Below are 144179 nucleotides of genomic sequence, written 5' to 3' on the forward strand. Positions count from 1 at the left end.
ATATAATAGAAGTCAATATTTTGACTTTTAATATTGCATGAGATCAGTTGAAGACATATTGCTTCAACTGATTCTCTAAGGTGACTCCTTCACCTATCATAGTGTTGCATCTCATCCATTTGTTGCACCTTACCGTGTAGTACCATCATGCTACATCATGCATCATCATGCTGCTCATGATCTACTCACTATGTTGCCCATACATTATGCTACCCATGATCTACATCATGCTGCTCATGATCTACATCATGATGTCCATATTATGCTGCATATGCTGCCCTTTACTATCATGCCCATCATGCTACATCTTGCATCATCATGTTGCTTCATAAGACCCTTAAGCTCCATCCGGTTGATGACATCACCTACAAGTATGTCGAGATGCTACTCATAGACATACTGAGATCATCATTAGCCTTCTCTGATTCGAGATAGCATGTAGTTGAGAGAGTACCCATATTCATTTATATACATGTGCAGGTAGGTCCGAAGTGAAGGTTGCAAGGGTTTCCTCCAGAACCCTTATCATATATGCTTCAGCACCTTGACACCAAGAACCTGTACTCACCTGAGATCAACGTCATTCTTCCTGCAGTGCGGATTTGCTCTTGGCTACAGCTACCTCGGCTTCATGTACCTGGGCTCTCTGCGGCTAGATGTCTTCCTTATTGCGGCTTTTCTTCATGCTTGACATTACAACAGCTACCCTTTATGATGCCCTTTATGACACCCTTTATGACAATGACTTCTTATAACTGCAGCTACCATGTGGACATCGGCTTCTAATATCATTGCGTCTACCATGTGGACAACGGCTTCTAATATCATTGCGGCTACCATGTGGACAGCGATGACCCAATACATAGATTATGTTGCTTTCTGCCTTGTGTATTAGGGCATCACGTTGACCCATGAACAACGTATAATAACCATGAACATCGTATAAATGAACGTCACCATGAACAGCATAGTGTCTCCATGATCTGTGCATAAGCGTTTCTATGAACTGCGTATAAGTATCATTATGTACAACGTATATGAGTCTCCCTGATCTACGTATTAGTGTCATCATTGACTGCATTCATGACCTGCGTAGAATCTCCATGATCTGTGTATTAGTGTCATCATTAACTGTGTTCATGACCTACGTAGAATCTCCATGATCTGCGTATAAGTATCATTAATGACCAGCATATTAGGCTTGTTTGTACTGTGGCTAGGTTTGAGGTTTCCATGCTGTTCATACATATAGTTGCGTATGTATCCCTTGAATGTTGTGTGTATATATCTTCATGTTGTGCCATTTCAGCATATATATATCTCCATGAATTAGGGTATTACGTTGACTGTGACTAGGGCTTCATCTGCAGCTAGGGCATTCTTCATTAGTGTCTCTCCTTCACCAAAAACCCAAGACGTGGAGAGGAGATCACGTGAAGAATGTGTGTTCAAATGACTTCAAGTCCTTGCCAATTTATACTAAAACGTAGATGATGAATAGGCATGTCTATTGGGCTTTTGAGCCTACTCAAGTTGTTGGTCGGCTTGATAATAATTCCATAATCAAAATAAATTCATATCTCCATAAATACTTATCGGAATCGAATGATCTTTAGATCAATCCTACACCTCTCGATGAGAGGGATCTAATAAATATATCAGCTGCCTAAATAAGCCGACCCACATGGAGTTTGGCCCTAGTTGCCAATTTTAACACACACATTTTCTCAATCTTCCATTATTCTTTCTGCAGAAGTTTATATTCAAATTCTTAATTGCCTAGTTTAAAATTTGTCCTCTATTTCTCTTCAAACCACTCCTTCAACCCAAGACCCTACAACCCTCAGAGATTTTTGGTCATTCTGTTTTGGAGGTTAGGGTTTTAGAATTAGAAGCTTTGTTGCAAGCCCCCATGGCCTGTCCCTCCACCAATAAATTTCAATAATGTTTCATCAATCTCTTGGGCACTGGAACCTTCAACCAGGAACTGTTTATGGGAAAACAACAGATATCATAGTTAAAACTCACATGTGTGAGGTAAAATTTATGAAAGAAAAAAAAATAGCATTTCAAAAATATAAATAAATTGATATTATAATTAGAAACATTTTTGTGTGAGTTAAAGAAACAATAAGTATTTATGATATAATTGGTATCGTAGTTAAAATGCTTTTGGGTGAAGTCAAATTCGTCCAAAGGAAAATTAAATTTCACATATATAAATTATGTAAATTGATATCATAGTTACCTTAGGTAAATTTTATCCAAGTAAAAAACAGTAAGTAAATATCAATAAATATATCGGGGAAGGCAGGAGTAGGAGGGGTAATTATCTACCCTGATGGAGAAATAGTGCTCAAATTTGCATGGGGGTTGGGGAAATCCTCCAATAACCATGTAGAGGCATTATCACTTTGGCAAGGTCTAAAAGTAGCTCTTGCAAGAGGCACCCATCAAATATTTGTATTGGGTGATTCAATGTTAACTATTCAAATATCCCACAAAGATAAAAATATCAGTGAGAAAGATTCACCAACCCTAGATACAAGGATTAAAAATGAAATTCAAAAATTTGAAACTATATCCTTTTTCCGTATAAAAAGAGAGAATAACAAATTGGTTGATAAGCAAGCCAATAACGGTGCATGCCTTGAACAAGGTGTTATTCTCCTGAACCAAGAAGATCCATCATTTCAATATATCCCATGAAGACCAACTATAATATTAAAATGGAGACAAGGGATAATTTAATTAGAAAATCAAGTTGGATCGTTCAAGCCTTGAGAAATGTCATCACATTGATTATTAATTTAGTTAAGACATTAATGACTTCCTTGAAGAAACAACTCTCGATTTTGGAATCAATCTCAGCCTATCCCCCTAGGTGGTTATCGAAGATGGCACTTGTCACTCTTAAGGATTACATATGTCACTTAGCATGCGAACTTGCCATGGGATATATCAAATTGCAGGCCAGTACTTCATTCCCTTTCTTGTGGATTAAATGAAAAATGTATGATCGTTGGGCAAAGGATAGGCTGTAGGACACGAGTGAAATCTGCGGGAAAATGTGGTTCAAAGACATTCAATGCAATACAATGAAGATGGGGAGCGAAATTGGGAGTATCCTTGGCTATAATTGGCAAGTGATAAGATTGGAAATGCTCAAAATTCAGTGAATTTTCATCTATGGCTAAGCATGGCCTCTCCAATCAAGTTAGGTCATGACAACTCTAGGTCGGTTCAAGTTGTGGTTTCGCTGGAGGACAACCTTGCCAAATTAGATAGGGTTGGAGAGAAAATTGTGGTGGAAGCACACTCACATTTCTCTTTGATAGTGCGAGAGATTGAAGCTCTGCCAGAGGACATGGAGAGACTCAGGTTAACAATGGTCAACCTGGCCACGAAGGTTGACAACCTCAGTTCCAAGGTAGATATCATAGAAGTGACAATTGAAGCTGCAGTTGTAGGTGTTCTCAAGGAGGTGTTTGGAATCTAAGATCCCTCCTGTCCAGAAGCAAAACTGACAGGCGATCCTGAGGATTAATTGATTCCAGAACTACCAATGCAGAAAGCAGATGAAAATGGAAATGCGTCGGTAGTCAATGGGCCTCTAGGAATGCAGTCTTTTTAGAATCTCTCTTCTTGATAAAGGTTATGTAAAACAATATTATATAATGCCCTATTTTGGAGATCATATAGGATAATTCTTATTAGAGGCATATTTGGCCATAGGCAGGGTAGTAGTATATCTCATTTTGAATAATTATGGAATACTATAAATGTTGATTAGTCCATGGATGTAAGGGTACTGGACCATTTTCCAGATTGATTAATACAAGCTACCCGTTTCTTAAAAAAAAAATCAATAAATATTTCAAATTTATAAAGGAAAAATTAATAAGTTTTTAAGATATGCATATACTTTACATGCTTTTCCCTTAGGTAAATTTTAACAAAGGGAAAAATACTAAGTATTTAAGATTATATATATAATGTTATTTCTAAGGTAAAACATATGTTTAATGATAATTGTGCCGAGAGGGATCAAATCTCTTTTCACTCTAAAAGATATTTGATCCCTCTCGACGCTTATTAATATGAAGTTAAAATGAATCTAGGCTAGTCTTTAATGCCTCAATCCCTATTTAACTTATGTTTAAAAAATTATTTACAAATTATGCACTTCAACCCTTCCTCATAAATCTTCATGTATCATTTATCTGACTTTTAACTCTTCCTAATCCCTTTTTCAAGGAATCTAAATTCGCCTTTTTTTTCAATCAAGAAGATTTTATTATATTTTCAAATAGAAACAACATACATTCTGGAGGCCTTCTGCTCTCCCCACTTCACTCCAACCAGATTTGTTAGAGAGGAGAGCAGTGTAAAAACATAAACGACGAGTCCATTTCTTACATGTATTCCAATAACAAAATGAACAAATTAACCAAAATACAGACAAAACTAGAAAACATCCTGCAAGTTTCATTTCAGGGAGGAGGATTTGGAGGTTGACCACCCTGGGCCACTGAATGGCTATGCCTTTCATGAACATGATAGTCTATATGCGCCAAATATGCCATAATCTCATCCATTTGGTCATTGTTGTGTCATTGGCTACGTCTCATAGAGGCTAGTCACTCTAGAACTTCTCCCCGGTTGTATTGAACATCGTTAATGTAGGTTATGATTTCATTCTAGTCGTCACACCTCTGTTGGTGGATGATGTCCAAGTTGGTCTAAATATCCCGCACTTGATCAACTATCATTCCAAGCGAGGGAGGTAGCTCTACTCTGCCTGAAAACTAAGCTTGGACATGAACCACCTCACCTTCCACATCTGCACCTCCCATCTCATCCACATTTTGGTCCTCTGCCCGGTTAGCTCGATCACCATGCTAGCCACAAAGCCCCTAAATCCGCCTTTCAATTCATTATTAATTTTCAAATAAAAGATCTATTAATAACTTATAATTTAATTTATACTATATCTTAGAAGTATTTGCCTTGTTTTTTATTAAGTTTTGTTTTTTCTCCTATAGGATTTCTTTGTTAGGGTTGATTTTTAATTGAATTCCAATTTCATTATTTATTTTTTCAAAAAAAATGAAATAGAAAATTTTGAACTATCTGTAATTGGTTGTTGCTATTACATCAGATACAACTATTTCATAAATGTTAAATTTCAGTTTGATTTTTAATCAATCATACACATATTAAGCTAGGAAATTATTTCATATTAACTAATAAAAAAAAATACATTTTCATGATTGTTTATTTGCCACTAAGAAAACTAGACCAATAACACATGAACAAAGCTTTTGTCTAGATTATTATATTGGTAATTATAACATAGTAGCATAATAAAAAGAGTTCGATAATGTTTGGAGAGTTACTGTATAGCGGATGTCTATAACTAACATGAGACGCAGATGTATTTCTTATCGATCGATAAACAAAAAATATCAACCTAAACATATTAAGCTAAAGGAAAGTCCACAAGTATTGTTTCTAGATTCTCATTCTCCTTCATTGAAGTTGGGAAGTCCAACTCAACAATATTCTTAGCTAGGAGAGACACTTTGTTGTCCAATTTATTTATCTGCACCTAAAGGGCATTAATGTAGAGGAGGATTTCTTATTGCGCTTGAATCCTCTCCGTAAGCACCATACTCGTAATTTTCCAATCTGCTAGTAGATGATGATATTATGAAGAAATCTAGTGCGACGAGTGCAGAAATTGCTAGTGCCCAGGACCTAATGTCCCACATTCTCCTTAATCTCCTCTTTTGAGATATAATTCCTATCCACCAAAGCCCTTGTTTCAACAATATTTATTTTGTTGCTAGTTATTAGGGGGGTGTGCTCCTAGTAAATGGTAGCCAATGTCTCGTAATTTTGTTTAGCTCTCATTTGTGCTTGTATACATTGCGACCTCAATGGCCTTGGTTTGTTCTAGGGTGAGAGATGGTAATGAATAGATTAAAAACTAAAAGAGAACGATGACATCAACTAAGATAAATGAACCATAGAGATTTGAGCATAATTTAGGCCACAAGGGATTCAAACACATGGAATTTAGTTGGAGGGGGCAATGTAAGCAAAGGTATTTGATAGATAGAGTGAGGGGCAAAGCATACATAGGGGGGAAAGGTTGCCTCTCCTATACCAAAAACATAGCATTCATAAGTAAAACAAGAACATAATAATGTATGACAGTAGACCAAAGTAATCAATATAATTAGAATCGAGAAGGCTTGAGTGCACAAGCTAAGGTATTGTGCTTCTTAAAGAAATCAAAACATATGTATGTATCCATCAAGATTGTGGTTAAGCAGGTGATGAATGCATCTTGCAATAATGAATAAAACCAAGATGAAACAATATCACACAAACAAATAACCTTTAGATCTTATTATTATCTTAATGTGTTACATGTTATAGGCATTGTGGCAAAACGCCATCTATGCAAACCTCATTAGGGGCACGAGGAATTGATGATGGTGCTACATTTCCAATATGCGGGTCATTCAAATCTAACACCCCATCTGAGGTTTAATCATACTTACATATTATCAACATTATATATAAATTTTAATATTATTTTCCAAAGGTTAATTAACAAATTTTTCATCTAGAGGTGTTTTACAGCCCAATATGGAGGAGATGTTGTCATGTTTTGTTTTGGTAAGTCGAAAGGTTTCTATTAATCAAAGAGCATATACAAAGATGTCAAAATTCATGTGGTCTCACCCTGACCAGGTTTATTTGACCAATGTGATAACCATACAACAAACAAAAAACAAAATTGTCAGTTGAGAGGTCCATAGTCTAAGATCGTTGACATACCAAAAAACTAGAAGAATAAGAAAAACACTAGTGATCATAATCAGTCATCAAAGGTAATTGAAGTAAGATTATCTGGCCTTGTCCCTGGAGGAGGAGGAGGGCGATCTGAAAAATTAACATGGTGCTCAAAGTGAGTAAGCCAAGTTTCCAGTTTTTCAACTTTCTCCATCAATAAATTTTTCCCACGCCAGACAACCACCACACTTTCACGAACATGGCACAGGAAGTATTGGAGTTGTTCAAGTTTGGCCATGAAGACCTCGTGTTTCTACCTTCAGGCTTAATCAAGAGCTTCTAACAAAGAAATGACAAATTGCACCAGTTCCTGGACCATTGTGGAAGTCCCTGGACACCTGGAAGGAGCATGACCTACTGACCCTGCACGTCCTTGACTGTTGTGACCCCAAGAAGACATAACACGACCACGACCTTGAACTCGGCCACCTCCGCCAGTGCCATGACCACACTAAGTTGACATGTTGTTGCGACTGCCCATCATGGAAACTGCCAAGTATCTGCATCCCCTACGGGATCTGCGACCCCCACATGCTTGACACCACTCATTGAACTTACACCCTGCTTGGAGCTGCCACCACGCATCATTGCAGCGCCACCTTGAAGACCTTCATGAGCAGGTGAACTTTCTGTCTTTGCTAAGGCTAGGACGTGTGAAGAGCGAGGACTAAGCTTCATGATGGAGTCCAGAAGAAAGTCAAGGTGTCGGAGACAGTGACCAAAACAAAGCAAAGGCCACCAAAAAGAACCCAGTCAGGCACTGGAAAAAATTGAGAGCCCCAATGTGCAACCACCTTCCACCAGAGGCCAAGAAGACCCCGCCGCAGACCGAGAGGGAAAGATAATCCAAGGAAGAGGTTCCCACCATGGGAAATTCACCACCATACTAGAACCGAACCAGACCAGAACAAGCGAGAGAGACCAAAATGGAAAAGACCAGAAAGGGAATAACTAACAACACATGAGAGAATTTTGAAGAGCGTGTTCCCAGATTCCAAACTGACGCCAATGTCGTGACAAGATGTCGAATGGAGGTCTAAAACCAGTGACCCTGAAAGGGAAGAACCGAGAGACGAGAACACCTGGAGACTAGCACCACCCCTGAGCCAATTCCGCGACCCAAAAGGGAACAACACTACCAGCAGACCTGAAACCAATAAAACCAGTAGTAGACACCAGACACATACAACCCAAGAAGCACCGACCAAAAGACCAAGGCAAGAAACCCAGAGAGTGCAAGGTGATTAAAACCAGAACCAACTAAAGTTGCAGATGACACGCCCTTCGGTTTACGACGGAGAGGTAAAGTTTCTCAAATTGCGGGAATGAGAGAGAGAATATTGAATTAGGCCCACAGGAGGAGCAAAACATAGACAACCACCACCCTAGCCCAAATACTATGAGAGTTGAGAGCATAGAGGAGTGCGCAATGTTCAGTGAGCCATAAAACAACCAAAAAACTTCACGAGCCATGCAATTTAACTGATGGTGTGATGGCACCATTGAAACCCAAATCAGAGTGAATCTATTACATGCCGACGAGGGAGAACGGTTAACACAAGCGAGCCTAGGAGCAAGTACTATTGCGTGGTGGAGGGGCTAATGTCCTACCCTCCCCCGCATTAACCAATGACCAATTGTCATCTGTCATGCAATGGGTGGCTTCCATAGCCCAACGCCTCCATCAAGGAGAGGAGATGTTGTCGTGTTAAGTTAGCGTTAACATTGGATAACATTATATTAAAAAATAAAGTCAACTTAGTAAAAAAAAAATAGTGAAAATTCAAATCATGCAAGAGAATAATGAAAATGTTGAAGTTTTAATATAACTAATAAAATACATCTTCAATAATTTATTTAGCATTGAATGAATAAAAAAACAAAATTTAAAAATCTATTTTACTCCTAAGAGCATTCCATTGCTTACAACTAAAAGTAGTAAATGGAATTTAAAAAATAAAACATTACAATATTACAATTTATTTGTTACAAAGTTTAAAAAATATATCCATAATTATTTATTAAAAGAACATTATAACAATTTGTAAGAGGCATTTGGCAGGAGTGAAAGCCTGCTCCCTTATGGACCACTAACGGGTTATTACAGGTGGCATGGTTTTCCTTGATAACAATGATGAGTCAAACCGACATTCGCGGATAGCAGCCAGAGATGGCTGTCCTCACTGTTGGTTTGACACCTGAGTTTGATAGATTTTGCCACCTTTGAGAAAAACAATTTGTAATTGAGCCTAGAGGCACTTTACATCATAGTATGTGCAGATGTTATAATGGAGATGTTATAATGGAGCATTAGATTAATGATGAGTTAAGTTATAAAATTAAATGTTGACTCAATTATGAGGAGGATGGTGTAATAAAGTATTGAGTCAAATAATAATCATAATAAAAGAATATTATAATATTATCTTAATTAAAAACTAATAAAAGGTAAAAAGTAATAATAAAATAATAAGTGGACTAAATTTTATTTATTTATTTATTTTTAATCAGTGTAATGACCCAACACCCAGAGGTGGTAGGAATGAAAGTTTATTTCTTTATAGACCACGTAATTCCAAGTGGCGTGGTTTTCCCTAAATAGATCGTAGCCAGTGATGATTGTCTCCACTATTGGTTTGAGAAACGAATTATGATAGATTTTCCCAGTGTTTAAAAAATTAATAATAAATTATTATATTACAATTTTGTTTTTATTAATAAAATTATATACAATTTCTTATTTAAAAAGAAACCATAATATGGATATCACATTACTTTTTTTTAGATTAATATAATTCATATTTGCAATTATGATATTTCAAAACTCTGTCTAAATTTAGTTAATAACTATATAAAGTTTAAACACTTATAATTATCTCTCCCTGTATATGTATATTTTTTTACAAGAAAGAAAAATATATGGAATCTATTAAAAAAAAAAACCATTGCATTGGTTAAAAATGCACTCTATCAAAGAGCCCAAACCAGTTGTCTATGCTTTTATATTGTACAACGATTCAAGAAAATATATAAAATACTTTCTATCAACTACATTTCGCTTGATCAAACTTTCAAAAAACATAGCTAATCTATAGTCGACTGATGTGCAGATGATGAATCAATGTATATTGTGCAACCATCAAAATTAGGAATAACCCCAACATCACCTCCCATCATCTAATTGAAGGAAAACAACCCATACCCTGCAAGTCCTGATCTTGTATCAAACCAACTATCATTCCATGTGTAGGTTGCCCCCAAGGCATCTGACACCCATACAATCTCTGCTTTTAAAATGTACAACCATTCAAGAAAATATATAGAATATTTTCTACCAACTACATTTCGATTAGTCAAACATTCAAAAAACATAGCTAATCTATAATTGACTAATGTGCACATGATGAACCAATGTAGTTTATGCAGCCATCAAAATTAGGAATAACCCCAGTGTCACCTCCCATCATATGGCCGAAGAAAAACAAACCACAACCTGCAAGTCCTGATCTTGTATCAAACCAATGATCAGTCCATGTGTATGTTTCGCCCATGGCATCTAACACCCAATGGAAATATCTCATAATGTATTCTCCCTCGATGTGACCTAATACCTTATTTGGAGAGAGAGTTTGCACAATAATTAAGTTCCCAGTTTATGTGAGCAAATGTAATCCTTAATAAAGTCCATCTTAGCATCAAGATCTCGCACATCCAGTTTTGCAAAAAGGGGGGAGGAAAAGAAACTTTCCCATTTATCCAATCACTAGCCACCCTTGAGTCTCCGAAAATGCTAATGGAGTATATGTGAAGCTATCGAGCACAATGTAGCAAACCCCATAGTGCTAATACTTCAGCTCTAGAATTTGTGCCTTCACCACCACATCAGTAGAACCTCACAGTTGTTGAGACATCTATTAGAGCACCACTACCACAACCCTCCATTTGTGCAACCCCAATGACATAACCAAATGGATATTCAGTGGGTTCTGGGATCACCAATGTTCTGTGAGGCTTATCTATATGTTGGATCTTTGTTCCTCGAAAGAGGCATAAATGTCATCGGTAACCCTACTATTGTTATATGTCCCCTCCTCGAAGATGAGGACATTCCTACCCTTCTAGATGCCCCAAATAAAGAAAAAAGGGAGGTACTTATGTTCCCCAACTTGACACAACCATCTACCAATGGATTCATTCATAGATATATAGAACCACCTCATATTCATATTTAGACAATGAAGAACTCTATCTCGTGTATCAGAGGCAAGTGGACAATTTAAGAGTAAGTGAGGTATCCTCCAATGCATCTTTGCACATATAGCATTGCCTAGGTCCAACGACCTCTCTTCTACACAAATCTGTCAAAGTTAGAATTCAGTTCCTCCAAGCCAACCAATTGAAATTTTTTATTTTCAGTGGCATGGACCAAGACTACACAACCATAAATTACATCTAGTATCATTTTCAATGAGAGAATGGGTGATATTTTGGTACATCTCTGCTACAACAATCTTGTTGGGAAATCAAGGGCATTACATAGATTAGATTTCTTATGTAGATTTCTCATAGACTTTGACATTTTCTCGTGATTGATCTTTTCTTCTTATTAGTTCTTCTTTTAATTTTTATTATGTTCCTTTCATTAAGACAAATGCCAAACAAAGAAGATCGCAACAAGGGACACAAGATGTAGGCACTTAGCCAAGGCAAAACCCTTATCTAGGGGAAAACCCAGTCAAACTCTTCCTTAAGTAGAATCAGATCAAGTTCAGTTAAGGTAGACCAAGAACTATTTTGACCATGACACAAATTTTACTCCACCCATCAAATCAACCTCCCATGAAGACAAATTATATCATGTCATCTAAAATTTTAGTTTCCTTATTTTCTTGCAAACTTCGGTCTCCTTCCTTAATTTCTACACTTATCGACTCTCTATGCTTCTGCAACTTTAGGTCTTCCTTACTCCTGCAATTCTTAGCTTACTTTGCTCCAGCAACTCTCGACCTATTACAATTACCATTCTACAACTTTATCCTTGATATGTGGCTAGCATTCTTGGCCCCTGCAATTTATCTTCAATATTGTGAAATTGTATCTTCCCTATTTGATCTTTGCATTACCTTCTTATCTCGTACGAACTACAGATTGAACCTTTTTCTTCACTTCACTGCTTTATAATATGTCTGAATTCTTCTTTATTTCAGTTCGAGTTTACCTAGGTATATATAGTTGTTTTTTCCTATAATTGAGACAACATGAATAATAGGAGTAACTTACTTGTCAATTGGTTAAGGCCGACTTGTTATCTTGTTGGAGGCTAACTAGTAGACTGTTGAAGAGGTTGACTTGATGGCAGAGGAATAAGACAATAAATAATTTTGTTTCTTGACCTTAAGGAGCCCAAGAAGTGTCTCTTACAAGAATGACCTTTGACTTTGACTCAACAAAAATGCTAGAGCACTCCATGGGTGCTTTGACCTATTGGCCATTTGACGCAAGCATGAAACCCGTGCTTTAATAAGTCAATAAAAATTCCTTTTATAAATAATTTTCTTTTCTTTGTTTTTCCAAATACAAAATACAATTATGAAGGCTGACGCTAGTTACATTCTTCAACACTCCCTCTTAACTAGGGAGGTATTCATAATTACATACATATAAAGGTACATGGGAGATCTCAAAATAATATAAACTACGAAGAGTTCTAGCACACTCAGTGCTACAGATTCGATACCTGACCAGGGTAATCCATTTGGGTGGGACTATGGTGGACTCAAGTTTTCAGCTACTCTAGGTACCATTAGGCTTGCTGACTCTACCCTCAACCTATGGATCTAGGTGTGTATCCAAGGTCAGAGCTTCATGACCAACGCCACCCTCCATACTTCGAGATCTAGACATCAACACATTGGGCGACCAGATGTCCTCCCAACATCTTGCCATAAGATGCTTCATCTCTTCTTATAACCTAAACCATATATATCCATTTGTCCAAGCATGCTTCCAAAGTGTTCAATCTTCTAGTGGATAGATTTACCTGTACAAACACAACCCCAATCAGTGATAAACTTTCAAAATATATATACAAGTGAACACAAACCTTTGAGGTCCTCAATCTTTCTGATGAAACTTATATCACCATCAAATTATCCACATACAACTTGTTAGAAGCTTTCTTCTTTTATTTCATCAACAAAAACATCCTGAGTACTTCTCAAGTCTTTTACATGAACATTCATATGTAGTTTCATTCTTTCTTCAAGGTATTCGTTATGACTGCCATAATATGACCTCCCTCTTAACTGGGGACATATACATTTTCTTATATCCAAGCTCCCTCTCAACTTTGGGAGATCAACAACATCCTTATTTTATATTATTAGAGTAACTTAATCCTTTTAAGGCTTCATTTCTTTCTCATAGCATCAAGGTCAACTTAGATTATCATCATTTTTATAGCTTCCTTCATCATGCTCATCATTATGAACATCTTCAACATCTTGAAGATTATGTACATGCAAAACTTTAATAGCAAGTACAACAAATATATAGAAGCATGAAGTTAACTATGTCATTACAATGGAAACATCAATGCATTCATGCTTTTAGACGTCAAATACCTAAACCTAGTTAGGTTCATAATCAACAAGGGCCATATCTTTTATATTATACACTTCAACTTCATGCTAGGGTTTTGTCATAATCCCTAAACTCCATTATCTATACACAAAGCCTTAGATATCAGTAATTCAATAAAATAGCAATCCTAATATACATATAAGGTTTCAACAATATGCTTTTACATGTCAAACTTTTATCAAGGTTTGTTCAAACCCTAAATTTTAATATCATCATATCCTAAAATATCAATCTCTACGAGGGTTTTGTTACAAACCCTAGATTTCACAAACTAAAGCATGAGTATCAATAATTAAGTTAGCATACTCACATATACATATCTAGGATTTCATAACCATGCACAAGTATTTCACAACAATATCTACTAAGTATATCCAATATCAATAATTCAATCTAGGGTTTCGATCAAACAGACGAATATATACCTAGTATTTCATTCCTATGATCTTACTCTAACTATTACAAGGATTTTGCTTATAAATCCTAATTTACCAAACCCTAAAGATCTAGGGTTTCATTTAGACATTAACAACAAACCTTAAGGAACTAGGGTTTCTATCATAACAATACCAAAACCCTAAACATCAAAAGAATATGATTTATAGGTTTCATCAACAACCCTAAGTAGACTAGGGTTTCATAATTAATATTGATATACCCTTAGCAATAAGAGGCTAGGGTTTTATAGTGAACCCTAAAGGATAGGGTTTCCTAAGAATGATAAAAATGATAAAATGATTAGGGTAGATTTAATCCAATGATTAATCACCCTAACAAGAATCCTTATGATTCAAAAACCTAAACATAAAAAAGCTAGTAATACATTTCAAAATGATTGTGTCCTTTAATGAAGAAGTTCTTATGGTATTAGACTTACCTGAAGTTTGCCCTTTTTATAACCTTGTAGGGTTTTCTTATTGAAGGACTCCCTCTTAGTATCTTCATGGTCTATATGAGTCAATCTTTGCTTTCTTCAATATATCCCTGCATTATTTATTGACAAGCACAAACAAAATATACAAGTATAGTTGTTGGAAATAATACTGAAAGGGGGGGGGGGGTGAATCAGTATTAGCAATTTAACAAATTTTTCATTTCCATAAACAAATTGATATACGCTACTTCTGTTAATTAAACCTGCGTATATACGCAACTGTGTTTAGAGAAAACCGTGTATATCTTGCAGACTTCTAAATTAGTTAGTTGATCTTAATCTGTGTATCAGAATCATAAAACAGTAATCAAGTGCAGTAAACAGTACAAGCAATCACATCCATGAACACAAGATATAAGGTGGAAACCCAAAGTGGGTGAAAACCACTTGCTGCAATTCGTTTCTATCTTCCTTTGATAAGAAACTTCTTTTTACAATATTTCTATACTGGTGCAGTCTTATACCAGTACGTAGACTTCTACTTGCAGAAGGCTACAACCTTCTCTTGTTCTCCAGCTTCTTCGGGAAGGGAGCTACAACCCCCTTAGCTCTTGTACTAGCCGATGTACTAGTACATAGGTGCTGACCTACAGAAGGTTACTACCTTCTCTTTTCTTCTGAGGACCACGTTTCATAAATTTTCAGACTGGATCCATTAATAACATCAATCAAACATCAAATATATATGCATCAAACAATCTCCTTTGCCCCAACCAAAAACTGAATCAAACAATCACTTCTCTGAATGCTATAACTAGAATACAGTAACAGTAACCAAAAACCAATCCTGAACCCAGAACATTGCAATAATAAACAGAAGTAGCTAAAACATATTTTATGAGATGTACGCTACTTCAATATGTAGAACCTACGTGCATACACTGTTATATTAAGGCAAACCTGCGTATACGCTATTTTGAATTATTGAACCAGCGTGTATACGCGCCTTTGCTATGTTGAACCTACGTACAGATTTGTAAAAGATAATTTACCCTTTTCAACTATTCAGACATCAGTTATACCCAGATCATTAGATTTACAGATCAAGTCATGCGCCAAATATAAAAGATCAAAATCACACAAAGATACTTCTCTTCAAGCCTTAAGATCTTGACCCATCAATAGAACTTATCCTTCTTCTAGCGCTCAGGTTCCTCCTTGATTCAGATCCATCTATGCACCATAACCCAATGACCAGTATTCTAGATCTTGCTCTTCATAAGATATTCAATACTTGAGTGGCTTTGCCTAATGATCTCCTTCCCCTTTTATAGTCTTAGGCCTTGCTCAATACCATGGTCCAAAACCACTTAGAACTAATACCTGGGTCCAAATACCTGGGTTCAACACTTCGGATGAGATATCATGGTCCAAAAACCATAGGTCCAAATACCAAGGACCAAAAACCAAGTTTTCCAAATTGTACGCACTTTTCTGTGCATGAAAGTACGTGTATACGCATACGCACCTTTTAGTCGGATATCCTGCGTGTATACGTGGCTTTGTCAACAGGAACGTGCGTATACCTTCTTTTCTTTTATTCTGAGTACCTGTGAGCCTAAAGTGCCATCTGAGTGATTTGCCAAGTAAGTTGCCATCAAGGACAACACCTGTGTCATAGTGCCAAACCTGTGTCATAATGCTAACAATCTCCCCTTTGGACTTGATGGCAACCCCAAGTCACTCTCCCCCTTTGTCATCAAGGGCAAAGGGTTATGCTCCCCCTGAGTACATGCTAAATTCTCTGATTTGCTGAAGAGTGTTGTCCATGCTCCCCCTCACTGTAAGCAAGGTCTGCAAAAAGATTTTCTACAAGAAGAACATGACTCTATACATCATAAATGACCTTCCCATCACCAAAGACTCATTCATACATCCATCTCCCAACCAAGTGGGGATATACCAAGATTGACTCATCCACCCAACCAAGTGGGGATACACCAAAAGTTTATACATGATAAAACAAGAACATTACATCATCCATCCCAGGCATAGTGGGGAAACAAGATAGGTCATTACATGACCTTGATAATAAAAGAAATACATGACATAGAGACCAAATATCTAAGACAAGACTATGATAGTCATCAACAACTATCATCAGCAACATCTGTCAATCACCATCCGGACCATCAACCATGATCTCCCTCTGCACCTGTTCCACCTAAATAAAAAACAATTGTGAAGTTGTACCAAGATCTTCTAAGATAATGCCAACAATGCATTATTAGAAGTATATGCTCCCCCTGAACCTGTGCCAGATGGTTTCTGTCAGACCCATATCAGACTCTTTTCATCCTGAGTCTGGCCCACTGCTTTTCTTCAAACCAACATATACGCGACTGTATCCACAGAAACATGCGTATGTACGCGGATGCTCTTCATGAAATTCATGTACAACCACTTTTCTCTGAAACAGATAAGTGTCAACAGCAAGATGATGCATCAACTACTCCCAGCTTATGTCCGAGCTATTCAAATGTCTCCCTAGGCAGTGGTTTGTTGAATATATTGATAACTTGTTCCTTGGAGGGAACATACTCCAATTTGACCTTTTGTTTAAGCACTTGTTCCCAGAGAAAATGATATTTGATAGGTATGTGCTTGGTCTTTGAATGCATGACTGGATTCTTTGAAACACTGATAACACTTGTATTATCACATAAAATGGAGATAAGTGTTGTACAAGTGATTTGGATGTCTTGCAATGTTTGCATCATCCAAAGGAGTTGTGTGCAGCAAGATGCAACAACCACATATTCTGCTTCAGCTGTATATAATGCAATTGAACTTTGTTTCTTGTTGAACCAAGATACTAATCTGGAACTCATAAAGAATGCACCATCACTAGTGCTTTTTCTGTCATCTACGCTTCCTACCCAATCTGCATCTATATATGCATGAAGTGTGAGATATGTATCTCTAGGATACCATAAGCCATAGTTTTATGTTCCTTGAAGATATTTGAAAATCCTTTTAACTGCCTGAAGGTGTGCTTTTTTTGGATTTGCCTGGAATCTTCCAACTATTCCCACTGCATGCATGATGTCTGGTCGGGTACCTGTTAAATAGAGCAAACTACCAATCATGGATCTATAGGTTGGTTGATGTACTACTGTTGATTCATCATTTGTGCTGAGGCTGCATCCTGTTACCATAGGAGTACATACTGGTTTCGAATCTTCCATGCCATATTTCTTCAAGATCTGCTTGAGGTACTTGGTTTGTGATAGAAAGATGTCGTCTTTGTTTTGTTGGACTTGTAAACCAAGAAGATATGTGAGCTTAATCACCCTAACAAGAATCCTTATGATTCAAAAACCTAAACATAAAAATCTAGTAATACATTTCAAAATGATTGTGTCCTTTAATGAAGAAGTTCTTATGGTATTAGACATACCCGATGTTTGCCCTTTTTACAACCTTGTAGGGTTTTCTTATTGAAGGACTCCCTCTTAGTATCTTCATGGTCTATATGAGTCAATCTTTGCTTTCTTCAATATATCCCTGCATTATTTATTAACAAGCACAAACAAAATATACAAGTATAGTAACATAATGTCTAACTACACTTTCTTGAATGGAAGTATAATCTTTAATTAGATATAGGAACATTGTTCTACTTACAAACCCAAGGTATCACAAGCTAGAAATAAGAGTATACATATGTTCTATTTATGATCCTAAATATTAATAATCTTCTGGCTAATCTTAAGAATCAAATCCTAAAACATTTTATGCTAAACCCTTTTAACAAATGACACCTCAATATTACATACCCCAGCCTTCCATTTTTGAAGATTTGATGCTCCATCAAACTTATTACTCTTCTTGCAAATTGTAGTCATAATGTTAGATGAAAGAAAAAAAATAAACAACACTTACCTGATTTCTTCATGTTGGTCCTTCAAATGTTGGATGCCTTTTGCTTCAATTTTGTAGGTGACGCGATTGTCAAACATTGAGGAAGATTCAAAATCAGAGCCTAACTGCACTATGTAGACTTCGAATAGAATTACTTCTTTGAATTTGCAAGACGGTACAAATGTGACTTTCAAGGCAGATCTTAGAGAATCTCTAGAAAATTTAAGATGCATAGGTTTATCGGTCCTCCTTGAATATGATTGTGCACATACGTATGCCTAGAATCATGATCCTTTCCTTTTAGATCAATGACAAATTTTGAAATTCATTTAATGCTAAAGGCTAGAAATGAGTCTTTTTCCTTCTTCTAATATGATTGTGGCTAATATAAGCTATTTAACAATGTACTAGTGATTGATTATAAGTTTTTGGCTTCTTTGCTACTAAAAGGACTGTAAATTTAATATTACACATGGTGACTATTATATTCGTAGAATCTCAGTTCATTTGTAGATGCTTATAATCCAAACACTTATGCATAGAATCTATATGTTTACCGTACATTCAATCATCCACAAAATATGACTGTAGTTCGGAGGATTTGGATTACAAAGTTCAGACTTTTTTATTGGCGCTTATAGGCCTTGTGAATCAGTTCCAATGCCTTTCTTTTTACATCAAGATTTTCGGCCTTGTGTTGGATACTAAATTAGTTTGTCGATCCTTTAGAAAAAAATTTATATGCCTTTCAACGAACTTTTCTTTCCTATCCTAATCACTGTAACTAGGGCTTGTGATTATGCCCATAATTCGTAACTTTTTCTTTTTGTAAGGATCTCAGTCCTGGATGATTAATTTCCTTGCTAATTTTGAAGCCTCAAGTGACCTTCTTTCTACCCTTAAGTGAACCAAGCTCTGATGCCATGTTGAGAAATCAAGGGCATTACATAGATTAGATTCCTTAGGTAGATTTCTCTTAGACTTTGACATTTTCTTGTGATTGCTCTTTTCTTCTCATTAGTTCTTCTTTTAATTTTTTATTATGTTCCTTTCATCAAGACAAATTCCAAACAAAGAAGATCACAACAAGGGGCACAAGATGTAGGCACTCACCAATGCAAAACCCATATCTAGGGGAAAACCCAGTCAAACTCTTCCTTCAGTGGAATCAGATCAAGTTAAGATAGACCAAGACCTGTTTTGACGACGACACATATTTTCATCCACCCATCAAATTAGCCTCCCATGAAGACAAATTATATCATGCTATCTAAAATTTCTATGTCCTTATCTTCTTGCAAACTTCAGTCTCCTTCCTTAACTTCTGCACGTTTTAACTCTTTATGCTTATGCAACTTAGGTCTTCCTTACTCCTGCAATTCTTGGCTTACTTTGCTCCTGCAACTCTCGATCTACTACAATTACCATTTTACAACTTTATCCTTGATCTGTGGCTAACATTCTCAACCCCTACAATTTATCTTCAATATTGTGATGTTGTATCTTCCCTCTTTGAACTTTGCATTACCTTCTTGTCTTATACAAACTGCAGATCAAACCTTTTTCTTCACTTCGCTACTCTGTAATATGTCTGAATTCTTCTTTGTTTCAGGTCGAGTTTACCTAGGTATATATAGTTGTTTCTACCTATAATTGAGTCAACATGAATAATAGGAGTAACAGACTTGTCAATTGGTTAAGGTCGACTTGTCATCTTGTTAGAGGCCGACTAGTAGACTGTTGAAAAGGCCAACTTGATGGGGGAGGAATAAGACAATAAAATAATATTCTCTCTTGACCTTAAGGAGCCTAAGAAGGGTCTCTTACAAGAATGGCTTTTGACTTTAACTCAACAAAAATCCTAGAGCACGCAATGGGTGCTTTGACCTATTGACGGTTTGACCCAAGCATGAAACCCATGCTTTAATAAGTCAATACAAATTTATTTTATTAAGAATTTTCTTTTCTTTCTTTTTACAAATACAAAACACAATTATGTATTATGAAGACTGACACTAGTTACATTCTTCAACAAATCTCACCATGTGTGAGAGTTCCATTCCATCTAAGATTATCGTCCTCAATACTAATCATGATCCTCACCCATTTTAACTGATTTATGTATCTATTCCATATCGTAACATTTGTGTTATCAATGTTTAGTGCCACTGACTCTTTCCATTTTGTGAATGGCTCTGCATGTTCGGTTAGTTCCACAATATGTTTAATGAATGTGACTCCTATCCCATGTAGATGTTCGATGATCGATTCTGACAATGTATATCAGTCACATATTCCCAATATAGGATCAATCCCCACCTGAATAACTAATCCTATACCAATCTCCCACAGTAAGTTTTCCTTGATCCATTTTTTTACCTTCATGAAACTTATCCAAATACGAGAACCCTTCTTTTTAGATTTCATACCATTATTGTACCATTCCATATATGAGCATTTTTTCATATATTTTGTTTTGCCATATCCCTGTACCATATATATCTCTTCAGAAACTCTTGGATAGGAGAGCCAAGGGAAAAACATATAAAACTAATAGGCCCCATCTGCCTCTGTCAGTCGATCTACTAATTTCACTCGAGCATACTAGGTGAAATTTTGTTCCACCATGAGCCCCTGGCCAAAGGAATATGGAAATGATAGCATTGATCTTTTGTATTACTGATTTGGGTAATAGAAATAGATGCATACAATATACTGTTTGATTCTTCATAACAAACTGTATAAGGATCATCTTGCCCACTGTCAACCACCATTTGTATGTCCAATTTGTTAACTTGCTCTCAAATTTGTCAATTATCCATTGCCAATCCAAAATTCTATAACAACTTGGCTTTAATCTGTATCCAAGGTAGGTAAAACCATCATCCATATGCACAGTACCCACATCAAAGAAATGTACAATTTCATAAATGATCTCTAATTGATTGGATGCATGGATGATGAGAGATTTTGCACCATTCATGAAAATACCAGTAACATCCTCAATTTTATTATTATTATTTGCAAGAGTTATTTCCATTGACAAATGTACACTTTGTCCAAATATGAGTACACCATTAACAAACAATAGGTGAGTAATGTATACTTTTTTCGTGACTAGTAAGCCAACAAATATATTATCAATCTTGACTCTTGTATTTTTTCTGCTAAGGTCATCGATGACAAGTAAAAAGAGGAGTGGAGAAAGAGCACAACCTTGTCTCAAACCTCGTTGCGCTCTAAAGAAATGAGATAGAACAATATTAATAAAAACTACATAACATACCGTCTAAACACAAGACACAATCCAATCCACAATGCCAACAAATAATCCAATTTTGTGCAGGATCAATTTAAGGAAACCCCAATCAACACTATCTTACGCCTTATGTAAATCCAACTTAAGAATAATTGCCTCCTTTTTGTGGGATTTTAATGAATGTATACATTCATGAGTAGTAGCAACAACGTCTTCAATCAACATGTTATTTAAAAAACTGAATTGTTCCCCCAATTTATAATCATATAGCTTTCCTTTTATACAATTTGCAATGATTTTGGAAATCATTTTGTATGCAATATTACACAAGGAGATAGGCGTGTAATCCTTGAAAGAGATTGAACATCAACACTTTCGGATAAGAGCAATAAAAGTGGCATTGATGTCACCAATAACCTTTTTAAGTTGACGAAATTATTCTGCCAGATGCACTAGATCCATACCCATAATATCAGTAAAGTGTAAGAAGACCTCAACCGTCCATTCGTCCGGGTCGGGGCATTTATTTTAGAAAAATCTTTAAGGACAATTGTGATTTCCTTTAGGGAAATATTTTTGTCAATCTCCAAAACCTCTTCCTTCAAGAACATTAGTTGGAAGGAATTGATAAACTCGAGCTGATTATCAATGTTTACGTTCTCCCTTGCCATAAAGAAGCCCCCAAAATATCTCACAACCTCCTATTGGATATCCTTAGTGTTCATTAATTTTTCCCCATATTCAGGTACAACCTCCCCAATAGTGTTCTTGTCATGCACATCGTAGCATACCTCTAGAAAAAACGAGTGTTTTTGTCCACCACCTTTAACCATATAACATGGCTTTTTAGTCGCCATGTCTCCTCATGTAGTCTATGTATTGTTTACGGGCCTCCAACTTCTGTACCTCGTCAATTTGTGCCCGTGAAAGAAATCCAACATCGAATAAAGTAGTTTATGAGAACCATATTTGCCTATATCTCCTCCAACTCTTTCTGATGTGCAACCATTTTTGTTTGCTCCCATCTCTTTACCACCCTCTTGAAGATGTGAAGCTTCAAGGAAACTACCTCCATCCAAGATAATCCATCATCCATAGATAACTGGGACCATGATTCACGAACTGTATTGCAAAAATCCTCATTGGTCAACTAGGTTTTGTTGAACTTGAAGAGCAATCCTTTCCACATCCTATTCCCGTGGTCAAAGAGAGCTGTCGGAGAGACCCAGAATTGCATGTACCCCATCCTATCCAAGAGATTTGCAAGAACTAAAAACCGGTCCAACCTTTTTGTAATGTGTTTGATACTAGCCATGCAGCTCCTCTAAGTCAACACGATGGGCCTTGGACATATCCACCATAGAGTTTGTATATATAATTTATGCTATGCATATCACATTAAAAAAACAAATTAAAACAAATTATAAAATATATCAAAGAAAATATCATTTTTATTATATCTACATAACTATATGTACTATAAATGTTTTAATAAAAGTAAAAACAAAAATATTTTTATACAGCGAAATGTTAAATTTATATGTAATATAAATAATATTACAAGGACTTATTATATATCTATCTTAACTCTAAATCTGCAAAGTGTCAAAGGGCCAAATTTATACATGCGTAAACATTTCTTAAGTTATATACTCAAAAAGAGGGGATCAAATTTCTACATGCCTAAACATTTTTTAAATTATATACTCAAGAAGAGATTTACATCTTTAGCGATTTGATTCATTTTGATACTTGTTATATTTATAACTAAGATGAATCTTTACTAGTTTAATAGAAATTAAATTAGATTCATCTTAAGCCTAGATATATAAAACCTAAAAAAAAATCAAATCTTTTTCTCAAATTTTACACTCAAACAATAATTTACACTTTTAAAAACATGAACACCTTAAATATTTTATAAATTTTTAAAATAAAGTTAGATTGATTATACAATTTTTCTATTTAAATCTTTAAATTAATACTCCTTGGATTTTTATTACAATTTTTTTTCCCTTTAATAGTAATAAAATATCTCCAAAAATATATTATTCATTATTTCTTAATTTACTTTAATAAAAAACACTAAATCATATATATATATATTCTTTACGATTAAAAATATTATAATAAACTTTATATTCTTAATATATAAAAATAAAATAAAAATGCAAGAGAAAACAGGCCCAAACCTCTTTAAATTTATATACCCACTTGGGAGGGAAAAAAGGGAAAAAGCATTTATTTATCTTTTGCTTTAATATGGAATGTATCTCCACTTTTTAAAACTTTCACATGTTTCCTCCCACTGCCAAAGTCATGACAGTCAACATTTTTCCCTCCGATTCCCTCCGTGGAAACCCTTCCCTACTGCAATTAATTTGTTGTGCGCCCCTCAACTCTAGGAAAACTCCAAGTCATGCAATCGATTTCATCTAATCTCAGCAACTGAAACATGCCGCTCCCTTTAAACCTTTTATATTCATACCATTCTCAACCGGTCTCGCGTTCGAATCCCGACGAGCGGAGCGGAGTTGGTGCGCCTCTTCCTCTGTGTAATATTGAGCTAAGATGATGCAGATGTTAGGGTTTCGAACCCCCACGGGGTCGGGTAAGCAGAAAGAAGACGATCTCTCTCCAGCAAGTCCTTCGACTCCCACGGTCGCGGCTCCAACTGGCCCGGCCAGGCCCCTGAGGCTGGTCTACTGCGATGATAAGGGCAAGTTTAGAATGGACCCCGAGACCGTCGCCACTCTGCAACTCGTGAAAGGGCCTCTCGGTGTTGTTTCCGTCTGCGGCCGGGCGCGTCAAGGGAAGAGCTTCATTTTAAATCAGGTTGGTCGTGAAAATATTTTGTGGAAGATATTTGTTTCTTTGCTGGTGAAGACATAGTAATATCTTTCATTAAATTTGAAAAATAATAGTGTGTTTACTGTGGCATACTCTATAGAGAAATAACTGGCTATGATGTAGAAGCTAGGGCATTTGTGATCGAGTGTAGTTCATGAAAGCCAAAACCCCTCTTTGATTTAATTCCCGAATGCAGAGCCACAGTGACTCTGAACCTCGTCTCTTCAAACGGCGTGAAACCTACGGGGGGACTCCTTTATATCCCGCTCCAACTTACTGCTGAGGGAATTAACCCACTCCAACAACCCCGTAAACAAAGTAAAGGAAACCGTATGCCATTCCAAGCACTGTGTATTGTTCCGAAAAGATTCCGGGGATGTGTTCCTCTCTCGATTTTGCTTTGAATTAGTAAAAGAAAGGAAATTCCAATCACTTGCTCGAAATCATGCACACAACCATTGAAGGAAATTTATCCCTGCCCAACTATAACTTGCGGGGTATAATTTAACAGAGAAAATAAAAGGACCTCTGCACTACAGGGAAACGCATTCCAGCAACACAAATATGCACAGGAAAACTGAATTGAACCTTCAAGGGATGCACAGAATATACAGAATGCACAAACGAGACAAGCTCCTTCACAAGATTCCACACTGGACCTCTCGATGTTCTGAGTGAGCTACGGAGGTAATTTTATTACCATTTTCACAATAACAGGGAAATTTCAACTGATTTTAGGCGCAGATCCTAAAAACATGGATCTGTTCACCAACTTCAGAAGCTAATTTAAGCCTTGTTCTGTTCATTACATGGACTAAATGAAAAAGGCCATTAATTAATACTAACAAATATCTAAATGGCCAATCAGGCCTTATTACATGCCATATCCATTAAAATTCCTAATCTGATAAGAAAACTCATGAGGGTCCAACCTCTCTAGTAAAGTTTGACCACATGGTCCTTTGAAATGACTAATAAGAAAAAGGCCATTAATTAATAGTAACAAATATCTAAATGGCTAATCAGGCCTTGTTGCATGCCATATCCATTCCTAATCTGATAAGAAAACCCCTGAGGGTCCAACCCCTCTAGTAAAGTTTGACCACATGGTCCTTTGAAATGATCCTTTGAAATGAGCAATGCTCCTGAGGCTGAAAACTGTTCATGGCTCCTGACATGAGTTCATTAATGGACTTGCCACTTTTCTGTATAAGTGTGGCAGTCATCCAAGTGGCATCCTCCACTGGATGGTCCATCCACTTCACTAAGTACTCATAGTACTTCTTTCCTCTGGTTTCCTTAATGAGCCTCTTATCTAAGATTTTTTCAGGTTGCAAAAGCTTTGCTGAAAGCAACTGATTTTCCCAATTTATGGCTGACTGCTGCTTGCTGCTGATGCTGAAGGTTCCAAATATTTATAGATGTTTGAAACATTAAGGGGAAATTCCCAATCCTGGAGGCAGTTCTAATTCATATGCATTATTAGAAAATTTCCTCAAAATCTTGCAGGGTCCAATCTTTTTCCATTTTAGTTTTGTTGTATTCACCTTTTGGAAATCTTTCCTTCCTAAGGTGAGCTAGTACCATGTCCCCAACCTAAAAAATCTGCTCCTTTTTCCTCAAATCTGCCTGGCCTTTATACTTCATGGTGTTTTCTTGCAGTTTATGCTTGACTTGCCTGTGAATTTCCTGCATTGCTGCTGCAAACTCTTCCCCTGCTGCACTTCTTTGTTCTGCTCTCCCTAGATGCCTGAGTTCAGAAATTCCTTAGGATTCATGCCATACACAATCTGAAAAGGGCTCTAGCCTGTACTTCTAATAAAAGAGTCATTATAGGCAAATTCTGCCTATGCTATGACCCGATCCCATTGCTTTGGGTGGTCTCCTACCAAACTTCTTAAGATATTACCAAGACTCCTGTTCACTACCTCGGTCTGTCCATCAGTTTGTGGATGGTAGGCTGAGCTGAAATCCAACTCTGTCCCAAGCTTCTTCCACAGGGTCCTCCAAAAATGGCCTAAGAATCTTGTATCTTGGTCTGAAACAATACTTCTCGAGATGCCATGCAACCTAACCACTTCTTTAAAAAACAAATTAGCAATATGAGAAGCATCACTTGTCTTGAAACATGGAATAAAATGGGCCATTTTGGAAAATCTATCAACTACAACAAAAATGGAATCATTGCCCTTTTGAGTCTTTGGCAATCCAAGCACAAAATCCATGCTAATAACATCCCATGGCCTATCAAGAATAGGCAAAGGAGTGTATAATCCAGTGTTTTGACTCTTACCTTTGGCAAGTTGACAAATTCTGCAATTATTAACAAATTTTTGTACCTCCGATTTCATCTTTGGCCAGTAGTAGAAATGATTTAATTGCTCATATGTCTTGTCATGGCCAAAGTGACTAGCAAGACCTCCACGATGTTTCTCCTTGATAAGGATTTCTCTCATTGTTAAAATTGCAACTAGGGCCAAACCAGTGTTGATAATATCGGTATCGGGAAAATATTGGCGAGGGTCCAGAAAATATCTTATCGGCAATATCGGCGAAAATATCGGCAAAATATCGGCAAATATCGGCAAGCATAAAAAATGCATAATATATTCATTTTTTTCAGATTTTTAAACATATAAAGCAATAACAACATGAAATAAACACATTGGCACATAAATATGAAGAAAACATTGATATATATGATGTCAAATAGAAATGATACATCAAAGGCGATACCAAATCCTGCTGATCCCTGATAATTGTCCATTCAAGGACTCAAATGTGGAGAACCAATACAAAATAACATCACATATATAAAAGTATCTCATCATCATGAGTTATATGTAGCATAACAAATAAAACTAGCAGCTATCTATCTGAAATCACTGCCCTCTCCCCCTTTTACAGGAAAACATGATGGGCTGTTTGCCAGGCCTGCCCCTAGTAGTAGGAGGCCCTGACCCTGCCTCTGCACCTAATGTCAAATAATGAGTGCTAGGTATGGGGCTATGCTCTCCTATATCTATAGCAGATGGTGTTGATGTTGATGCTCCCGCAGTGTCCTCCTCCTCCTCCTGCTCCTCCTCTGAGTGCTGCTGCTCCTCTGACTCCGAGTCCTCCTCTTGCTGCCCCTGCTCTAATGGATCATCTGCCACTGGCTCTAACCATGAAGGTGACTCCTCTAAGAGGGGCTCCTCAGACTCCACCCTCCACGAAGACAATACATCAATATTGTCTAAGCTAAGTCACATGACACGAGGACACGAGACACGAAGGACACGTAAATACGAGTATTCAATACGAAACGCAACGACCTGGAAACAAGACACGGGGGACACGTTTTATATATATATATATATATACCGAAATATAGTTTTTTATCCATATTAAATTGCAGGTTGCAGCTTATCTAATCAAATTAAAATATAATTACTTCTCAAAGTTCATAGTTCACTTTAAAAAAATAAATAGAATCAAAATTTACTATTTAGAAATTAGAATGTGATATGCTTGGTCTTGATTCTTGAATATTCAATGTTCATTGTTCATGTACAACTTACAAGCACATAAGAAAATAACTAAAGTCTAATCCTATTGATTTCCTCTGCCTCTCTTGCGAGAAAATGCCACAGCTTTCCCTTTCCCTCTAGATGTAGATGCTGGTGCTGGTGGAGTTGGCAGTGGAGTTTACTATGCTCTAGAAACTGAAGAACTAGAAGTAGGAGCTATAGGAGGTAGACCACGTCCTCTACTAGTGGCAGGGGTAGCCTAGGCAGGTGGTGTCACTTGGAAACATTACAATCTCCCAATCCTGAAATCCTAAAAACTGATAAGTCTGCTGCATTTTGAATGAAATCTAAAATTCTACTTTCTCCATATGAAATCCAATGAGGCCGGAACCACTCTCAAACATCCTGAGTCATTTCATGGTAATGTTAAAAATTTAAGTAAAAGGATGAAAATGAAGATTAAGGAAAATGTCACTTTTACTTTAAGAATTTAACATTACCATGAATAGCATATCAATACTAGGGCCTAGAACGCTCAAACCCTCCTTGGCAGCAACCACATAGCCCTCCCATTCCTTCTCCAGCAATCAAAAATGAAAATGATGTGAAAAAAAACCAAAATCGGATTTTTATAGGCCATGCAGAAATCTTTTACAGTCACCAGACGATATTTTCGATCGTCGCGCGATATTTTCGGAAATATCGCGATATAAAATATCGCCGAAAATATCGCGATATTTTGTCAGCGATATTTCGGCTCGCCGAAAATATCGCGATATTTCCGAATATCGCCGATATTTCGGCGATATTATCAACACTGGGCCAAACTCTACATGGGTCATCTTATTTATGATAGTTGATATTTTTCTTAGATTTCTCTCTCCGAGAGGTGTAGGATTGATCTAAAGATCCTCCGATTCCGACAAGTAAAAATGAATATATGAATTTATTTATATTATGGACAAATTGTCAAGGTTGGCCAGCAAACAAAACAAGCATTTTTACCCCTAATTCATCCTCATTGTTTGCTATAAATACGTGATGCCTTAGCCTCATTTGGAGACACTCATCTTCACACCTCTCTCTCTCTTTCCTCATTGATTGGGTGAGGATTTTTGGGCCTCTCTCTCTCTCCACACGTCTGAAATTTCAGTAGTGAAATTTCAAGAGGCCAAAATTTCAGGAGGTTGAAATTTCAAGATGCTGAAATTTCAGGAGACTGAAAATTCAGGATGTTGAAATTTGAGGAGATCGAAATTTGAGGAGACCGAATTTTTGGATAGTTTGACCATGCATTGACCAATAACGTTGACATGTTTGACTGCATTTTTGGGTGAGATATTTTTGTTTGCGCAGGTCACATTTTTGGGCACAAAAATAGAGGTCAAACATTGATATTGACCATCGTTGATTGCAACTTGGGTTGGCCGCAGGGTTGGTTGTTTGACTAGGTTTGATTGGACTATTTTGGGCTGTTTTGAGGGTTGATTCATCTTGCTGTTTGGAGGCCGAAGTTGATTGGAGTTGACCAAATTGTTGAGGGTCAACTATGCCCTGTTGACCAACATTGACTTTTTTGGTTAGGGCTCTTTTACTGCTGTTACAAAATATCAGATTTGTAAATTGGACTATCTGTCTCTGTTGAACTATTGAAGACTATAAGAAGATTTGATCAAGGGTTCCCCACATTGGGTTTTTCCCAGGCTGGTGCCACATCTTGTGTCTTGTCTTGGCTTGTTTTCTATTGTTTATATTTATGTTCTATCTGCATTTTACTATCATGTTGATGTGATTGCTAATCTGAATATTGATATTGGGCTATTAAAGAAATTGAAGTAAAATTGCTCTAAAGCATAGAACATACCATTTTGCCTAAAGTTAACACTCATAGAGCATTTGGGTATACAAAGCTGGTTTTTCTTAAAGAGTAGATCATCATGTAACATAAATTCCACCCATGGGCTTCTATCTTGCAAGGTAGGATTCTTGCAAGTCTCTTTGAAATCAACATCTTCTCCATAAAGTTCTTTCATAAAATCAAACCCCATTACTGGGATTAGAAATATTCTACTTAAAGCATCAACAATTCTATTTTCTTGGCCACTAATGTGCTTTAGGACAACGTAAAATTTTGGAGGTATTTTATGCATTTTACAAGCCTCTGATTTGGGCTGGTGCATAATGAATTGTAAAGCATGGTTATCAATAAATAGCACAAATTCTTTGGACAACAGGTAATGTCTAAATTTCTTTATTGCCTGGAGTACTGCTTAAAATTCCTTATCATAAGAGGAATATTTTTTTTTACGTGCTTCATTTAGTTTTTCACTAAAATAGGCAATTGGCTTGCCCTCTTGACTCGAGAGTCAAGATAGCCCCAATGGCATCTCCACTTGCATCACAACTTACTTGAAATGGCTTACTAAAGTCTGGCAGTCCTAAAATAGGCTGCTCTGTGATTTTCTTCTTCAATAGTTGAAAATTGCTTTTGCTTCAACAGTCCACTTAAATGGCTGGTTGACTTTCTTAATTGTTTCCACAATGGGTGCACAAACTTTACTAAAATTTCTGATAAACTTTCTATAAAAACTGGCAAGACCGTGGAAACTTCTTACCTCAAATACACTTTTGAGTGAAGGCCACTCCATGATTACTTTCACTTTTTCTTGGGTCCATTTTCAAGCCATCCTTGGAAATCACAAAACAGAGGTAGACTAGTTTTGTCTTCATGAAACTGCACTTCTTCAAATTTATCAGTAATTTCTCTTGTTGCAATCTTTCCAGAACATATCTGAGATGTCTTAGGTGCTTCTCTTCTTTTGATTGGCTGAAAATTAAAATATCATCTAGATATACTATGACAATCTTATCTATAAATTCCTTTAATGCCTCATCCATGAGCCTCATAAAAGTGATGGGAGCATTTGTCAAGCCAAAAGGCATGACAAGCCACTCGTATAGACGTTCATTTGTTTTAAATGCAGTTTTCCACTCATCCCCCTCTCAATGCTCTAAGTGAGCTACATAGGTAACTTTATTATCATTTTCACAATAATAGGGAAATTGCAATTGTGTTTAGGCGCAGATCCTTAAAACATGGATCTATTCACCAACTTCACTAGTAGAAGTTAATTTAAGCCTTATTCTGTTCATTATGGGACTAATAAGAAAAAGGCCATTAGTTAATACTAACAAATATCTAAATGGCCAATCAGGCCTTATTACATGCCATATCCTTTAAAATACCTAATCTGATAAGAAAACTCATGAGGGTTCAACCCCTCTAGTAAAGTTTGATAGTTGACCACTTGGTCCTTTGAAATGAGCAATGCTCCTGCATCAATAGTTCTACTTGCACAGGGATTAAGGAAAATAATTTATAAACTATTACGATCCATCAAATTTGAGAGCAAATGATGGACTTTATTGTTAATCTTGAACTGGCATTTGAGATGTGAAGCTTTGAGCATTTTCGATAAGAACTCTGTAAATGAAATCATAAGTCGCTTTAATATGTTCCTTTGAGAGAGTATCAAAACTCATTCCTCTGTGTTGGTGAAATTTATCTATTCTGTCATGCCAAAGCGTATTCATAAAATCTAAGGCTTATGTGCGGCTTGGTGAAAATAAATTGCTAACTTATGTTAAGTTTGAAATTAAATGGTGGATTTTACTGTCAGATATTAAGGCATGGAATATGTAATGCGACTGGGATAAATTCCAACTTAGGATGTCTGATAAATTTCAAATTAGTTAGGGCATTTGAGATGTGACTGAGATAAATTTCAACTTAATTAGGGTATCCGAGATGCAACTGAGATAAATTTCCAACTTAGTCAAGGTACCGAGTTGCGATCAAGATAAATTTCAACTTTAATTTGTGAAACTCCAAGCATTTTTGATGAAAATGTTTTAAAAGAAGTTTCTATGTTTCAAAATGGTCATACAAGTAGTGGGATAATGTTTGGTTTGGGCATGGCCCTGTCAGTCTCAGGGATCCATAGTAAGTTTCATGGCCCTATGATGAGAGATGTCCCATTCTTAAGTGCATCCATATAAGGTTTTTGTATAAGTGAAATGAGTTTGTGGAGTTAAAATGATAGCCGATGATTGATAGTTTTAGGTTGGCAATGACTAGGCATATCAAATCACAGGGATGCATGCATAGACAGATGTCATGTGTGGGCCTTTCATGTATTTTTATTCCTCACTTTGCCATTGAAGATTGGTGAAAAGCAGAGAAAGTGTGTTTTTTTTCTTAGTCATAGTTATAAGTAAACACATTCAAAACATGGGAATGGCACTATTAACTCCAAAAAGGGTAAAATTCAGTTCATGGTAGAGCAAAGGAAAGTGGGAAATATCGACGAAAACAAATGAAATATGGTATGGAGAACCACAAGTAAACTTATAGTATATACTCTCATAAGCCATCAAAATGCAAAGAGAAATATAGTATGGAAAAACACAATTATAAATTTAGTATATATGCCCATAAACCATCAAAATGCATAGAGAAACCATTGAAAGGGGTCAATTCAGACATAATTTAATTTAGATAACTTTAAACTTTAGTTTACTTCTAAAATTTTAAATATGCTTGATATTACTTGGAGTTTACATTAAAGAGTTGAGTGTAACTTAGAAAAAAAATTAAACAAAAGGGAGATAAATAAAGATCGCTTTATTTTTAATATCTTTTCCTTTTGTTATCATGGTTCCCATATAATAGTGAACATCCCAGTCACAACAGACTTGAAAGTTGAAACTAATTGATGTCACTATCATGGGCTATTAAAGCTTCTGTTTTCATATATAACTGAAAACTAAGCTAAATTAGATCAAAAAATAAATTTTCTGGCTATGGAATGTTTAATGGTGTTAAAAAGATAATGCATTCATTTAATTTCTCCTCTAATACAGAGGAATAATAGGAGCAGTCTTGTTCTATGTTTTTTTTTAACTTATGTTATCTTCATTTCTCACATCCCTTATATAGTACCTTCAAGCTTAGTTATAATATGAAGAAATCTATTAAACTACAAATTCCCTGTTCTCTTTCTAACCTTTGTTTTTGGTGGGCGCATAATGATCTGATTCAAGTGTATTTAGTTCTCTCATTGGCTTTTGTGTGATAGTTGAAGGAATAAAATTCTTTCTCATTATTCTAATTCAAGCATGTCATAGTTGTTCAAGATGCAAAATTTTTATTCCTTGCTCAAACCAAGTGCCTTTTCCATGTTTGTATTTCTGCAATCATCATTTCAATTAGTTACTCTCAATTTTGCTATTGCCTTTTTTATTTTAGCTAACTTTTGTTAGGATTGGATATGCTCTATGTCGTACTTGTTAACATTTCTACTTTTATTGCTTGCCTAATTTTCCATCTGAGCTAGTGTCAGGCCAGGCAGTAACTCCATTAGGCAAAAATGATTCGTGTGTTCAGTTCCATCAGGTAGGTCTTCATTATATACATGAGGGAGAGTGCAGTTCGTTTCCCGATGATTGTTCATATTTCCTATTTATCTATTTACATAAATTCACCGAATCATAAGGATTAGGTGTCAACATTCCCCCCCTTAATCTGAAGGGATGTTGGTGAGTCCAAGCATCATTCTGAATCGTTCAAGCTTTTCTCTTCCAAGCGCTTTGGTGAAGATGCCTGCAATTTGCTCATTTGTGGAACAATGACGGAGATGGATTGTTTTGGCCTGAACATGATGTCGAATTAGATGATATTTAGTATTGATGTGCTTCGTTCGATCATGGAACTTTGGGTTCTTGGCCAACTTTATTGCAGAGGTATTGTCAATTATGAGTGGAGTTGATTGTACTTGTTTTACCTGCAAATCTTCAAGAATTTTCTTGAGCCACACAATTTCGTTTGTTGCTTCAGCTGCTGCCACGTATTTTGCTTCTGTTGTGGAAATCTGCTAGAAATGATTGTTTGTGTGATCTCCAGGAGACAGCTCTTGATCCAAGACTCATAACATATCCTGAAGTTGATACCCCAGTTTCTTTGTCTCCATCGAAGTCTGAATCAGAGTATCCAATCAAACTGAAGTCGTCCACCTGTGTATACTTGATTCCAAAGTCTTGAGTTCCCTTCAAGTATCTTAGAACTCTTTTTGCAGCAGACCAATGTCCCTCACAAGGCTTTTGCATAAACCTGGAGAGGATTCCAACAACAAACGAAATGTCTGGTCTGGTAGTAGTTAAGTAGTTGAGACTTCTTACAAGCTGTCTATACTTTGTTGCATTCTCAAATTCTTTTCCTTCAATAGATGTGAGCTTTAAGTTTTGTTAAATTGGAGTAGTAAGAGGATTGCACTTTGTCATGCCAAACCTATTCAACAGATCTCAAATGTATTTCTTTTGAGAAAGAAATACGAGCTTTGGATGTTGGGTTACTTCAATGCCAAGATAGTAATGAACATAGCCCAAATTTGTATTTCAGAACTTTTCCCCAATTCTTTCTTTATGGATGCAATGTAGCTTTCATTGTTCCCTGTCATCAAAAGATCATCTACATATACCACAAGATATACAACTGTTTTGCCAACTTTCTTGACAAATAAAGTTGCATCATCAAGATCAAAATGTTTGAAATTGAGTTTCAGAAGATGCTCAGTTAGTTTTTCATACCAGGCTCGCGGTGCTTGTTTGAGGCCATACAAGGACTTCACAAGTTTGCATACTTTATGTTCATGTCCTTTCACAACAAATCCTTCAGGCTAGAACATAAAAACATTCTCTTTTAGATCTCCATTCAAGAAATCAGTTTTTACATCCATTTGATGGACTTTCCAACCGTTCTGAGCTGCTAGTGCAAAGAGTGTCCGGATGGTATCCCATTTTGCTGTGGGGACAAAAGTCTCCTCATAATCGACCCCTTCCTTCTGTGCAAAACCGTTTGCCACAAGCCTAGCTTTGTGATTGTCAAGTGAGCCATCAACTTTATACTTGTTCTTGTAGACCCACTTGCAGCCAATTGGTTTGGTTCCTAATGGAGGATCAACTAGCTTCCAAGTGTCGTTCTTTATGAGGGCATCATACTCTTTTTGCATCGCTTCTTTCCATTCATCATGAGAAGTAGCTTCTTTGAAGGAAGTTGGTTCAAAATTTGTAGACAAGTTCAATTCACAATCATAAGAAACATCCATATCAACAGGTGAATTAGAGTCATCTACATCACTTCCAATTTGCATGTTTGAATTTCTGGTTCCTGTCTTTCCAACTTCATCAGGATGAACACTTTCAAGTGTCTTTGTCAGCCACTTTGGGGGACCTTTCTCAGATGGTCCAGGCTGCTCCGTTGATTGAGTTGGGACTGAATCAAGATTGAGTCTCCCAATTCTATCAATTACATCACTTAAAGCATCATCCGTTGTTGGAGTTTCATGCGGGGGAGAGTGTTCTTTAGAAGAAGATTCCACATGTTGATCTAGTATAGGAATCCCCCCTTCAAGATGTGGAATTTGATTATCAAATTCCTGAAATGATTTTGTTTTTGCGAATCTAACCAAGCGATCAAGTTGCCGCTCAACAACATTGTCAGTTTTGGATGATTCAAGGAAAATTACATCTCTAGATACAACAAATTTCTTATTTACTTCATCATAGAGGCGGTATGCTTTGGAGGTGTTTGAATATCCCAGGAAGATACACTTATGACTTCTAGCACCAAGTTTGTTTCTATGTACCTTTGGTATCAAAGCATAACAGGTGGAACCAAAGACCCTGAGATGCTTTACTGAAGGAACATGTCCATACCACATTTCATACAGAGTCTTGTTTCTTATAGCATTAGATGGACATTTATTCTTTATATATGCAGCACATAGAACAACATCAGCCCAAAACATTATCTTTACATTTTTGAAGAAGAGCATGCATCGCACCATATTTAAGATTGTCCTATTTATTCTTTCAGTTACACCATTCTGTTGGGGATTATAAGACACAGTGGTTTGATGTTTGATCCCATGTTGGTGAAGATAGTTTTCAAATTCATTTGATGTGTATTCTTTTCCATTATTAGTGCAAATAGACCCAATATGAGATTGTGCATCATTTTCAACCCATTTATAAAAATTATTTAATGTTTGAAAAGCATCAGACTTGTTCGTCAATAAATAAACCCAACACATTCTGGTGTAGTCATCAATAAATGTCATGATATATTTATTTCCATTTGCAGAAGGAACAGGCATTGGACCACATAAATCTGAATGAACGAGTTCAAATTTTCTATGTGCTCTTGAATGTGAATCATGAATTTGCTATGCTTTCTTAGAATGCAAGCATCACATTGCTTAAGTTTCCTAGGAATTGTAGGCAAACCAGCAACACCATTTTTCTTCAATAAGTGGAGACTGTCATAGTTCAAATGTCCAAATCTGGCATGCCATAATAAACTTGATGGAAGTGTACCTTCTTCATGATGAGAATTTTATGAAAAATGTTGTGCATGAGTAGAGGTTCCTTGCAGCTTGAGAAGCCTTTCTTCTTCTATTCCCCTCATGACAAGTGAGTGATCAGATGCTTTTCTTACCTCAAGCTTGCCATCAAACATATGAATGGAGTGACCTTGCTGGCGGATGTGGACCAAGGACAACAAGTTTCTCTTGAGCTGTGGGAGATATAGAACATGATGCAGAAGAAAGTCTGGAAGACCAGGCAGTTTAAGCCTGATTGCACCAAGCCCTGATGGCTTGATTTTTGATTGATCTGCAAAGTATACTGCTCTATCAACATTGTCAGTGAAATCTTCAAAAAAATCTTTTCTATGAGTCATGTGGCATGGAGACTGTCATAGTTAAAATGTCCAAATCTAGCATGCCATAATAAACTTGATGGAAGTGTACCTTCTTCATGATGAGAATTTTATGAAAAATGTTGTGCATGAGTAGAGGTTCCTTGCAGCTTGAGAAGCCTTTCTTCTTCTATTCCCCTCATGACAAGTGAGTGATCAGATGCTTTTCTTACCTCAAGCTTGCCATCAAACATATGAATGGAGTGACCTTGCTGGCGGATGTGGACCAAGGACAACAAGTTTCTCTTGAGCTGTGGGAGATATAGAACATGATGCAGAAGAAAGTCTGGAAGACCAGGCAGTTTAAGCCTGATTGCACCAAGCCCTGATGGCTTGATTTTTGATTGATCTGCAAAGTATACTGCTCTATCAACATTGTCAGTGAAATCTTCAAAAAAATCTTTTCTATGAGTCATGTGGCAGGTTGCTCCTGAATCAAGCAACTAATCTTTTTTCCAAGAAGCAAGTGAAGCATTAAACAAATCTTCATTTACTCCAATGTTAATTGTGCCACAACATAGTGAGCGGATTCAAGTGCTTTACCTTTGTCTATATCATCAGTTTTACCTTTTTGTTGGTTTCTTTTCTGCTCAATTTTGTCCCATGGTAGCTTGCATGTAGAGGCATCATGTGATCCATTTCTCTTGCAGCGAATGCAGTGCAAATTTGCCTTTTCTCCTTGAGAATGTTTGCCCCCCTGCCTCTAAAATATCTTCCTTTTCCTCTTCGACCACCTCTTCCTCTTGTAGAATCTTGAGCAGGATGCTTTTCTTTATGAGCAAGGCACACAGCCTCTTCAGAAGATTTAGGCGCTGTCTTCTTTCCAAAAGCTTTTTCTCTTTCAACAAACTTTTTCACAAGAGAGTTAAAGGTTATATCTTTAAGATTTCCATTTGCTTGCAATGACTCAAGATAATTAGAGTAAGTAGGATAAAGTGCCTTGAGAAAAGCAATAAGAGGAATATCCAATTCAATCTTAGTGGATTTGATATCATGCATTATAGACTTTACTTCAGAGCAAGAGCAAGAGGATCATTATTTTGCAGTTCAAGAGTGAGGAGTTTAATCATGAGTTAAACAACTTCAAGTGCAGAATGTGAGTCATAGAGTTCTTTCAGCTTTTGTAAGGCTCCAAAGGTAGTTGAATATGACAAAATATGGTGACTCACCTCTTCATTTACAGATGCTGCGATTAATGCATAAGCTTTGCTGTTTTTTTCCCCAAATGACGAGCTCTTTGTCTGAGGTAGGCTGTACTGGTTCATTGTCTCCGTCTTCGACACACACTCCTTTCCACAACTCATTGAAAATGAGGGTGTGTTTTATCATCCAGGACCATTTGGGATAGTTCTCCTTGCTAGCGAGAACTATTCCCACCATGGATATGATTGAATGCATTCTGTAAAAAAAAAATTACTCTTGTTGATAGAGAAATACTTCTGCCAATATACAATAAAATTGTACTCAAAATGGCATTCTCAAAAGATTTCAAATCCACCATGTGACCCATATAAATCCATCATTATATAAATCCACCTCATATAAAGCTCATATAAATCCACCATATAAATCTCACATAAATCCACCATATAAATTTCACATAAACTTCATATAAATCCCATATATATATATATATATATATATATATATGCCATACGTTCCCTTTATATAAAAACTCAATTATCATACGTCCCTTTGTATATATAATCTTTTCACCATTTAAAAATGCCATTTGGTCTTCATAAAAGGGATTACAATTTAAAAAACATTATTCAACGGCTTCCTCGGGTTCACTACACTTGCAGATTCTACCTTGAAAATTGAATGTGTGCCAAGAAATTACCAAAGAACATGCGGCCTTTGTAAGGTCCAGCAACGCCCTCCATGGCTTTGAGTCGATTCTGTGCCACAAATCTTTAAACAGGTTACATGCGTCGTCGATTTCTGGCGGAATTTCTCAGACAAAAAACTTGTTCCAAAGCATTCCACTTAATAGCGCACATCTTTACCAACGGATCACCGGAGCAGGACTAGTTTGCAGAACGAATGAAACCATGGTTCGGAAAAGAGGGAAGGCGAGGCTATAAAAGGGATTTGCTGTAGATTGAGCAGCAGCAACAAGGGCAAATGCAAATTGATAGTCACAATAGAACAGTTAAAATATAATCAAATATAATCAAATCGAGGAGCTTATTTTCTTGACCCAAGCCGTGAATGTTCAATTGTAGATTTTCACAAGAGGGGTAGCGCAATATGTAGCGCTTTGACACCAGAGGGCATCCTCAGTAGAGAGCAGTGTAACAACGCATTCAATCTCAGGGTTTGTCCAAATGCTGCGCCAGACACTACAAAGGATATGGCAGAGAATGTTTCAGCAGAGAATATGGCAGAGGAACATTTCAGCATAGAATACGTGGAGCAACGATTCATCATGCATCATTCAGGTGAATGTCAGGTGCAGACTACCAACGTTTATAAACAGGCAGCGTATGTTTCAAAAGAATTTTGGCAGCAGCGTACAACGTACAACAAAGAACTGTGAGGGGACAAAGAGCATTTAGCAGTGGACAGAGAGCACTGGGCAGTGGGAGTTGCAACTATTTTGGGAGCTGGCTCTGATACCATGTTAGGCCAGGCAGTAACTCCATTAGGCAAAAATGATTCGTGTGTTCAATTCCATCAGGTAGGTCTTCATTATATACATGAGGGAGACACTGTTCAGTTCGTCTCCTGATGACTGTTCATATTTCCTATTTATCTATTTACATAAATTCACCTAATCACAAGGATTAGGTGTCAACAGGTAGAAGGAAAATCCTTCAATAGTTCAACAGAGAGATAGTACAATTTACAAATTTTGATAATTTATAACAGCCGCAAAAAAGCCCTAATCAGAAAAGTCAACGCTGGTCAACATGGCAAATTTGACCCTCAAAGATTCGGTAAACTTCGGCCTCCAAACAACAAGATGAAACAACCCTCAAAATAGTCGAATTCTGCCTAGTCAAAGTTTGGCCAAACAATCAACTTGCGGTTAGCCCTAACTACAGTCAACGCTGGTCAAAACTCCTCGATTTTCGTGTCTAGAATTGCGGCATGCTTAGAGATTCCTCAACCAAACCAAAGTCAAAACAGAGCAATGCATCAAGTCAACACAGTCAAACGTCTTAGCAACTTGGTCAACATTGGTCAATGGAGAGAAAGAAGATTGCCTTGGATAGTGTGTCCAATCACAAGAGGAGAGAGAGATATGTCTGATGAGATGATGGAGAAAATGACTTGAGGTCTCCTTTTTATATGCAATGTTGAGGATGAATTGGGGGCTCGTGTGCCTGTTTTGCTTGCTGGCCGACCTTGACAATTGTCTGTAATATAAATAATTTCATATCTTCATTTGTACATGTTAGAATTAGATGATCTTTAGATCAATCCTACACCTCTTTGAGAGAGGAATCTAATAAAAATATCAGCTGTCATAAATAAGATTACCCATGTGGAGTTTGGCCCTAGTTACCAATTTTAAAACTCCCTCTCAACTAGGGAGAACTCCCCCTGCTAATCCATCTGCCAATTTGTACCATCTCTGCCATCCATGCATTGCTCTGTTGAACTATGAAAAAGAAGTGATCGAGAATGTATCATACCATTCTCTACTGACTCGAAGTCAGTCCCAATCAAAAGAGAGTGTCTCATACCACTCTTACTGACCCGAAGTTAGTTCCTATTGATCCCACATCAATATCGAACATCCTACCATAGGGAGTATGGTAGTACACGATGCATCCATCGGTAGTACTATGGTCCCTATCCTCATTTTCCTACTCATTGGCCAGATGAGAGGTACTTTCCATGAGTCCCAGATTGCATGGGTAGGATGTCTCAATAGAAGAAGGATGAACCATTCGTCCTGCTCACATGTCGCCAAGGGGTATCACAAGGGAAGGATGAACCACTCACCCTGTACACAACAAACCAGTAGGGGAAGACTGAACCACTCACCCTATGGTTGCTCACCTCTCCAAGAAGTACCCCAAGACCCATGGAGTTCCCAGAGCTCAGTGTCCATCTCATACAGGACCCTCATAAGAGGGTATCTCCACGACTCCAAGTCATTCTTAGAAGGCCAAGAATTTGACCTTCCACAAGGGCTTTGTCAGAATTTGACCTTCCACAGGGGCTCCTCGTTGTACCATATCCCGGATAAAGTGGTACCTGATATCTATATGCTTGGAGCAACCATGAAACACGAGATTCTCTGATAATTGGATCCCACTCTGGTTGTCGCAGAAGATCACGGTGTTATCCAACACATGTCCAAACAACTCACTGAAGAGGTTCCTCAACCAGACAACTTCACAAGAGGCCATACTGGCAGCTATGTATTCGGCCTTGACGGTGCTCAAGGCAACCGATTTCTGCTTCTTGCTCATCCAGGATATTGAAGCATAACCCAAAGAAAAACAACATCCAAAATTGCTCTTGTGATCCACCACACTGCCAGCCCAATCAACATCAGAATAACTATGTAGCTTCACATTTCTGGCGGTGTACCTCAGTCCATGAGTGATTGTGCCCCAAAGATATCTCAGAAGATTCTTGGCGGCAACCCAATGCATATGATGAGGCTCAACCATGTATTGACAAAATGTGTTAACTACAAAACATATGCTTGGACGAGAGTTCACTAAGAACATTAGTGGTCCTATGAGCTGATGATACTTGGAAATATTTCAACACTACCACATAACTTCTTAAAGTTAAGTTCCATCGGAGTAGTCACAAGCTTGCAGTCCACCATCCCAAATGTTTCCAACATCTTCACAACATATTTTTCTTGAGAGGAAAATTTCACCTGGATTTTGCGTTTACGTCAGCTCTCCCGATTACTACACTGTCTCTACGTCAGCTCTCCCGACTGTTTCGACAGTTCCTGGCTGATTCGGTAGTTTTGGATTTTGCGTGACAGACAACTTTTCTGCATTAGCTCTCTTGGCTATTGCGCTGCCTCTCTGCAAGCTCTCTTTGCCTCTTTGTTCTGTATTTTCCGGAAAGTCCTTCTCGCGGACTCTCTCTGCCCCTCAGCTGCAAGATCTCCCCAATTGATTTTCCTCCCAAGAACTTCTCACCTCAGAAAATTGATTTCCTTAATCTTTTATGTTTGTGTCTCCAAATGAACCCCAAGCCTCCATCTTATACTTTTCCAGTTGAGTTTTCAACGACCGAGATTTAGTCTCTAATAAACGGCTAAGATTAAAACATGACTTGATTTGCCTTCTAGATCATTCTCACCCATATTTTGATTAATACCCATTAATATTTTAGTTTCCCCAAGTTTAGACTTTGGAACTCCATTAAAAATATTAATTATTTTAATAAAATACAATTATGGTGGAAGTTCACCAAACGGTTTTTGGGTTCTTTAGAACTCATGCGCCTTAGCCTTTCCACCAATTTTCAAGTCTAGAGCACTTCCGATGCTATCGAAAACTAACACTTCCTCTTAGCGAGGAAAGTGCTCTAGTAACAATGTCCACCTGCATGCTGCTTTGTTTTTAAATCACCTCCTTTCTGCATTGCTGCTGCCACCAACACTATGCTACTGTTGCTACTGTACTGCTGCCCATGACATTGCTACTGCTGCATCTGTACTATAGTTCCCTCTCAAATGTTGCATCTCCTATGTTGCTAGCACTGCTATTGCTAACACTGCATCGGTATTGCAACTTAGTTATTGAGAGAAGCAACTGAAAAACATCCAAAATTAGTTGAACTTAATTGTTTTCAGCATAATACAATGAATGTTGGAATCTGATTGCTATTGATTCTGACCCTTTGAATCTTTTGCGTTGCTGTTGCTGACTCCTGCATTGTGCTAATTGCGCTGCTGCCAACCTTGTTCTGTGCTGATCAATGTTTGGTCCCCAACTACTGCATTTGTCTCTCCAAACAATCCACTACATTATCTGACACTAAATCCATCTCACTACTACTGAATCTTGGGTTCTCTCGTAGCAAGGAATTGATACAAGAGGTGGACTCCTCAAGGACCCTGCCCGTCTGTAGCTCTTTCGAACTACAACTCTAAATCTCCCCACCTCCCTCTTGGAGATGCGACTGCCATCTCTTGCAAATGTCAAATGACTCTAGTCACTGCTTAGCACTGCTCAACTGCTCAACAAGTAAGAAATTCGAACTTTTTGGCGAAAAGTTTTCGGAGGACAAAATTCCCCTTCTACGTGTCTTTGTTCTTTTCCAACGGATTTTTGCCCCGACAGAAAGTGCGCCCTTCAAGCACTGCGCCGAGGCTCTGCGTCACTCCCTTTGCCTCTGCAAATTTGAACTAGAAATTGTACCTCTTTGTCGTCTCACTCAGAGAGAGATTTCCTTGGATCTGCTTCCGACAAGGACTGCACAATCCCTACAAGGGGATTCAAATTGCTACCAAGTGCAACTTTCGACTTCGCTGCTCAACATTGGATTTGCTCTTCTTGTTTCAAGATCAATGCTTTAATACCATGTGAAAATTCCTACACTCTGAAGGAACCCTTACTACAACAAATCTGAATCTGCTTCACTTACTTGATTTTTAAATTACTCATCATGTTATTGTTCTGAATATTGAAGCAAATTACTTCTGTAGCCTACACTAATTAAATGTTTGATCTCATGAAACAAAAAACATAGCAAAGAACAAGATACATAGGACACTTATTTTTTGTACACAATATTCCACGGACAAACCCAATACGGGTAAACTGGTGCAACAGTTCTGAGGGTTCATTATTATGGAGGAGAAATATCTGAATACAAATCTAGGATGCTCATCTAGCAATCTTTTATAGAGAAAATACTAGCGGAAAATTTGAGTGAGTTTTACCTCACTTCACCCAGTAGAATTCCGGCTGGTCCAACTATTTCTGCGCTGGCTTTGCATCAGCCTTGTGTCAGCCCTGTGTCACCTTCTCTGCCCTTTTACGTCAGCTCACCTGGTTGTTCGACAGTTCTCGACAGTTCCTGACAATTTCAGTTGTTTTGGCAGTTTTGGATTCTGCGTGATAGACAACTTTTATGCGTTAGTTCTCTCGACTACTATGCTGCCTCTACGTCAACTCTCTCGGCTGTTTGGTAGTTCCCGACAGTTTCAGTAGATCCCGATAGTTTTGGATGATCCGACAGTGTTTTGGATTTTGTGTGACAGGCACCTTTTCGGTGTTAACTCTCTCGGCTATTGTGCTGCCTCTCTGCAAGCTCTCTCCCCTTCTCTGTTCTATATTTTTTGTAAAGTCTTGCTCTCAGATTCTCTCTGCCCCTCATCTGTAAGATCTCCCTAATTGGTTTTCCTCCTCTCACCTTAGAAAATCGATTTCCTCAATCTTTCTGTGTGTGTCTCCAAATGAACCCCAAGCTTCCATCTTATACTTTTCCTGTTGAGTCTTCAACGATCGAGATTAAGTTTTTAATCAATGGCTAAGATTAAAACATGACTTGATCCGTCTTTTAGATCATTATCACCCATATTTTGATTAATGCCCATCAATATTTTAATTTCCCTAAGTTTAGACTTAGGAACTCCTTTAAAAATATGAATTATTTTAATAAAATAAAATCCGTGTGGAATTTCACCAAACGGTTTATGGGCTCTTTAGAACTCATGTGCCTTTGCCTTTCCACCAATTTTCAAGGCTAGAGCACATTCCGATGCTACAAAAAACTAATAGGAAATAGTGCATCGGTCCTAGGTCCTTGATCTCAAATTCAGAAACCCAACTCCCTCTTACATTTGTGAATGAGAGGGTCTGCAGCTGTTAGAAAGAGGTCGTCCACATAAAGTACTAGAATGAGAGGTTTATCATTTTCAACCTTAAAGTAAAGGTTTAGTTCGACGTTATCGATCCTCTCATACCTAGTCGGGGGTGCTTGCTTCAATCCATACAAAGCTTTCTTCAACCTACATACATGAGATTCTCGATCATTGGGGGTGCTTGCTTCAATCCATACAAAGCTTTCTTCAACCTACATTCATGAGATTCTCGATCATGAACTTCAAACCCTTCGGGTTGTTCCACATAGACTTCCTCTTTGATTAAACCATGCAAGAAGGCAGTCTTGACATCCATATGATGTAGGTTCTGTCCTTGCGTGGCAGCAAGGGCTATGATTGAGCGGATGGTGGTGTGTATCGGGCAACATGTGCAAATATCTCATTGTAATCTACACCTTCCTTTTCAGAGAATCCTCGAGCAACAAAGCGAGCCTTGAACTTTTCTGCACTTCCATCACCTCCATGCTTGATTTTGTAGAACCACTTAAAAGTGACAACTGATTTGTCCAGGGGTTTAGGAACCACATCTCAGACATCATTCTTCATAATTGACTCGTATTCTTCATTCATAGCATCCTTCCATACTTGTTGCTTCACGACTTCTTTGAATGATGAAGACTCATTTTGAATGATAGTGCTCATGGCGGTCAAATATCCTTGGTACTTGTTCGGCTTTTTGCTTTCGCGGAAAGTCCCCCTTGGTGTAATGAGCCTCTCGGCGTCTTCGAGAGTCTCCCTAAGCCATGAGGGTCTCCTCTTGGAGGAGGAAAGCTCATGAGGGAGTGGATCAATAGGATCCATAGGTTCATCAACATCAGGCATCGATTTGTCCTGTTTTTCATCCTGATTTCTTGTGTCAACTTCTTTGTCCTTCCTTAGGATAGGAAGGTTGTTGATCTTCCTGAGGGCCATATCTTCGTCAAAGGTGACATCATGACTTATCTCAACTTCCTTTTGACCAGCCACATAAATTTGATATCCCTTAGAATTTTCACTATAGCCCACAAAGATTCCTTTCTTACCAGATGCACCCAATTTGCTTCTTTTCTCTTTCAGCACATGAAAATATACAGGGCTTCCAAAAATTATAAAATGAGAGACATCAAATTTCTTACTAGTGAACATTTCTTCAGGAGTCTTCGAGTTTAATGTTTGATGAGGGCATTGGTTTTGAACATACACGATGATATTTGCAGCTTCACCCCATAGAAACTTCAGAAGGCCTTGGTCATGAAGCATGACACAAACAACTTCTACAATAGATCAATTCTTCCTTTCAGCCACACCATTATGCTCAGGAGTGTATGGCATTGTAGTCTCCCTCTTAATGTCAGCTTCTCTGCAATAATCTTGGAATTCATTGGATTCATACTTAGGATTGTTTTTTAATCAAGGCTTTGAAATGTCGGAACCAGGTGAACACTTCATCCTTTTTCTTCAAGAAGTAGATCTAGGTCTTGCGAGAATAATCATCCATAAAGGTGAGATAATATAAGTATCCTCCCAAGGAGTTTACAAGCATCATACCAGATATGTCGGAGTGGATCAATTGCAATATGTCTGTGGTCTTGCTATTACTTGAGGGGAATGGTCTCCTTGTAAGTTTTCCTTCGGCACATCTCAGGCATACACTTTCATGCTCTACTTTGAACTCGGACATACTTGTCACCATTTGTTTCACATCGGGTAGGGCCTTATAATGAAGATGAGCGAACCTCCATTGCCATAGTTCAGATTGTAGAGATGTGTCGCAAGACAAGGCTCCCAATGGACTTCCTCCGACTTGATACAAATTGTCAACCCTGAACCCAAGAGTAAAAGCAACTTTGAAATTTCTTTTCCAAACATGTACCTTTCCATCGATAAAAGCCACCTTGAATCCTTTATCTTCCATTGCTGAAATGGACACCAGGTTCTTCTTGAGATGAGGTACATATAGTACTTCTTGCAAATGAATAGTGTTACCTTGATTCAATTGAAGGGTAACATTCCCTACTCCCTTCACGGGATAGATGACATCATCTCCAAGGATGATCTCCAAGTTTGTCTCCTTTTCTCTCAGATTGGAGAGGGCTTCTTTGTATCCGGTGAAGTGCCTTGAGCCACCACTATCAATCAACCAATTTCCCAAAGTGACCGGAAGAGAGGCAGTGGAGAGGGCCGATATAAGATAGTACTCTTTTTGCTTATTGTAAACAACCGATTTCCCAAAGTGACCGGAGGAGAGGCAGTGGAGAGGGCCGATATAAGATAGTACTCTTTTTGCTTATTTTAAACTGGATTCATCATACTTGGAGTTCCTTGATTTCTTGGAGGGTCGACCATTTCCTTGATGTTCCGCATTCCTTTTTCCTTTGCCCTTTTGGACCTACCATTCCTTTGATCGTTGTTGTTGTTGTTGAAGTTGCCCTTGGAGTTGTTATGATAGTCATCATCTTGAGGTGTATCCCTTTTATTGGGACACTCCCTTTCATAGTGGCCAAACTTATTGCAAACAAAGCACCTGCCCTTCCTTCCTCCCTTAGATCCAGGCTTTCCATGGAAATGACCTTTAGCTCCTTTTGTCCTGAGTGAAGAATGCAATGGGGTTGTTTCTATGAGAAGGCATTTCTTGCTCCACCATTTTGGTTTCTTCTTGAATGCATCTCAACATCAATTCTTCAAATCGTGGAATCCGGTCATTGTTGAGTATATTGGTTCTAAATACATACCACTCAGGTGGGAGTTCTCCAAGGGTGGTGAGAGTAAGTTCCCTGTCAGGAATGACTTCTCCAGTCAAGAGTAGATCATTCTTGATCTTAGTATTTCTCAAGAAATATGATTGAATGTCCTCTTCCTTGCCCTTATTAATACCCTTCAACTTATTCTTGAGAAAGAGAATTTGATTAGCATTACTAACCTTGAACATGTTGACCAACATGTCGTATATCTACTTGGAGGTCTTCAATTTGGAGATATAGCCCACCAGATGCTTGTCAATGGAATCCTTGATAATCTTCTTTGCTTTGAATTCAGCCCTATTGTACTTGGTTTTCGCGGCAACCGATGCATTTGAAGGAGGCTCAGGGTTTTTACCCTGCACATAATCTATCACTTCCTTCTCTTCCAATGTCAAATCAAGAGACATCTTCCATCCATGATAGTCAGATTTATCATGGAGCTTGTCTTTAGTCGGGAAGTAAGATGAGGAACTCATTGAGTCTTTTGTCCTTGTCCAACTGTCTTTGGTGATTGCTCTTTCACTCTTGCTTGGGCTTTGTCTTCACCCCAACTCTGATACCATGTTAATTTTAGGCAACAATGGTATGTTCTATGCTTTAGAGCAATTTTACTCCAATTTCTTTATGAGCCCAATATCAATTTCAGTTTAGCAATCACATAAACATGTAAGTAAAACGCTGATAGAACATAAAATAAACAGTAGAAGACAAGCCAAGAGGACACAAGATGTGGCTGGGGAAACCCTTGATCAAATCTTCTTATAGTCTTCAATAGTTCAACAGAGAGAGATATTACAATTTACAAATTTTGATAATTTATAACAGCAACAAAAGAACCCTAATTAGAAAATTCAATGCTGGTCAACAGGGCAGATTTGATCCTCAAAGATTCGGTCAACTTTAGTCAACTTCGGCCTCCAAACAAAGTCGAATACTGCCTAGTCAAAGTTTGGTCAATCAATCAACTTGTGGGTAGCCCTAACCACAGTCAATGCTGGTCAAAACTCCTTGATTTTTGTGTCCAGAATTGCGGCTTGCTTAGACAAAGATTCCTCACCCAAACCAAAGTCAAAATAGGTCAATGCATCAAGTCAATACAGTCAAATAGCCTCCTAGCAACTCGGTCAACACTGGTCAATGTAGCAAACAAAAACCCTAGTTTACATGTGTGGAGAGAGAGAAGATTGCCTCAGATAGTGTGCCCAATCACAAGAGGAGAGAGAGATAGTGTGATGAGATGATGGTGAAAATGATTTGAGGTCTCCTTTTTATATGCAACGTTGAGGATGAATTGGGGGCTTGTGTGGCTGTTTTGATTGTTGGTTGACCTTGACAATTTGTCTATAATATAAATAAATTCATATCTTCAATTGTACATGTCATAATCAGATGATCTTTAGATTTATCCTACACCTCTCTGAGAGAGGAATCTAATAAAAATATCAGCGATCATATATAAGATGAGCCATGTGGAGTTTGGCCCTAGTTGCCAATTTTAACACACTTCATATGAGAGGGAATTCCCCAATCCATTTACCGTTGCTAAAAATGTCTTTGTTTTATGGCCAAAATGCTTGATTCTAATGTATTGCTCTTTGGTTCTAAACAATCATGGGGCATGCATGCTTTTTGTGTTATATTAACAATATTCTACTGCATGGGCCATTTGTTGCTTTCAATCAAGTGCAGATTGGATTTGTTACTTATCTCACGTGTTGCCAGGTGTTCATATGAGAGCTATGTCCTTGGGAACTTTTGGCCTTAGAGAATGGATTCTTGCATCTCTTTTACCTCATTGATAATGATATGCCCGTACATGACCTTTTGTCGCTGTTTTCTCTGTGCCTCAGTTTGCATCAAAGGCCTCAGGAAAAGATACAAATGGATTGAAATTTAGAAAACAATCCTCCTGAGGAAAGGGGCAATTTGTTTGTTTTCACTTGTCCCTTATCTTTTGTGATGCAAAATTGCACTGCACTTTTTCAACTAGCATGTTTTTACTATATTACTAATTGTAGTTAGCTAAACTATTAAAGACACTTCATTATATGGATGGGGTTGCAATCAAATCTACTTAAGTGCATATTGTAAGGTTATGACATATCCTCTTTTTTTCATTGGAACCAAATTGATAATGTTTATTCTTATTGTTTGCCTGCCTTGTAGAGCTCCTGATATGCCTATTTCTATTTACGTGGTTTTTTCTTGGCCTTGTTCATGCATAAGGTGGGGAATCTTGTACTTGTAAGGATATTGTTTTTTAGTGATTATGATAAATTTGGCAACTGGGCCAAACATCACTTTGGACAACTCTTATGAGGCAGCTTATATTTTTCTTGGATTCCTCTTTTCGAGAGGTGTAAGATTGATGTAAAGATCATCCCATTCTGACATGTACAATTGAAGTTATGAATTTATTTTGATTATGGACAAATTGTCAAGGTCGGCCAGCCATCAAATTAGCCGCCTCTAGCCTTCAATGTTGCATATAAATACAAGATGCCTCCTCCTCATTTTTGCATCTCATCTCATTCATATTTCTCTCTCTCATCTTGATTGGGTACGGATTTCTGGGCTTCTCTCTCTCCACACGTGCGAAAGAAAGACTATCTTTTCTATCTGCTGTGTTGACCATATTTGACTGAAATTTCAGGAGGTTGACTTTGACCAGTGTTGACCTTGTTTGACTTGGATTTTGTGAGGGAGATTTCTATTTGGGCATGCCATTGTTTTGGGTACAAAAACCTAGGCAGTTTGACCCTTGCATTGATTGCCCTAATTCAGGTTGTTGCGTTGACTTTTGTTGACCAAATTTGATTGGTTATTTTTAGATTGTTTTGGGCTGCATTATCTGGTTGTTGGAGGTCGAGTTGACCAAGGCTGACAAAGTTGTTTTGGAGGTCAATTTCAGCCTTGTTGACCAATGTTGACTTTCTGGTTAGGGCTTTTTCTTTTTTCTTTTTTGACTGATCAGTTTGGGCAAGTGAATATTGTAAATTGTACTCTCTCTCTTTGCTAAACTTTTGAAGAATTATAAGAAGAATTGATCAAGGGTTTCCCCACATTGGGGTTTGTCCTTGGCTGGTGCCATATCTTTTGTCCTCTTGTGTTGGCTTATTTTCTATTGTTATTGTTTATGTTCTATTTGCATTTTACTATCATGTTGATGTGATTGCTATATTGGATATGATATTGGGCTAATAAAGAAAATTGAAGTAAAATTGCTCTAAGCATAGAACATACCATTGTTATCCTAAAATTAACATGGTATCAGAGCTGAGGTGAAGACAAAGCCCAAGCAAGAGTGAAGAGCAATCACTAAGAGGAGCAATCACTGATCAAGAACAAGTCCCAATGGCCTCCATAACCTACTTCAAGTCTGATGATAAGCTTCATGATAAGTTTGATTATCATGCATGGAAGATGTCTCTTGATTTGACTTTAGAAGAGCAAGATGTCATGGATTATGTGCAGGGAAAAATTTCGAAACCTCCTTCAAATGCACTGGCTTTTGCTAAGACAAAGTACAAGAAGGGTGAAGTCAAAGCCAAGAAGATCATCAGGGATTCTATTCGTAAGCACTTAGTGGCTTACATCTTCGATTTGAATACATCAAAAGAGATATGATAGGTTGGTTTGCATTTTCAAATCTAGCAATGCAAATCAAATTCTTTTCCTCAAGAACAAGCTGAAGGATATAAAGAACGGAGAAGGTGAGGATATTCAATCCTACTTCATGAGGATTACCGAGATAAAAAATGACTTTCTTTTGATTGGTGAAGCTATTCTTGATAGGGAGCTCACTCTCATTGCCCTTGGAGGTCTTCTTCTCGAATGGCATGTGTTCAACACTACTATTCTCAATAACGACAGAATTGCAGATTTTGAAGAATTTCTGACTAGATGTTCTCAAGAAGAAACAAGGATGATGGAATTGGAGATGCCTTCGAATAGGAATAATCCTACCGCATTCTCCACTCATGTCAAGAGGAAGAACGATGCATGTTCGAAGAAGCAAAGTCAAGGAAGACCGAGATTCAAAAATGGAAGGAAGGGAAGATGCTTCGTTTGCAACAAGTTTGGTCACTTTGCTAGGGAGTGTCCAAATAGAAGGGACACATCTCATGATGATGATCACAATCATTCCAGGGGCAATAACAACAATCAAAGGAATGGCAGGTTCAACAACAAAGGGAAAAGGAATGCTTCTAGGAAATGATTGAGCTTCCAAGAGATCAGGAAACACCAGGTATGATGAATCTAATGTTGTTGATAACAAGCAAAAAGAATTCTATCTTATATCTTTCCTTTATATTGCATCTCCTTAGGATACTGGGAAATTGGTTGATTGATAGTGGTGCCTCAAGGCACTTCACCGGGTATAAGGAAGCTCTTTCAAATTTGTTTGAAAATGATACAAATTTGGAAACTATCCTCGGAGACAATGCTACCTACCTTGTGAAGGGAGTTGGGAATGTTACCTTTCAATTAAATCAAGGTAACACCGTTCATTTTCAAGAAGTACTATATGTACTTGATCTAAAGAAGAATCTAGTATCTATCTCGGCGATGGAGGACAAAGGATTCAAGGTGGAATTCATCGATGGAAAGGTACGTGTGTGGAGTAAAATTTTCAAAGATGCATTTACACTTGGCTTCAAGATTGATAGCCTATATCAGGTTGGAGGAAGCCCATTGAGAGCCATGTCTTGTGACACATCACTTCAATCCGAGTTATGGCACTGGAGGTTTGCTCATCTACACTATAAGGCTCAACCCGATGCAAGGAAGATGGTGACAAGTATGCCTAGATTTAAAGTAGAACATGAAGGTGTTTGTTAGGGATGTGCCAAAGGAAAGCATACAAGGGGACCATTCCCCTCAAGTGATAGCAAGACCACTGACATATTGCAATTGATTTACTCTGATCTATCTGGTGCAATGCTTTTGAACTCATTGGGAGGATACTTATATTATGCAACCTTTATAGATGATTTCTCTCGCAAGACTTGGATATATTTTTTTTGAAGAAGGATGAAGCATTCTCATGGTTCTGTTCTTTCAAAGCTTTGGTCAAAAATCAATTCGGGAGGAGGATCAAAATATTGAGGATTGATAATGGAATTGAATACGAATCAAATGAGTTCAAAGATTATTGTAGCTAAGCTGGCATTAAGAGGGAGACTACTATCGCATATATTCCCGAGCAAAATGGTGTTGTTGAAAGGAAGAACCGTTCTGTCGTAGAAACCACTCGTGTATGTTCAAAATAGATGCCCTCATCAAGCATTGGACTCCAAGACTCCCGAAGAAGTTTTCACTGGTAAGAAACTTGATGTTTTTCACTTTATAATTTTTGGTAGTCCCATATATTTTCATGTGTCGAAAGAAAAGAGAAGCAAGTTGGATGCTTTTGGGAAGAAAGGAACATTTTTGGGCTACAGTGAAACTTCCAAGGCGTATAGAATTTATGAGCCTGGTCAAAGAAAAGTGGAGATAAGTCATGATGTCACTTTCGATGAGGATGCTACCCTTGGGAATATTAGTAACCTTCCTCTTCCAAGGAAGGACAAAGAAACAAATTCTAGAAAGCAGTGAGAACCACAGGATGAGTAGATGTCCGATGCTGAAGGATCAATGGATCCCATTGATCCACCCCCTCATGAGCTCTCCTCCTTGAAAAGGAGACCCTCTTGGCTTAGGGAGACTCTTGAACATGACGAGAGACATGTTGCACCTAGGGGGACATTTCTTGAAAGCAAGAAGCCGAATAGGTACCAAGGGTACTTAACTGCTATGGGCACCATTGTTCAATCTGAGCCTTGCACATTCGAAGAAGCTGCCAAACACCAGGTTTGGAAGGATGTAATAAACGAAGAGTATGAGTCGATTATAAAGAATGATGTCTGGGATGTGGTCCCTAGACCCTAGGGACAAATCTGTTGTCACCTCGAAATGGCTCTACAAGATCAAGTATGGAGCTAATGGAAGTGCTGAAAAGTTCAAGGCCAGATTCGTTGCTCGAGGCTTTTCTCAAAAGGAAGGTGTAGATTATGATGAGATATTTGCACTCGTTACTCGCTACACCACCATTCGTTCAATTATAGCCGCCTCGCAAGGATGGAATCTACACCAGATGGATGTCAAGACTGCCTTCTTGCTTCTTCACTTAAGGAAGAAGTCTATGTGGAACAACCTGAGGGGTTTGAAGTTGAATATCGTCAGACACATGTATGTAGGTTGAAGAAGCCCTCTATGGGTTGAAGCAAGCACCCCAGGCTTGGTATGAGAGGATCAATACCTATATGATGAAGCTGATCTGAACCTTTACTTTAAGGTTGAGAATGATAGACCTCTCATCTTGGTACTCTATGTGGACGATCTCTTTTTGACAGGTGCAAACCCTCTTATTCATCAATGTAAGAGGGAGTTGGCTTTTGAATTCGAAATGAAGGACCTAGGACTGATGCATTACTTCCTAGGGTTGGAGGTCTGGCAAAAGCCACGTGAGATTTTCCTTTCTCAAGGAAATATATTGTGAAGATACTTGAAAGATTTGGGATGGTGGACTGCAAGTCCGTAAATGGTTCACTTTCTCCCGCCGACACATCCTACCCATGCAATCTGGAACTCATGGGAAGTACCTCTCATTTGGTCAATTAGTAGAGAAATGAGGATAGGGACCATAGTACTATCGATGGACGCATTGTGTACTACCGCACTCCCTATGCTAGGATGTTGATATTGATCTGGGATCAATGGAAATTGTCTTCAGGTCGGTTAAGAGTGGTATGACACTCTCTGCTATTGGAGACTGACTTCGGGTCAGTGGAGAATGGTATGATACATTCTCGATCATTTTTTCTTTCTTCATGGTTCAGCAGAGCAGAGTTGTGCAGTGACAAGGATTGTACAAATTCTCTGATAGTTTGGCAGGTGATGTTCTCCCTAGTTGAGAGTGACTGTTAAATTTGGCCACTAGGGCCAAACATCACTTTGGACAACTGTTATGAGACAGCAGATATTTTTTTTCGGATTCCTCTTTCCAAGAGGTGTAGGATTGATCTAAAGATCACCCCATTCTGACTTGTACAAATGAAGTTATGAATTTATTTTGATTATGGACAAATTGTCAAGGTTGGACAGCCATCATATTAGCTTCCTCCAACCTTCAACATTGCATATAAATACAAGGTGCCTCCTCATTTTGGCATTTCATCTCATTCATCTCTCTCTCTCATCTGATTGGGTATGGATTTCTGGGTCTCTCTTTCTCCCCACGTGCTAAAGGAAGACTGTCTTTTCTAGCTGCTGTGTTGACCAGTTTTGACCTAAATTTCAGGAGGCTGAAATTTCAGGAGACCGAAATTTGAGGAGGCTGACTTTGACCAGCGCTGACCCTGTTTGACTTTGGTTTTGTGAGGGAGACTTGTGTTTGGGCAGGCTGCTGTTCTGGGCACAAAAACTGAGGCAGTTTGACCCCTGCATTGACTAGCGTCGACTGCCCTAATTCAGGTTGCTGTGTTGACTTTTGTTGACCAGATTTGACTGGTTATTTTTGGATTGTTTTGGGCTGCATTATCTTGCTGTTGGAGGCCAAGTTGACCAAGGTTGACCGAGCTGTTTTGGAGTTCAATTCCAGCCCTGTTGAACAATGTTGACTTTCTGGTTAGGGCTTTCTGCTTCTGCTGTTTTGAGTGATCAGTTTGGGCAAGTGAATATTGTAAATTGTACTCTCTCTCTCTCTGCTGAACTTTTGAAGAATTATAAGAAGAATTGATCAAGGGTTTCCCCACATTGGGATTTGTCCTTGGCTGGTGCCATATCTTGTGTCCTCTTGTGTTGGCTTGTCTTCTACTGTTATTGCTTATGTTCTATCTGCATTTTAGTATCATGTTTTCTGATAGCTATACTGGATATGATATTGGGCTAATAAAGAAATTTGAAGTAAAATTGCTCTAAGCATAGAACATACCATTGTTATGCTAAAATTAACAGATTAGCTGTCTGATGTAAATGAATTAATCTTTTCTAATGTACATGAATTAATCCGTTCTTTTCCCTGTATCAAACAGGGAACTGTATACAACTCTTAGCACATCGCCAAATAACTTTTAATAGACAGGTTTTGCATGTCGTGTATTGGATTTGATTATGGATTATGCACTCTGAACCGAAGTGTGTTGGAGTTCCTAAATAAATCCACAGTGTTGAGTTTATATATTGGCCTTTTCTTGACTAGGCTATTTCGATAGTTTTTGTTAAATTTGCAAGAGGCAAATCAGGGAAACAATGAAGGGCATGACTGACCTAGGCATTTCCAGTTTGTATGGCTGTTTCATGTTATATTAGTTCTGTTCATTAGTTTAAAAGTTTTACTGAAGGTTTAGACACCTCAATCTGGAAGTAGTATATGGAGATAAAGTTTAGAGGAGTGGGATATTGCACAACTGAGGGATGTCAATAGATGGCATTTTGTCCTTTTATTCTGCATTATTATTTATCATGAGCACTGAAACTTGCATGTTTGTGGGTCACAATGCAAATTTCTTTTTAGGCAGTCTTGATTAACTTGATATCATCAACTGTAATATTTTGTTATTAATTTTCCATGTCTTTTTTCAATCAGATGATTGAAAAGTAGATTTAAATATTATCTTGTTGTGTATGAAGTGATAAGCCTCTGTAACAGTTTCCAGGGAACCTTTCCTGGCTTTGAATACTTGCAATAAACAAAGGTTTCTCTTTAGATTGAATTAAACATTTTAGCTCATTCTAATCTATCATGTTAAAATCTCACAATGCTATTTCTGTTCATATCTTTGACAGCTTCTTGGAAGGAGCAGTGGCTTTCAGGTTGCATCCACACATCGACCATGTACAAAGGGCCTTTGGATGTGGAGTGCTCCACTGAAGAGGACTGCTCTAGATGGAACTGAGTACAATCTCTTACTTCTTGACAGCGAAGGCATTGATGCATATGATCAAACTGTAATCATTAACCCTATTTTCCTTATTTTCAACATATAGTTTGTAAGCAATTCACAAGTATTGCAATTCACAAAGGAAACTAGTTTATGTTTTGACAGTTTCTTTCAAGGTCATCTAGATGGCAGCTTATAATTATAATCATAAACTTACTGACTATGGATGTAAATATCTAAGTGCGGACAACTATTTGCTTAAAAAGGATCTTATGCTGGGAATTAGTTAATATAGAGCAATTCAATGTAGCAAAATTCTTTATGTTGGCAATTATGTTACTAGAAACTTTCCCCAACCCCCATTTCCATACTGAAAATGTTTCTGATAGGAAATTGGTATGATATATGGTATACCCCAGAAATGATTCTGGGGTGTTTCCCAAAAGAGGAACGTGTTGTAAATGTTTTAACTTTTAAGGAAATCTCCTGTCAACGATAACATTGCTTTCAGTGTATTCTCTGAAGAGTTAAAAAGCTTGCAGGTTTCTGGGTTATAAACATTCTGGGACCCACTTATAAATCTAAAACTAAAAAAATATAATCTTAAAAAACTAAAATCAGCAACAAACAAAAAAAAATCTAGGACATATTTAATGAAATGTTTAGGCAATGTTATCATAAGTTATTCTGATGATAGTATGTCCCCTCTTTATCAGTAGATTATTGTGGGGCCCACTTATTGATTTTGTGACATATGGTGAAGATGAGTGGGAATGCATTGTGGTGCCCTCTTGCCCATTTGGTGATGTGATGAGCGTGAGTGGAAATGTGGTAGGAGAAGTAGGTAGTTCTTTTTAATGCTTTGTTAATTTATTTTCTTGAATAAATGGCCATTTCCTACATTTTAGGGGATATTTCAAAATTTCGAGGTTGGCTTGATGAAAGGCTCACACTTGCTGATCATGCTTGGGTTGCTTGTCATAATGGTATTTGTTGTTTGGTGTGATTTGGTGCCTCTTGGGAAAGTTTAATGATTTTCTGTTAAGCAGGTGTTAAGCAGCTAGGTTTTACAAAGTAGGTTTTACCTGCTAGTTGCACTTAAGCATGTTTTACAGAGTATATGTTAAGCAGCTAAGTTTGTCAGCTAAAGAGAGAAGAGTTTGGATGAAAAACCAGATTTCTGGAGGGGTTGAGGGTGCAAATATTTACACTTTCATCCAACAGAGGATGGCAATCCACTAAGCTGCCTATTGGATTGAGTAATCAACTTAGTTACTTGGGTGCATTCCATTGAGTAATTTGCCCTCAATCACTTTGGTCTATTGGCTTCAGTAATTTGCTCAATCACTTGGGTCTATTGGTAGATTTTTAGCAGGTATTTGGGCAGCATGTTAACTACATATTCTGCTCTCAACATTTCCTGATCATTGAAAACAACTGGAGGCTTCACGATTATTTCATCTTGAACATGAAACCAATAATTTGTTTAACAGTCTGTTTTGTGGGATTATAACAATCCAACAGTCAAAGTATTTCATTCTGTGCCCATCGTACTTCATCTTCAAACCCGAATTAAATTACAAAGGGCCATTTCCAGGTGGCTTAATTCATGTCTCTTATTGCTATAATAACTTTTGATTTGATCTGCTATAATAACTTTTGATTTGATTTATTCTATTATTTCTACATTTTATAAGTATGGTTTTTTCTCCAGGAAAAATCACACTTTCTATTTAAATTGAAGAAAATGTACAATCTTCAGGTGCTAAGCATTTTATAAGTATGTATTTTCTTAAGGCTCATGAAATTTACCTTTGCTTATCCTTATTGAAATTTATTTGGCAAGAAAAAACAAAAGAAAAATTTAGATGAGAACTTTACAGTGGTATCAGAGTCTAATGCTTCCAGCCTTGTGCGAATGATTGAAAATGGCTCATAGAATTTGATTCCTTGGTGATGAAGAAGCAGAGATTGACAAGATGGAAGAGTTTACCAAAAACTGACAAAACTAAAAGTGATTTCCAGGCAGGGCAACAATGAATGGCAGCAGTTTTCTAAGATGCTTCGATTACAACCTTATCTTCAAACAGCCATTTCTTTAAGCAACAACTAGAAAGAAGAATCACCTGATTTTGGGAACAAAATGTAGAGAAATGTAGCTTGAGCAGGAATTTCTTGCATAAATTAACTTTAAGTGTAAATGTGCAGGAAGTGGTTTGAGACATTTTATTAGTGACCACTTAGGAAATGTGGAAGATAATTATATCTTCTAATTTCACTTTTAACAGTATGACAAACGCAAGTCTACTTTTTTTTGAAGTGAACTAGTTTTAGGAATCTCATGATTTTTATTATGATTTTTGATCTTAGCCATAAATCTCATGATTGATATAGGTAGCAGCTAGGATTGAGGATATTAGTTTTTAGGATTGAAAGATCAGTTATTTTCTCTCAAAGCACAAATAGGATGATATAGAACAGGTCAATAACACACATGAAAGACAACAAGAGAGCTGGAAGAGGGTAGAGTGCATTTGAAGAGAAGAAGAGGAACATATTGCTAAGTGACCAGCAAGTACACCACTGTTGTGGTGGTCCTTTCTTCTTGCACAGGTTATACACTCTCAGATTTGGTCTTACACCCTGTGATTTGATTGTACACTATTGTTTGAGGTGATTTAATTGAGTGTATACTTGTTGGTTCAAAGCAGGGTGCAGAGGGCACGTTATAAGCTTTGATCAAAGGAATGAAAATTGGAAGGAGAAATTTCTCTATATGTGTTTTTTATTTCTTCCACTGTTCATTTTTTCAGCTATTGTGTGATTCATGAAATGTTCAGAAATTTAATTTTCTACTGTTAAATCAACTTTGTTTTCAGTTATTGAGTGTGAGAACATTAGGATAACAATCACATAGGCTTGAAAAATTGTCAGAAGGATGGTTTCCATATTTCTTTGAAGGACTAATTTTCAGATGTAGGAGTTCGCGAATTGGATCTCAAAGATGGTGTTAGCTAGCTTCAGATTCGAGGATAGACTTGATGGTCCTTAAATTTTTTGTTATGGAAACTAAGGGTTATGCTCTTCTTATTAAAAGACTGATATCTAGGATATTGTGCCTTCACATGAGGACGAAAGTTATGTCCAAGTGGATGATCATGGATGCTGTAAAGCTGTAAAGGATCATTTGATCCCTCTATATATATGAGAAGAAAACAATAAAGGATATGATTTATGCCCTAGTGGGCCTCTAGCAAGTGAGAACATAAATAGGAAGGTGATAGTGTGAATTCACAAACTTAGATCCATAGAGATGACCTAACAGATTTAGACAATAGTTACCTTATGCAGGGCACACAAGTTCATGGTCAACTTGTAATCGTTAGGGATAAGGTTGTAGATTTAAAGCGAGTGAACATGGCACTAAATAGATTCCTAGCTTCATGGGAACCATTCGTCAAAGGTGTTTGTGATCATGAGAAGCTTCCTCACATTGAAAAGATGCAGGATGATTGTATCCAAGAGCAGACTTGATTGGAGTTGAAAGCTAGCAAGAAGGGCGATGATGAGAACCTTGTTCTATTTTGGTTAGACAAATAAAGGCAAAGGTAAAGGACCTAGCAAGGGTAAGGGAAAAAGTGAGGAGTCAACCTCATAGTTAGGAAAGGACTTGAGTAAAAATAAGTGCTTCGTTCCTCATAAGCATGGTCATTATGCATCACAATGTCTAGAATCTAGATAAGAAGAAGGGTCGGTGGAAGTAACATCAAAAGTAGGTAGTAGCGTCTATAGAAACTTATTTGGATAAGTTTGTTGCCAAGTTTGAGAAGGATTTCTCGATGGTATCTTGCCTTTATACCAACACAATTCTTAGGAATGTGTGGTACGTGAATATGGAGCATCTCATCATATGACATCACCTTGACAATTATTCTCTAGTTTAACAAAGCAAGACTAAGTAGTATAGCATGAGCTTGGTGATGCCAAGTACCTAGTAGCAAGAGTAGGTATTATTCTCTTCCACATTGAGTTAGGTTTTATATGTTGATGATGTTTTGTTCATTCCAAGACTTAGAAAGAACTTGCTTTAGGTTTTGGTTATGGAGCACAAGGGCTATGATGTGGAGTTCAAAAACCAATAGGTCCTCATCAAACCAAAGGAATCTAGCCTAGATATAGCATAGGTAACATGGTTTAAGGAAGCTAATAATTATAGGTTGTTGGGTGAACTTGATTGAGCCTTGGATCATAACAATTATAGCTTGTGTGGGTTGTGGCACAAGAGGACGGGGCCCTTGCATCATAAAGCTTTGGCTATTATGAAGGGGATAGTCACATGCCATCCAAAGTCTAGTATTGAGCAACATGGAGTGTGTAGAGTGTGCATGCTCAACAAACATGCCAAAGTTATTTTCCCAAGGAGCGAGCATAGGTCCAAGGAAATTCTAGATATGGTGCATTCAAATGTCTATGGATCGATGGTAGTAATATCCATTTTAGGAAGCATGTATTCTATTTATTTTTTTGACGACTTCTCTTGCAATACTTCGATAGACTTCCTAAAGACCAAAGATGAGTTCTTTAGTAGGTTTTAGGAGTTAAAAGTTTTAGTTGAAAACAAAATAAAGAAAAAGTTCAATGTTTTGAGATTAGACAATGCAAATGATTATAAGGTGAGATAAGATAATATAATGAGATTAATGTCCAATAAATGACCTAAAAAGTAGGTCAATGGGATTGCTGAGGATAATTGTTAAAATTGGCAACTAGGGCCAAACTCCATGTGGGTCATTTTATTTATGGCAGATGATATTTTTCTTGCATTCCTCTCGTCGAGAGGTGTAGGATTGATCTAATGATCATTCGATTTTGACATGAATTTATGGAGATATGAATTTATTTGTATATACTTGATAAAGTGTGTGGCACACCCCTAGCTTAACCTCAACGATTCATATAAAAGGAAGATACCTTGTGGCATTATTCACTCATCTCACTGCACATCTTCTCTCTCTCCTACGCATTAGAAGATTCTTTCTCTCACACGTGTGGTCGAAGGAGGAGGATGCAAATCAAGTTTAGGGCAGCATTGAGTTAGGGCTGAACATCTTCTCTCTCTCCTACGCATTAGAAGATTCTTTCTCTCACACGTGTGGCCGAAGGAGGAGGATGCAGATCAAGTTTAGGGCAGCATTGAGTTAGGGCTGAACGTGGAGGACACAGATCTGTTTATGCATGCATTTACCAGCATAGTGGAAGGTTTGACTTCGTTTTTGGGTTGGGCAGCCTCTCCTAGGCTTGCCGCATTGCTGGGCAGCCAAACGCTGGCCTGTTTGACCACGGATTTGACCAGCGTTGACTGGTTAGAACTTAGGGCACTATTGCTGTTGGAGGCTGAGTTCTCCTAGGTTGACTTGAGATCAAATTGGGGCTGATTTGACTAGCTTTGACTTTGCTGGTTGCTGATATATTATTGCCTATGTTGCATGGGTTCCCGAACCCGGGGGTGGGGTTCTCGAACCCGTCCCGGGTTCTCGTCCCCAAGTACCGGATTCGGGTTCGGGTGCTTTTGAGAAGAACCCATAAGAACCGGGTTCTTCTATGAAGAACCGGGTTCTTCATTAAAAAAAATTGGGTTCTTTTGTCTTGACGGGTACGGAGAACCCTGATGATGGGTACTTGGAACCCCAAAATCAGGTTCTTTTGGGTTCTTTGGGGTTCATTTTAGCTTTTATATTTTATTTTTTAATTAATTTAATGGGCTTCCCCTAATATTCTGGGTAGCTAGTTCTTCATCTTGCCAGAGGAATTGGAGTAGTTATGCCTTTATCCATTTAGTAAAAAGAAATATGTTGGGCTCAAAGAAGGCAGAGAACTTAGTGTACGTTCATAGCACTCTTCGTCTCATATCTCGAAAAGACCCTGGATACGAGGGTCCTTTCAAGAGATGGGACCAATACACAAACGATGCTATGTGTGTGGACAAGGAGATACAACCAGATGGCCTTATTGAGCTACCTCTAATTGCTATGGATGAGCAAGAGCCTCAAGATGAGAGTCATCCCTACCTGGAGAGCATGCTAACTGAAGATTTGAGTGATGTTGATGACATCGCTTGAGGAAGCCATTGTTCACCATTAGATATTTTTATTTCAGTATTTTAAAATTTCCCAGTTCTTGTTTGGAGATGCCTTAAGACAAATTTTGATTGTAGTATGACAATGGACATATATCGTGATTCTTATTAATATGTCAACTCCAATTTGCACTTGATATCAAACTAGAAATTTTGAAATTTCATTGCGAATGTTGAATGTTCAATGATGTGCATGTTTAAATATTTAAAGTTTAAATCATAAATATTTTAGTTTTCTTGTTTAAAGTTGAAAAATATACAAATTCATATATATTATAATTTATAAAATATAATATATATATATATATAAAATATATATATATATATATATACCCCCGACGAACCCACGCACCCTGTTTCGAAAAATGACGTACCCGTCCCCGTCCCCGCACCCGTACCCGTCCCCGAACCCACGTTTCCTGGCAACATAGATTATTGCTGACATAAAATATCAGATTTGTGATATTGTACTATCTCTCTCTCTCTCTGCTGAATTATTGAAGAATATAAAAGAATTAATCAAAGGGTTCCCCACATTGGGGTTTGCCCTTGGCTAGCTGCCACATCTAGTGTCTTTTGTCTTGGTTTGTCTTTTGTCGATTTATTTATGTTCTGTTAGCATTTTACTTTATGTTATGTGATTGCTAAACTGTGAATTGACATTGGGCTAATAAGAAGAAATTGAAGTAAATTGCTCTGAGCATAGAACATACCATAACTTAACAATAATGATGTTGATACAAGCAAGAGTACCAAAATGTCTCCTATATAAAGAACAAGAAATAATGTAGAAACATAGGGGCTATATGCTAAACAATGTAAAATCCTTAGCTCGAATTGGCGTAGGCCATACAAAGGAGTTGGGGAATAGGTTATGGTCCACTATATTTTGAGCTATCTCTCATAACACCCAAGTTTGAGCGAAGAAAATTCAACATAGAATGGTTCCTTGAGTGAGGGCTAGGGGAAGATTTGGACCCTTTGATGTGTTGCTTTCATGAGGAAGCAACTTGTCGCTAATGTCTAGGAGACCTTGGTAGCTTGCTGATAAGAGATTTGGTCTAGCGATATCTCTCTCTCCAGGAAAGCGGAATGGTGCCTCACATCTGCATTGATCTGTAGTTCGAGGGAATGCTACTATCAATTTGTCTCTTGGTGCTTCCATTTTTTCAAGGAGGCATTAATTAAGAGGAAGCTAACTAATTTGTACAACCCACAACGAGATGGGGCCCTAGAGCAGAAGAATCAATCCATCATAGGGGCTATAAAGCCATTATTCATGACTAGGACTTATCGATGTCTTTGTGAGCAAATTAATGCAACACTAAAGGAGGCATTCTAGTTGTGTAAAGCCAAAGGTGTCATCTTCACATCTTTGGCTATCTAGTTTATATCCATATATCAGTAGAAAAGGAATAAATTGGAGTCCCCTTGAGTGGGAAGTGTTTATTTGTGGGTTACAATAAGACTTCATGTTAAAATATCCTAAAATCAACGTAAATTTGCTAGTAATATTAACTTTATGCCTTTCTGAATCAGTTCATCATTCAAAATTGCTTTCAGAACTTACAAGAGCTCCCTCATAGGGAAAAATAGGCTTTGAGAATTAATCAAATGAAAGAGAAATTTGAAAGTTACAGTTTGCACAAAAATTCAGGTAGCTTGCCCTCTAATTCATATGACAATGGATTTCATACAATGCTATGGAGTAAGGCATCCGTACTAACTGCGTTATAGACTGTTCTGCTTGGCTATCTAGCTGCTCTTGTCCTTGCTGCTAGCTGGTTGCCTGTCCTGCTGAAGATTGACGGCCTTCTCCTTGTTGAAATTCTGCTGAAATTCTTGCCAATGGCTGAAAATCAGATCTGTGAAAGGAATGTCTAGTGTGTCTTTGCCCTTTGCCTCTCTTTCTTTTCTAACTTTGACATGAGCCAAAAACCAAATCTCCAATGGTTGAGATCTAATCGTGAGATCAATGGCTCTCTTTTAAATAAATTATTAAGTGACTCATTTTATTCACTTTTTAACTAAAAATAAATTTAATAATAGAATGTTCTCTTAATTAATTAATTAATTAATAAAGTGGACTTCAAAAAAATTATATGATTTTTTTAAGAACGATTTACATAAATAGACACCCTCATGGAAATACTTGTTTGAGCTACAAACACTAACATTTCAAAAGTCTACAAGGTCTATATTCCAAAGTAGAGGAAGATAGTAGTGACCATGGATGTAAAGTTTGAAGAATACTTTGCATCGAGGACATCTCATGAACCTATTCCAGTGATAGAGGATGAGGAGTTAGAAGCCTTGAAGGTTTAGGAATTGTTACTAGTGACTTCCAGAGCAACACAACGACCTTCAGGTGAAGAGGAGGAGATAGTAGCCCCTTCCACATTTGTTAGGATACCTTGATGGTTTATTCAAACATTTAGAGATACTCAATATTATGTTAGGGCTATTAAGAGTAGATTGAAAGAGAGTGGACCTTTAAAGAAGTTTCTAGACTAAATGGCATCAATAAGCAACATCATAGGCGCGGAGCCTTCTAGCTTTTAGGGGGAAATGAATTAGCAGGTATGGCAGGGTGCCACGGTGGAGTACATCTCCATTATGAAGAATGATGTTTGGGATAGAGTGTTGAAAACAGTGGCGAAGAAGGGTCTTCTTGACTAGTCAAGAAAGACTTCGATTTGTTTTTCTTTTGTCAAGTATACTAGTTCATGAAGTGGATGAGTTAGTTTGTTCATGCGTAGATATGGAGGCTCAGATATGTAGCTATCCAAGTGCGAGTTTGTATTTAGAAGAAGACAAGTTGATGAGCTTCAATCTTGATTGAAGCAAGGACATGTTGAACTAGGAGTTGACTTAGTTAACATGTCAAACTCACCTTGTGGTTCTAAAATTGTATTTGCTAGTTATAGCATGATTAAATTGCGTAAAAGGAGGGTGAAGGCACCTTTGTAAATTATTGTTGAGCATGAGTTTGTGTGTGAAAGAGCTTGCCAGGAGAGCATGTAAAGAGAAGTGTTAATTTTAGATAACAATGGTATGTTCTATGCTTAGCACAATTTACTTCAATTTTCTTTAGCAGCCCAATAACAATTCTCAGTAGCAATCACATCAACCATTAATCAAATTGACAGTAAATGTAGATGGAACATGAAAACATGTGCACAAAACGAGCCAAGACAAGAGGACATTAGAGGTGGCGGATGCGAGGGAAAAACCCCAATGTGGGGAAAACCTTTTGATCAAATCTTCTTATTATTATTCAATAGTTGAACAGGAAGAGAGAGTACAAAAGTCAAATAGACTAGCCCAATACAAATTCAAATCAGCCCTATCAAATTCTGCAGTCAACTGTAGTCAACCTTTAGCCCTAACGAGAAAGTCAACGTTGGGCAAATCAACAACAAAACATCTCCTTTGAAGCTCGGTCAAAGGAAGATCAATTTGGCCTCCATCAAGAGTCAAAGTCAACCCAAAATAGTCCCACAAACACTAGTCAAACTATTAGAATAATGCTATTTTAGTGTTTAATGCTCATCTCTGATCTTATTTAGCAGTTTCTTAGTAGAAACTCGCTGTTTCTACTTTCTTAGTAGAAACTTGCTGTTTCTATTTTCTTAGTAGAAACTTGTTTCTGTAAATTCTATTGTACTATTTATTGAGCTTCATTGCTCATTGTAAATCAATTCAATTCATTCATTGATTATGGTATCAAAGCTCGGGTATTTTTTCGAAATAATTTTTCATTTTTTGAAAAATTTCGTGCTTCATTTTGAAACTGCTCTCTAGAAGTTTGAATTTGCTGCATCATTGCAGATGCCATTGTTTCATCTGAGTACTTGCTTTCTCGCTATTTGAGTTGCCCTTTGGTGGTCTCGTGAGGGTTTCTGGTGTCATCCGAGAGATTCGATACACTGCCCTTGTGCTTCGTGCTGGTCAGGCTCGAATTACTCCCATCCCGTCTCATTGGATCGAACGCTGTTTGAGTGTTGATAGTCGTGGTGACTAGAGACTTCCGGAGTGACAAAGCCACCAATTGTGACGGATCTGCAAATGGCAAAGTTGCCCTCTATCGCTGTGTCGAATCCTGGATTTGTTCCACGAAGCTGCCATTACAGTGGGGGCACTGGATCTCGTTTTCAGAGATCAAGGGCATCATCGTCACTTCACAGCGGTGGCACCAATAGTCGGAATCTCGCCCGTCTCCTCGTGCTTTTGAGGAACGACTGTTGCGTCAACGATTGACGGATGAGCCACAAATAAAGCTTCCAGCTCAGCAGGAGCCACTTGGAAGCCATTATATTTGACAATCTCTGTCGACTATGAAGATTTCCTCGTCATCATAAATGTACCTGACGTCGCCTATGTGGAGCCAACTTTCATCATTGACTGTTCGTCGCTGAAGGTCAAGAAGCCGAATTTCTGAGATTTGCTAGTTTCTCGGTCGCTTATAATCCTCGACTTCAAAATTTCCCCGAAGGGACTGAAAGCGTCTTGCAAGCTTCTATCGTCGGTGGCCCAAGCGAGACTCTTGACGAAGCAATGGTATTCGACCTCACCCTTTGCCATCATGGGAATTTCTCGTCCTCTCATGAGCCATTCCCAAAGCACCGGAGCCTCGACAAATCAAGAAGCCACGAACCCAGCCGGAGTCGGCTTGATTGTGCGGGAGAGACTCGCTAGTTTCTATTCCGGATGACTGTTTCGCAGAAGTGTTCTGGACGACTATTCAGCAGAAGCCAAATTTGCCGGGGAAAGGATTCTTTGCGGAGGCTAGATTCATTGCCAAACACCGGGCCTGCTTCTGTTATGCTGTAGCTCTGCCCGAAAATGGCCTCTGGAAAATGCTCTCCTCCCAGCGTCGGCTGTTGGTGAAAAACATGACGAGTGCTCAGCGTCAAGCCGTCGCCTGTCGTGGTAGCGTTCTCAAGGGGACTGAATCTTGTTAATCCGGAGATCCTGAAAACAGACGTAATAGCACGTGGGCCCATATTCACTATCCTAGTGGGTCACGTATTTTTGGGGGACAGTCAACGTATATTCTGGTATGTTATATAACTTGTCTTTTGCATAGAGAAGTCATTGTGGAGACCACGAATTGCTGGTAAGCTGCCTGTATCAATTTCTCAGTATATGTTTTTGATTCTTCAAGAAAACATAGATTTTTTGCATACACGTTAGTTTCTGGGCATACAAATATCCTCCAAGTTTCTGCCTGCCTAAGCATCTCAGAACAATTTTTGGTTCTATTTGCACCAGCACCTGTCATTTTTTTTTTAATTATCCGGATTAGCCAGCATTTGCATTAAAATCCATGCCAGACTCCTTTGTTGTTTTCTATGTCTTGGGAAACGTGCAGGTGGCTTCGCTAACCAATCTGATGTTGGAAGGCAGTTAGCGCTTTAATTGCACCAATTATAACATCTGGAAAGAGAGAATGTTGACCATTTTTGAATATAGGTGTCTTGACCAGCTCATTTTGGGCAAAGAGCTAAGACCTGGTACATCTGGTACATATCAAGATAAGTTTGATGATCAAAATCGAGAGGCTATTATGCTTCTCAAACTCTCTGTGACTGATGATCAGTTACCACAGATTCCTTCTGGCAAGACAGCTGTTGAAATTTGGCAACATTTGAAAGAATTGCATGAAACATCCGACAATATCAAAGCTTTCTTTCTGAAGAATCAGTTGTTCTCCATCATGATGGACGAACGTATGACCTTCCAGGAACATCTTAACAAGATTAAAGACATTTGAGATCAGCTCGAAGCCATTGGTCGGACCATGGAGGAAGAAGATATGGTAGTCATCACTCTGAAAAGTCTACTAAAACCCTATGAGCACTTCATAGAAACACTCAACATTACCTCCACTAATGTTGATCTAATGTTTCCAGAATTATGCACCAAACTCATGCAGCAGGATTGTTGGAAACAACAGTTTGGTAGTGGTGCTTCATCAATCTCTTTAGAAAATGCTTTTGCTGCCACATATCAGTCCTCTCAGTTCTTTCAGCAGAAAGGTTCTTTTCAGCGTTCTGATCCTGCTAAGAAGAAAAATGTGCAGTGTAATTACTGTCACAAATTCGGCCACATGAAGAAAGATTGTCGGCAGAGAATTTCTTCTGAACAGAAGAAGTAGGGAGGGTCTCATCAGCAAGCGCATATTGCGGAACATTCCAAACAGAAGAAATCTGCCTTTTACGCCTTTATGTCTAAGAGGTCTTCAGATCATGCCTCGCCTTCTACTTGGTACATTGACTCTGGTGCATCATGTCATTTCTCTCACAGGCGTGACTGGTTTACTGACTTTTCATCTTTCAGTGATACCGTGGTATTCGGCGAAGGTGAAGAGTACACAGTGGTTGGCAGAGGTACAGTTTAGATATAGCCTGATGGGCGCACACTCATCTTCTTGAATGTGTACTATGTTCTTGGTATGGAAATTAATATGTTGTCTGTTAGTCAGATTATGAGGAATTCTCCTCAGCTTGATGTAGTGTTCAGTGCGCACAAGTGTTCCATTATTGACTGGGAAACTCATCTTACAGTGGCTGTTGGCCTAGAGGATCATGGTCTATATAGGCTTCTTGACATTGATGATTCTCCAGAAGTGGCTCTAGTAGCTCATGTTTCTCCCATCAACACTCTGTGGCATCAGAGATAGGCATCTCAACATTCAGTATCTCTCTCAGCTATCTCAGGAGGGACTTGTGTCAGGGTTCCCTAATATTCAGACTCAGCAGTTGGGAGTGTGCAGCGCTTGTCAAGCTGGCCAGCAACATCGGTTTTCATTCAAGGATGGAGAATCTTGGCGCGCATCGTAAGGTACTCCAGTTAATTCATGCTGATATTTGTGGTCCTATGAATACATCTTCAGTTATTGGTTGCGAATATTTTTTGCTTATTGTAGATGATTTTAGTAGAAAGATGTGGGTGTACTTTCTTAAACATAAATATGATGTATTTAGTATCTTTCAGAAGTTTAAGTCCTTAGTTGAAAAAGAGTCTGGCTGTAATATCATAACTCTTAGGACATATAACGGGGGGAATTTTGTTCTTCTGCTTTCTCCAATTTCTTTGATATCCATGGCATCAAACACCATTTAACTACACCCTACACTCCTCTGTAGAACAACGTTGTTGAACGTTGCAACCGTATGGTTGTTGAAATGGCTCGTTCCATGTTACAACATAGGAGTTTTCCGAACAAATTTTGGGTTGAAGCAGTGTTTACTGCTGTCTATCTTTTTAATCGATCACCTACTCAGGTTGTTAAGGGGAAGACTCCAGAAGAGGTTTGGTCTGGCTGTAAGCCTATGATTAGTCACCTCAAAGTGTTTGGTTCGGTTGCATATGTTTGGATTCCAGCTGCTAAGCGCTCTAGGTTGGATTCCAAAAGCCAGAAACTCATGATGACAGGGTACAATGATCACCACAAGGCCTATAGGCTGATAGATTTAGACACTGATCGTCTTATCTTCAGTTGGGATGTAGTATTTGATGAAGACAGAGGGTTCTTTCAGTCCCCTCCTACTGAGCAGTCTTCTGAGGATCAACCTCCCAGTGTTCTTCTTCCGTTAGGTCCACCTGATGTGAGGGATGATGCAACATCAGTATTTGATGGTGCACTACCTGAGTTCCCTCTGGACAATAAACCTCTCGTTGCTCCTATTGTTCATGAGTCTCCAGATATTGGTTCTTCTACTCTCTGGCCTAAATGGTGGGCTAAAACTATTGGTGATCTCCGGGATAATGAGCTTCTTGAAGGTAGAACTTCCAGAAATAAGAGCAAACAATAGCCTACAGTAAATTTTTCTCTTATGGCTAACTTATGCAGTGTTTTTGAGCCTCAAACCTATTCAGAGGCTAAGGGTACACCTGAGTGGGAAAATGCTATGGAAGCCTTTCTGATCTTCCTGCAAGGAAGAAGCCCATTAGCTGCAAATGGGTGTATAGAGTAAAATACAAAGTTGACGGAACCTTAGACAAGTATAAGGCTCGCCTTGTTGCTCGCGGGTTCTCACAGAAGGAAGGCATAGACTATGAGGAGACCTTTGCTCCTACAGCCAAGATGAGTTCCATACGGCTTGTCCTTGCCTTAGCAGCTTAGTTCAATTGGAAAGTCCATCAGATGGATGTAAAGAGTGCCTTTTTGAATGGTGATTTACAGGAAGAAGTCTACATGACGCAGCCTCCAGGATTCAAGATTACCGGTCAAGAACAGAAAGTCTGTAGATTAGTCAAAGCACTCTATGGTCTGAAACAAGCCCCTTGGGTTTGGTACATGAAAATTGATAAGTACCTAACAGATCATGGCTTTCAGCGGAGTCCATCTGATGCAAACTTGTATATCAAACATACGGATGATGATATTCTATTTGTGGTTGTCTATGTGGATGATCTTATAATTACTGGCAGTTCAGCACATTTGGTCCATGGGATCAAACAGGATTTGTACAACACTTTTGATATGACAAATTTGGGACTCCTTCATTACTGTTTGGGGGTTGAAGTCTGGCAGACTGAGCACAACATCTTTCTCTCTCAGCCCAAGTATGCCAAAAATCTTGTGGACAGGTTCAGAATGCAGGATTGCAAACCTGCCACGACTCCTATGGAACCAGGGCTCAAATTTTCAGCTTAGTCATCCTCGCCACTTGTGGATGAAATTTTATTAAGGAAATTAGTGGGCAGCCTTATCTACCTCACTGCCACTAGCCTTGATATCAGTTTTGCAGTGAGCTACATTTCACGCTTCATGTCAGCTCCTAAGGCTGATCATTGGATAGCAACAAAGTGTGTGTTGCGTTATGTAAGTGGCACTCCTGATTATGGACTTTTGTACACTCGGAGTTCAGATCCTACACTCAGTGGTTACACAGGTTTCGACTGGGCTGGTTCGGTTGATGACTGTAAATCTACAGCTGGGCATGTGTTTAGTCTGGGATCTGGCGCTGTCACCAGAACTAGTAAGAAGCAACAGGCAGTGGCTCTCTCCTCGACAGAAGCAGAATATTGGGGAGCAGTTAAGGCATCTTGTGAGGCAGTTTGGCTTCGACGTATGCTTGCAAATATGCATGTTTCCCAATTAGGTCTTACTCCCTTGTTCCGTGATAACCAGGGAGTGCTCAAACTCACCAAGAATCCAGTCTTCCATGAACGAACAAAGCATGTGGAAACCCATTGTCACTACATTTGACAGCTTATTGAAGACGGATCCATTCAGTTGCTGTATGTTCCCACCACGGAGCAACCAACAGACATATTCACCAAGCCCCTTGGTCCTGATAAGTTTGTAAAATTCAGAGGGTCTATAGGTGTTGTAAATAGATTGAGCATTAAGGGAGGGTATTAGAATAATGCTATTTTAGTGTTTAATGCTCATCTGTGATCTTATTTAGCAGTTTCTTAGTAGAAACTCGCTGTTTCTACTTTCTCAGTAGAAACTTGTTGTTTCTGTAAATACTATTGTACTATTTATTGAGCTTCATTGTTCATTGTAAATCAATTCAATTCATTCGTTGATTACAAACTCGATCAAACAACAATAAGCTCTGTGGTCAAACAACCTTGTGGTCAACGCAGGTCAAATAGCACCAAATACCTTGATTTTATGTGCCAATCAATGTAGCTTGAAGAGAGCGAAAATTTGCTTCCAAAAATGCAGTCAAATTCGGTCAAATTAGCAACGGTCAATAGTCTGAAATTTTCAGTTTTGTTTTGGCCTAGAAAAACAATCCTCCTAGTTGCATGTGTAAAAGAGAGAGAGAGAAGAGATCCCCAAGTTGTACGAACCAATTTGTTGAAGAGAGAGAAGAATGATTGAATGAATGATGTCCAAATGATGAGAGATGTCTATTCTATTTATACACTTTGTTGTGGGTGAAGAGACACATCTATTGGGCTTCTTGAGCCTACAATAAGCTGACACTGACTTGAACAATTTGTACATGTGAGAGAATAAATTAAAATCACACTTCTGCTTGTCTGAATGAGATGATCATTATATCAAACTTGGACCTCTCGGAAAGAGGAATCCAATGCAATAATCATCTCCATCATATGAGTTATCCCAAGGTGGAATTTGGCCCTAGTTGCCAATTTTAACAATCCCTCTCAACTATGGAGAATTCCACCTGCTAATCCATCCATTATCATCGATCAACATGCCATCCTGTCATCATGTACCATCTCTGTATATCATCTCACCTTTGCTGTGCTGAACCATGAAGTAATAATGAAGAAGAAATGATTGAGAGTGAGTCACAAGACCTTGCCACTTTCCATTGACAAAAGTCAATCGTTGATCCTAGATCAAATTGTTGAACACCATGCATCCTAGTCATAGGCAGTACGACAATACACAATGCCTCTATTGGTAGTGCTATGGTCACTTACCACTTTTCCCAACTCATTGGCGAGATGAGAGGTACTTCCCTTGAGTCCCAAACTCCATGGGTAGGGTGTATGCTAGGGCATCGAGAGTAGAAGGTGAACCACTCATCTTATGCATATGTCAATCGCAAGGGAAGGTGAACCACTCACCCTACATGTGTTCATAATTGTAGGGAAAGGTGAAACACTCATCGTACACACTTGTCAACCATCATGGCATATTACAGGGGAAGGTGTACCGCTCACCCTATGGTTGCTCATAGCTCCAAAAAGTAATCAAAGCCCCCAGGAGCTCCTAGAGCTCAATGTCCAACTCAAGCCATACGCTCATGGGAGGGCCTTTCCATGACTCCAAGACTCTCTTAGAAGATTAAGAATTTGATCGTCCCTAAAGTCTTTGCGAGAATGTTTGCGGCTTGCTCATCTGTCTTGATGTGTTGGAGCCTTATTGCTCCCCATTGTACCATATCCCGGATAAAGTGGTACTTAATATCAATGTGCTTGGAGCGGTCATGGAATATAGGATTCTCTGAAAGGCGAATCCCACTTTGGTTGTCGCAGAAGATCGCGGTGGTATCCAACACTTGCTCAAATAGCTCATTGAAGAGCTTCCTCAACCAAACAACTTCACAATAGGCCATATTCGCATCAATGTATTCAACTTCAATGGTGCTAAAAGCAACTGATTTCTGTTTCCTGCTCATCCAAGATATTGAAGTAGACCCCAAAGAGAAGCAACACCCAGATGTGCTCTTACGATCCACCACACTACCAAACTAGTCAGTATCAATATATCCATGTAGCCTCAATTTCCATCATTGTGTCTGAGTCCATAATGGATTGTGCCCCGGAGATATCTCAAGAGATTCCTAGCAGCGATCTAATGAATGTGATGAGGCTCAACCATAAACTGACTCAACGTGTTCGCATTGAAGCATATGTCAAGACGAGAGTTTACCAAGAACATCAGGGCCCCCACAAGTTGTCGATACTCGGAAGTGTTCGGTAATCCGGGCCCAACAACACTTCCACATAAATTCTTGAAGTTGAGTTCCATCGGAGTAGACACAGACTTGCATTCCACCATCCCACGTCTCTCAAGTAGCTTCACTATGTATTTTCCTTGAGAAAGGAAAATCTCACCTAGCTTTTGCTAGACCTCCTACCCTAGGAAGTATTGCATCAATCTTGTTGTCGCCCGGATTATACAGGCACAACGATAATGCTCAGGATGAGTGTTGTCACTCTGATCCCCGCCCACTCCGTTCTAGTTGTCTCCCAACAACAAGCTAAGGGGGATAGTCCTTATGGAATGAGGTGAAGGAAAGTAAGTTGAGAAATCAACTTACCTGGGAGACACGGATGAGTGGCCTAGCCATTTGGTTGGAATTAAGCAAGATAATGATTAAATTAGATTTTCTATTATGAGACTAGTGCCTTAATGGAGGATATTGGCTGCTTAAATGATTAACTAACCTATATGATGTGCAAATTTCAACAAGATACCAAGATACTCAAGATATCAAATGCCAACAATAGTCAATCAAGACGCTGATCACAGATTTACGACAGTGTATCTCAGCAATAAATATTCAAAAAATTTAGACTTGATCAATGTTATAACAACAATAACAAAATGTTAAACCAACAATGCTTATGCTTGCCCAAGATCACAAAAATATGCCGACTTAGAAAATATGTAGGTTAGCTTTCTCAAGATATATTTTTCAGTACAATTTTAGACCTGAAGTATAAAATTCAACAGTGAGTTAATTCACAAATCAACAAATAGAGATGTTAGCACCAATGCCCAAAAATGCCTAAAAATAGTAAAAATTGCTAAACTTGAGAAAAATCAAATTTTAGGATTTTTTTAGGGCTTGACTAAGAAAATTTCAGATCTGATATATTTATTTCAGCAGTGGATAGTGATAGATTAGCAAGATAAAATTGCTAAAAATAGTTAACCAATATTTTCAGAAATGGCAAAATACATTAAAACTTGAAAATTTCCAATTTGAGGGCTTTAGGAGAGTTTGGTTCAACAATTTTCAGAACTGATAAGTTTATGACAGGAGTATGTTAATGACAGATCAGCAAACTGAAAATACTACAGGTAATCCCCACAATGTCTAAAAATAGTAAGTTTGCGGAAAAAATGAAAATTTAGATTCTTTAGACTTTAATTAGGATGTGATTCAAAAATGTCTTGATTTGATTTTTTATAGTTATGCAGAAATTTCCAGCAAGCTAAAAGCGCAGATCTAGGTCAAATTAAAGATGCCCAAGTGGCAAAAAATTGTGAAAACGAAGATTTTGCAGTTCTAAACAATTTTGACCATATAGAATTTGATTTTAGGGTCTAATTATTCGTGATTTAACTTTTGTAATGAAGGTGAAGCAAAATGAGAGTTTGGAGGTCAAACCCTAGCCCAAGGCCTTGAAGATTCCATCGTTGAAAATCATTGAAATTTTGGGATTACCTTGCCGCTTGCTAGATATGAATATTGAGACCTTAATCTTGCAAAACTGTCAAGTATTTAGCCTTAAAACTTCAGCTTAGGGTTTCGGGTCAATTTTGGGGCAAAAGAGGCCAAGAATTGGAGAACAAGGCTAAGGAAAGCCAATTTGTGGGGATAAAAGGGCTGAAATGATAGATTGGGGGTTGAAATGGCAAGAGGAGGCCAAAAATTGAAAACTCGTGTCTCAAAAATTTCCAGATCTGAATTTTGCTGTCAAATATTCATTAAATGGCCGTGCAAAATTGTCTAGAGACTAGATCTTACCTTTAAGGGCCTAGATCTAGCTCTTCTATCATTTGATCCCTCGATCCAACCTGCAAAAAATGAAAATAAAAGCACCCAAACCCCAAATATATACAAAATAAATCTAAAACCCCAACCCAAGTTAGAAAAAATAAATTACAATTTAAATTTACAGTTTATTTACAAAATATACATGGGTTTTTAAATGGATTTTGAGAAAATAAAATTTTCAATATTTTTTACTTGAAAGAATGACTAAAATGCTTCAGAAAAATTAATGATTCACTATAGCCCAAGCAAAGATTAAATCCACCATATAAAAACTAGAGATCCAAGCAACAATGATTCTTGGCCAAGTTTGTGAACTTGCAGGCCAAGGACTGATGTACCTGCAAGCACTATGTATTTATCTCAAAAAATAATTTGTTAGATCACACGGGGAATGGAACCACCTAAGATTAGACCAAAACTATCAATAGTATGAATTTATCTCCATCTAATGAAAAAAACAGATCTTACCAATATTCAACACAACATAGAGATGCCTGTAGTCAGTGCATACCACAAATCAATAAGCAAGAACACCTTGAATTGCACCCTAAAGTCTTTTATTGTGATAGAAAAAATAGTTCCCAGTAGGACAATAGTTTACACAATGCTTCAACAACAATTCTAGTCAGAGATCAAGATGACTAGAGACTCAAATGACTCTCTTAGTTATAGATAAATCCTCCAAATGGAAAAATAACGACTAGTTTCCTTGATCCTTGTCAAAATAATCTTGGCTGTTGATAAATACTTAAGATCTTTTAATCTTGGCCCACGATTTCTTATTTTTGAGGAATTTTAGAATTTATCATTTAATTCCATTTTAATTAGCTAAAAATTAATTATTTAGAGATAATTTCCTAAAAAATTTGACTTTGACTTAACTACCAACGTCCAAGGGTCGAATTTTTCTTGAAAAAGACAATATTTCCTTGGTGGATAACCTTTAAAAATTGATTCTTTCAAGACCCACGAATTTTTCCATTTGGAGAATTTATTTTCCTAGACATTTTAATTTTGACTTTAATTAATTTTTTATGGTTTAAGATTTATTTTTATTTTGCCAGGAAATTTAATTAATTAATTAACATATGAGGAGATTAATTATTTTTCCAACCCTCTATTACATATGATTTTTCTTTTAAAGACTCAAAAGAGGGAATACACATTTATCTTAGACCCTCAAGACACAAAACGCATTTTCGACTCAATATGCTCTAGTAAACCAAGTGATTTGTAATAAAATAATTTAGCCAATTAGCTTAAATTATTCCCAAACCACTTTTACATCAAACTCGACTAAAACACTAGGACTCACCTAATAATTAGACAATAAATTTCACCCTAGCTTTGGGGGTTTAAGCTAGAGGGAAAAACCTTTTCTGATTAGCCGTGTTGAAAAACATAGGTAATCAGTGAGGTTAAAAAACCTTATGGGATGGAATTCGTCATCAAATTGTAGGTTACCTAGGTCGTTACATAGACTCATTGTTTTACTAAGATCATTTACAATATATAATCTGTAGAATGGGATGACTATGACACAAGGACTGCTGATATGTGATTCGATCCTTGTTGAAAAATTGGCACTTCTGCTTCCTTGGAACTTTGACAATTTGAGTTCAACAAGTCCTAGGTCCTTCATATCGAATTTGGAAGCCAACTTCCTCTTGCATTGGTGAATGAGAGGTTCATTACTTGTCAGAAATAGATCATCCACATAAAGGACTAGAATGAGAGGCCTGTCCTTTTCAACCTTGGAAGTATAGGTTCGGGCCAACTTCACTCCTTGTAAAACCCAGCTTCATAAGATAGCTATCTATCCTCTCATACCAAGCCCTAGGGGCTTGCTTCAACCTAAAAAGGCTTTCTTGAGCTTGCATACTTGCGCCTTACGATCTTGAACTTCGAACCCCTGATGTTGTTCTACATAGACTTCCTCTTTAAACGAGCCATTCAAGAAAGTAGTTTTGACATCCTTTTGGCGTAGGCAACATCTTTGAGAGGCAATAAGGGCTATGATCGAATGTATAGTGGTATATCGGGCAAGTGGTGCAAATATCTCATCATAGTCCACTCCTTCCTTTTGAGAGAAGTCTCGAGCAACAAACCTGACCTTGAACTTTTTAGCATCCCCATCAACCCCATGTTTGATTTTGTAAAGCCATTTTGAAGTGACCACTGACTTGTCCTTGGGTCTAGGAACCACATCCCAGACATCATTCTTCATGATCGACTCATATTCCTTGTTCATTGCATCCTTCCAAATTTGGTGCTTCACGACTTCTTCGAATGTACATGGCTCAGATTGAACTATGGTACTCATAGAAGCTAAGTACCCTTGGTACCTGTTCAGCTTCTTGCTTTCACAAAATGCCCCCCTTGGTGCAACATGTCTCTCAGCACCTTCAAGAGTATATCTGAGCCACAAAGTTTTTTTTTCCTTGAAGTAGAGGGCTCACTAGGAGGTGGATCAATCAGATCCATTAGACCTTCAACATCGGACATCAAATCATCTATCAAAGATTCATCCTCTTTTCATGCATCATCATCATTGTCCTTCCTAGGGATAGGAAGATCTAGGACTTTCCCAAGGGCAGAATCATCATCAAAAGTGACATCATGACTTATTTGCATTTCTCTTTGACCAGGCACATAGATTCTGTTAATGCCAACTTCTCTACAATAGTCATTGAATTCATTTGACTCATATTCGTTTCCATTACTGGTCCTCAATATTTTGATCTTCTTCCCTATTTGATCTCGACCAAGGCTTTGAAAGAGCGAAACTATTTGAGCACTCCATCCTTCTTCTTTAAGAAATAAATCCATGTTTTGCAAGAGAAGTCATCCACAAAAATTGCATAGTACAAATATTTTCCCAAAGAAGTTACGAGCAACATACCTGATAAATCAGAATGGACCAATTGAAGGATATCGAAATTTTGACTTCCACTTGAAGGGAATGGTCCCCTTGTATGTTTTCTAGTGGCACAACCCTGACAAACTCCTTCATGATCTATGTTGAATTCGGGCATACCAGTGACCATCTTCCTTACATTAGTTAAGTCTTTGTAATGAAGGTGAGCAAATCTTCGGTGCCATAATTCAGATTGAAGAGAAGTATCGTAAGTCATTCCTCCCGAAGGACTTCCTCTAACTTGATAGAGACCTTCAACCGTAAATCCAAGTGTAGACGCATCTTTCGGGTTCCTTTACCAAACACGTACCTTCCGATCAATGAATATCACCTTGAAACCTTTATTTTCCATCACAGAAATAGAGACAGGTTCCTTTCCAGGTCAGGTACATACAACACTTCTTGCAAACGAAGGGTTTGACCTTGATTCAAGGGTTTAATAGTCCCAATTCTTTTCACAGGATAGGTGGCATCATCCCCAAGTATGATTTCCATATTTGTCTTCTTTTTAACCATGTTTGAGAGGGCCTCCTTGTACCCAGTGAAGTGCTTTGAGGCACCACTATCAATCAACCAATGATCCAATGTATCCGGAGGAGAGGTAGTGGTGAGGACACAAACAAGATACAATTCTTTTTGCTTATCTATAACATTAGTTTCTTCATACTTGGAGTTTCTCGACTTCTTGGGAAGACGACCATCTCCATATCGAGCAATGGAATATTCCTATTTCCTATGTTGTTGAACCTATTGTTCTTTTGATTGGCATTGCCTTTATAGTTGTTGTGGTTGTTGTTGTCATCATCCCTTGGAGTATCCTTCTTGTGAGGACACTCTTTAGCAAAGTGGCCAAATTTTTTTTTTGACTGAAACGGTTAGTTTGATATATTGATTCTCGGCAGAAATGCCTCATTTCAGGTTACAATAAAATAGGCAGAGCTTAGATTTCTCCTCGGATAGGAACCGGATGGCTTCCCCCCTAGTGAGCCTGTGAATTCTGTAGACTATATTTCTAGTGATCTTCTCTATCTTTCCTGATTTACAGATACAAACAAATTGCTCCAATAAAAGACAATAAAACATTTTAAACTAACAGTTAAGGGATGGGATCCCAGCCTTCATCTTCGTCTCTTAGAAGGACTCCGAGTGGGAGGAGAACCGCTTTGTTGGCTTCAACATCAGCTTCTTTATTGTTGTCTCTCTTTACATGAAGGAATTCTAGGTTCTGAAAGGAATTTATCAGGGATCTGATTCTGCTCATCAATCTTGATAGCCTTAGATTAGAAGGAGAAGAATTGTCCACGATGGTCTTAATGATAGACTGGGAGTCCCCAAATACAGTTGCCTCTTTGATACCCAGAGAAATGAGCTGCTTGAGACCCTGGAGAAGAGCCAGAGCTTCGGCTTGAATGCTTGTATTGAAGCCCACTCCCCAGGCATATCTTAATTTAGTTCTGCCCTCTGCACTTTTGACTACTCCACCTGCACCAAATACACCAGGATTACCTTTTGCTGCCCCGTCAAAAAAGAGAGCGTTTCTTTCCTTCTTGATGCAAAACTGGGAGAAGTCTACAGCCTCAAGGTGTATTTGCCATTTTTTTAGAGAAGAGGGATGTCTGGCAATATCAATGAATTGGAGATCAAGATAAGCGCCCCATACAGCGTCTTGACCGCTTAGATCTGTCCCGTCAATCTGATCTCCCAAACAGTCTCTTAGATGGCTTTTGATTTTCTCCCAGATAATCTTGAGATCGCTCTTCCTGTCTCTGAATATCCTTTGATTTCTTTCCAGCCATATATGCCAGCAGATTAATTTGGGGAGGGCGAGCCAGGCTGCTTTGATGTGGGCGTTTTGAGGAGTGCCACCTGGGTACCTTAACTTCCAGTTTGAAAACAAATCAGAGCAGCAGTTAGGAAGGGCGAAGTCTATGCTCCATAGTCTTAAGGCTTCTTTCCACAGTTCAGTAGAAAACTTATAGCGGAGCATTAGATGGGAGGCGTTTTCTTCATCGGCCCCACATAACGAGCATCAGGATGGCCCTATGTAGCCTCTTCTTCGAAGCCTGTCATCCGTCAAGATTCTTTGATGGCAAAGAAGCCAGCAAAAAGAGTCTATTTTAGGAATCATTGTTCGAGACCAAATACCTTGTTAGGGCTTCGGATCGGGGGGAACATGAGGTTGCAGAGAGCGCTGTCTATATCCTTGCGCAATTGTGTAGCGCCCAGGGGTCGGACCCCATCCCGGGTATTAGTTTTCCTGTTGTTCATTGGAGCTTTGCTTGTTAAGAAGGATCGGAAGATGTCGTAGTCGCTGGAAAGATTCTGAGGGACCTCAAGATTAATCCAACTCTGCCATTCGCCGTTCTCCCAGTGTGATATGTCCCACAGTGTTTTGAGACCCGCTCTGTCCATCCATTCTCTCAACAGAACCAGAGAGCGATCTTCAGACAGGGGATCACTACCCATGATACAGTCATCCCAGATTTTGATGCGCTTGCCATTTCCAGGGATCCAGTGCGCATGGAGGTTAATCAAGGAGAAAGCTTTGGCGCACAATTTATGAACCATCGTTCCAGATATTGGTTTGGGATTGTCCAGGCAGCGCATTCTCTGCCCACAGAAGTATTTTTTCCACAACGCTAGCTGAGCCCAACCTGGATTTGGGGCAATTATCCTCCATAGTAACTTTGCACCCAATGCGATGTTTTGTTTATTGATGTTCTTGAAATTCAGGCCACCTTCCATTCTGGGCAATGAGATTATGTCCCAATTTAATAGAGGAATTTTTTTCTCATTTGCTTTGCCGCCATTCCAGAAGAAATTCCTTATGTAATCCTCCATTTTCCTCATGATGCCAATAGGGACCATCATCACTACAGATTGGTATATAGGAAGACTGTTCAAAACAGCTTTGACAAGCATTGTCTTGCCAGCCAGATTGAGCCAATTGAAGCCCCAGGAATGGATTTTGAGCTTAAATTTTTCCAACAAAGGCAACCAATCTCTGTTGAGGGCCCTTTTTTGAAAAACAGGGAGCCCCAAATACTTGAAAGAGGACCAAGAAGAGGAGGCTGCGAAGCCAAAACAACTGGAGATAGCTTGAAGAGATCTGGCAGTGGAATTCCAACAATAGATGTGACATTTGCCTTTGTTGAGTTTGCTTTCCGAGTCTTCACAGTAAGCATCCACCACATCTTTGAAATGTTTAGCCGTAGTCAAGGGGGCAACACCCAGCAGAAGGGAGTCATCCACAATAGCGCATGATTTATGTTTTTGACACCTCTTGCGATGTTCAATCCCATTATTTCTTGATTAGTCTGCTTTTTGTTTAGAAGGAAGCTAAGAACAAAAGCTTGGAGGACAAAGAGCAAGGGGGAGAGGGGGCACCCTTGTCTCAGCCCTCTAGAGCTATGTTGCAGGAAACATGGCATAGAGGTCCGTTTCCGTACGGAAACGAGTACGAAACGCGGAAACACGTTTGGTACGGCCGTGAAACGCGTTTTCGGCCGTACTGCCACGTTTCCTGAAATGGAAACATGGCCAGTATAGCCGGAAACGCGTTTCAGGGCCGTGCGACCCATGTTTCCTCATTAACTTGTGTTTAAAAAAAAAGAAAATTTATTTACTTTTAGGGTATGTTAGGGACCTCTAGATGTGTGTCTAAAGTTATAAAAGTGATTTTTTGCCCTAGTGTCGATATGCAGTTCATGGTAAAAGTAAAAGTGATATTCTCCTTTATTTTTCATTTTCATCCTTTTACTTAAATTTTTAACATTACCATGAAATGACTCAGGATGTTTGAGAGTGGTTTCGCACTCATTGGATTTCATATGGAAAAAGTAGAATTTTAGATCTCACTCAAAATCCAGCAGACTTATTTGTTTTTCAGGATTTCAGGATTGGGGGGATTGCAATGTTTCCATTGGATTTTATCATGTACTAAGGTATGGAACTTGTATTTAATCAAGAGAATCAAGCCCTCTATGCAGGCGAAACTCCCAATAATCAAGATCATGTAGGGTACTAGGGTATGAAACATGTATTTAATCAAGAGCACTAAGGTCGTTCGACTATGTAGGAGGAGACTCCCAATACAACAGTGGTCTTTCTAAAGAATGGGATGTGGGTGCAGAAAATCCTGATTTGGATCTCTCTCTTGCAAGCTTATAGTCTTTTTTGTACTTGCAGCCTCATATATTAATATAAATAAAGGCTGATTTTGAGATTTGGATATATAATAAACGTTCTTTTTGCATATTCCAATATTTTTATTTTCATTATGTGATCATTCATGAGTAAATGTGATGTAAATTAAATCTTAATGTTTAAGTGTAATAAATTATAATGTATCATTTATGCTTTATGATTGCACATATATATACATATTTAAATATTTTCAATATATATATATATATATTCGCGTTTCCCCGTTTCCAAAATTTGGGGAGGTCGCGTTTCGTATCGCTTCCCGTTTCGTAAACTCGTACCCTTTTCCCCGTTTCGTGCGACTTAGCTCTAGAGGCTTTGAAGAAGTCAGTAGCCCTCCCATTCACCAAAGGGGCAATCCAGGGCTCACTAATACATGCCTTGATCCAGTTGATAAATTTGAGACCAAAACCAAATTTGTGGAGGACATCGAACATGAATCTGTGTCTCACCCTATCAAAGGCGCTTTCAAGGTCTAGTTTGATAACCATTCCTTTCTCTTTCCTGTTCAAGCTTGAGTGAATCACCTCTTGGACTAGGATAAAATTGTCCACAATCTGTCTTCCCTGAATAAAACCTCCCTGGTTCTCAGGTATGATGTTAGGGAGGATGGTTTTTAGCCTGTTTGCGATCACTTTTGTTATCAGCTTATAGCCTATATTGCAAAGGGAAATAGGGCGAAATCTGGTGAAGGAATTGGCGCCTTTTTCCTTAGTGATAAGGGCCAGGAAAGCCGAGTTGGTGCTTCCCCCAATTTTCTGGCAAGCTTGAGATTTCCGGACCATTCTGCATAAATATTTTTCCACAATCTGCCAACAGTTCTGCAAGAATCTGGCAGTAAAGCCATCTGGGCCCGAGGCCTTATTTGGCTCCATTGCAAAGAGAGCAGTTTTTATCATTGTTGGTGACATCTGCTTCCAAAAGCTGATTCTTTCTGATAGTAATCAGAGAGGGTACCTCGTCCACTAAAGTTGATGCGTGCCCCAGGCCCTCTTCTTCATTATATAGATTTTTGAAGTGGAGGTAGGCAACCTTTTTTATACTTTGAATGTCTCTGTGATTTATATTCTCTTCCTTGATTTCTGAGATGGAGTTGAAACTTTTCAGGGCTTGGGCTTGCTTGTGGAAGAAGGAGGAATTCCTATCTCCAGCCTTGAGCCAGAGCCTGCGGGATTTAATCCTCCAATACTCTTCCTCGGCCAGACTTGCCTTGAGAAATTTTTTCTGAAGATCAGCTTCCTTATCTAGAGTTTCTTTTGTGATCTCTTCATTTTCCGAATTCAGATGATGAATCTCAAGACATTCTTGGATCTTTTTCCTTTCCACTGCTGGGTTAGGAAGGGATCTTACCCAAGATTTCAATGCAGCTTTCACTCTCCTGAGCTTTTCCTCCCAAACAAAGAAGGCAGAGCCACTGACTGGTTGCTTCCACGTATCTTTTACTAATTGCATAAAGGACTGTTCTTTAACCCAAAGAGGACTGAATTTAAAAGGGATAGGACCTTGATCCAAATGGGCCAGCAGATCAAGTTTAATGGGTCTGTGATTAGAGACACTGCATGGGAGAAATGCATTCTAGATTCTAATCCAAGAAGGAAATTAATTTGAACAAAAAAGCGATCTAACCTTGCAGCGATGTGTCTCGGGCCGAGCCTTTTATTAGACCAGGTATATTTGCCCGCCGAAGGTTTTATGTCAATCAAGTCCCAGTCCTGAAGCAGGTCCTCAACCCATTCTTGCGCCGGATCTCTTACAACGCTTCCTCCACGCTTTTCAGCCAGAGAAAGGGTAAGATTAAGGTCCCCTGCAATGATGATATTCACTAAATCTTCCGATTCTGCCATGCTTCTGATGGATTCCCAACAGCTCTTTTTCTCACCTGCGCTGGCTGGAACATACACATTGAAGAGACAGAGAGTCTCATCTGAATCTACATGTTGCAGCTTAGAGAGCAGCCAATGGGTGTTGGCGACCTCTTTGATCTTTGAAAATTTATTTGCGTTCCATAGGGTGCCCAGGCCTCTTGATGCACCACGAGCTGAAACAGCTTGCCCTTCACTTCTCTTCCACAGTTTTCTGGCGATATGGAGGAAGGCCTTGTCCTCCATTTTAGTCACTTGGATGAGGAGTATATCAGGAGTTTCGGTTCTTATCAGGCTTTTGACGAGTTATTCTTTTATTCTGCTCCCATACCCCTACAGTTCCAAGAGACAATCTTCATCACTTGATTTTTGAATGGAGAGCTCCTTTAGCGCTCTGGGACTGGTTTCTGGTCGTCTTCGGAGTTTTTGCCAAGAGTTTCTCGAGGGTTGGTTGGCTTCCTTGAAGTTTGCCTTTATACGTCTCCTGTTCTCTTTTTTCACGGGCAGATTTTCGACCTCTCAATGATCTTCTAGCCGAGGTTTGCGAATCCCCTATTTCACCTTCTTTTGAATCCTCAGATCCTTCCACTTCCTCAGCCTCTTCTGTGGGTATCTCTTTCGGTCTGTCTGTATTAGCTTCAGCTTGTTTTGATCCCGAGGGGGGCTCTTTGTGGAGCGATACTTCATTTTGCATCTCTATTTCTTGAGGATCTTCGTTGCTGAGCTTAACAACGTGTATTTGTTTCCTTGTTCTTCCATGGGGGGTGTTTGAAGCCCAGAGCCTGCCTGGGGGACTTTGCCATTTTTATTTCCAGTTCTAGGGGCTTTGTGAGCGGATTTGGTCCTTTTGACCTGAGTCCATCCTTCCTCCTTGCCTTTCTCCCCTTCACTATTCTTTGGGCAGCCTCTAGCAAAGTGGCCATAGACATGGCATTTTCTGCACTTGAACGGAAGCTGCTCATAGTCCAACTTTTGGAGATGCGTCCAGTTTCCAACCTTAATCTTTATTGCCTCAGACAAACCAACCTCAAGATCCACTTCAACGCATATTCGAGCACAGTTGTATTGGTCTTTGCTGTTAGCTCGATCAATGAACTTGCCCAATGTGTTTCCGATGTGCTTAAGAGACTCCCAATTCCAACAATGCACTGGCAGGTTGGGCAATCTAACCCACACAGGGACGGCTGTGGGAACGTCAACTGCTGGATCAAAATCAGGCGTCCACTTATTGAGATACAGCCCTTGAGGGCCCATGAAATAGGGTCCATTGCGGAATATCAGGTCCTTATCCTCCTTTTCAGAGAATTCAAATAGGAAGAAACCCTTCCCTAGAAAATAGGAAGTGACTCTGCTTTTGATCAGGTGCCCAATTCCTTTCTACCCAGCTCTCCGTGGATTTGGGGGAGGGCCAGAGTCCAGTGAACTGTCCAACCAAAGCCCGCTCTGCCAGTGAGAGGGCGACCTGAATCGGCCCCTCAGGAGGGAGCTCAATCTCAGGGATGTCATCCAGGCGCTTGACAAACTTCGCAGCCTCAGTCGCTTTCTTCTTTGGGAGAGAATCCAGTAGTTTTATGAATACCTCAGCATCAGAGAGGGGAGGCGGTGGCGACGGATCCATTGCAACGATGTCTTAGCTCGGTCGGGGCGAGCGTACCCAAATTCCAGAGGTCATAATCCTTCAATCCAACCAGTGGAGGAACCTCCGAAGAGATAGAACAGGGAGCGCGCGGTTTGGGCGTTCAACTCAGTGAGGGAGCGTCAGGCAGAAGGAGGCGCCGCGCAGAGTCAAAGCAACCTCCGGAGCGGCCACAGGGCCAAGACCATGGTCTCAAGCGCAGAACAGATGCAGTTGCAGTGAGGGCACCAAAAAAAAAACACCAACCCGGCAAAGTGGCCAAACTTATTCCTTCTTTGACCCTTAAACCCTTGACCTTGTCTTCTTGGACCAACATTATTCTTTCTTTAACATTTGTTGGGCATCTTTTGCTCATTATTTTATGAAGATCGAACTCTCTCTTGGAGGCTGCTCAATACAAGAGAAGCAAAGCAGTTTAGCTCAAGAGTTTCAAGCGAAACTCTCCCTCTTTTTGGAGAACTTTGGGTGTCTCCCTAGTCAGGCTTTGGGGGAGTCTATTTTAGGACTTCGATTGGAGTTCACTAAGAATTTCGCTATTTCTAAGCGTAGAAGACAACCGAAGGTTATTTGGAGCATCATCTTTCTATTGCAGGTTTTGGTATTGCAGGTGGTTTTCTATTGGTTAGAGGAATTTGGCACCATTTTCAGAGATGTTCTTGTATCTTTTAGTTGAGCTGGATTTTCTCTTATAGAGCATGTTGGAGAACAAAGTTTTTGTTGGTGTTTGGTGCTGATATTTGCCCAAAGTTTTTAGTTGGGAGTGATAACGATTTTTCAAAAGATATTTGTGCGCAATTTCTTAGGCATTTGTAGGAGAGTTTTACCATTTCTTAGTAGTTTCTCTTTGGTTGGGCACAAGATTGTGTAGTTGGGAGATTCACCCTATTTTGGGCACTCCAGGCTAGCTGGAATTAGCCCAAATGATTTTTGGGTTTTGTTGGTTGGGGTGTGAGGAGCCTATAGCTTATTTCATAGAATTTTCCGGGTAGTGTTCTGGCCAAAATCGTACATTCTTATAGTAGGGTGTGTTGCTTGTTAGCTGGGCGTTTGCATTACATTGTGGGTTTGATTTTGGCTTAGAGTTAGGCCAAACATTTTATGGATATTACTAGGTTATAGGAGATGAGTTTGTGGCTGCAATTTCAGGTCGATCTAGGCATTATTGAGGTCAGAATTTCAGTTTCTTCTCTAGCAGTAGTAGCAACAACAACACTATTTTCTGGGTAAGTTGCACATTTTGGGGCTTTTCGGGTCCACTGGAATTAGCCCAAGTTTTTTGTGGGTTTGGTAGTTTGGGTGAGAGAAACCTCAAGTTAATTTTGCAGTTTTTTTGGAGAAATTTGATGGCATAAATCACAGTTTACCTTCAGCAGCAACAGCAATTTACTTGGGTAGTGCATTGGGACAAATTGAGCCATTTCAGTGGGAGTTTTGCTTAGATCTTCACCTAGGTATTGCATGCTTGCATTAACAAGCCCATGTTCTATCATTCCACTCCATTGTACTCAGTTCTAGTTGAAAATTTAATAAAATGGCTCAGATTTATGGTTGCTATTCTATGATTCACTGATCTATATTTGCATGTGCGAATTCTGTGTTTGGGTGTATAATTTTTTTGTTGTAGATTCGCGCGTGTAGTTGATATTCACTATTTTTCCTAGTATGGGACATTACATCATTGAGCCACTCAAACTAGAGAAAATTACTCTTTGTGATGATTCACTCTCTTGAGCTCTCGTTGTTGTCGTTGTCGTGTCTTCACCCCTTTGCTAAGCTTCCTTTTTAATCTACATCAAGTCCAAATCCATAACCCCAATTTCTACATCTTGAAAATCAATGGTTGAGATTATTTCTAAGTCAAATAATTAGATTATTTACTTTGAAAATGACTTAATAGTCGACAATAGTTAATTGAATTTAATTAATTGACTTACACCACCTAGAAGAGGCCAAGAATGTCTTCCACATGCTAAGACTCCGAGCCTATGTAGAAGACCTTTTGAAGCTATCACTAGCGACAACATATCACACATAGGGGTCACCCTAAGGATGTTACACATGTAACCAAGAAGCGAAACTCTTGCAAGCTAATGGACTCCAAGCATCTAGGAGCAAATCTCCATCATTGTGATTTTCATCACAAAGTATAACCTCATACAGTATGAGGTGTAACAAATACAATGGGTGGCACATTAATTCCTGAAAATGAAGCTGTTGAAAATAGTGCAATGAATAAGGTGTAATATCATAATGTGGTAAGAAGTGAGACTCGAAATTTGTTGAGAATCATCTATAAAAAAATGAAATACATAATCTGTGGTCCTTGGAGTAAAAATTGCATCAAGGATGGTGAGAAAGCACTTAACCTCCTCTTTGAAGCAAGTGGTCATAGGACTGTAAATGTCATTATGAACCACCACCAATATTTGAGAAGGATTCCTTGAATAACATAAATGGCTACATCATTTGTAAAACCACCAACTCGTAGAACATGAACATCTCCAAATGTAGTGGGGTCAGATGATTTCATCACTCTTGCAGCTGGTAAGGCCCAATATGCGAAGTGCGATGTTAGTTGTGCATTACAAAGAGTGCCCATTAGGTGTAAATATCAGAGGAAGGCTTCATAAAGGCTTCAAAATATCCATTGACAATACCCAAGGAAAAAAAACTTACTTGAAGAAGAGTTTTAAACCTTTGAAAATAGATGGTTTGTGACTTTGGTTACGGGGTGACAAAAACTCAGTGATGCCACTGGCAAACTCTCTTAGATATGTTGATAAAATCAGAAAAATACTTGGAAAGAAAAGGATGATGCAATTTTTTTTCCACCAGTAAATTCTCCAAATCAAATTCTTGAAATGAACTCTCCTAGAAAGGCCCACACAAAGGGAAGCAATTGATGAACCTTGATCTGCAACCATTGGAACAATACTTTTAGTCAATAATCTTTGGAACAATTGTAAAGGAAGATGGTCATAAACCCTAGTTATGTTGTCACGAAAAATCTCTGCATTGCCACCTTCCAATAGTCTTGGATTAGCTGCTGAAAAAAATGTGGAAAGTAGTAGTCTGAAAACCTGGTTCCTGTAGAAAATTATGATCTGCACCCTTAACCCAGTTTAAAAATTTGCACATGTTTGTTTAAGCCCAACCCACATGTTTTGACACGTAGATATAAATTTCAGAATGCATTAATTGCAAACATAAAAATGCTACTATCTTTTCACTTTCCTAACAACTGATAATTAATGCAAGCTCTTAACACATAAGAGACTAGTTTTTGGTCAAGCTGACCTCGGGAAAACCCCACAACCTCTTAGGGAAAACCTGTCTTCAAAGGAGGATTTTATTTGCTTCTAGGGAAATTTCTAACAACAAGAAATACACGAGATTTAAGTTTTTGACTTATCTCTTTCCTTGAACTTGCTGTAGACACTTCCCAGGTTACATAGAATTTCGTGCCTTGCACAATCATTTTACCCAGCTGCGATTTGCCTTGAACTTATTGGAAATAGTACCAAGGAGACGTGTTACTAGGCATTTATCCCTTTTACCCTGGTGAACACATTAAGTACTTTTCTCTTCGTGACATTTATGAGTTATATTAGTGTTATGGGTGGAAGTGTTGTACTTAGAAAAGGTATTTAGAAGTGTTGTACCATGTACTTTTTTCTAATATTAAAGTCACTTGTACTTGATAAAGTGACTTTATGTGTAGAGTACTAAGTGTAGTTTTCTAATATTAAAGTGGTTGAAAGATCACTTAATGAGAAAAATAGAAAAAGGTACACAACTTGAAAAGGTACTAGGAGAGTTTTAAGAAATGGAGCCAATGTGTGAGGGGGTCAATTGAGAGAGTAAATCTCCACCACACATCTTGAGATTTGGAGATTAAATCTCAACCATTGGATCTTAGGTTTAGGGATTCAATCTTTTTTAAGAAGACAAAAGAGGAAAAGGGAGGCTCATTTTTCAGTTCACTCTTAAGAGAGCACGGGGAGAAGAGAGGAGTGAAAACTTCAAGGAGACTTTGCAGCAGAGAAAGGAGGGCTTGAATTTCAAGGAGGATAGCTTGGGCTAGGGCACAATTATTAAGGACGGCAAACAACAACATGAATTTTGAAGCAACAGGCAGAACAAAAATCGAGGGCAACAACACGATTTTTGAGGCACTTGAGCATGAGTTTTGAGGACTGTTCCAAGATTGTCTTGGCCCGAAATTTGAGGTAGAAATTTGGAGACTGTTGCTACTGGAAGCGTGAATTTTGAGGAGGCTTCTAGTTATCTTTTGGCATGAAAATCGAGGCACAATAGTCCCCTGTTTGCATGAAAATTGATGCATGTTTGGCACAAATTTTGACGTTGAATTTTATGCACAATTTTCGAGTTGGGCTGTGAGAAAATGCTGAAATTTCTGGGCATGTAAAATTGTGGAAATCTGAAAATTACAGTGGCACAAATTTCCAGAATTTGCATTTAATGTTTAGGCTGAAAAGTGAGATAAGTATTGTGTTTATTTTATGTATTTCGTCTAATTTGTCAAGCAATAAAATCCTGCTTTGAAGACGGGTTTTCCCCAAGAGGTTGTGGGGTTTTTCCGGGGTCAATTTGATCAAAAATAGGTCTCTCATTTTTGTGAATGCTTGCTGAAATTATGTGTTAGTTTTTAGTATAGAAAAGTGAAAAAAAGTAGTATGCTTTGAATGTTTACAATAAATACATCCTGAAATTTTTATTAGCATGACAAAACATGTGGGTTGGGCCTAAACAAATACATGCAAACTTGTAAACTAGGTTAAGGGTGCAAATCATAATTTTTCTACATGGTATTAGAGCCAAGTTGAGACATAATTCTTCATTTTCAGTCCGCTGAGAAAGAGGGAAGCTAGCGTCTAAAGTCTTCAAATAGCGAACCAATACCTTTGAAACTTTGCCAGAAACCCAAAGACTTTTGCAGTTTAGGGGGACAGAGGTTCTAGCTTCTAGATTTGCTTCATTTTGCTGGTTATGGGGTCATGGCTATTGGGTTGAGAGTAGAGGACAGATTGATGGGCGCTGAAAAGATTGGCCCATGGAAGGAGAGGATTTTGCTTTTACTTGAGTTGGTGGAAGTGTAGCACCCACTGATCCAACTCAGTTGGTGGCGTTCAACAAGAAAAATGTAAAGGCAAAGAGGGTCCTTCTAGATCAATGTTTTAAAACTCCGACTCCGACTCCGACTTCGACTCGGTATCAACTCAGCCGGCTCGATTTCAATGACTCGGTCATTGTAAAAAATACATTAAATATTTATTTTTTATAAAAACACATAATTTTAAAGATTTTCATTCATGTTTCCAAACACACAGCATTAGAATATAGATAGAAGACAACATATGATCAAAGTAGGCTCATGAATATATCCATTATATCAAAATGGCACCCAATGCATTGTCCAATACATGCACGATGATGATATAGAGATCAAAACAAAAACACATAACCAAGGAGGCTATAAATGGCCTCTACAACAAAAGTCTGTGACCAGTACTACTGGCTACTGCTAGAGTTGCCAACATCATCTGGCTCAGTGTTACTTGAAAGTTGGGAGCAGGAGCGAAAGTGGGGAGCGAGAGCGAAAACGGGAGCGGGAGCGACATTTTCAGAAGCTCCTGGTTTGGGAGCGAATCCCAGAGGAGTTCGACAACCAATGTCACTAACATCAAGGTACATAGAGGGATTGGTGCTCTTGATTAAATACGAGTTCCATACCCTAATACATGACAAAATTCAATGGAAACATTGAAATCCTCCAATCTTGAAATCCTGAAAAACTGATAAGTCTGCTGGATTTTGAATGAAATCTAAAATTCTACTTTCTCCATATGAAATCCAATGAGGCCGAAACCACTCTCAAACATCCTGAGTCATTTCATGGTAATGTTAAAAATTTAAGTAAAAGGATGAAATTTGAATAGCATATCAATAGTAGAGAGCATTTGAGTGTGTTAAATAGGGTTTGGGAGGGGGAAATGGACCCAAAATAACATTTAACTAATTCATAAAACACATTGGAGTTCAAACCAATCAGCAAACACTTCAAAATTTCATTAAAAAAATGTCAAATCGCTGTTTTGATGGGGTTACAGGCCACTGGTTATGACTCGGCCGAGTCAATATAGAAACGGCCGAGTTGGCCGAGTCAGCCATGACTCGGCCAGTCGAACCGTTCCAAGGGCCGGGTCACAGCAGAGGGTAATGGCTCGGATCAACTCGGCCGTTTCGGTATTGAAACGACCGTTTCTTAAAACAATGTTCTAGATGCCATCAAGGACCATTTGTTCCCTCATGTTTCAGGGATGAGATATGCATATCAGATGTGGGAGTTCTTGGTTTCTTTGCACTAGAGTTCTAATGACAACAAGAAGTTGGTGTTGAGACAAAAACTACACAACACCAAGATGACCAAAACCGATAGTGCCACTTCTTTCCTCATGAGAGTATCATAGGTGAAGGATGAGTTAACTGTCGTTGGAGAGGCTATTCCAGAGGAGCAGTTGGTTAAGATTGCCTTAGATGGGTTCACCGAGAAGTGGGATGGCTTTATCCACAACATGGTGGCCAGAGAGCACTTTCCTAGTTGGAGGAGGATGTGGGATGATTTCATCCAGGAGGAGATCAGGAGGAGTGTGAGAGGTGGCAACAAGAGTGGTAGGGAGGTGAAGAGGTGTTAAAATTGGCAACTAGGGCCAAACTCCATGTGGGTCATTTTATTTATGGTAGCTGAGATTTTTCTTGGATCCCTCTCATCGAGAGGTGTAGGATTGATCTAAAGATCATCCGATTCCGATAAGTATTCATGGAGTTATGAATTTATTTGTGTTATAAGACAATTCGTCAAAGTCGGCCAGTAACCAAATAACCCCCACATGTGCTCAACGTTTTAGTATAAAAAGAAATGACTTGAGAGTCATTTCACACACACTTCTCTCTTGATTTTCTCTCAACTCACTTTGGGTTTTAGTGGAAGAGAAATCTAGGAGAAGGATGCCCTAGCCTCAGTCCTAAAGTGGATGATCTAGTCGCAGTCCAAGGGAAAACACCCTAGATTCTATACACTTCCCAACCTGCCCTCTACACTGCTTAAGGGAGAGACATAACACAGTGAAGAAGACCTATTTAGGCTGCCCAAATATGCAGATCTATCCTGCCCTAGCCGCAGTAAGGAAGACTGAACAACGTGGATTTTTGGAGGCTGTTTCACGGTCATATGTGAAGGCCAAGTCGCTGTTAGGAGGGCCGAGGCAGAGGAGGGTAATTTGGGTTTGATGTGTGGGCCGTAAGCTACAACAAAGATACATTGGATAATGTGAGCTGTTTTGGGGTCAAGGTATACCCTCATCTTCAATGTGGAGGTAGAGGGTTTATACTAGCATAGGCCGCATTTCATAAGGGCAATTCTGGGCTAGATTTGAGGATGGTTAGGGACTGTTGTGTGCCCTAACCGGTCCCAGAAATTACAACAGTAATGAAGTGACAAACAACAATGCTTGAATGGTGTGTTGGCAGCAAGATAGATGGGACAACAAGGTCACATGGTGCAACAAAGGAAGATGGGGCAGCAAGGTCACATGGTGCAACAAAGGAAGATGGGACAACAAGGTTACGTGGTGCAACAGAGGTAGATGGGACAACAAAGACATGGTGCTTGCATGTGACAACAAGTAATCATGGTTCAACAGTATGAGTAGTGACAACATTGTGATAAGGGACAACATGATGTGAAATGCTACAACACAATGATGGGCATCATGACAAAGTAAAGTGTAGCATGTTGTGTGCAACACTTGCTAGTATAGCACAATGATATTAAATGCTACAATGAGATGCAACATGATGGGCACAATAAGGTACAAGATGAGGCAACACCGGTAAGTCCAGTAAGACGATAAGGTACCACAAGATGTTGCAGTACAGGAAGGTGCAGCATAAGGTGCAACAGTATGATGTGTGCAACATGGTAACGAGGTCCAACATAGTGATGATAGGTGCAGCATGGTGCAACACAATGAGGTGGAGCGTGATCACGAGGTGCAACACAATAATAGGTGATGGAGTCACCTTGGAGAATCAGTTGAAGTAGCATGCCTTCAACTGAGTTCAGTTACCTCATGTATCATCTACTTAGAGATGATCTATGCTCTTATCTAGATAAATCAACGTGTTGACTTTTTTTGTATATGTACTATCTCTCTCTCTGCTGAACTATTGAAGAACATATAAGAATAATTGATCAAGGGTTTCCCCACATTGGGGTTTGTCCTTGGCTAGCGCCACATCTTGTGTCCTCTTTTCTTGGCTCTTCTTCTGCGATCTATGTTTATGTTCTATTTGCGATTTACTTTAATGTTGATGTGATTGTTAATCTGGAAAAGATATTGAGCTAACTGTGAAAATTGAAATAAATTGCTCTAAGCATGGAACATACCTACAATTAATAAGGGGAGAATGTTTCTCTTGCAACAAAGGAAAAGAAGGGCAAGAAGATCAAGAAGGGGTTTTCTAGTGGATCAAAGTAGGAGAAGGGGAAGCATAAGGCTAAGGAGGACATGAGCAAGGTGAAATGCTTTGCTTGTGGGAAGATGGGTCACTATGTTGTTCAGTGTCCCAATAAGAAGGGTAAGAAGAAACAAGGAGTTGCAACTTCAGCAGATGTGGATGATTTTGCGGTTATGTTTGATTCAGAGTGTGCTTAGGTGGTGAGTTTAGCCACTCGTGTCACATCTTCCTGTGCTTGGTCCATAGACAGTAGAACATCTTGCCATATGACCGTAGTTAAAGAGTACTTCACGAGCCTTTTGGAGGATGATATTGACTTGGAGGTTGCGCTTGGCGACAAACCCAAAGTCAAGGTGGTAGGGATGGGGATAGTTTCTTTCAGAGGGAGTCAATCACCTCCTCTCAAGGCGACAAATGTTCTTTATGTTCCAAGGTTGAAGAGGAGTTTGATATAAGTTTCTAGCTTGGTGGATAGGGGGTATGGCGTACTGTTTCTGAAGGGAAAGTGTTGATATATCCCGGGGGATCCAGTATTGAATCTGCCCATGCGATTGAAGCTCGCAATGGGAGATTATACAAACTTTTATTTCAATCTCTTAGAAATATGGTAGCGCAAACCAGTGGTAGTGAGCTATGTGAGTTGTGGCACAGGAGGATGGCTCACTTGCACCATGAAGCTTTCAGGATGTTGAGGGAAGATGGTTACATTGTTTCCTGACTTCAACACAGAGCATCATGATGTGCATAGGGGGTGTTCTTTGGGAAAGTACACCACGACAACTTTCTAAAGCAGTGACAATAGAGTTACAATTATCCCTGACTTGATTTATTTTGATGTATGTGGTCCTATGTCCCATGTTTCATTGGGTGGATATGAGTACTATGTGACATTCATTTATGACCACTCCAAGAGGACCTAGATTTACTTTCTAAAGACCAAGGATGAGGTCTTTCGGTGATTTCAAGAGTTTAAGGTTTTTGTGGAGAACCAGACAGGGAGGCAAATCAGGGTGTTGAGATCAGACAATGGGGGCAAGTACACTTCATCGAAGATGAGGGATTTTTGTGGGAGTGTTGGGATCAAGAGGTTACTCAGTAGAATGGGGTGGCAGAGAGGAAGAACATGACCATTGTGGGTGCATCTAGAGCTATGTTGCATTATTAAAGTTTACCTTTTTTCTTGTGGGCCGAGGCATGTAACACTGCGATTTATTTGCAAAACAAGAGTCCACATAGAGTCTTGGTGCGCAAGACTTCTGAGGAGGTGTATACTAGCAAGAAGCTGAAAGTTGGGAACATTAGGATATTTGGGTGCCTTACATATTCACACGTCCCAGAGGAGAAGAGGACGAAGTTGGAATCCACTGCAAAGAGGGGTATCTTAGTGGGTTACAGTGAGTACTGTATATATCTTCATGTACAAAGGAAGATTTTCCTGTGGAGGTATGTGACATTTGAGGAGGTCTCGGGAGGTTGATAAGGTAGAGCAACAGGCTCCTCAGCAGGGTCCACACCATAGGTTTCAGGTGCATCAGCTAGTATATTAGGATCAAGTGGTTCACCTTCTTCATGGGTGACAAGTTCACAGGGCACAGTTTCACGTGGTACAGGATCACTTGGTGCAGGTTCATAAGGCATAGTATCTCAGAGTTTAGGATCTCCTTTGGTTATTTCAGGGCCTCCCTCGCTGAGAGTAGAGGTACCAGTTTAGGATTTTCCCATACCACCATAGGAGACTACTGCAGGGAAGACAAAGCCAAGATGGCTTTGGGAGACTCTTAAGGAGGCTTAGGAGGCAGTGGGGAGATCCAAGTGGTTAGTGAGGGAGAGCAGACCACCAGAGACGATAGGTGGCTTTGTGGTAGATGTTGTGGAGACAAAGCCATCTAGTTTTGAGGAGGACACTAGACAATAGATTTGGAGGAATGTCATGGTGGAGGAGTTTGCCTCTATCATGGCTTCGGGAGATCTTGAAGGAGGCTCAGGAGGCAGTGGGGAGACTCAAGTGGTTAGTGAGGGAGAGCAAACCACTAAAGAGGTTAGGTGGCTTTGTGGCAGATGTTGTGGAGACAAAGCCATGTAGTTTTGAGGAGGACGATAGACAACAGATTTGGAGGGATGCTATGGTAGAGGGAGTATGCCTCTATCTGCCTCTATCATGAAGAATGATGTCTGCGATGTAGTGCCACGTCTTGATGGGAAGTCAATTTTGACTTCCAGGTGGCTCTACAAGATCAAACATGCTGCAGATGGCAGGGTGGAGAAGTTCAAAGCTCATTTTGTGGCGTGGGGGTTCTCACAGGTAGAGGGAGTTGACTATGAGGAGACCTTTGCACCAGTTGCTTGTTATATGTCCATTAGATTAGTGATATCTATAACAGTTGAGATGGGATGGAGGATTCACTAGATGGACGTGAAGACTGTCTTTCTCAATGGTGTTATACAGGAGGAGGTGTACAATGAGCAACCTAAGGGATTTGAGTTGCATGGGAGGGAGTCTCATGTGTGTAGGCTGAAGAAAGCCTTGTATGCACTGAAGCAGGCACCGAGGGCATGGTATGAGAGGATAGATGCCTATTTGTAGCAGATCAGATTCCAGAAGAGTGATGCACCTGGTAGGTGACGATCCACTCATTCTGGAATTGTATGTGGATACCTTGGTTATTATAGGGGAGGACAATCTCATCCAACACTAGAAGAGAGATCTTGCTTCAGAGTTGAATATGATTGATATGGGGCTGATGCATTACTTTCTAAGGTTGGAGGTTTGGCACGAGGAAGGGCACATCTTTGTGGGTCAGGGCATATATGTAGGTGATATCTTGAGGAGATTTCGTATGGATGGTTTCAGGCATATGGCTACTCCTATGATGACCAACTGGAAGAAGTTGCATGATGCTGATTCTGAGTTGGTGGATCCCACTTTGTATCGTCAGCTGATCGGTTCATTGATGTATTTGGTCAATACTAGACCAAATATTTGTTTTGCAGTCAACACATTTAGTTAGTTTATGATGGAGCTGAGGAGAGTACATTGGGTCACTGCAAAACATGTGTTGAGGTACTTACAGGGCACAATGGATTATGGTTTGGACTATGTTAGATGTGATGGAGTTAGATTGATTGGTTGTACAGACTCAGATTGGGTTGGCAGTGTCAGTGTTCAAAAGAGTACTTCCAGATGTTGTTTCTCATTGGGCTTGACAGTTGTGTCATGGTTTAGTGGGAAACAAAAGTTAGTGGCTTTGAGCAGCGTAGAGGCAGAGTACATGGTAGCTAGTTAGGTAGGGTGCGAGGCATTATGGCTTCACAAGATGCTTCATGGTTTATTTGGTCAGATGTTGAGACCAATTATGATTTATTGTGATAATTAGAGTTGTATTAAACTCTCAGAGAATATAGTATTTCACGATTGGTCAAAGCATATAGATCAGATCAGAGACTGGGTTCAGTGAGGGACAATGAAGCTTGAGTACATATCCATTGCTCAGCAGGTAGTAGACATTTTTACCAAGTCTTTGCCAAGAGGTAAGCATGTTTTCTTCAGAGACATGATGGGAGTGGGGAACAACACCTTCCTCGGTAAGAGGGAGTGTTGGAAATAGTACCATGGAGAGGTGTTACTAGGCATTTATCTCTTTTCTCCTAGTGAACACATTAGTTACTTTTGTTTTGGTGACATTTATGAGTTATATTAATATCATGGGTGGAAAAATGTACTTAGAAGTGTTGTACCATGTACTTTTTCTAATATTAAAGTCACTTGTACTTTGTAAAGTGACTTAATGTGTAAAGTATTAAGTGTACTTTTGTTTTGGTGACATTTATGAGTTATATTAATATCATGGGTGGAAAAATGTACTTAGAAGTGTTGTACCATGTACTTTTTCTAATATTAAAGTCACTTGTACTTTGTAAAGTGACTTAATCTGTAAAGTATTAAGTGTACTTTTCTAATATTAAAGTGAGTTGAAAAATCATTTTATGAGAAAAATGGAAAAAAAGGTACACAACTTGAAAAATGTATTAGAGTGTTTTAAGGAATGGGGCCAATGTGTGAGGGGGTCAATTGAGAGAGTAAATCTCAACCACACATATTGAGATTTGGAGATTAAATCTCCACCATTGGATCCTTGGTTTAGGGATTCAATCTTTTCTAGGAAGACAAAAGAGGAAATGAGAGACTCATTCTTCATTTCACAATTGAGAGAGCATGAGGAGAAGAGAGGAGAGAAAACTTCAAGGTAAATTTGCAGCAGAGAAACAAGGGCTTGAATTTCAAGTAGAGCTGAGCTAGGGCACGATTGTTGAGAAGGATGGAAAACAACAACACAAATTTCGAGGCAGCTAGCAGCACAGAAATTGAGGGCATCAGCACAATTTTCGAGGCACCTGGGCATGAATTTCGAGGACTGTTCCAACACTGTCCTGGCCTGAAATTTGAGGCATAAATTTCAGGACTGTTGCTACAGGCAGCCTGAATTTTGGCACAGAAGTCACCTGTTTGCATAGAAATCGAGGCATGTTTGGCACAAATTTCAAGGTTGAATTTGTGCACAAATTTCTAGGAGCTGGGCTTGTGAGAAAATGCAGAAATGTTTGGGCATGTAAATTTGTGGAAATCTGAAAATCTAAGTTGCAGGAAACGTGGCCCTAGGGGTCGTTTCCTCCCGGGAAACGAAACGAAACCCGGAAACGCGTACCGTACGGCTTGGAAACGCGTTTCCGGCCGTATTGCCACGTTTCCCGAAACGGAAACGTGGCAGTACGGCTGGAAACGCGTTTCCAGGCCGTACGAGCCACGTTTCCCCAAATTTATGTGTTGTTTTTTAATTTTAATTTTTTTAATTTGTTTTTAATTTTTTTTTAGGTTTCCGGGATGTTCTAGAAACCTATTCTAAAGTTATAAAAGAGCAGTTTGTCTCATTCTCTCATCACACTATTCAGCGAGTCGTTTCAGGAATTTGCCAGTTTTGCTGCAGGAATAGATGATTATGTAGATATATCAGCTTTGGAGGAGAGAAGCACCATGAATCCAGTTAGGTGGTGGATTTGTCATGGAGCAAATGGTGTACATTTGCAAAACCTTGCCATTCGTATTCTTTCACAAGTGGCAAGCTCTTCATCAGCAGAAAGGAATTGGAGCACTTATGGTTTTATTCATTCTGTGAAGCGCAATAGGTTGGGCTCACAGAAAGCAGAGGATCTTGTTTATGTGCACTCCAACCTTCGCCTTGCATCTCGTAGGGGTCCAGAATACAACAGTGGTCCTTCTAAAGAATGGGATGTGGATGTAGAAAATCCTGATTTGGATCTCTCTCTTGCTGCCCTGAATATTGAGGCCGAATCTGATAGTGGAATTGGTGCATCATCTTCTTCAGCACTACCATCCACTGTTGAGCATTGTGTTGCTTCTATTTTTGATGAGGATTGTTATGATGAGGATTAGTCTTTTGTGACTTGTCTCTATAGTTCTTGCAGCCTTATAGTCTTTATTGTACTTGCAGCCTCATATACTAATATAACTAAAGGCTGATTTTGGATTTTCCTATATTTTTATTTTCATTATGTGATCATTCATGACTCATGAGTAAATGTGATGTAAATTTAATCTTAATGTTTAAATGTAATAAATTATAATCATATAATGTAAATGTATCATTCATGCTTTATGATTGCACATATATATAATAATAATTTTTAAATATTTTTAATATATATATATATATATTATATCCGTGTTTCCCTGTTTCCAAAATTTGGGGAGGTCGCGTTTCGTTTCGCTTCCCGTTTCGGAAACTCGTTTCCGTTTCCCCGTTTCGTGCAACTTAGCTGAAAATTACAGTAGGCACAAATTTCCGGAATTTGCATTTAATGCTTCAGCTGAAAAGGGAGATAAGTACTGTGTTTATTTTATGTATTTCGTTCAATTTCTCAAGCAATAAAATCCTTCTTTGAAGACCGTTTTTCCTCCAAGAGGCTGTGGGGTTTTCTGGGGTCAACTTGACCAAAAACAAGTGTCTCGCTTGTGTGAATGCTTGCTAAAATTGTGTGTTAATTTTGAGCTGATAGGAAAGTGAAAAAAAAGTAGTACTCTTTGAATGTTTACAATAAATGCATACTAAAATTTTTATCAGCGTGACAAAACATGTGGGTTGGGCCTAAACAAACACGTGCAAATTTGTAAACTGGGTTAAGGGTGCAGATCATAATTTTTCAACAGAACTCAGTGTTAGCGGTCCACTGACAGTGCCTCTATTTTCGAGCCAGACTCAGCAGAAATGTTCCTTGATTCTTCTGCTTTGACTCTGATTCAAACAGCCTCAAAAACTCGTCACAGATCCCAAGAAAAACATGCTGACTGTACCAGAAATGTAGCAGAAACAGGCCTCAGGTTTTGTTCCAGGAATCCTGCCTCAAATTGTGTGCTCAGTCAAAGGAAAGAGCACTGGAATTTCGAGCTTGCTTCTCTCCAGGAACAGCCTCAAAATTCACTCCTAAATTTCCGCCCCTAAAACTTGGGTCTAAATTTCCACCCCTAGAAACTCGGGACTGCTCTTTGGAATGTGTTAGCTGATCCTTGGGATTTGAGCATTCTATTTCCTGTAGTTTCCTCCTGCAAATGATGGCTGTAGCAGCCTCTTCCTCCTTTCTCCTTGTTGTCACTTCTCCTTTTCTCCTCTCGCTCTCTCAAGTGTGAAGTGAAGAATGAGATCCTTTTTCCCTCTTTTTTCTCCTTGAAAAAGATTGAATTCTTAAACTTAGGGTCCAATGGCCGAGATTTAATTTCCAAATCTCAAGATGTGTGGTTGAGATTATTTCTCCCAAATGACCCCCCTCATACATTGGCCCCATCACTTAAAAGTCTCCTAGTTACCTTTTTCAAGTTGTGCACCTTCTATTTTTTCTCAGTGTGATTTTTCATTTCACTTTAATATTAGAAAAGTACACTTATTACTTTACACATAAGGTCACTTCATAAAGTACAAGTGACTTTGATATTAAAAAAGTACATGGTACAACACTTCTAAGTACTAATGATAACAACACTGATACAATAGAGCTGAAATGAAGGCTGATGTCTCATACAACTGCACATAAGTAAGAAATCTGCAACAATGAAAATCTATGTACAATGACTACAGACTTCTTGTACGGCGATAACAATAATTCATACAGCAGTAGGCTTTATGATTCAACTCATGCACTGTTTTTAATTTTTAGTTTTGTATTTTTTTCTTTATTTGCTGCGGAATATTCCCTTTCTTTTGGTTTTATTGCAGCAAAGTTATTTCCCTTCAATAAAATTTTTGATTTTTTTAACGGACAGAGGCCTAGGAACTCTGAATTGGAGAAACTCCAAATTTCAATGTGGCCAATGTCCAGGATCAGAAAACAAAATATTGATAGATAGAAGTGGCCAAAATGTGGATCAGAAATGAAGCTCTGATACCAAATGTGACGAACAAAGTTCGTTCACACACACAAATTTAGAGTATCTGAATTATGAAATTATCCATAAGGATGATATATATATATATATATCTGTGTGTGTATGTGTGTTTAAGTACAAATGGTATGATATTACAAATGAGAGCCCCATATATATAGCTAGCAGGAAGTGCCCTTTCATTAAGAGTTATGTCTTTTAGTTGGGACATGTCCTTTCCTTTGCCCCTTCATTAATTATAAATTATATTTAATTATGAATTTATCATTATTTATATCATTTTATATTTAGTTATGTTCATAATAGTATGATTCCCCACACTAGTGTATGGTATAGCTAGCAAACCTCTCTGCATAGACTAGTACGTCAGGTTAAGGGCAGTGTTCCACGGGGACTCGGCCGCCCCCCCCTAGGGGTCTAGTTTCCTCGCTCCCCCGCGCTCCGGGGACTTGGGGACGAGTAGGGGACGTTTCCCCACTCTCCCAAAATGGAGGAAACTCAGGGGGACGTGCCAGGGAAACGTTTCCCTTCCCTGAGGGGACGTTTCCCCACGCTCCCAAAAAAATGGCCTTGCTTAGAGTTTATGATTTAATAGACCTAAAGTGGTACAAAGCTACTCATTTTCTGTATGGGGATAACGTCTTGTGCTGTCTTCTGGTTTCAACAAGCGTTATTTTAGAGGGTCAGTATCATGGAAATTTGCTGGACCATATAGCACGTACATGAATTTTCCCTTTTAAAACTTCTTTTTTTCTCAAGTGATGGCTCGATTACAGTGGGGAGATAACTGGAGTGACAGGCAAAGAATATGAGACATTCAGTTTGTGTTTTTATTTTGCATGACATTTGACATACAAACTATGGAAGCAACACCTATGTCATGTGGGAAATAATTGGGTGGACTATAGACTAACATGCGTTTACTGCAAGCATGACAAAATACTATGGGCAGCAAGAAATCTCAGGAACTGTCCTTATATATGAATTTATACAGTTACAAAATTTACACAGAGCACAGTGGCTCAGCTTGAATTCTCAGGTCTGAAAATTATTTTCACCCTTGAAATACACTACTAGTTTGAAGTTTGAACTGCATGGCATTGCTCTAATAAGGTAGACAAATTATCCATGCCATTGTTGGTCACCCAAGTTGGTTCGCAGATGGTCATCCTGCAGTCAATGTCATTTGATAGTAAACTGTCAGAAACTCTTTCATGTGATCTTCTCATCTCTCCTGGAACTAAAACTCTTCTTTCAGCATATGGTGTACTGTATATATTATATATAATATAACAAACTTTCTAGCTGTTGGATCCAATACAGCTGGAAAACCCATTGTAGTTGCCCCTCTACTGCCAATGCAGCGTTCCTGATCTGTTCATTTACCTTTTCACAGAATTCAGTGGCTACCTTATCAAGCTGAAGCTGTCCCTCTGTCTGACCAAAATCTAAATTAGAATTTGACCAAGCTGAATTAGAATTTTAAATTTATTATTTTATATGATATTATAAATTTGGATAATGTCAAATGATATTCATATCAATGATCATGCTTTGCAGCTTTTCAATTCAAACCAAATTGTCATAGTGGACTCAATTAATAAATTATATTTTATATTTATAAATTTTTAAGACCCTGACGCTCCCCCACGTTTCCTAAAAAATGGTAGGGAGCTTTTGCATAGGCCGCTCCCGCGCCCCCTCGCTCCCTCGTCCCGGAACCTTGGTGGAACATTGGTTAAGGGCTGATGTTTCTCCGATAACATTGTTTGGAAAGCATGAAAATCCACGCAGGAAATATTACAACAAATTGTTAAAATTAGGATGGTATCGCTAGTAAACCTCTCTGCATAGACTAGTGCCTCTAACCCAGGGGGATTTGGATTGGGCACCTATTGGCATGGTACTAGGCAAGTCTTCAACGACATTGGTGACAACTGATGATATTCATACTTATAAGTTTGAGAAGATTATTGTCAAAGCTTTTATAATTATTAACACAATCTTAATAATAAGGTAAGGTCATAATGCCCTTAATTACCTAGTAACATAATGAGCTAATACTAATGTTGATCACCTGGTGATCCTTCTTACATAATCATTATTTTTCATGTTAGTATTCTCGCAGTTTGGCTTTCTGGTTACCTGATGGATCATTTGTGGTTTTCAGAACCCTAAATTGGAGGAACTTGTGTGCTAATCAAGGTGTATAGTTCTAATATCCATTGACTTGGATAGCCTTGGTGTTGGTGGGGAGTGATGAGATAAAAGAAGGTACTCGACATCAGATTGGGGATTATTGTGTTAATGGCTCTCATTTGGGGGGGGGATGAAGGTGTCAAATTTTATGTTTTTTCAGCTACTTTGAGTTGGAAAATTTGACAAAAATGGAAGCAAGACATTTTTTTTTCAAGACAAATTAGTTTTTGAAGTTTGGTTGTTGAGAGTATTTAGAGGTCGTTTGTGTTGAAATTGTAACTAGGACCAGTGTTCATATTTATCACTGTACGTAACAATATTTATTTTATGTAAAAACACAAGAAGAAAATCTATTTTTATTTTCTGACATGTCCTTCAAGCTTTGTTTTGGTCAAAAGAAAATGTAAAAGAGCATGTTCTTCATGACCTTTGTAAAAGGTAAATTTGAATTTTTGAAAGCATCATTTGTGCCTCAAGGATCAAGTTGGCTCAGTCCTCAGGAGACATCCCTTTGCATGTATGGAAGGTTATAAATAGCCCATAAGGTTCCTATTAAAGTGCACTTCAGATTGACTAATATATCTCTGTCTGTGGCAAGGCAAGGAGTCCAATATATCTCTCTAAGGCAAGGAGAGAGCAAGAAGTTCGAAACAATTGACTCTTTATGGAAGTGCGATATTACCTCTCTGTGGCACGAAGTTTTGTCTCTCTGAAAACTACAGATCTGAAATCCTGTCTTTGTGGAAACTACAGGTTTGAGGGTCTCTCTCTTTGGAAGTCATATAGTCTGAAATTCTGTCTTTGGGAAGACATGCAGGTACGAAGTTTTGTCTATCTACGGAAGCATCAAACGCAGTTTTTAAACTAGGCCGGTCTGATTCTTGTTAGTTTTTGGTAGCATCTGAAGTTCTCTAGCTTTGAAAATTTGTGGAGAGGCTAAGGCACATGAGTTCAAAAGAACCCATAAACCGTTTGGTGAAATTCCACCCAGATTGTACTTTATTAAAATAATTAATATTTTTAATGGAGTTCTTAAGTCTAAACTTTAGGGAAATTAAAATATTAATGTGTATTAATCAAAATATGGGTGAGTATGATCTAGAAGGCAGATCAAGTCATGTTTTAATCTTAACCGTTGATTAGAGATTAGATCACGACCGTTGAAGATTCAACAAGAAAAGTATGAAATGGAGGCTTGGGGTTCATTTGGAAACACATGCAGAGAGATTGAAGAAATCGATTTTTTGAGGTGAGAAGTTCTCAAGAGGAAAATCGATTGGGGAGATCTTGTCGATGAGGGGCATTGAGAATCCGAGAGAAGGAATTTTCGGAGAATACCGATAGAGAGGCGGAGAGAGCTTGCGGAGAGGCAGCGCAGAAGCTGGGAGCGTTGACGTTGGGCCAGTCTGGGCCCATGTAGTCTTGACACAGAGCCAGAATGGCCAACATAGAGCAGAAAAGCTTCCTACCATGCAGAAGCCTAAATTGCTAGAACATCTGACACAGAGGGCAGAGAAGGTGATATAGGGCTGACACAAAGCCAATGCAGAAATAGCCGGGGTTAGGCAGTCTTGTGCCGGATCAGTTGGAATTCTGCCAGGTAAAGTGAGGTAAAACTCACTCAGATTTTTTACTAGTACTTTCTATGTAAATGATTGCTAGATGAGCATCCTATATTTGGATTCAGATATTTCTCCTGCATAATAATAAAACCTTCAGAGTTGCTGCACTGGTTTTTCCTACATTGGGTTTTTTCGGGGACTATTGTGTCCAAAAATAAATGTGTCCTATGTATCTTGTCCTTTGCTCTATTTTCTGTTTTATGAGATCAAATATTTTTAGTGTAGGTTGCAGAAGTAATTTGCTTCAGTATTCAGAAGAATAACTTGATGAATGTAATTTAAAAATCAAGTAGGTGAAGTAGATTCAGATTCACTGCAGTAGGGGTTCCTTTAGAGTGTAGGAATTTTCACATGGTATCAGAGCATTGATTTTGAAATAGGAAGAGCAGATCCAACACTGAGCAGTGAGGCCGAAAGCTGTAGTTGACAACAATTTGAATCTGCTTGAAGGGATTGCACAGCCCTTGCTGAGAAGCAGATCCGAGGAAATCTCTCTCTGAGTGAGACGACAGAGGTAGGATTTCCAGTTCGTGAGTTTGCAGAGACAGAGGGAGTGACGTAGAGCCTCAGCGCAATGCTTGAAGGGAGCAGTGTTTGCAAGGGCAGAAATTCGCTTGAAAAGAATGAAGACACGTAGAAGGGGAATTTTCTCCTCGGAGAATTTTCTGCCAGGAAGTTTGTATTTCTCACTTGCTGAGAAACTGAGCAGTGCTAAGCAGTGACTAGAGGAGTCAGTTGGATTGGGTGAGATGGCATCGCATAGGCTCAATGATCAAGACAGGTTGGAAGGAGCTTCCAACTATGTCATATGGAAGACCAAAATCTTCGCTGTTTTGGAGCAACATGATCTCGGGGCCTGCGTCAATAGTGTTGTCGCTGTTACTGTTGATAACGATCAAAAGAAGAAGTACAAGGCCGAGTAGGGGAAGCAAAGAGGCTCATTCTCGATGGAGTTTGAGATCATGTGGTCTCACACATGCAGGGCAAAGATACAACCTAAGAGATTTGGGAAGCCTTGTCTTCTCTATATGAAGGCTCTTCCGAACAACGGAAGATGTATTTGGAGCAGAAGCTGCAACAAACTTTGACGCGGAAAGGAGAAGGGGTGAACCTCTATCGTCAACGCCTTTAGGGCACTAGAGACCAACTTGCTGCAGTGGGGTCCGCTCCTCAGCGAACTGCGACGACGAGGATAACCTTGAATGGAGTCTTAAATGAATGGCAAGTTTTCGTCCAAAGCATATTGGGCAGAGAAAAACTACCTTCATGGGAGGAGATGTGTTCTTCAACAGGAGTAGTTAAGGAGGGACCTAGTTAAAGTCAACCTCAGTGGCAGCAGTGGGAGTGGCTCAAAGAGAAAGGAGGAGGAGGAGAACACAACTCTAGCATCAAAGGGACAACAGAAGCCAAAGCAAAAGAAGGACATTTCGAAGGTGAAATGTTTCAATTGTGGCGAGTTGGGCCACTGTGCATCCCAGTGTCCTTCGAAGAAAAAGGACAAGGATGAGAAGCATTATCTTGAGGTTGCTTCAACAAAGATTGACGAGGATGAGTTTGCCATGAGTGCCCACGCATATCTGGGAGGGATATGGGGCAATATTGAGCTGTAGTTAGGAGGACTACATGTGGGCAGGATCCTCGAGGAGTCCATCTCTTTGATCAATTTTTTGCTACGAGAGCCCAAGATTCAATAGTAGTGAGATGGACTTAGTCTTAGATGATGTAGTGGAGTGTTTGGAGGACAAATGAAGTAGCTGGGGACTAGAGACTGATCAACGTAGAGCAAGGTTGGTAGCAGTGTAGTTGGCACAGTGCAAGAGTCAGTAGCAGCGCAGAAGATTCAGAGGGTCATAATCAACAATAGTCAGATTCCAACATTTATTGCATTATGCTGAACACAATTAAGTTCAATTAATTTTGGATGTTTTTCAGTTGCTTCTCTCAGCAACTGAGTTGCAGTACGGATGTAGTGTTAGTAGTGGCAGTGCTAGCAGCATAACAGATGCAATGTTTGAGAGCGATTTGTAGTACAGATGCAACAGTGGCAGTGGTAGTGTCATGGGCAACAATATAGTAGCAGTAATACCACAGTGTTGGTGGCAGCAACAATGCAGAAAGGAGTTGCTTCAGAAACAAAGCAACATGCAGGTTGACATTGTTGCTAGAGCACTTTCGTCACTAAGAGGGAGTGTTAATTTTTGGTAGCATTGGAAGTGCTCTAGCCTTGAAAGTTGGTGGAGAGGCTAAGGCACATGAGTTCTAAAGAACCCAAAAACCATTTGGTGAAATTCCTCCCGGATTGAATTTTATTAAAATAATTAATATTTTTAATGGAGTTCTTAAGTCGAAACTTAGGGCAATTAAAATATTAATGTGTATTAATCAAAATATAGGTGAGAATGATCTAGAAGACAGATCAAGTCATGATTTAATCTTAGTTGTCGATTAGAGATTAGATCGCGGCCTTTGAAGACTCAACAGGAAAGGTATAAAATGGAGGGTTAGGGTTCATTTGGAAACACACACAGAGAGATTGAGGAAATTGATTTTCTGAGGTGAAAAATTCTCATGAGGAAAATCGATTGGGGAGATCTTGTTGCTGAGGGGCAGTGAGAATCCGAGAGGACAACTTTCTGGAGAATATAGAACAGAGAGGCGGAGAGAGCTTGCGGAGAGGCGGTGCAGAAGTTGGGAGAGCTGACGCTAGGCTAGTCTAGGCCCACGCAGTCCTGATGTTGAGCCGGAAGGGCTAGCGCAGAGCATAAAAGTTGCTTGTCACGCAAAATCCAGAACTACTGGAATAGCTGCAATTGTCAGGAACTGCAGGGAGAGCTGACACAGAGGGCAGAGAAGGCGATGCAGGGCTGACGTAGAGCCAACACAGAAATAGCTAGGGTTAGCCAGTGTTGTGCCTGATCAGCTGAAATTCTGCTAGGTGAAGTGAGGTAAAACTCAGTCAAATTTTCGCCAGTACTTTCTTTGTAAAGGATTGATAGATGAGCGTTTTAGATTTGTATTTAGATATTTCTCCTGCATAATTATAAAACACTCAGAGCTACTGCATTGATTTTTCCCACATTGGGTTTTTCTGGGGACTATTGTGTCCAAAAATAAGTGTGTTCTATGCATCTTGTTCTTTGCTCTGTTTTTTGTTTCATGAGATCAAATATTTAATTAGTGTAGGTTGCAGAAGTAATTTGCTTCAGTATTCACACGAATAACTTGATGAATGTAATTTAAAAATCAACTAGGTGAAGTAGATTTAGATTTGCTGTAGTAGGGGTTCCTTCAGAGTGTAGGAATTTTCACAGCTCGGGGATCGTTCTGTTACCAAACTGGCCGAATTGGTCCCTGATTCGGCTGGTTCGGTGATGGACTTGTCAGACTGTGCAAGCCCAATATAAACTGGTCCGGCTCAACGATAGAATAAAAGGCGGGTTGCAGACTCCATTTTTTTTAACTAATAGGCTAATTAAATTTTTTCTTTGTAATATTTATTTATATTTGGTTTTTATTGGTTTACTAAATCCTAGCCCCGCTACCCCTCTCCCACGCCTATCAATGTAACCCACCCCCCTCATATTTCCTCAACTATCTCATGGCAGTTGTGTTGTTTTGTTGTAGAGGCCATTCAAATTTTAGAGCCTCCTTGGTTATGTGTTTTTGTTCTGATCTCCATATATTACATAATGACAATACATGTATTGGACAGTGCACTGGGTGCCATTTTGATATAATAGATATATTCATGAGCATACTTTGATCAAATGTTGTCTTCTCTCCATTCCTCCGATGTTTTGAGTTTGGAAACATGAATGAAAATTTTTAAAAATATGTTTTTTTTCATTAAAAATTAAATATTTAATGTACTTTTTACAAAGACAGTCAGTGGAATTAACTAGTTCGAGTTGACACCGAGGCAGAGTTGAACATTGGCCGGTTCCGAGTTTCAAAACATAGATCAAAAGCCCGAGTTTATGGTTCTCTGAGCCCCGAAATTATGGCTCTCTGTAATCTGAAATTATTCCTTGTGGAAGCCTCAAATATTTTAGTTTCTTGCTCTGTGATCAAACATGAAGATGCTCTTGTCTCTGTGCTAAGAGAAGAAGTGTTTGGAGGGCTGACTTGGCATTTGAGGGATTAGTTGTCATGCTTCTACTGGTCAGTTTGTCTATGACCTGGATTTCTCTCTTGTTGACAAAGATTCTATAAGGAAATGATTGCTGGGGTTTTCCCCTTTTGGGTTTTTCCCTGGCCGCTTGCGTAATCTTTGGTGTCTGTTGTCTCATCTGCACTGTGATCTCTATTTTTTTGTACTTGAATAGTTAAAATTGATAATTGCTTGACTAATAATAAAGAAAGGCTAAAAATAACAATAACATGTTCACAAGTAATTATCAAGATCAGAAATTCTAGCTTATACTCAAATTTCAACAGTTTGAGGGGGTGTTGGAGCAGCAAACTATTTGTTCCAACTATTATTTATATTCTGTATGTTAGTAGGCGTTAATTGTAGATATGTGGCGAATCTAACATTCAGGTGTTAATGTGATTTGTTAGCTGGTTAAGACTTGAGATGCCATATAAGATGAGATAGATGAGAGAGTGGTACTTATATCTTGCGTAGTCTACCCCGAATCCCATAAATATAATAGCTGCAACAATAATGCATTTTGATGTTTATTATTTGCTACATATTTGTTAATGTTATCTGGCTGTTTTCCAGTATACTTTCCTTTTAGATTATAGGAGTTGCTTTGGCACTCACATAGTTTGTTACAAGTAGATTGTGCCTTTGAGATCCATTAAACTACCATTTTTGCAATTTGTGGACGATTTTAAATCTTATCTATGTGTTTGAGTTGTTATGCTACACACCTTAAGTTTCTAGAGAACAATGTACAGGGATTGTTTCTATAATCAAGCTCCATGTTCGAGATTTATTCCTTCACTAACTAATTTTTCTGTGTGTTTGTTTTTGAAGGGTACATATAGTACACAAATATTTTCTTTGGCAGTCCTTTTGTCGAGCATGTTCGTCTATAATCAGGTATGCCATTTCTCAAAGCTCTTATCCATGCTTATGGGCAGTGATCCTAAGTAGGTTGAACCTTTCTGAGCTTAGTATTAAAAGTATAAAGCTAATCAGTATTCATCATCCTTCAATTTTAAATTTGCAGTAAGACAGTCGATTGTTTCTGGAGTTAAATATGTGTCCAGTGTCTAGTTTCTTCGTTTTTGAAGCAATTTATTTGCTGAATAACCCATTAGAGTGGTTGCCTGGATTTGCATCTTGTTTGACTTGTGTCTGAAAGGTCTCATTAGATTATTTTGTTTTTTTAGTTGTGATAAACTGGCCCAGTGCTGATTATTCCTTTGATTCAGATGGGAGGGATTGATGAAGCTGCTCTGGATCGTTTATCTCTTGTTACAGAGATGACAAAACATATTCGGGTTAGAGCTTCAAAGGGTCGAACTACAGCAGGAGAAATTGGGCAGTTCTCTCCTCACTTTGTCTGGCTTTTGCGCGTGAGTGAGCTATTCTTAGTTTTATTAAAATTACAGGCAAAGCTTTAATTTATGGAGAAATGATATTGGAATTTTACATCCATTTGAGATGTAGTCTGTAATCATCCGAAAGGATGATGGGTCAACAACATGAATCCATGTTGTAACTCATATTGGGACTTGAACTCATTATGTTCTTCATTTATAAATTGGCTTGTCACTTATTGTGGTAACATAATTCAGATTCTTACAATAATGAAATGTTAGATAAAGAAGCCATGTTATAATCAAAGATGAATGAATTGATTTGAGACAAATAGGTTTGATCTGATAGAAAAGTTACAAGGTCTGTTCAAATTCTTATGAAGTTGTCTTTGTGTAATATCCCCTGTATGCCAGAAGATTTATTGTTTTGACCAATGTGATCTTTTGCCATGTTGAATAATGCATTTAAAAGTCTTTTTAATATTTACAGGTAACAGAGATCAAATGAAATATATTAGTTTTCCGCTTTAACAAATATTTATTATTTTGGTAATTGTTGAAAATGGACACGCTCTAAATTTCTTGAGATTTTGTGGCAACAGGATTTTTATTTGAACCTAGCAGAAGATGGACGTATGATAACCCCACGTGACTATTTGGAACTGGCTCTGAAGTCGATGCCTGGCACTGGAAAGGATGTTGCAGCGAAAAATGAGGTAGTACTCAATAAACCAAAACAACAAGGTTGCAATGGTGCTGTTTATGTATTTGGCTCCTTTTATTTTGAATTACTGATACTTTAATCAATAACATTTCTAATTAGTTGGACTATAATGATGTGATCCACTTAATATAAGGTATTTGTTTGAGATTTTTATTTTTTATTTTTAATTAATTATTTAGGATATATATATTCCTTTGAAAATGTGGCGATGCCTGAGTAGGATGTGACTAAAAGGAACCCATTTTAATGTGATATTTTTGTTATAGATTCGTGAGTCTATTCGAGCTCTCTTTCCTGAACGGGACTGCTTCACTCTAGTACGCCCATTAAACAATGAGAAAGATCTCCAGCGGCTTGATCAGATTTCTGTAAGGCACTGTTCCTTAAGAATATGTCTCATTGTTTCTTGATAATTCTTGAGCCTATAATATAACATTCGGTATTGTGAAATGGATAATTTCATCATTGGCAACTAACCATGCTCTCTTCAATAGATGGAGAAACTGCGGCCAGAATTTCGAGCTGGTCTGGATGCATTGACAAAGTTTGTTCTTGAAAGAACAAGGCCAAAGCAAGTTGGAGCAACAGTTATGACTGGTCCTATACTTGCAGGGCTTACACAATCATTTCTGGATGCTCTTAATGCAGGAGCTGTGCCAACAATTGCAACTTCCTGGCAGGTTAGCATAACGTATTACTTTCATGTTTGGTCTGCTGTTTCATTTGGTGCTTTCTGCACATATCCTACAGTTTGAATGATTGTTTAAGCCATGGCAGAGTGTGGAGGAAGCTGAGTGTAGGAGAGCTTATGATTCTGCCATTGAAGCATACATGGGGACCTTCGATCAATCAAAACAACCTGAAGAGGTGACTTTTTTATTTAAAAGTTTGCAAATTTCAAGCATAATAGGCTGTGTGCATACCAGCATGTTGAACTTGGGCTCTGCAGGTTGCTTTACAAGAAGCACACGAGTCAGCATTACATAAGGCTTTAGCTGTTTTTAACAGCAGTGCGGTGGGAGCTGGTGCCGCAAGACAGAAGTATGAGAAGATGGTTCAAAGTACCTTGAAAAAACAATTTGAGGTAAGGATGATGGATTGTTGGAAATGCTTCAGTTCTCAAATAACCTTGGTTATATACCCTTATATAACCTTAGCACTAATTTCTACACCAATGTTATGCAGGAGTTTAAGCGAAGTGCCTTTAGGGAGGCTGAGCTGAAGTGCACAAGTATTCTTCAAAATATGGACAAGAAGTTGCGTTCTGCTTGCTATGCGTCGGATGCAAAAATTGATCAAGTTTTAAAGGTATGTTCGGCAAAAATATCATGATATTTCCGATATTCGTGAATATATCAGTGATATTGTCATCACTGATAAAAACAAATGAAAAAGTTTACTGATTGAAGTAACATGTTTACCAGCTGAAATATTGATATCTATTTTCAGGTTTTAGGTGACCTTGTGTCGGAGTATGAATCCACATCTTCTGGTCCTTACAAATGGAATAAACTTGCTAACTTTCTACAACAAAGGTACGTACTACGAACCTTTGTCGTCTGCGTTTTCAATACAATGGCTTCCCCTCTGTTTGTATACATTAATTACGCCTCATTATTGATAACCCTTGTAAGTTTTAAAGTTCCAAGTTAACAGATAGTGATTTTTTTTTAACAAAGTTGTACTTTCAATCATGTTTGTCCAGTTTGGAAGGTCCCATATTTGACCTCACGAAGAGGCTTGCGGATCAGAGTTCATCTGAAAAGGCTGCTCTCCAGTTAAAGTACCGTTCAGTTGAGGATAAGTTAGCATTGATGGGAAAGCAACTGGAGATCAGTCAAAAGCATGGGGGTGATTATTTGAAAAGATACGAGGATGCTATTTCAGACAAAAAGAAGATTTCTGATGAATATGCAGCTAGATTGGCTAATATGCAAAGCAAATATAGCTCATTAGAAGAAAAATATGCTAATGTGTGTGAAGTTTTGGATTCAGCAAGGAAGGAAGCTTCTGAATTGAAGAAGAAGTATGACCAATCTATAGTTAAGCAACAAATTGAAAAAGAGCAGATTGATGCAGAAATGGCCTCGCTAAAGACAAGGTGTAGTTCTGCTGAAGCAAGGTTGAGTGCTGCCCGTGAACAAGTTGAATCGGCCAAGGAGGAGGCACTTGAATGGAGGCGTAAGCATGATCTCGCGGTGAAAGAATCTCAAACATCATTACAAAGGGCTACATCACTTCATGAGCGTGCTAGCAAGCAAGCACAGCTAAGAGAGGATACCCTAAGAGCAGAGTTTTCAGCCACCATAGCACAAAAGGTGAGTCATGATGATTTTGAGTGTGAAGTTTGGATAGATGTGATAGGATGTATAGGTAGTTTGATTGAGTCCAAGTCCATTGTTAGGGATTGTTTGAGATTTGGTTCAGTTTAATACAAAAAGTATAGATGTTAGTCTTTTGGTACAGATTGAATATTCTTTTGGCAAAATTTTGATGTGCAGGGAGATACTAATTTTTCTTCTTATTTTTCTTTTTTCAGGAGAATGAAGTCAAGGATTCTCTCGCAAGGCTTGAAAATGCCGAGCATCGTCTAGGCGCATTAAACCTACAATTAAAGGTTTGATTTTTATGGCTTCTGTGGGTCTGCCAACAAATTTTGCATGAATTTGTCCACATGGGAAGTTGCTTATGATATGCTGGTATGTGTACAGGGACAAGAAAATAAACTAAGGGCTCAAGAATTGGACATTGTCACACTGAAGGCAGAAGTAAAGGATTTACAAGAGAAACTGGAAGCTGCTAAAGCCACAGCTCAGTCAGCAGAGAAGGAAGCCAAGATATTAGAACAAGAGAAATCTCACTTGGAGCAAAGGTTTGCAACAGATTTCAAAAGATTTGAGGAAGCAGATGAAAGGTGCAGGGCTGCAGAAAAGGAAGCCAAGCGAGCTGTTGAGGTGGCAGAGAAAGCTCGTGACGAGGCAGCTTTAGCACAACATGAAAAATCAGAAATTCAGAGATTGGCCATGGAAAGATTAGCTGCAATTGAAAGATCAGAAAGGCATATAGAAGCACTGGAGAGGGAAAAGGCTGATTTGTTACATGAAGTCGACAGAATCAGAAGATCTGAACAGGAGGCAGTGTCCAAGGTTTCAACTTTAGAAGCAAGGGTTGATGAACGGGAGCGAGAGATGGAGGAGCTTCTTCAGTCGACAAATGAACAAAGAGCGAGCACTGTCCAAGTTCTTGAGAGTCTTTTAGGTAGTGAAAGGACAGCTAGAGCGGAAGCTAATGCTAGAGCTGAGGCACTTTCTCTGCAACTTCAGGCCACACAAGGAAAACTGGATGCTCTTCAACAGGAGTTGACTTCTGTCCGACTGAATGAAACAGCTTTAGATAACAAATTAAAGACTACTTCTCGGAGTAAAAGAATGAGATCTGAAGAATGTGCTGGGGTGGACTCAGTGCAAGATATGGACATTGAAGTGGAGACTGTTAGGCAAAGAAAGAAAAGGAATACAACCAGTGAAAATGGATACAGCCCTGTGACGATGCCGGCAGAGGGAGGTTCAGTGATCAGGCCAGATGATGACAATGACTCCAGTGAAATGAAAGAACCACAAGATTATCTCAAATTCACAGTTCAGAAACTTAAACAGGAGCTTACAAAGCATGGATATGCTGCAGAACTTTTACAACTAAGAACTCCTACCAAAAAGGACATAGTTGCATTGTATGAAAAATATGTTAAACCTTAGGTTTCTTGAAGCATTTAATTTTGTTTGTTTTTTTGTCTAAGTGTGACATCTATCTATACTATTAAATGTGACCTCCGTTCACATTTCAAGCAAATATTATATTGGAAAGCTATGAGTGGCCGGCGGTTGGGTTCTAGTCCGAGTTACTTGCATCAACCCCGCAAGCCTGTAATTATGATTTTTTTTAAATGTATGACTAATAGGGTTTCTTACAGATACACATCCGAGTTACTTGCATCAACCCCGCAACCCTGTAATTATGATTTTTTTTAAATGTATGACTAATAGGGTTTCTTACAGATACACAGGTTCTGAATAGGGTGATGGACAAACTGTCTGCCACAGTTAATTCCAGCCTCGCCAATAAACAGTTTTTGCTAAGTCTGCAGGGTTTAAGTTGCAATTTGTTTATATATATATATATATATATATGAATATGATGAAACCCCGTCTAGATTTTGGGTGTTTGTAGGTATGGCTCTACCATAATTCAATGGTTCTGTCCATTTGCAGTTTATTCTTCTCTAGAAAGAGAATAATTCGATGATCCTTCCTTTCAAGGTATCCTTGGAACCCTTTACAGAGTTCGTCCTGACGGTTAAAATCCAGAGTTCCATGTCGAGGATTTATCAAGAATCGTATTTAATGTCATTACTTTTTAGTTAGGGTTCGATGGTCGAAACCCCTTACTATTATTTTTTTTATAAATTTTCCAGAGTTTGTCCCTCGCATTTCAATCTGACTGATATAAAAATTGTTTCTAGGGTCAAGGAGTTATGCAACCTACGACTTCTTGTAGAAGATAATCTATATATATGAATTAATACCTTTCCATTTTCTGCTAATAATCATAGAGAATTAAGGTCAAGTTTATCTATATTACTGGCCACTCTAATTGTTTGTGGAAATGCTCCATCTATGTGAGGAATTTACATTTTCTATATGTGTGATGTTGGAATATAACGCCTCTGTTTACCACTGACATTCTCACAAATTTATGGAATTCTGATGCCCATTTATGCTTTTACTTGTTTCAAACAGTTTTCTCAAATTTCTTAAATATTATGTTGCTAGTTTAATTAAGAACAAGTTTCCTTCTTGTAGAATAACGTTTGAATGTAATTTATGGTATCTTCTTATAGTCTTTCAAATGCTTCTCCCTGTAAGAAGAGTTTGAGCCATTACAGTGTTGAATTAGTTCTTTATTTCAGTTCTCATTGCCATATACCAGTATAATGTGAAATATTGTTTATGTTAATTCTGGATAAATTCAGGGTTTTGTTTATATTATGCTCTCCATTGTCTATTTTGGAATTTGATAGTAACTTTGTCTTAATGATCACATGTTGTAGCTCTTTGATATCTCCCACGAGGGTTTCATATTCTTCTTTTTCAAGTTTCCACTCATTACAGATAGCTTCTCTTGATATTAGACTATCTGGTCATCGGGTCACTATCTGAGGGCCAGACTAACCTGTGCTGATAGAAAAATACCTTAACTTGGGTGATGGATCATTTGGTTGATAGATACACACCATATTATATCACTAAATATTTAAAACATATGATTTTTTTTTTTTGTGCAGGAAAGAAATCAATCCCTCAATCTTCCCCATATTCTTCCCATGCACCTGTAATATATAAAATTTTCCCTTGTTATATCAGTGTGCCTGACTGTCAATTTCATATAGACTTTCAAAACCATGTTTCTATACCTGACGTGGACGGGACACTTTCAAGGAACCATGGATAATGTGACTATTATCTTGTACTTCAAGTCACATTTTAGGTGCAATGCTCGTACTAGAAATGCCATAAAACATCAAGCCACTGAACAAAGAGTAATCAAATATAAAGCTTACAAACCCCATTTCTTGACTTTGGTGCAATACATCATCCTCTCAGAAAAGATAAGCTTCTATGTCCTCTATAGAAAAAAGAACATATCCTGAATATTTCCTATAGTGTAAGTGCATAGGCTATAAAATGATATATTTTTCATGTTATTTCAATGTGTTTAGCCTTTTCTTACATAAAAGGATCCTATCTCAACTTTAACAAAAGTGGAGTGGGTGCATACATCAATGAAGATCTACAGATGTTGCATGCATTCCCCCTTCAGTAAATTACTGCTCAACTCCATATCACACAATTTAGTCAAAACCATTCTTTCTAAAAATTTAAACCCGCAGTGCCATGAAACTGCTAGGCTTCACCACATATTTGGGGCCATGTGGTACCGTGGAGGAGGAAGAAAGTTGTAGACAAGAAAAAAAAAGGGTTCTCTGAAACAAGCTGAGCGTCTATTGTTTATGAGACCCCGTTTCAACCCTACGTGGAATAAAGTGTCTAGCTTTGGGTCTTGAAACTAAGAAGTTCTTCAGTTAAAATCATTGTCCATCTGTTACATCCCATATAATTACTTCCATGTGAGAGAAAAATGAATTCAAAAGAACATTCGCTTAATTTTTCCTAGGTCTCATGCCCACTATTTTCTCAGCAGGTACCACTCAAAAAAATATGATAATATGCTACAGTGAAGCATTAGGTGAGATTTTTGTTATATCCTGCCCAATTATGTACTATAAAAACCAAATCATTGTAATGAATGTCTGATTTGATTGGATTTAATTGTATAGGAGAGACATCATTTCCCTCTTTATAAATAATTGAAATGTGTTGTGCTGTTGAAAACAATTGACTCTAGTTTGTTTGTGTTGTTGAATTGTAGAACTAAATTAAAGATGAGGTTAGTCTTCATTTGTTTCTTAGATTAAGTTATCATGAAGAATTTATGTTTGTGTTTTCCAAATTAAGTTAGCATGAAGAATTTTTTGTTTAACCTTGTAACATAAATGAAAGTTTCCACATTTTGCAAATGGTTGTTTGAGAAATATTGATAGTAAAATTGTGAAAATCTTGATTAGCATTTTAAAATTCTATATTTTGAATGTAAGATTTACAGTTTTTTTTATTACAATTTTTTTATGCTAGAAATGAATAATTTTTTTTTTTGTCAATCATTACTTTGAATGTAATTAAATTTATTGAGTTCTAAAATATATAAATAAAAAATTATTAGTATTTGTGTTAATAAAATCTTTTTGAAATTATGTAGTTGATTTCAAATTCTAAAATTTAGTTGAGCTTAGAATTTAGTTATGAGCATGCATTTAACAATAAGCTTTATTTTTGACAAGATGATCTTCCCAAATCTTCTATTCCTTCTGTTTATCTTTATCTTTTCACATTTAGCAGAAGTTGCTAGTATAAATTTAGTGAGATTTACATTGCTTGATTGGTGTAAAAATAGTTTGATATTAAGTTATTCATTCAAATTTCATAAAGAGTGATTAAAAGTGAAAGGATCAAGGCATAAATTTAATAAACTATCTAATGTCATAGCACTGTGGCCCTGATCTTAGAGTTATATGTCTTCTTTCAAGAATATTTGAGAATTTTAATGAAAGAATTAATTCTTGAATTGATAAAGGGCGATTCGGTCAAATAAAAATGAAATAAAAATTATATATATATATATATATATATTAGATTCATGTTAACACCAGTTCAGAGGAATCAAATATCATGAAGTGCAAAACTTTCCTTAATTTTTCATTCAAAAAAGAGGTTTATACCTTGAGAGATTTAATCCCTCTAGCTTCTTGTTAAATTCAAAGGATCTAGAGTAATTATCCTACCATGAGATATAAATTAATTTATTTGTGTATAGTCTCATTAAATTTTATATTTTGGGAGGAGTTGAAAATGTAAACTTATAATAAACACTGAAATATATTATAATAATATAAAATGTTTTAATAATTCACAAACATCAAGTTAACTATTTTATTTGACAATAGGCATGTTTGTTTTGCAATAAGACTTGAAAATTTTTAATTTAATTATCTTAGGTGGTTGACAGAGATTTAAACTCCATAAATATTTTTAGTATTATACACAAATCAAACGCTGAAATTTATTTCCAAAGTAGTTATGCATTTTTATTTATTTACAAAGTAGTTCTGTCCTTTTTGACTTTTTATTTGAATTCAATAATTAAAAAAATATCATATTATGTTCTGAAATTAGTTATGGTTTTTTGGGCATGGGGTATTGATAAACCATGGGATAGGTCCATGGCATTATAACCAAGCCAGAGTAATAATTTCTATAATATAGTGGAGGTTAATCTCAATGGTTAAGAATCTTGTTACATTTTTTTTAAATGCATATATTTAAAATTTATATAATAATTTTTTTATATCATTAATAATTATTATTGTTATCTTTAATTATTATTGTTTTTTAAGTCTCACCACTTGAAAAACTATTTTGATGTTTATTATAAATTGATGTTTAGTGACATTTACAACCTATGTAATTTATATTGACAAATAATATTTAAGTATTTTTTTATTATTTTGGAACGAAATTTCTAGAATTTTCATTATTTAAAATATAAAAAATTATGGATAATCCATATTTAATACTATAAAAATATGTATTATCTTATTCATAAAATTAAAGATTTGCAAACTATTTTTGCTTTTGAAATCTTATTCATTGTTTATGAATTTTTTAACATTATATAAATTAAAAATCTAATTAATTAAATAACACATGATTTTTTATAACTATCCACATTTTTAACCATTCCATAAATATTACTATATTTACTTAACCATTTAATTAATATAATTATATTAATTTTATAATTTTCAAAATCACCATTTCAATTTTTAATGAAAAATATAAAAATTTTAATTTAAAAACAAACACCACCACGTATGGATTTTTTTGCCCTGCTTTTATTCTAATAAAAAATAATATTTAATCAAATTTGATATATTATTAAAGTAAGTAGGGTGAATCACATAAATATTATGATAACTATTTTAATTTATACACCATTATTGTCTCCAAATCACCTCTTCAATCTTTTATTAGAAATATAAATTCTTTGATTTAAAAAACACAACGTATTAAAAAGGAGGAAAAAGACGATTCGTCTAGTCAATACGAAACACCTTGTAAACTAAAATAATAACAAATAATATTCGAATAAAATTTGAACGTATTATAAAATAATAACAAATAATATTTGAATAAAATTTGAACATATTATAAAAGTGGGTAGTATGAATGGCTATCCACATCGGTTAACTATTTATTTGATGGTATTAATTTCAATCACTTAATTTATATAATGGATGTTATTGATTTATAATAATCAAAATTATTATTTTAATTTTCCAAAGGGAAAAAACAAAGAGAACACAACATATGTGGAAAAACAAAAAGGTACCAATTTCCTGCATCAAACGCCTTGTAAACGCCTTGTAAGTTAAAATAATAACAAATAGTATTTGAACCAAATTTTAACATATTATGAAAGTAGGTAGCATGAATCACCCAATATTAAAAAAATAACCACAAATAGTATTTGAACCAAATTTGAATATATTATAAAAGTAGGTAGCATGAATCATTAAATATTAGAAAAATAATAACAAAGAGTATTTAACCAAATTTGAACATATTATGAAAGTAGCAAGTATGAATCACCAAATATGAGAAAAATAATAATAAATAGCATTTAAGTTTTAAAGATTAGCTCAGTTGTGCCTGATCACAGAATCAATTAGGCCCTAAATCCTTGGGTTAAGTCTTACTTGCCCAAATTTTTTAGTAAACAAAAACAAATAGTATTTAAACCTATTTTTATAATAAGTAGCATGAATCACCAAATATTAGAAGGCGGCAATTCCAGGCTGTTATACTACTGTACACGTGATCACGCATATTAAGTGGAGAACGTGGCAAAGACACGGTGTTGCGACATGATACACTCTGTATAACCACAGGTGAGGATTTGCTGTAATGTTTTATATACATATATGCACATGATCGTCCCTCACGTTTTCATTTCGAACCTATTCTTTTCTGCATTCTTCTGAACCTCTGATTTATCTTCCTCTTTTGCAATTTGTGTAAACCATCCTTCCCATTTCGATTTACCAAGTAGCAATGGCTGCATCCACCTCCAACGCTACATCCTCCTCCATTGTTGCCTCTGCCACCACCCTAGCTAGGTGGTATCAGATATTCGTAAACCATCGCGGCGTTGATGTTAAGAATACCTTTGCCAGATCTCTCTACCTTCGCCTTCTCCAGAGAGGTTTGACGGCCTTTTTGGATCAAACGGAACTGCAACCTGGATACAATTTTCCTTCGCAAATAATAGATGCTACTAAAATCGCTTCCGTCCATGTAGCGATCTTCTCCCCTCGATATGCTGAATCATGTTGGTGCCTAAGTGAGCTCCTCTTGATATTGGACTCAAAGGCTCCCATAATCCCTGTGTTTTATGGTGTCACGACGTTAGGTGTCCGCCGAGCAACAATGGGTATGCTTAAGCCCTAGAAAGACTAGCAAACAAAAGAACTCATGAAGGGAACCCGCGATATGATTCATATACTATTAAAATACGGGCAAATGCACTTTCTCGTGTTGAACACAAGAGTGGCTTTGGGTTGGAGGTCCGCAATGGGTGAGAGCTCAACCTCTCTCTTTCTCTCGATATGGTAGCATTTTATGTTCGAAAACAAACATTTTAAACCCTTGTTTCTCAGTAGTTCTATTTGTTTTGTCAATAACTAGAGAGGAGTTGGAGCTGGAACTGCTAGATAACGTGGTACATTGTCTGTCAGAAATGTTGAAAAAACCAGACTTGCACGTGGCTCACTATCCAATAGGTTTGGATAATAAGTTGGAAGATTTTGAGCATAAAGTCCTGCCACAACAACAACAATAGGGAAAATGACAGATCTTGGGGATCGTGCGGTTAGGTGGCATCGGGAAGACAACTTTGGCAAAACATTTCTTGAACAGAAATAAATCAGATTATCTTAAATCTTCCTTTTTATTTTACATCAAAGAAAATGCAGCTAAAAGCTCTTTAAATTTATTGCAAAGTAAATCTTTGAAGAGTTTGACTGATTTGGATAAGCAGGTAAACAATACTGATGAAGGTAAAGAAATGCTCAAAGGGCCTCTCAAATATTCTAACACCTTAATTATATTAGACTATGTAGATCATGTGGATCAATTCAGAGCACTTTTCCTATTGAAACTCTTGATCTCCAGTCAGGAAGCTTAATATTGATTACGTCTAGAGATAAAGGTGCTCTCACAAGCTCAAGAGTAGAAAAAACATCAATTTATGAGTTAACTGGGCTAAACACCCAACACTGCCGGGCGCTGTTTTGCTCCCATGCCTTCTCCCAATCCTTCAGCTCCCAAGATGATTTTCGAGGATTTGAACCTCTGATAGATAAATTCATAGAATCCTGTCATGGATTGCCCTTATCTTTAAAGGTATTAGGGGCACATCTTTATGGGAAGGAAATATCAGAGTGGAAAGACGAACTGAGGATCCTTCCCAGTGAGGTAAAGGAACGACTTAGGATTAGTTGTGATGCCCTCAACAAAGAGGAACAACAAATATTCTTAGATATAGCATGTTTTCTCGACGGACAAAATAGAGATACAGCCATAGGTAGATATAGCATGTTTCCTCAACGGACAAAACAAAGATATAGCCATAGGCATATGGAACAAAGAGGAACAACATATATTTTTAGATATAGCATGTTTTCTAGATGGACAAAACAGAGATACAACCATAGGCATATGGAATGGGTGAACGGATAATCTTAGACATTGCATGTTTTCTCGACGGACAAAAAAGAGATACAACCATAGGCATATGGAATGGGTCAACGAATAATCTTAGATATTGCATGTTTTCTCAACGGACAAACAAGAGATACAGCCATAGGCATATGGAATGGGTTTCACTGGAAAGGAAGGCAGGGTTTTCAAAATCTAGGACAGATGTCTTATGGAAGTGGACAGTTCCAATGTGATACATATGCATGAACATCTACTAGATATGGGAAGAGAAATCGGTGAGAAATCGGTGTTGGACACAACGTCGTTGATGATTTGTTGCTGTAGTCATCTGTAAGTGTTCAGTGATTCAATCCTTTTGATTTATTCTTTAATTCATAAAAAAAATTTGGTATGATTTCTTTACTTCATCATTGTGTTCATAGAATAATTATCGTTTTAATCCATTGTCTATATTACGATCGTTTTTGAAGAATCGTCAGGTAAAAATTGCGCAGGGACTAAAGATCGATTGTAGTGACTACGTCATTTGCTGTATTGGCGCGATGGGGTTGCGAATTATGGATATTGAAGATGATGTCTTGAGCGCATTAGGGAGTATAGTGTGACCAGAGATCTTATGGCTTCGTTGGAGAAGGTGTCCATACTCTTCCCTGCCTTCCTGGATCCCAGTGACGAATTTAAGGCATCTAGATGTGTGGGAGAGCGATTTAAAGACATTCTGGGAAATTGAGAGCGCATCGCAGGTCATTAAAAATTTGCTTTGCTATCTTTGTAGGTACCTTTCGAGCGGGCAATGTTGTTGGAGAAGTTGATAATCAACAGTTGTGTGAAAATGAAGACCATACCTCTGTTAGGGCATTATACAAAGCTTCGGTTGGTAGAATTCAATAGTTGCTCTCAGTTAGAAGAGCTGTCAGGTATGGAAATTTAGAGAAATTTATCGTGTCTAAATGTGTGAAGCTAAAGAGCATACAAAGGTTGGAGCAATGTAAAAAGCTTCAACGTCTTTATGTTGGTGAGTGTTGTTCGTGAGTGCTCTGAGTTAGAAGGGTTGTCAAGCATGTAAATATAGGTTTCAGTGGAGAAGCTCTACAGAATTGGATGCGTGAAGCTGAAGAGCATAACAGGTTGGAGCAGTGTGTAAAAGTTCGGAAACTGCATGTTTGTGGGTGCTTGGAGTTAAAAGAGTTGCCAAGTACGCAAACATTGGTATGTATGGAGAACTTTAACGTAGCTGGATGTGTGAGGCATACAGGGGTTAGAAGAATGGACAAAGCTTAGACTCTGCAGGTTGGTAGATCCTCTGAGTTAGAAGAGATCCGAAGTATGCAAACATTGGCATCTATGGAGGAGTTTTACGCAAATGGATGTGTGACGCTGAAGATTGTACAAGGTTTGGAGTAGTGTCGATGAAAATCTTTGTAACCGGTACTTGGGTTTATTCTTCTGCACTTGTAATGATTCATTACAAACCATCTCACATGGCCACATCTTCTGACACCATTCAGGAAATCTGTACTACTGATATTTACCAAATCTCTTATTGATTTATCCAGCGCTAAAACCATCAACGTGCTATTAGGACTGAAGTTTGGTATTTTCATCATGCCCATGGAGTATGGTTTCATGAGTAATGGGGATAAGCCATATTTCTCCCACCAATCCATGAACCAATCTGGTACAGGATCATCTTCTTCCATGTCTTCTACTGGAGTGTCTTCATACAAAAATGAAAACTGCAAAGAATAAAACATATTAGTGGAATAATTCTGCATATTCATTGCTGTGTAAAAAGCTTCTTGCTGCCTGTCTGAATCATAATTGTCTATGTGAAGATGATTATCAAATCGTCTGAATGTTATATAACAACTGGTGATTCTGTTATCATCTTCATGATCTCTTTCAATCACATAAGCAATGCTCCCAATTTGTCTTAAATAATCTAAAGCTTCAAGAGCTTCATCATTTGCTTCATCTTGGTGAGGATCTGTCCAAAGAAAATCAATCCCTGTTCTACATCAAGTCAATGCTACATCATCCAGGTCAAGATGGGAGACTACTTGGAACCCTGCTCCTGATAGAAGAGATCTTATGAAATCTGAATACCATAAGGATTGGTCTGCAAATTCTACTTATTCATGGAATATTGATAATTGCACAGAGGCTGAAATTATGTCTGTATTACATTCCATGCTTGTATGTTATAGGACTTATCTTGCTGATGATATAGGTCCTATTAATGCTACAAGGAGAATAATAGGAGGATTTGAAGGAACATTGGATTCTTGGCTAAAAGCTGAGACATTAAAAGATCCCAGTCTCCTTGCAGGATGGGAACAAGCAGTTGTCCAAAATGAAGATGGATCTACTCACATAGATCCTGTCACTAGTTTACCTGTCAACAATATGATAGGAAAGCTTCTTTATGCTATTACAGTCAACTTCATTGGTTTTCCTCAAATAACCAATGATATTACAACTATTACTTTGCTGGCCATGAAGTTGCATAATATGCAACATTTTGATGAGTACTTTAATGAATTCCTTCACAGATTGCATACATTGACTCCAGATCTCATTCTTGAGCCAAAATGGAAGGAAATTTTTGTTGCATCCCTTCCCCAATGGGTCTCTTCAGCTATTGTCAATAAACTACCAGGGAAGGTTGGGGACTATAAATTTGGCATAATCAGACAAGCTGTAAAAGCAATCATTGTAGAATTGTGCTCACAAATGAAGATTGCAAGAGCAGCAACCAATCCTAAAAAGCCACATGGATATCAACAACTCTGCAAACAATGGCACCTCGGTAAAGCTGGAAATTCTGAGGGGCATAAAAGGAGAAAAAGACACTTCAAAAAGAATTCCCAGATCTCCCAAGAAAAGCCAAAAAGAAAACATTACAAAGCAAAACCTTACAAGCATACAAAGATGTTTTCTAAAGATAAAGAAATAATTTGTTACAACTGTAACAAAAAAGGCCACACAGCTCCAAACTGTCCAAATAAAAAGAAAGACTCCTCTAAAAAGAAAGTCCAGTACAGAAATAAGAAAGGAAAGATAAATTCATTTGATCTTCCTAGTAGCTGTGATGAGTTGGTATCTTCTGATTCAGGATCTGAAAATGAATTAAATTTTGTTGATTCAGAAGAATCATCTGATGAAGAATTCTGTAATGATCCCCATTGTACAGAATGTAAATACTGTGATTGTGATGACCCTGATATTTGTACATGCAATGCAGTCAGGATGATGAAGACTGATTATGATGAAATCAGTAAGAATATTTTTGCACAAATGATGGCTGCTACAGATCCGCAAATGAAAGAAATGTACAGATCTTTGCTGACAGAACATTTGAAGAAATCACCTTCTAGTTCAAAGAACTCTCCAAATAAAGGGTATGTTCCTCTTGCTACTCTTTTCTCTGTTGAGGCTTTAACTAGACAATTCAGAAATGAAGATTTTGGAGAAGACTTGCCACAGACTTTGCCTGCAGTACATCAGGCAATAAAAGAATTGAGAAAAACAATCAAAGAGAATAGAAGATTGTGTGTTGAAAGGCACAATGAGTTAAGCCTAAAGATGTTAAATGCACAAGCTCCTTTTGCTTCTTCATCACAAGATCCTATTTCAGGGAAGACAGAAAACTGGACCTACCATTCAGGGCCAGTTCAACAACAGTATAACAAAGAAGAAGAAGAAGAAGAAGAGATAACAAGAACAGATTTTGGATGCAATAGCATGAATAGAGACGTCATGTATTGTGTCAAAATGAAGGTAAAGATTGGACACCAGTATGAATTCTGGAAAGTTCTTATGGATACTGGTTCCAGGTTAAACATAGTAAGTGATACAGTAGTTGGCATGCATCACAGAAGGCCAACAACATGTCCAAGGGTGATCACTGCAAGTGGTGATATCCCTACAAAGCATGAAGCAGAAATTGATGTTCTGCTTACAGACAAAATCGGAGTTCACTTGGTTTGTCCTGTTGTTCCAGGACTGGATTGTGCAATGTACCTCGGGACACCATTTTTTCAGAATTTCAACATGCATGGAGCAAAATTTGATGTAAAGACTCAGAGGTATGGATACTTTGTCAACTTTGATAATAAAGAAGTCTTTTTTCCATTCATTAATTCCAATTCTCCAATCAGGATTAAGAGAATAGAAAGGATGGAAAACCTCCTGGCAAAAATGGAAGTAAAAAGAGAAGTACTAAAAACAGAAGAACATTTGGATAACGGAAAATTTGCTTCTGAAATAGCAAGTCTCACTGCTCAATTCAAAGAATGTTGTTCAGATGATCCAAATGCTTTTTGGCATATTAAGAAACAGGAAGTAGAACTTCCTCTCAAAAAAGATTTTAGTGGAAAATTAAGGAGATCCAAAGCAGTAGCAATGAATGAAGAACAGATGAAACTTTGTAAAGAAGAAATAAAGGATCTCTTAAAGAAAGGGCTTATCAGGAAAAGTAAAAGCCCCATAGCATGTTTTGCATTCTATGTGAATAAGCATGCTGAAATTGCCAGAGGAAAACCAAGGTTAGTCGTGAATTATAAACCTCTGAATAATATCTTGGATTATGATGCATATCCTTTGCCAAAGCCATCTTCCATACTTGCTCAGATATCAAAGTCCAAGATATTCTCCAAGTTTGATCTCAAATCTGGTTTCTGGCAAGTAGGAATCAAAGAAGAAGATAAATGGAAAACAACATTCTCTGTACCAGAAGGACATTATGAGTGGAATATCATGCCATTCGGCCTGATTAATGCTCCTTCAGCCTTTCAGAGAATAATGGATGAAACTTTCGAAGGAATGGAAAGTTTCCTGAAAAAATATATTGATGATTTATTGATTCATTCTGATAATATTGCTGACCATATCAAACATTTGAAAATCTTTCTTCGCAGGGTCAAAGAAATGGGTATAGTATTATCAGAATCCAAGATGAAATTATTTCGGCCAATAATAGATTTCTTGGGTTACAATATACAGTATGGATCATACACTGTAATCCAAAGAAGTTTGAATTTCATTGATCACTTCCCTGATGAGATTAAAGATAAAACACAATTACAAAGGTTTTTGGGAAGTCTGAATTACATTTCTAAATTTCTGAAGCATTGCGCACAAGAAAGAAAATTGCTGAATAAAAGACTTCAGAAGGATCCAATACCATGGAATAATGACTGCACCCAGGCAGTCAGAACAATAAAAGAAAAAGTCAGAAAAATCCAGCCCCTTTCTCCTATTAGAGAAGAATGGGAGAAAATAATCATGACAGATGCCAGTTATGAAGGATGGGGAGCAGTACTATGCCAGAAGAATCCTAGCAGCAAAAATGAGATTGAAATATGTCAGTATGCATCAGGTTTGTGGGCCAAGAATCAATTAAATTGGTCAAGCTTAAAGAAAGAACTTAGAGCAGTCTGTTTAGGGATAGAAAAATTCAGAGATTTTGTTATCTATACCAGATTCACCATTAAAACAGATTGCCAAGCATTAAAATATGCTATTCATAAATGTGATTTTGAAGATGCTGCTATAGTAAGATGGATCATGCACCTCAGCCAGTATAATTTTGATATTGAATTTGTCAAAGGAGATAAGAACAACTTTGCAGATATGTTAAGCAGAGAATTTTTATCTGAACATTCAATAATGAGTCTGCAATGTAATTTCATCAGAAGACATGAAAATACTGTGGAAATTGAGACCTCTTCTGGATGGATTTCATATAATCTAGACACACTCCTTCTAGATCATGATGAAGATTGGCGGCCAATAAAAGAAGTCAGGTACAGAACAGGGATTGATTTTCTTTGGACAGATCCTCACCAAGATGAAGCAAATGATGAAGCTCTTGAAGCTTTAGATTATTTAAGACAAATTGGGAGCATTGCTTATGTGATTGAAAGAGATCATGAAGATGATAACAGAATCACCAGTTGTCATATAACATTCAGACGATTTGATAATCATCTTCACAGAGACAATTATGATTCAGACAGGCAGCAAGAAGCTTTTTACACAGCAATGAATATGCAGAATTATTCCACTAATATGTTTTATTCTTTGCAGTTTTCATTTTTGTTTGAAGACACTCCAGTAGAAGACATGGAAGAAGATGATCCTGTACCAGATTGGTTCATGGATTGGTGGGAGAAATATGGCTTATCCCCATTACTCATGAAACCATACTCCATGGGCATGATGAAAATACCAAACTTCAGTCCTAATAGCACGTTGATGGTTTTAGTGCTGGATAAATCAATAAGAGATTTGGTAAATATCAGTAGTACAGATTTCCTGAATGGTGTCAGAAGATGTGGCCATGTGAGATGGTTTGTAATGAATCATTACAAGTGCAGAAGAATAAACCCAAGTACCGGTTACGAAGATTTTCATCGACAAGCAGATCCTGAACTAAATCCTTTCCTGAATCTAAATGAATTAGATCTTCCAGATCCTCATGATAATTCAACTTGGGAAACTGAAAAGGAAGTATGGGTACAATATTATTCCAATTACTTGATTGAAAGATGGAATTATCAGTACTATACTTACCCGCAGATTGATTATTATACCTTTGATTGATGTCTTTTCAGCCGACTATGGTGCTGGACGAGCTTTCGTGGATTCCCTCGCTCTGGAATCTCCACTTTGTACAACCTTGAGATTTGCAAATCTCATCTTTTATGTCATTTTAGTCTTTCGAGGGTTCACTTATGAATTTCCTCTGTGTAAATAGTTTTTTGGTACTAAGATTCGGTCCCCACATGCCTCGGGCTCTCTGATAAAGAGTAGGGACGAGATAACATAGGACGATATTGTCCTATGCCCGAATCTTGCTTTCGGCGGTCTATCCAGATCTGTCTGAGTACTTTTATGTTGAGTCATCAGTCTGTACAAAGCCCACTCATGAATGTTTGTTCCCTTCCAGCTTATAAATAAGAGCTAGCTGCGAAGTAAGACTCATTCGAGTCGGGAGAGAGTCTGAGTTTAGAGTCATAGAGTCATAAACTTTTCCTGCTCTGCATCTGCGGACATCTGTGTCTGATCTGCTTGCATCACGAAAGGTTTAATAAGTCCTAGAGTCTGGTTTGGAAGCCTGCGCATCAGTGTGCTCGGCACTGGTGAGAACCTAAAGTGGCTGAACCATTAGGGAAGTCTGAGAATTTGTCTGTCATCTCTGAGGCAGAGTCTGTCTATTGCCAGGTAGCCTCCGGTGATACTTGTTCCTTGAGAACGGTATAAAGTCCGGTGAATGCGTAGACAGTCAATCTCTGTAAAGAGTATTTCTCGTATGTAATATCTGCATCCATATAATAAAATTCCAGTTCAAATTTCCGCAATCTTACTGCTGTGTTCATTTGCTTGTTAAAGGTCCTGTAAGAGAGTTTAGGGCGTTGGACGTTATTGTGTGCTCTGAGCTAAAAGAGTTGCCAAAGTATGGAAACAATGGTATCTATGGAGGAGTTTAACAGAAATGGATGTGTGAAGCTGAAGAGTGTACAAGGTTTGGAGCAATGTACTAAGCTTAGGGCGCTAGACGTCAGTGGGTGCTCCCAGTTAGAAAAGTTGCCAAGTATGGAAACAATGGTCTATGTGGAGGAGTTTTACATGTGATTATGTGAAGTTTAAGAGAATATAGGGGTTGGAGCAGTGTACAATGCTTTTGGATGTGCATCTTCATGGATGCTCGGAGTTAGAAGAGATTTATGTGAAAAAATTGGTATTTATGGAGAAATTTCAAGCAGCTGAATGTGTAAAGCTGAATAACATTCATGGGTTGGAGAAGTGTACAAATCTCAGGGGTCTATATATGGAGCCTTGCTCTGAGGTAGAAGAGCTACCAAGTATGGAAACATTAGTATATATGGAGGAGCATTTTTACTTAGAGGAATGTGTAAAGCTGAAGAGCATACTGGGGTTGGAGCACTGTAGGAAGCTTAAGGTGCTGCATATTAGTGAGTGCTAAGATTTAGAAGAGCTGTTACATTGGTAGCTATGGAGGTGTTTTACTCATGTAATTGTGTTCAAACAATAAAATACTTCTACAATACTGCCATTGTTTTCTCTACTCCGAAATGTACAACGACTTGATTGTAATGTGCCTCCCAAATCATCTTGGCACGTTCACTTGAAGGAACACAGATGTGCCCCAGGTGGGATAAAAGTGCATCGCGGAGGTGAAAAATTTGAACTTTCTTACCTTCCAGGAGTGTCTGGTATGTGCTGCCAAATTCTGGATCGCTCTTGTAAAGATGAGGCCACCCTAAAGTCTCGTGCCCATAAGAGTCGAGCACAATGATCAACACCATGAATGGTGGTCTGTTAAGGCAGTCTATAACATTATTGGTGATGCCCTTATTGAACCTAATGTTAAAATGGAACTGTTGTAGGTATGAGGACCATTTTTTATGGCAATTTTTCTACAACTTCCCTTGTGTCTATATGAGCTACAGGGGTTGGTGGTCTGTGTGGATGACCATTCCATTCCCCATAATGTAATGCTTCCATTAGCAGTAGACCTGCACAATGTAATACATATATTTGTCACAAGTAGGGTCTGAAAGTATCTCACTATGGTAAGCCACTGGATGACCCAGTTGAGTAAGAACTACACCAATAACATAGTCCGAGGCATCTGTCTCAATCTCAAATGGTTGTTGCATGTCTGATAGTGTGGGCACTAGTGCTGAGCAGAGGTGATGCTACAACTTGGAAAATGCCTTATGTTGGACTTCAAACCAAAAAAAAATATTTCGCTTTGCGCTTGGTGACTTAACTTAAATTCCAAGTGATATGAGAGAACCCCAACATGAACACGCGGTAGAAATTGGCAAGACCTAGAAAGCCGTAGAGCTTTGTTAGAGTGGTTGGGGCTAGCCAATCCCAAATGACTTGTATCTTGGTTGGGTCCACATGCACACCATGCTCATCAATGATGTATCCCATATATTGATCTTGGGTCATGCAAAAAGTGAATTTCTCCAAATTGGCATGCAACTTGTGTTGTTGTGGGGTTTGAAGGACCTGTCGAATATTTTGGAGGTGTTCTTCCCAACTCTAGTTGAAGATCAAGGTGTCATCTAAATACACCACCATGAATGCATTGGTGAAGGGTCACAAGATGTCGTCCATCAATCTCATGAAGGTTGTGGGTAATTCGTCAACCCGAAAGGCATAACCAACCATTTGAAAAGGCCCTTCTAGGATTTGAAGGTAATCTTCCACACATCAGAGGGATCAATAGGCACCTGGTGATAACCAAACTTCAAGTCAATCTTGCTGAAATATTTTCCCCCTTGAGCTAGTCCAGAAGGTCATCAATGTATGGGATTGGGTACCTATTTCAAATAGTGATCTTGTTCAGCGCTCGATAAGCAATTCAAAGTCTCTAGGTCTCATCCTTCTTCTGTACCAATACAATCATTCTCTCGCAGGGTGATGAGCTTGGCCTGATGTGCCCTTTCTACAACAACTCCTAAATATACCTCTTGATCTGATCATTCTCCATAACATAGTGTCAATAGACAGTTCATTGGGTAGCGACATGCTTGGGGTCAAATCGATGGAGTGCTTGACTTGACAGTGCAGAGGTACCCCTATAGGAGAGGTGAAAATTTCCCTGTACTCCTCCATGACCTTGTCCATTTATTTCTTCTATGTGGAGGAGCGCTATCTAGAAGATGTGGTTATAACCTTATTCTTTCTCTGAGGGTGAATCATAAGGAAAACAAGTTTCATGGTCTGGGAAATGGTCTTATTGCATTGCTTTGCAGTGAACAAAGAGATGGCATGGTGGTAGGCAGGGCTACCTATGGTATTTTGTACAACTTATTGCCCAAAGTAATAATCATAGAGCAAGCTATACACTCATATACAACATGTCACTTCAATAAGTATGGTTTTCCTAATAATACACTACAAACTTCACGAGGAACAACATCACAAAGTATGACATTCGTGAAGGGCTTGATGTTGTAGGGAAGATGTCACTATTGGTTGACACAAAGATCTCATCCTTCATGAAGCCACCCGATGGTGTACAATTCTGGATGTGTTGTAGTTGGTAGGCCCAACAACTTCATGAAATCTTCTGAAATGAGGTTCTTTTGGCTCTTGCTATCGGTAATGAATTGTAGTAGAGAACCCTTCACCCACATCTGTGAGTGGAAGAGGCATTCCCCTCCTCTGGATCTTTAGTGTCATTATTCTATATCTTGGTGGTGGCCACAGTGGCACTGGGCTCTGCATCAATGATATGATTCCCTATGTCATTCCCCTTATAGGTCACCAGTGACTACTTCGCTGGATACTCACTTGTGTTGCCAGTGGAGCTCTTATGGAACTCACACCATTTTCTCGTATCCTTCTTTGTCTTCGTGATGTTGTTCTTTGCTTACGGCTTCGGTGGGTTGTCCTGGGCTGCCCCGCCTTGGATTTTTCCTTTTCTCGGTGGTTTGGGGGCACCTTCTCCTGCTACAGATTCACATATCTAAAGTACCACTTCTTTTGTTTAAAATTATTCTTAATTTTCACAGTGTATTAGTATGGCGTGCCAAGCGATGAGATGTCCATGAACTCCATATTGTCCTAAATGTACTTGTGTAGAGAGCCGCAGTACTTGAGTACCAAATGCTACTCATAATACTTGATACTCAACTTCGTTCAAAGGGAGTGGAAGACATTTGTGAACTCTGGCACAACTTGGTACCTTCCTTGTCATAGCATAGTCCACTTTATGTATTTATCTTCATAGTTCCCAATAGGGTAGTATTGTTCCTTGATGGCATCTAAGAAATAATTCCAAGTGATATATGGCTGAAAATAGTGAGGATTCTCAATCATCTTTTTGTTCATAGTAGGTTTCTCACCAATCCTAGAAGTGTGGCGTAGCTTTGATAAGTGCAAAAGTAATCTTTTCACAATTGGAAAAGTTGTGAACTAAAAAATACATTTCCAACAGATTTAATCATTTATTTATGAAAATTGCATCTATATGGCCCTCAAATATGGGAATATCAAAGTTAATTTGTACCTTAAAAGGACTGGCTCCTCCAGATGGCTTCTGGATGAAGATGTGTCTCATGTGGGTAGCTATCGAAGGATCTGGGCAAATTTATCCATCATAACATTCCTCTGTCACTCGATGGCTTCCTCGAGCAATATTTTGAAAGGATCTCCTACCCCCTTGTCGTTCTTCTCTTCTGTATGGGAGTCTGTTAGGGTTTTCTAGGCTGGTCTTACAAAGGTTAAACTAGTTTGAGCCCTAACTCCTTATATCCTGACCTCATTGGGGACATGCAAAGAAAAATAGAGAAAGCCCAAACCGCTCTGATACCACTGATCTGGAGTTATGCAGGAACACAAAAAATATAGAAATAACCATATACACAGAGATGCAACAGGAATAAAACTTCATTTCATTAATATCAACGAACTGAAATATGCTTACATTTGGAAATGAGAATAAACTAGCTCAATCAATGGTAGCTTTTATCTGAGAAGAGATGTGGAGGCTACATGCCTCTGAATTGTGTTACAATGAGTCTCAAGGGACTATTTATTATTGAACAGTAAGGGAAAAGCCTAACCCTAGGATATCAAATGCCAAGAGTTTGTGGGCCCCGTTGAGATTAGTTAGGCACTTCCTGGGGTCGTAAATTGGTCATATTATATCTGTTTGGCACGTATGGTACCTTGTTGGAAATATCTCTCTGAGTACTATAGGATTTGTAGTAGGCCCTTGTCCATGGCTATGGGCCTACTGCATACCTAAAAAATCGTCATCTACAGGGTGAAAACGGCTCTGAAAGTTCAGGACTCAAACAACTACTAAAAATAGTAAATACTACAATAAATAAGGAAACAAATGAAACTGACTGGAGGTCTATGTGGAATAGGTGGTTAGCCACCAATATCCACCTGGATCATCATAATAAATTATTATTATTATTACTGTAGCAGTGTCATTGATAAAGTCACTTGTAGCTACCTTTCAAGGCTGGGTGAACTAGTGTGAATCTGTAGCAGTTTCTTATAAGGATACCGAGTTCTATATTTTTCTCGTGCCAAATTCCAACCCTAGAGATCAAACCATTGATCAAATTCTCCATGGACCAAACTGAAATTTACTCCTTGTTCTACAATGCCCAGGATATGGGAATCACTTTTAGAGTTTTTTTTATCAAGGAGGAGAACCACTTCTTCATTGTTGTGACCAGGGTTTGTCAATGAGAAAGGTTGAATTAATTCAGAACCGGGGTTGAATTAATATTCCAAGGGAAATTTGCATAGCTATATTCATCGATCCCTTCTAGAAATTACAATCAGATTAGGAGGGCCAAATTCAATTAATCTCAGAGACTAGCCTATAGAAGCCGAGTTATCCAATATTTGGCTATTTGCTTAGACTGAAGGGTTGAGTTTCTACAAGCAAAAATTGTGATCACAAGTCTGCCATTATAAGGAGCACAATTTCCTTAGGAGGTCCATAATTTCCAAGCTAAATATTAGATCTGAGATTAATACACCATGTAGAAATAATCACCAGTTTTGCGCATATTTAAAATTCTTATATTGGTTTGGGGATAGGTTCAACCTTTCCTCTCTAAAAGTCAAATTTGGTTGTTCTTGAGTACCATTTTCACCTTCATTCTGGAATGATTTCTAAGCTAAACCAAACTAGGTTATACACTAGAGAATGCACCATAATGAGACTGAACCATAAGCTATTATGGTTTGTGTTTAATTGAGGGGCATGATGAGCATGATCATGAGGTGAAACATGACAAATATATTATGCAGGATGAGCCATTTTTATAGACTCAGCCAAATATTCAAGATGGGGCTATGATAGTTGAGCATCCGGTGCATAAAAATACAAAGGAATTCAATAGGGAACTTTTATTGCTAGTAGAGTAATTTCGAGAAAAGATCATGCATTTCAAGAAAAATCTTATGATGTTTAAGAAGAGAGTTTGAATAGTGTTATGCTCCTATACCAATAGGTGCCATATTTCATGATTGATTTGATAAGCTCTATAATATGTTCATACCTTTTCTTGTTGCAAAGGTTTTCCATATTTTCAAAAAATCAAAAAATTTAAAAAATGTAAAGAGGGTATACCCTAAAAGAAAAATCAAAGGGTAAAAAGAATAAAAATGGTAAAAAAATAGAAAAATGAACCCCAAACAAAAATAGACTAGGAAAGTGTGCAAGTCCAAATGCCACTACTTTTTCATTTTCTGTAATAAGCAATTGTGTGTAGCTTGTTATTCATGCCACAATTGATGAATAGTCAAACATCTTAAACTTGGCTAGTTCACTTTTGAATTTCATGCTGTAGAATACAGAACAAAAATCTGACCAAACAGTGTAAACTTAGCAGATAAGTAGATAGGTAGAGTAAATAAAAAGGAGTTCAACAGTGTAATCTGAGCCCTTGGATGTAATAAGTGCAGACTTAGGTAGGCTTGCCATGTAAAAGAAAAAGAAGATTGATAAGGGTTTTCTAGTCTAAGTGCACCCAAATAAAGAAGAAAAAAAGCTAGGCGAAAGTAGGTAGGGTAGGTAGATGGTGTTGAAGAATGATACTTGTGATGGATCATGTCTTTAAATGTGTTAACTTTTACTTTTATCACAAGTGCAAGACAGAAATTATACTTAATGCAGTTCAAGCAAGACAAGGTCAAATAATTAACTTCCATTCACATTTTTCCTTAAAGATTTCACAAATTCCCCTTAAAAGTATTAAGGTCTTTGAAAATCAAAGTGGCTCTGAACATTTCTTTGACTTTTGGAGGGACCGGACCCTCGGCCCAATGATTTGAGAGCCTAAGTACTTAGAATCATCCATAAACCATTCATTTTATTTCATAAAGTTTTTCCTAAGTAAAATCCTATTTTACTTAGGAATAATGCACCATATCACCTAAAAAACCCCTTTTTATCTTTAGCTTAAGTTTGAATATATACGCGAAATGTTTTAACTTGGCGCTTTTACACTTCATAGTCATATTAACTATTAACACCCATAATTTATAAATCTCGCCTTATTACCCTTTCCCATATTATTTAGTTATATACAAATCCCCGAAACATTATATACCCCGCCCATTTAATTATAACCATAAATATAGTCAAAAGGGATTAACGGATTTATTAGAAATTCGTTAATAACCAAAGTTCCCCGCCCCACACCAAAGGGATTAATTAACCCTTTTGGTTAATTAATGACGTACCTATCCAATCGCGATCACCTCGATATAGTTAAATTAACTATTAAATAAACTAGGCCCGTCGCAATAAAGCCCCGCCGTATCCCTCGCCTGTCCACCGTCTGATCGTCCCTTCACCATCCAACGATCGATATCCATATCGCACTCCCCCTTGTGACCGCGCTTTAACTCGCGATCACCAAGCGGTTTTCTGCCCGTACCTCTGCCACACGTCACACAATCGATGTTATCACTCGTCCTCCACTCGATACCGCTTAACTCCAAAAGCGGTGCGATCACTTACCGCTTACCACCCTCCACAAATGACAAAATGTCACATCACCGCTTGCGTCATCCGCCTGATAAATCCAAAAAAAACTCGCCAAACGTAGTTTTGTTAAATAAAACAAAAAAAACGTCATTTCACTGTCATATGCTGCAAACTGTGCTCCCATGCCAAACAATGTCCTAGTCAACCATTCAAGCTTTCAAACCACCACCTAGTTAAGAACCTTGTAACGACGCCACCCAAAACTTGTCATCCTTCCATCTTGGCACTGTTCACCGTCTTGATACAGGTATTTATCCAAGCTGCATTGAAACCTTGTAATTTTGGTTTTTTACTTAAAATTATACAAGAAACGGCAAAATTTAGGTATATTCCACGTTTGTGTTGGCCATACAAAGCTCCCAACCTTCTGTCTTGCCTATTTTTCACAGAATTTCCCCCAATTCCATCTTTGAATCCACAAGAACGAAAGATGGAAACCCATATAGCCCTGAATGTCGCAACCATGAATGCTCCTCACAAAGACTTAGATTATCTACCTCTGGCCGATAAATATTTTCAGATAAAAGACTTATCTGGTGATGGTAACCATCTTAAGTTTTTCTGCCAAACCAGAGATAGTTATCTGAATAAGTCTGAAATTTTTGGATATGGGAATCTAACCGTCCCATGTATTTCCTCCCCTCAGTCCATGTTTTCCTGGAGATAATTCATCATTGCTGTTCTAATTATGATCCCAACCATAGAGCTGTCATGTCCCCATACCAAACTGTCCTTTTTCCCATAACTGCTAAATCCATCAATGAAATGTTGCAATTCCACTCCAGTCAGCCCCTCACTCCTATTTCCATGGGATATTTACTTGAAAATGCATCTCAGTTGTCCCAATTAGAAGTGAGCCGTATTGGTCAAACCTTCATGTTACCAAAGCACCAGCCCAAAGTTCCACCTCCTTATCTGCAGACTTTCTTCACTGAAACTGGAAGACTCATTATTGATATGATAGCCCTGATTATGGAGTTTAATTTTAGTGAATATACGGATGATATCACCCTAGTCTTATTATCAATCTTTACTCCAGGATAGCTCCTTGCTGTCAGATATGACTATGCTACCTATATTGCCAACAATATCCATGATCAATTCTTGAAGTTGGAAAGGGAAGGAGTTTTCAAATACACCTATTTCATATACCATCTTATGTTATATCACCAGTCAGATAACTTTCCGTTCCCTATCAAGAAACTAGACACCAATGTTGGCATTATGATACATATGTTGTACTTGATGGCAACCCACTCATCTCAGATGATAAATTATAATGTAGAGAAAAGTTCACACACTTTCATGCAGAGAAAAGTCCCTTTCATGAAGAGAAAAGTTCACGCACTTATATGCAGAGAAAAGTTTATTTCATGTAGAGAAAATTTCACGCACTTTTATGCAGAGAAAAGTTTATTTCATGTAGAGAAAAGTTCACGCACTTTTATGCAGAGAAAAATTTATTTCATGTAGAAAAAAGTTCACGCACTTTCATGCAGAGAAAAGTCCCTTTCATGAAGAGAAAAGTTCACGCACTTTCATGGTTGGCTCATGGTATTAGTCCGACAGTTTTTGATCCTATGGTTTTGGTCCGTGGTATTGCATCCAAAAGTGTTGATCTCATGCACTTTCATGGTTGGTTCATGGTATTAGTCCTATAGTTTTTGATCCTATGGTTTTGGTTCGTGGTATTGCATCCAAAAGTGTTGATCTCACGCACTTTCATGGTTGGTTCATGGTATTAGTCCAACAGTTTTTTGATCCTATGGTTTTGGACTGTGGTATTGTGGAAGGCCTAAGACTATAAAAGAGGAAGGAGATCATTTGGCAAAGTATTATCGAATAAATTGAATATCTAATAAGTGCTAGATCTGAAATATTTGTGATTGGGTTATGGTGCAGATCTGGATCTGAATGAAGGAGGAACCTTAGCGCATAAAGAAGGATAAGTTCTATTGATGGGTCATAATCTTTATGCTTGAATAATAGTATCTTTGCATGATTTTGATCTGTTATATGAGGCGCATGCTTGATCTATAAATCTGACAATCTGGGTTAATTAGTGTCTGAATATTTGAAAGAAGGATTTATCCTTTATAGATCTGCACGCATGTTTCAGGTTGTTCAAGTAGCGTATATCTTTAAATTATGATCTAGCTTTCTCTGTCTATTGCTGCAGTATTCTGGGTTCAGAATTTGGTGTGTGGTTGCTGTTACTGTGTTCTGGGTACAACTGTCAGAGAAGTGTTTAATTGATTCAGTGCTAATTGGGAAAAGGAGATTGTTTGATGCAGATATACTTGATGATTGATTGATGTTCATGGATCCAGTCTCAAAATTTATGAAACGTGGTCCCTGGAAGAAAGTGAAGGTTGTAGCCTTCAGTAGGCCAGCATCTACGTACTAGTATCTTGGCTAGTACAAGAGCTAAGGGGGTTGTAGCTCCTTTCCAGGAGAAGCTGGAGAATGAGAGAGGGTTGTAGCTCTCTGCAGGTTGTAGCCTGCGTACTGGTAAAGCACTGCACCAGTACAAAATCATTGTAAAATGAGTTTCTAACTGAAAGAAGATAGAGACATATTGCAGCAGGTGGTTTTCACCCACATTGGGTTTCCACCTTATATCTGGTGTTCTTTTGTGTGACTATTTGCTTTTCTTGTTCCTGCTCATTATTTTATGATACTGACATACAAAGTAATGATCAATATTTGAAGAATTATTCAAAGTATAAATAAGGAAGATAGATTGAAAAGAATTTGATAATACTGATTCACCCCCCCCTCTCAGTATTATTTCCAACAACCAAAGGAAATCCTAAGTTTGTCATCTTTTGGAGTTCAATCTCTCATAATACCGCTGAGTCCCCTTACACTTATAATGAGTTCATTGACTTATTTGTACATCCAGCAACCACTCTGCTGATAGGAGTTTCCCCTCCTAGGATTAATGGTGACATGAAGAAAATTCTCTAGCTCTCTAAGCAGTACAGGGTAGGTGACTGGTACCTATATCAAAATCACACAAAAATCAGGATGTATGGGTGTGAATTTAGCCCTTCTAAGTTACCCAAGTATGTTCCCATGAGATTATTTGCATTGGAGTATTTCAGATAGATCATAAATGCAGATTTAGTCCATTTTTGTAGTGCAAAGAAGAAAGCTCAGCTAAGAATTAAGAACCAGCTAGGCCCTTTTGTCATCAACTCTAGGGATGCATGGAAAGAAGAAGAAAAGATTTTAGAAGACCACCTTAAATTAAGAAAGAGTTTTAAGTGGGTACCATATGACCCCAACAGTTTTATATGTGACAGAAGGACAAAAAACATGTTATCCCCATATATTCATCATAGGATCCCAGAAATTGAGCAGTTTGCAAACTTGGATGAATGGATAGAGGGGACCTTAGTAGAAGAGGTTAGTGAGTAGGTCAATATGGAAAATGCTATGAGAGATCTTGAGAAAACTCTTGACTTGGATTCTTTTGGGCAGGTACCATTCAAGTTATCAGTAATTAGTACATCCACTGCTGGAACTTCTCAAAAACATCCACAGGAAGTCAACATACCAGCCACAGGAACATCCAAAGGTAAGTAAATAGAGACCACAGAACAACCCACAATGATAGACCAACTTGGAGTTTCCAAAGAACAGGGTCAAGTGCTAACTCCTCCATCCCAAACCAAAGTAGTAGAAATTCCGATGTTGAAAACTCCTCTAAATGAGGAAAGAAATAAAAAGAGGCATAGGGAAACTACCACCCCCACAAGTGGACCTACAAGACATCCTGGGACAAAGAGGCAAAGATTGAATCCTCTTTCAGAAGAGGAAATTATTGAAGAAACTACAAACAGTCAAAGAGTAGAAAGGGTGGTTAGCCAACAAACTTCCCCATTGGAAGGAACATCCACTAGCTCACAGAGGCAGGAGCTAGAAAGACAACACAGTGTAGAAGTGTCATCCACCAGACCACAAAGTAAAGAGGCCTTAGATATCAAAAATACATTCACAGAAATAAAGGCAAACAAGGATCCAATAAGACTTCAAATTTACAATCAGTATCTGAAAATGACCCCCACAAACCAGTAGAGATTGATGTCAGCTTATGACATTCAAGAAGGAAAAATGATAATGAGCTACTTCAAGCCAAAGGTTCAGTAGCCTCAAACAACAGTAGAATATATCAGGACAAATCTGGAAGTCTTGGCAAAAGATATTAATCCTTTGGATCAGATTGAACTCCACAAGAAAACTGGAGAAATGGCACACTCATCCTTAACTAGTAAAGCATTGATGGCTCATAGGCTACAAAATTCTTTGGATAATACCACTGCCCAATTAAAATTGGAGAAAGCCTCTTCCCTGGCCAAAGATAATAGAATAAAATCATTAGACGAAATCATCATTGGATTGGGACATGATCCCAAAGATGTGAAAGGTGTAGAAGCACTAATCAAGAAGAAAGAAGAAGACATTGCTGCCCTGAGGAAACATCTGAAGCTACTTCATTCAAGGCATCCACAGAATGTTGAGGTTATAAAGCAGAAATCTGGTGAAGAGATGATGGATCTACTCTTGAAACTCAATGAAAGATTGAATGATACAGAGCAGAGATTAGAAAAAGCGTTGAAGGATAGGTAGGGAGAGTCGACCTCTCAGCCTCCTGTTGTAATTCCCATAGTCTCAACAGCAGTTCCTTCTACACTTGGAACAACATTAGCCCCAAACATCCCAGCAGCCACAGCCGAGGTGGTCACAGGTACATCAACAACAGGAATAGCACCAGACAACAAGGCCAATTTGGGCACAGAAGAATTGATAAAGGCAATGGAAAACATGAGGCTACAAGTGTCAGAATTGAAATAGGTAAAAAAACAATTGGCTAAGGTAGAAAGAAATTATGATATCTCCAAAATAAGTGTTGCAGAAAAAACAAGGGAGATTAAAGCATTAGATAATAAAGTGAAAACATTAGAAAATGATCTCACTTTTGACAAGCCTCTGACAAAAATCAAGAAAATCCTATGGGCCAACATCACTCAATTCATCAATGATTTTTGGCCATCCATCCAAGTGATCTATGAGCAGATTGACTTAGTGAAAGCAGCATAGGGAGAAATTCAAAAGACAAAAGCTTTGTTAGGACAGATGCCTGAACAAGTCAACAGGCTCATACATTTTTTGAATAACAGAAATAAGGAACAATTGGAAGAGTTTGGCATCTCAGACAAGACATACACTATTTTGGAAATCAAGAGGGTGTTAACCAAGTAAAATTTGATGTAGAATTTAGAAAGAAGATGTAAAGATATGCAGGTGGAAATCAATTCTTTTATGGAAAAGTTAACTATTTTGCAGAATAAAGGGCTGCCAAGTCCTTTGGTGATTATTGACCGATTAATGAAGCACATATATTATGTAGATAAATTGAATAAGTATGCTAGAGATAAAGCTAGTTCATCAACAAGTTCATCAGGAATAAAAGCACTCCCCACAGGCCGAGTTCTCTATGACAACTTAGAGAACTTATTCTATGTTGAGCATGAGATAAAGCACTTGTTCCCAATCCTCCCTACCTTTTTTAGATACACAAAAACTGATGAGACTTTGAGGAAACTTCAGAAACAAAGATTTCCAGAGCAAAAATGGTGGGAAGATATGTTGGAAATTTTGTAAATTTATCCCTGGTAAAATGTAAATTTTGGGCTATTTACTGCGGTAAAATGAAAAAAGATGAGCAGAGATGAACAAAGGTCAAACAGGTCGAAGTGTATCAGCACAGGTAAAGAGTATCAGTCAAAACAGGGCAGCCAACACAGAGTTACTGAAGAAAACAACAGCAAGCCAAATAAAAGGGCCTGCCTCCAGCACATTCAACAAGTAAAGGAACAACACAACATTAGTTTACCTTTCTTCTATCTTCGAGACTAGTTGTCTCT

The 144179-nt window shown here is 38.3% G+C and overlaps 1 protein-coding gene across 2 annotated transcripts; it reads left to right on the forward strand.

The window, feature by feature from the left end:
• The first annotated feature begins 23804 nt into the window (after positions 1 to 23804).
• On the forward strand, positions 23805 to 116220 carry LOC149194566 (Guanylate-binding family protein). 2 transcript variants are annotated; one of them, XM_089405117.1, is made up of 14 exons: positions 23805 to 24401; positions 56112 to 56273; positions 110992 to 111057; positions 111393 to 111536; positions 112103 to 112216; positions 112491 to 112592; positions 112719 to 112904; positions 113002 to 113091; positions 113174 to 113308; positions 113410 to 113532; positions 113674 to 113759; positions 113930 to 114542; positions 114764 to 114841; positions 114936 to 116220. In XM_089405117.1, the coding sequence occupies exons 1-14, from the start codon at positions 24138 to 24140 to the stop codon at positions 115977 to 115979; spliced, it is 3207 nt and encodes a 1068-aa protein (XP_089261243.1). In that variant the 5' UTR covers positions 23805 to 24137; the 3' UTR covers positions 115980 to 116220. The 2 variants fall into 2 exon arrangements, with proteins under 2 accessions (XP_089261243.1, XP_089261244.1); XM_089405118.1 differs by lacking the exon at positions 56112 to 56273.
• The last annotated feature ends 27959 nt before the right edge of the window (positions 116221 to 144179 follow it).

Source organism: Pinus tabuliformis, chromosome 2_2 (assembly GCF_031772625.1).
Source record: "Pinus tabuliformis cultivar Carrire ecotype Pingquan chromosome 2_2, CPIR1, whole genome shotgun sequence".
In the NCBI taxonomy this organism is placed as follows: domain Eukaryota; kingdom Viridiplantae; phylum Streptophyta; class Pinopsida; order Pinales; family Pinaceae; genus Pinus; species Pinus tabuliformis.

Excerpts from the sequence above, each read along its gene's own strand:
- LOC149194566 (XM_089405117.1), top strand. The coding sequence starts at position 24,138 with ATGATGCAGATGTTAGGGTTTCGAACCCCCACGGGGTCGGGTAAGCAG. Across the intron at positions 24,402-56,111 it reads AGAGCTTCATTTTAAATCAG|CTTCTTGGAAGGAGCAGTGG; the intron begins GTTGGTCGTGAA and ends TATCTTTGACAG. Across the intron at positions 111,537-112,102 it reads ACTTTGTCTGGCTTTTGCGC|GATTTTTATTTGAACCTAGC; the intron begins GTGAGTGAGCTA and ends TTGTGGCAACAG.